Source organism: Solea solea, chromosome 1, assembly GCF_958295425.1.
Source record: "Solea solea chromosome 1, fSolSol10.1, whole genome shotgun sequence".
In the NCBI taxonomy this organism is placed as follows: Eukaryota; Metazoa; Chordata; class Actinopteri; order Pleuronectiformes; family Soleidae; genus Solea; species Solea solea.
Window position 1 is genome coordinate 14,666,570 of NC_081134.1, and position 130,611 is coordinate 14,797,180.

General features: G+C 39.6%; 5 protein-coding genes across 7 annotated transcripts in view; 4 read left to right on the plus strand and 1 right to left on the minus strand.

Moving 5' to 3' along the window:
* mapre2 (microtubule-associated protein, RP/EB family, member 2) overlaps positions 1-10,010 on the plus strand; it is a 12,113-nt gene extending 2,103 nt beyond the window's left edge. The window contains exons 1-7 of one of the 2 annotated variants that reach the window (XM_058638605.1): positions 2,465-3,029; positions 4,759-4,886; positions 5,545-5,690; positions 5,826-6,042; positions 6,759-6,901; positions 8,238-8,396; positions 8,595-10,010. In XM_058638605.1, the coding sequence (XP_058494588.1) occupies positions 2,908-3,029; positions 4,759-4,886; positions 5,545-5,690; positions 5,826-6,042; positions 6,759-6,901; positions 8,238-8,396; positions 8,595-8,672 (993 nt within the window). In that variant the 5' untranslated portion in view covers positions 2,465-2,907 and the 3' untranslated portion in view covers positions 8,673-10,010. Of the gene's footprint in view, positions 1-2,464; positions 3,030-4,758; positions 4,887-5,544; positions 5,691-5,825; positions 6,043-6,758; positions 6,902-8,237; positions 8,397-8,594 lie in introns of those variants that run through there. The other variant, XM_058638610.1, reaches the window with a different exon arrangement.
* A 740-nt stretch (positions 10,011-10,750) lies between these two features.
* Positions 10,751-44,787, plus strand: spidr (scaffold protein involved in DNA repair). Its single transcript, XM_058631510.1, has 20 exons — positions 10,751-10,942; positions 11,285-11,446; positions 12,681-12,738; positions 12,994-13,188; positions 13,418-13,557; positions 16,490-16,725; positions 18,230-18,339; positions 20,192-20,411; positions 25,463-25,649; positions 26,310-26,554; positions 31,680-31,838; positions 35,884-35,971; positions 36,894-37,034; positions 37,143-37,202; positions 37,751-37,949; positions 40,874-41,059; positions 42,217-42,310; positions 42,398-42,509; positions 43,353-43,409; positions 44,268-44,787. The coding sequence occupies exons 1-20, from the start codon at positions 10,928-10,930 to the stop codon at positions 44,385-44,387; spliced, it is 2,784 nt and encodes a 927-aa protein (XP_058487493.1). The 5' UTR covers positions 10,751-10,927; the 3' UTR covers positions 44,388-44,787.
* A 72-nt stretch (positions 44,788-44,859) lies between these two features.
* On the minus strand, positions 44,860-46,331 carry cebpd (CCAAT enhancer binding protein delta). Its single transcript, XM_058631845.1, has one exon. The coding sequence runs from the start codon at positions 46,107-46,109 to the stop codon at positions 45,204-45,206; it is 906 nt and encodes a 301-aa protein (XP_058487828.1). The 5' UTR covers positions 46,110-46,331; the 3' UTR covers positions 44,860-45,203.
* A 376-nt stretch (positions 46,332-46,707) lies between these two features.
* On the plus strand, positions 46,708-60,491 carry mcm4 (minichromosome maintenance complex component 4). Of its 2 annotated transcripts, none has more exons than XM_058631720.1 (17): positions 46,708-46,928; positions 52,274-52,351; positions 52,492-52,650; positions 52,763-52,926; positions 53,078-53,179; positions 53,275-53,370; positions 54,143-54,238; positions 55,122-55,260; positions 55,424-55,644; positions 55,788-55,908; positions 56,414-56,673; positions 57,372-57,737; positions 57,853-57,980; positions 58,169-58,376; positions 58,459-58,687; positions 59,390-59,523; positions 59,918-60,491. In XM_058631720.1, exons 2-17 carry the CDS (start codon positions 52,288-52,290, stop codon positions 60,011-60,013), a joined length of 2,583 nt encoding a protein of 860 aa, XP_058487703.1. In that variant the 5' UTR covers positions 46,708-46,928; positions 52,274-52,287; the 3' UTR covers positions 60,014-60,491. The 2 variants fall into 2 exon arrangements, with proteins under 2 accessions (XP_058487703.1, XP_058487615.1); XM_058631632.1 differs by lacking the exon at positions 46,708-46,928 and adding an exon at positions 50,724-50,808.
* A 938-nt stretch (positions 60,492-61,429) lies between these two features.
* Positions 61,430-69,493, plus strand: ube2v2 (ubiquitin-conjugating enzyme E2 variant 2). The gene is made up of 4 exons (XM_058645114.1): positions 61,430-61,586; positions 68,118-68,266; positions 68,378-68,503; positions 68,658-69,493. The coding sequence occupies exons 1-4, from the start codon at positions 61,571-61,573 to the stop codon at positions 68,802-68,804; spliced, it is 438 nt and encodes a 145-aa protein (XP_058501097.1). The 5' UTR covers positions 61,430-61,570; the 3' UTR covers positions 68,805-69,493.
* The last annotated feature ends 61,118 nt before the right edge of the window (positions 69,494-130,611 follow it).

A 130,611-nucleotide genomic window follows, 5' to 3' on the forward strand; every position in this document is an offset into this window, starting at 1 on the left:
TTAATAAGATTAGTTCTTAACTGTGACTTGTGTTTGGCTCTGCAGGAATTTGTGTAAGGACCTAAGAATGACCCAGTGAATGCTTATTTCCCTCCATTTTTACTGCAAAGTAGAAATGGATATTTCTCTCAACTGTCGACTGCCTTGATTTATTTCTTGTTTTCACATTATTTAAATGCAAATACCATCCATCCATCATCTACCGCTTTATCCTCCACCAGAGGGTTGCGGGGGGTGCTGTGTCAATCTCAGCTGACATAGGGCGATAGGTGGGGTACACCCTGGACAGTTTGCCAGTCCATCGCAGGGCCACACACACATAGAGACAAACAACCATTCACTCTCACACTCACACCTATGGTCAATTTAGGGTGTCCAATTTACCTAATCCCCTAAATGCAAATACATCAAATAAAAATAAGTTACTGTTGTCACATTTAAAGGTGTAATCTGCAGGGTCAAAGTAGACTTTTTTTTTAACTGATATGACCTAGAAAAGCTCTGGTGTGATTAATTAGCTGCGTGAATAAGGAGAATAGATACAAAGGCAAGACAAATATTTCACTCGTAAGGAGAATGTATGATTATTGTTCCTGGGTAAAATGAGTTAAATTTATTTTATTTGATTCATTGACTTTTTGAGAGGTCTGCATGTCTGCATGTATTATCTATATCAATGGCAAAATGTGACATCAACGTTGGCCAGATGGTGGCACTAGAGTTTTAGTTAGTTCAAGTGACTACAGCTTGATAACCAATAGTTGAGTATTTCACATCCACATATTTTAAAAGCAGTAATTGACAGTTTTAATATTATCAATCTATTAATCAGAAGATTCCTTCATTTCAACTGAGGGCTTCAGTCAGCTTAAAAGAGTTGCAAAATCAAGTGTTAGACAAAACATTCAACTCCTGTCAATAAAACTACTTGGTGGACTCACTATCACACAACCCAATTGAAAGCTGATCAAGCATTATTGCACAGACTCTGAGCTGACCTGTGGACTGCATGATTGTTATATTGATCTCATGATGTACACCCACCTCTCTATCTGTGTTTGGATTTAAAGAAATACTGATAAAGGCCTCTGTTTTCAACTTAAGTGGCAACACTAATAAAATAGCATATGCCATAGGCAGAATAAGAAATGAAGCATGAAAATAAAATCAAGGCAGTAAAAGAGCATTGCTAGTTAATGGAAATATTTTATAAATAGCAGGACATACTTGCATTAAATTCCTGTGTAAATCATCATCATAGCTGCATTGTATTAGCTGGTGTTAAAGTCCAGTGTTGTTTACAGAGCTGTCAGTTTTCCATCATGCCTCTTATAATTGATTACTAACCATGTGCATTTATAGCTAACTTGATAGATGTGAATGTCAATTCAGCAAAAGTAAGTTTCAACATACAGGCACCTACACAATAATAATAAAAAAAAGAAGCAGCACTTAAACAACAGATACTGTTTTATTACTGATGAATTTGTTCTTTCTTTCTCATTCTGTTCAATTGACATAGTCAAATCGACCATTCATCATAACCCAAAAATAGTTATATAAGACAGAGAAAATGCAGTAAATCACTTTAATTGAGATGCCAGAACTAGCAAATGTGGCCTGGATGTTGAGAAAAATGAATTCATTGTTGAGTTTAAAACTATTTAAAGTGCTTGATTGTTAAAAAGCTGCAGGACTTTTTTAACAGTACAAACCCATAACGTCTGAAAAGAAAAGGTGGAATCAGTGATTTTGACAAAAAAATTTCAGTCAAAGTATTGACATTTTGTGTCAACAATTAACTTACAGTATAAAGTGTACTTCTTATATATGCTGCTAATTTTTTTCATTATAATAGTAAAATGGATGAATATCTTTGTCAGTTGTATTTATTTTATAGATTAACTCTTATTTGAATCAATGGTAGCAGTGCTGCTTACTACACCATCATATAATGTGTATAAAAACCATTTATGAAATGTAGATATACTGCTCATAAACATCAACTATGGTGTTTTGAAGTGAAGCGGTATCTAATTCCCTGTGGTTAGTAATCAAAATAGCATTATGTTGCATACAGTGTGTCATTATTCTCATCAGCACTACTTTTATCTCATAAAATCTGCCTGCTTGTTTCCTTTTAGGGCTGAACAAATTAAATACAATATCTAATTGCACATATGTTTTGCTATATAGGTTTTTTGCTTTATAGATTTAAATTGCGATTGACACACCGCACCATCAAAATATGTGGCCACTTTTCTTCCTCTCCTCCATCTGAAAATGTAAACAATTATTGAATAACACTTAAAGTCTATCAATTCAAAAAATAAAATATAGCTTTTTAGAGACTTGGCTGCATTCATCAAGTTTTCGAGAAAACAAATGTGTAAACATGGTCTCATACATAGGTAATAACCGGCCATTCGTTGAATAATAATCAATGTAGATTATTTAAAACGAAAATAACCTGTTAATCGGCCACACAGATTAATCTGTATACATTAATTGTACTTTTTTTTCAGTTGTCATAAAACAATACAATCAACGCTGGGTTTTTAAATATGCAGCCTTTGCAATTTTAGTTTGAAAACGTTTAATTGTTCAGCCCTACACCTACGATTATGTTAAAAGCACACAAGTGATCAATGTAATTTGGTGTGTGTACTGAAATAGCCCAACATTAGGAGCAGGCAGCCAACCCCGGTGGTCACGTGGTGCAGCAACGTCACTACTAGGGTAGAGATTTGTGAAGAATAAGCAGGCAGATTGAGAGGCAAAGAGCCCCACAGGAGGTGCGCTACTTTCTGTTATTTCGCATCGTCCCTTGTTTCTTTGCTTTGGGTGTTTGTTTTTTTCCTGGCCAGACAGAGAACAGAATATCTGTTCGACATTTTAGAGACCCAAATGCCCGGTCCCACCCAAGCCCTTTCCCCAAATGGAGAGAATAACAACGACATCGTCCCGGACAACGGCACCAACATCATTCCTTACAGGAAAAATACAGTGCGGGGAGAGCGCGCCTACAGGTAAACCAGTGAAATGCCGCATGTGATTTCATGTAAGAATAAAAAAGATAATTAAAAATGGTGCAGACAGAACCCTGCATTCTGGCCTCCCCCTCCTCTTCCTTCTCTTCCTCCTCGACGTGTGTCGGTTAAGCTTTGCTCCCATCCGCTCTTCTTCCCCTGCTGTCTCCCAGTCTCCTCTCATGTTAGCCCTGTGATTATGGTGTACATTTTTCGTACGAAACCTTGGTTTGGGCTGGCGTGTAGCAAACGGAGCTGTCGTTGGCTGCTGTGTAATGTTGTGTGTGTGTGTGTGTGTGGGGGGGCAGATTTTTTGGAGCCGTGGAAACGGTGCAGCTTGTCAAATGACAGGAGTGCACCGACAGTTGCTAGAATATTCCCATCGTGACATGGCGCCCCACAGTTACGTGATTACACCACCTCTTATATCACAGTTAGTGTCTGTGTGGAACGATCATTTCATGCACAGACTCATCAGTACTTGTCACACAAACCTGTATATCACCCCTGTTTTGTTTGGGTGCAGGCATCAGCCCAGCCCTGTCCCGGCTAACAAAGCATGCTAGCAGCAGCACACATGAACATCCGCTTTGTTGACATGGGATCCTCTGGCCCAGTTTCCTTCCTCCCTTCTCAGAGAATCTCTGTTCCAGCAGTGCTGCCATAGCCCAAATTTAATGATGAAGGGTTATTATTATCCTGCCTACCCTGGTGTGCTAGTTCTTGTGCAGGCAATAATGATTTGGGGAGATTTAATACCATACTAATCATGATTGAATGCATAGGTCTGTGCTGCTGTTGAGGAAGTTGAAATGTTGTGGTGTTTTGGAGAAGACCTAAAGGATGACTGCACTAGATCTGGAAGATGTGGCCAAAAAGGTCATCACAATAAAAATGTTCAATTTCTCAATTAATTGATTATAAATATCAGATGATAAAGGGTTGATTGTTTTTTTTTTTTGCTTAAGTGAAAGGCAAAGAAATTGTAATTTATTTCAATAAAACTTGTTAAACAGAAATGTTTTGCACATCTGAGGTGAAGTGTTAAACCTCAAAGTAAGCATGAATATACTGTACATTGAATATTTGTTGAATTGCAATTGAAGAAAGACATATCACAGAGTAATTGCCCAGCCATAAATCACACACTGTTTACTGTTTTTATATAAATAAAATACTATTAACACCTTTCTGTACAAATTATACATAATTGTAGTTTAAAAGCACCACAGACTGCAGCAATGTGGTATAGATAATGAATACTTTAATGAATCGGGTGGACGATGTGCAATTTTCTCTACATGATCTATGAAATTGGTAAAATAAAAAAAAATGTTCTACTGTGCATGGTATACTTAGGTTAGCTGCCAAGACGTATTTAATTTGTGTAATGATTTTTCTGCTACTAAGAGCTAAGAAATAAATTTGACTGAAAACCCCCTTGTACTTACATCCATGGGTCACTCTGGCCATGTGGGTAAATGCTACTGATAAAGATCATTTAATAATGCAGTCTTGCTGTGTGGCTTCCCGTGTCATAGGGTAAACCGAACAGTTCAATTAAGCAATCACTGATGTGATGTGAAGTTGTTTTTAATAAAAATCAATAAAGCTGTTCAAAATAGCTTGCTAGATTTTCCACCAGGCTTTCATTTGTTCAGCTCCCTCCTGTTTTAGCATTGCTTTTCGCAAGTTTAAAGTATTAAATGTTATTGTCTTTCTGTTGCAGTTGGGGGATGGCGGTCAACGTATATTCTACCTCAATTACCCAGGAGACTATGAGCAGGCATGACATTACTGCCTGGGTAAACGATATTCTCTGCTTAAACTATACGAAAGTGGAGCAGCTCTCCTCAGGTGAGAACTGAACCAAAACGTTTCTCTCTTTCTCAATCACATGCTGTACCCTCTACTTCCTGTGTATGTTTGCAAAGAGACAATATGAGATGGGTAACGTGTTTTGGAGATTACGTCTTTTGGGGTTGATTCATTTTCTGTGTAAACTGACAGTTAAAGCAACTTGTGGAAACAAGCTCACCTCTTGCTGGCAAACAGTTGTCTATAAATAAACTTGTAGCCTGCCGTGCTCTCCTGCTGTGACCAAGTAATCCAAATCCAATTTCAGTCACTATCTTGAGACACAAACAGAGCTTTGCACACTCACACTGGTTTAGGTGTAAGTTTTTTTTTCAATGTGAATCACTTCTTGTGTGTTGTCTTGTCAGATTTGTGTAATCTGATCCGGTTACCCACTACCAGGTTAAGCTGGTGTTTTCAAATGGATAAAAGTTAAAAGTTAGGCAGTTAATATAAACCATGCCACCAAGAACATGCATTAATAGTTTTCTTTTTAAGGAAAAAATGTCAGTGGTCTAGACACAGAAATGGCTCCCAGGCTTTTTGTTATTCCAGGGGATTTTTGTCATGCTAAAACAAACAGACGTGATAAATCCAAGCCTGTGGCGTCAATGTGTTGTACATTATACACCCAACTAACTCCTTATTACATTTTTAGGAGCTGCTTATTGCCAGTTCATGGATCTGCTCTTCCCTGGCTGCATCAGTCTTAAGAAGGTTAAGTTTCAAGCCAAACTGGAGCATGAGTACATCCACAATTTTAAACTGTTGCAGGCGTCCTTCAAAAGAATGAATGTGGACAAGGTGGGTTTTGCAGAAAATTGCTTGGAATCTTATTTTGCTTATCTTCAGTATTATTCATTTAAATTATCTTCCACAAAATATGTGGTTGAATTTACATGTTTTGTACTCCCCCCCCCCCCCTCCACCTTGATTCAGATCATTCCTGTAGAGAAACTGGTCAAAGGCAGATTTCAGGACAATCTTGATTTCATCCAGTGGTTTAAGAAGTTCCATGATGCCAATTACGATGGTAAAGAATATGACCCGGTTGCAGCCAGACAGGGTCAGGATGCCATCCCACCACCTGACCCCGGGGAGCAGATCTTTAACCTGCCGAAGAAGTCTCACCACGCAGCCAGCTCTCCCACTGCAGGTACACTTCAAGTGATTTGTTTTTTGATGGTGGTAGAAGTGTTTTTCAGAAACACTGATTTAAGTTGCTCCAACATAAATGCTTGTGGCCTGACATGTCTGCCGATATATAAATACTGTATTTATATACTATATTTGTATTTATATAACAAAAACTCTAAACAACTCTATCTAAATTCTCATCACTTCCAGAGTTACTCTTTTGATGGGCAATTACATCATACCTCCCTTTTCAACCAATTTTATTAAATCTGTTTTTGACAGAAATACACATTATAGTAACAATTTTTGCTGGCCTCGTCATCTTTCTGCAGTCAAAGTAGAGCAACTTTCTGCTCTCATATTTATTCCCTGAACTTAAAATCTTCACGACATAACCTTCATTCATTACACAAGCACCAGCCTCTCACAACACAACACAGACACACCCTCTCACACACGCATGTTAAGCTCAGTCTTCCTCTTCTCCTTTTGGTTCTAGAGACAGCCAATCACGAGCACTTTCAGATCTCAGTCAGACAGCATGCTGGATGCTTATTGGCTCTTTGTTGCTGATGAATTTAACTCCTTAGGCACTGAAATGTGATACTGAATGCAAACAAATGCAACAAATTTTCAATATCAGGAAGTGTGTGTGACACCCAGTCGATACCAGATTGTACTGATGTTCAATACCCAGCCCTGCCCTTGAGTAATGAGCTTTTTATTTGCTTCCAGGAGCGTCAAGGTCAACCTCAACCACCCCCAAAACCGCAACACCGACATCCCGACCCTCTTCAGCCAAAAAGGTCCCTGCAATTACAACTCCAGCCAAAGGGGAGAAAGACCTGGAATCACAGGTCACACAGCTTACAGAGGAGGTTGGTATATGTTTATGGAGAATCAGACAATAATTATTTTTATTCCTTATCATCAATTTTCATCAACTTATTTATCAATCTACTATGTCAATTATGCCTCTACCGTCCACTTCACATTCTGTAGACTTGTCAAATGCTCTGTATTTGGTAGAGGGAGGATTTAAAAACATCTATCACAACAACAACAAAATGACAGTGAAATAAAACGAAACACTCTCACTTGTGGCTCCTTATTAAGCTGCATTTAATTGCTGTAAATACATGTACAAATACATTATCTATTACCTACTATCTAACAAATTTATTTAAGAATTAATAGAAATACTAGAATATCCTGTTTGTCTATGTATGTGGACTGTCCAGGGTGCACCCCGCCTATCGCCCTATGTTAGCTGAGATTGGCACAGCCAAGAATATCCACAACAGACAAACAAACACATTTCCAAAATGAGAAATGATTGTCACAAACACACATGGAATCACTTTGCTTCTTACCACACCAACATAAGACTATTCATTGTTCATTCTATGCATCCTCTTTGGATACAATACATTCTATGCCACTCTTCATCTGAATACTGACTTGAAGTAATGCATAATAATACTTGTCTATATTGTTTAGGTCTGCTAATAGAGATACTACTGGCTTTGACATAATATATGGCGTGTCTATTGTGATTCATTGTAGAACGAAACATTAGACATGCAGATATATTCAAGAGGCACTGTACATGGCTGAGAGCTACACATACACGGTCCAGTAAAGAAGAAGATGTGTGTGTCTAATGTAATTGTTCCAACATGCTTCTGCACATGTAGACAGGTCCAAGATGTAGTTTGCTCATGTAGTGTGGTCTGCAGCCAATGAAAACCTACCGTATCTCATTGAATATTGTTTTGTTTTTGGTGGTAATACGAAAGATGAAGCATATATTCGTGAATAGACAATCTCAAAATCAGTTGCAGCCCATTGAGTGATAGGTTGGGCAATGTTTGGTTTTAGCAATACTTTTCTACACATGTTATGTAAGAGTTGTGCACTCTAGAGTCTAGACAACTTGCATCAGTTGCATAATAGAATCTCATGCTGGTCTCACTCAGTGCTGTGCTAGTCACTGTGATTGTTCAACTGATCTTATGACTTGTCACAATATCAATTGGGTTTGGATTCTCCAGTATCCCTGTAGGCCAGTTTAACTGTCCGTTCCAGCGCTGATGCAGTTTGCTGAAAAAGCATTTTCAAAGGGATAAAGCAGAGAATAAGATACATGAAACTGTAATAAATGAATTACAAATCGTTAAAAATAAATAAATAATGTTATGATATTTGTTTTAGGTGAACCACTTACAGTCGACACTGAAAGGGGTGGTGAGTGAGAGGGACTACTACTTCAGTAAGCTGCGAGATGTGGAGACGTTGTGCCAGGAACATGTTGACGAAAATGCTGAGCTGGTGGCGCGGCTAATGGAGATCCTTTATGCCTCAGAGGAGCAGGTCGGTCATTCTGGGATCAATAATTTTTTTTCTGATAAGTGTACCATGTGCAAGTGTCATTTTTTTGCTGGTGGTAATATCATGTGAAAGTTCTTGTGCAGTTGAAATAAATAAGATCACAGATCGGCATGTAATCATGTGTGTTTGCTACAAAGAATTCTTAACACGTGTATCCTTTTTTCTTTTTTTTTCTCATAGGATACAGTGGAGGAGGCTGAGGGTGACGGACAGGAAGTAGACCAGCAAGGTCAGGGGGAGGAACAGGATGAATACTGACTGCCACCATCCTTCACTACAGTTACACCCCTGTTTTTAATATGTGAGAACTGTTGAACGGATTTTTAATTTTTCCTCATGGTTCTTTTTGTTGTCTTCTCCAAGACTGAGCACATGAAGCAACCTTCCTGAATAGAAGCACTATTACAGCTGTTATTTTTTTGTATCCTTTTGCTCACTGTTCAATGTTTTTGTGACTTTTGGTGAACTGCTGTGGCAGGTTTGTGGTGACGACCTCCACCAGTAGACAAGCTCAGACCATCACAGACGTTTTCCGAAGACTGTGCGTGGAAAAACGTCAATTCAAATCCTGCAGTAGATGTGATGAAATGCTGAAATTTAGACAGGTAAATGTTACCTGTCACTGCAAGTGTTAACTTCCCCAGCTTCTGTCCTTTTTCCACTTTTATTTTGTTTTTATTTTGCATATCAACAATATCAATCACAAGAATGCAATAAGCAAAGCCCTAAAAGGGCTCATTGTAGCTCTTATTTAACCTCCTTCCATATGTTGCACTGACATTTGACTCTGTATTGGACAATCTGTCCATAGACTTTCACCATATTTATTATTGTAAAGCCTTAGAAATAGTGAAATATTTTGAATTGCAGCCTCATGAAGGAGGACAATACAGTTGATTGTAGTGTATAATTCCAATTTATGACTGTTTGACAGCTATCTTTGCAAAATACAACATTTTAGATAATCTGTACACTCCAGACTGATACTCACACCATACAAGTTTGGTGTTAGGCTAAGAAAAAATAATTTTATTTGTCCTTAACATAGGGAGGGAAGAATCATTATTGTGGACTAGTCTTCTTAACATGATGCAGCGTTTTAAGTTTTAAATCTCATCTGGAACCTGTGGTTAGTTCAGATTTGGGCTGTTTGTTTAGTTCCGAGGTTTTTCTTTCAACCACTGGTCTTAGGGAGATGAGTCGGTTCACTGAGTAATTTGCCATAGTATATTCCAGTAAGTACATTGTATACTCTTTTTCTTAATATTGCATTTACTAATACTGAATTGGGCAGTGCACCATGAGGCTTTAGTCCTATATTATTGTGTAAATGAAAAGGAATGTAAACTTGTACTGTCAATAATTATTGAATGGTAAATGTTTTTCTTTCCATGTCCCACTCATTATGCATTCCCCAAAAACTGTGTTGCATGTTTGCATTTTATTTGTGAATAACTTGACTGGCTTTTTACATATTTAATAAAAAAAACAAAAAACAAACATTATGTTAAGTGAGCTTTTGTATGTTTAACCTGCTATTTGAAAGATGTTGCAATTTGGGTGGATTTGCTGAAATAAAATTATGTTTTGAGTCCATGTGAGGTTGTCGTGTCACTCCAGACAGTCAGATTTTGAAGAATTCAATAAGCTGTGCCTCATGTTAGAGGTTTGATGGTGGTTGCAAGACAAGAGACAGAAGGTTCCATTTCAGTTGTGTTTTTCAAGTATTTCATACGCTTCATACCCGAAGGGAGGAGCTGCGTTAAATACTGAGATACTAAGATAATAAAAAAAGCGGCATAAAAACACAATGTGAACTGAAGTGATGTTAAAATTGTGCGATGGATACACAATGTATGATGTATCAACATCTAAACGTTTTTCAATTCAAAGCTTGTAGGTTAAACAGCATACTGTATTTTATTAGGTTTAATCATGATTTTACACAATTTTTAAGATGAAAACTGTTGTCAGTGTGCAGAAGCTTAGAACATTTTAATGTAAAATGCAGCAGTGAAAAGTTGCTATATTTAAAATGGGGTTTAGTGCTTTACTTTTTGTACTTCACTCTTATTATTCCATAGCTGTATTAGTTTAGAACATTTGATAGAATACATTTTACAGGTAAATGACCAAATATATACACTCAACAATAAACGTACATTTGTGTACCTTTATTTTATACTTTTGACTTCTTTCACTGAAACACACGTTCTCACGTTATTCTTTACTTTATTATCGCTTTTATTTCCTTTTCGTATTTTGAACGTACAGCCAGGTACAGCTACCCGCCTCTGGTACACGCCGTCGAATAATCAAACGCACCCCTCTCTGTCTGCAATTTGATTGAGCAACAGCAACAACTTCAGTTGTGCATGTTAGTTAGCTGTACGTGCACAGTAATGAGTAGTGGGGAGCCGGCGAACCGCCACTTTACCAGAATAGGTTGATAAAACAGAATTAGCTGTCTGACATGTGAACTTCAGCTGTGATATGAACTTTGTTTTATCGCCATGTCTCACAGAAAGGTAAGTAAACCTGCTTGCTTGCTAGCTAAAGTGTTAGCCACTTATTGCTAACCTCAGTGGCTAGTTTGCTTGAGCAACACTTGTTGTCAGCTGCAGTTGCCTCAGTCTACATCTGAGTGGAATTTCACTGCCAGCCACGTATATTCAAATGTATATTGAAATGACTGCACCACGACACAGTTATGCAACTATAACAATTTATCTGACACAATAAAATCCGTTGGAATTACAATGAACGCCACCGTCCGCATCATTGCTGATTTTTAGAATATTCTTTCAAAGCAAGTGGTTAATTTAATGGGATGAAGCAACGTTAACCTGACTCTAGTGAATTCTGTGCAGCGTAAAAAGTATCCCAGGGATCTGCAGTGTGTCCTTTTCCCGGATGATGTCATTGACGGTGCTCCACGTATGAAGAGAGAGCCTTCATCTCTGTCATCAGGTTCTTCAGCCAAGAGCTGGGAGAAATGTGGTGGCAGCTTTCTGGAGTCTCCTGTAGTAAAGGTCGGTAGTGAGGTGCCTTCACTGTTTCTTCACTGTTGTTTATAGTTAAGTTTTGTTAACACAAAAACTCAGTAAAAAGTTATCAATTTAATTTTAAAATGGCTGAATATTTTCTGTTCCCTGCTGGTGAATGTTACATTTTACGAATTTTCAACAAGTGATGAGTGGAACTTTCATTCATTGATTGATTCATTAATTTAGTTAATCTGTCATTCATCTGAATCTGTGTCAATGGGTTATGAGTCTTTAGTAACTAGTGGTTCCCAATTTCTTTTTATGGGGCCCCACTTTTTAAAGATGACATACCACCATGACATTATTCACATATATAGTGACACAGTTTTAGGGCTGCAATGATGAATGGATTAATAATCAATTACTAAATTGATCTTCAACTATTTTAATAATTCTGTGAATAGTAAATGTGAATATATTCTGATTTCTTAGCTCCAAATAACATTTGACATTTGGGATCATCATCATTTCAATGTTTTGGAAAACACTGATCGACATTTTAACATCAACAAGTAAATAATGGACAGATTAATCCATTTTGAAAATGAACTCTTGTTACAACCCTACACAGTTTTATTTATTTAATTAGATTTTTTTTCAGGTTTGTTTGCCTGTTTATTGTCATGTTGTTCTTCTGCAATTTTATTGTTTGCTTTGAATTTCCAAGAGAAATACTACATATAATGTGTGATGAATCACAACTTCAGTTTGTATTATTCCATAATTAAAAGTAAAAGGCAAATTAATTTGGCAACTCCCCCCAAAAATTCCCCACAATCCATCTGCATGATCCCCTAACTTTTCCTATGCAGGACCCACAGAATAAATCAGATGCATAACTGACCATGATATAATCTCTAACAATTGCACTTGGGTTAGGGTTAGGGCTGCAACATTATTGACCACTACATTATTTACTGTTTTGATCACTTTATGGCTTTGAGTGTTGACCTCTTCTGTAATCTATTTAAAAGTTAAAATTGTGTTAATTGAATAATTACATTTCCAGGAGTTATTTTTATATACATCTGAGAATTCCAGTCAAAAATATGATACCAGGTTCATCAAGTTAATATATTTAAATCATATCTAATAATGGCTAACCTCAGGGTTTGTTTCCAATTATTCTTTGACCACTATGAACATTTTACAGTCTGTTTTGTCATAAAAGGCTTTGAATTTGTTCAGTGGTGTTGATTATTTTTTGTTTTTGTCACAGAACCTCAAGTCATCAGGAAGAACTCTGTCTGCAATACGAAAGTTGTCACCTGCTTTAGGTAATTCATGCAACACAGTGGTTATAAAGGCTGTAAAGCTCAGCCATTATTGACAAACCTCAACTTTTTCCCCCTTAATTTAGACAGCGGGAAGTGCACACATACACTTACCGATACCACCAGTGTGGATTTGTATATAAATGTATCCTGGTGTAGAGTTACTCAGAGACATATCTCATATATCTTTGTTTCTTATTGTTTACCTTCTCTGTATTGTAACTATAATACATCTTCCTTATGTATGTGTTTTCCCAGTGCAGACCAGTGGCCTTCAATGCAATGAAGACCCGGTGCAGATCACATGGAGCTCCAGTGACGGTGAACAGTCTGACACTGAGACACAGAAGCAGCATCTGACCAGAGTTAGTGCACTGCAACAACGTCCTCATCGACCCTCGGCTCCCATTCGGTCTTACACCAGAGAACCATGCCTACTCAGCTCTGATAAAGGTAAAAAGACATATCAGTTTTCTGACTCAGAGATGCAGTAGATTGATATCCTCGACATGTTGATTTCCAGTTAAGTTGCCTTTTTTTGTTTCATATAAGCTGCATATTAGAGCTGAGCAGATAAACAAACATGTGTAAACAGTGTAAATCCTTTTTTCATCCTATGAGGAACTTTGATCACGTCATAAGAGCCAAGCAATATTTTCTTTTTCTATTTTCTTTTCCTTAGACGACCTCCCTGTTATAGACTCGGACAGTAATCTGGACGAGTCTGACAAGGACGCTAAAGAGGACAGTGGACAACAAATATCTGACTGTGAATCCGAATCCTCTGATGGACAGAAGAAATTGATTCCCAAATCAACAAATGTAAGTGAGCTTCATTTATTCCGCTGGAAGCTCAGAATTATTTAACCTGGCATGTAGAACACCTGATGCACATTGGTCCACCTGAAGATAACCTCCTTTCAATGTTGTGTCAGTGGTGTTATTTCTGCTAAAGGACACTAGATGGGGCCATACACTTTCTTAAGCTCTATCCAGCTAGTTTCTCTGTCCATGTAGCTGATACTGTATATTTATTTAGATGTAGAAGTGTATGTCAGCTGCCAGCGCACGTAGCTGCCTTAGGCACAAGCATGTGTTGGTGAGACACCAGGTGATATTATGTCCATTGTGTACATTGTAAATTACAGCGTGAAAGACTTCATACTTTCATACCTGAAATGTTCATACTTTCATACTTTTTACCTGAAATTTAAAATTATATTCATGCATCATTCATATCTTGATACTGAAATGAATTTTAGATTTAACATGTATTACTTTATTTATTATTGCATTATACCTACTTGGATTTGTTTTACTTCTATTGTTTTACAGTTTCTCCACCAGATGGAGTATTGCGCTCATGTTTTAATGTCCTCAAATAACCTGACAGGCTCCAACCAGCAGCTGCACTGAGCACATTGTAGATTCAAGTTCCAAACTGTCAAAGTTCACAACATAGAGGTAGCAATAAAGCGCTGAGTGAATCTCTTATTCACTTATCTGAGGCAGCTATCAACACATGATGAAGATTCATCATTTGAACTGACAGCAGCTTCATTTGAACCTCTGAAATCAAAACGTGTTAAGAGCGAAATATAGCTATATTATTGACTATCAATTGAATGATTTAGTTCTCCCTAAATGGGGGGATTTTGTGCTTTTAACAAGACAAATCAAGTGATTCAAAGATGTAGCCAAGGGCTCTTGGAAATCTAAGGGCCATTTCCACTGACATCTTGGACCAGACTTTTAATGGGAAAGTATTTTAGTGAACACAATTCTTCTGATTATATAATTAGTAAACGTGTTATCTTTGTATTTAATCTTGTGTGTGCTTCTCTGTTGACTCCTTTTCAGAAGTAATTCAGGAGCAGTGTTTGTGAAAGGCAGGGCTCGCGTTGAGAGAATGTAAAAGGAGTGGTGTGCTTGGGCCTCAGACCACACAGCACAAAGGGTTATCGCAGCGCGTGCACACCGACACACACATACACCAACATGTAATCGATCTAACGAGTGCCAGATCACTGAGGTGTCTTTCGAGATTGTGCTTCATAAAAAAAAATATCAATGAAGAGAGTGTGTAAGCTTCGTGAGTCATCTCTAGTACACTACAGTACAGCACGGTGTTGATGAAACATTATTAATCATGTAATTAAAAGGTGGGATGGATTAAAGTAACCACTGTCTTGAGTGTGCAGGCAGTTTGTGCAGAGGAAGCATATCAACAGATAAACATCACCCTCACAGACCCAGCTACTTCCTTTTGTCACAGTTTATTTGCTGCTATCAGCTCTCTGGTGTCAGAAAAGATTGAGATCACCCAACAGGACGCTGGAGGTCAGAGGCCCACTAGATGACTGGTTGCACTTTTTTATATATGGGTTGTTTCATAGGCAGCTTGATTAGCGTGTATTCACAATCACAATTTTATATTATGCGTTTGTGTTGATCCATCCTCATATTCTAGGGCTTTATTTTATTATAAGCACACGTTTTGATGTAATTAGAGGAGCAAAATGGATTAACCTAGTTTGAATTTGCTTATTCAATAGTCCTGTAGCGCCAAATGTAAATCAAACTGGATCTAACAGGTTACAGAGGGGGAGGATCGCAGTTCAGGTCATTTTATTACTCTAGATAAATGCATGGCTGAGTCACTTGACATATGTCTGCCAGATATCTGTGTTATTGTGCTAACACTGTTAGTGGATAGGTGGAGCTGTGAGTTAGGGCCACTTCCCAAGTGCTCAGTCCAAGTCCCTGAAGAACAGTCTCCACCATCACGTCAGGTTTTTGCTGGATCTGGGCTGTACCATCAGAGCAGGACCATAAACATAATTTTACTACTGTTTGTTCAGGTAAACATGAGAGTGGAAGAGGCTGCACAGAGCTGTGCACTTACAATGCTTTTAGTGCCGGGTGAGGACATTTTTGAGCCAGAGCCAGGAACATAGTGTTCCTTTTTCTCTGTGGCTGGTTGGAGTGTGACGTCTGCTGGCACCCCGCCTAGCAGGGTCAAGTTGATTCAAATAAGAGAGCGTGTTGGCTGACAGAGCCTGGTATGCTGGTCTTGTCAGCACATGACAAGAACTCAGGTTTCTCATGGATTTTTCCATGAGAACTGATTCCCTCAGGTGTAGTGTGCAGTGATACAGCAAAAAAGATTGCTCTGTTACCGTATCATGTTGTTATTAGTCAGCCTGCCAGTGTGTCAGTGTACCATAACCACACACCGCATCAGTGAGTTCATTGATTTTTTTATTTGATCTTTGTTGATTCTGTGGTAATCAACTGAATACTGAGGTCATATTAAGAATATACTTGTGATACGACACATGATGTTTCAAAACTGGGTGTGTAGTATTATTATTATTATTATTATTATTATTATTATTGACAGTATTGTCATTATGACAAATATTATGATAATTATGATCATAATTACTATCATGCAAACTCTCCCTGCACAACCAGGCAACAGTCAGGTTGGTTGCAGGAACAAAAATATGTGGATCCAACGTGGGGGGGGGGGGGGGGGAAGCACACTGAAGTCATTTAATTTGTATTCATAGTAAATGAGTTTTGCTTTTGGCTTTCTCAGGTTGCTGATGAGCTGAGTGAACCTGAGGAAACCACACGCAAAACTCGTTTTTCATTCATGAAGGAAACTCGGGGAAGGTCATTTCAGTGTGCAGTGTTATTTTAAGATTTGATTCTCATACTTATTATTATTATTGTACTTTATCCTTAGGTGGCAGAGCTGGAGATCTCAGGCTATGTGTCTGATGGGGAAAACATTGGTGACTCAGTGACCCCAAGCAGGCTGGACTCTGAGAGCTTTCCTCTCCAAACTGTTGAGGGCAGCAGAAGGTCAGTCAGTGACTGGGTCAGATCTGCTCAGGCGATGCTGCAAACACCTCAGAAACTGCTTGTGCGACAGTCCAAGACCCCTGAAGACTCTGCCAAAAAGAAAAGAAAGTTTCAAAGGTGTGATTTATTCTTTTATTTTATTTAGTCTTATTGGGAATTCACCGATACAGTCTGGCTCTTTAATTCCCAATTGAGTACTAATGGTTCCTTTTCCCCAAATTTAAATGATGTAAGAACTGATTGGGTTCAGGTGAGGTATGAAGACAGGGTGTGCTTTGTGATAACAATAACCCTTGAGTCAGCTGCCAGATAAGACTCAATTATGTAAGTGATTAAATATCATTTTATTGTGGCATTAAATAAAGAAACTGTATCTAATGAGGTCTAACAGTCATGTGTGTCTGGCCAATATCCGACCTGCTTGATGAAGTGCAACACTATCTCATGTATGTGTCACACATTCAGTAGTAGTAAATAACACCTGTGAAATCTAATACATCAGCTCAGTACATTTTGCATTTATAAAAAAAATAGTATTTCTAAGCTTCTGTCATGCTTATTTTCCCATTTGCTGAATGGAAAATATTCGAAAAGGTAAAAATATCGCATTGAATTTTCTTTGCTTGAGGGAGAAAAATGTGGTGTTTTGATAAAAGGTAGATGTGTATGGAAACACATTAAGCAAATGAAGAGGTACGTTTAGGAATCACATGACTGAAATGTCCCTCACGCTTTTCCGCATTTCACTTTACTGGAAAAATAGCATAGAGGGCGGATACAGGAGGTGGTCTTATGAGGAAACCACAACGTCGCTACAGCAATGAATTGAAGCAGCAACAAACGACGATCATGTATCGACAGCAACTGGCATTCAGTAATTACGAACATGTTGTGCCTTATTATCCCTCTGCAGCGACATGGACGCTGGTGCCACCTACTGCTTATCTCACTGAACCAACTCAACAGTAGTTGATGGAAAGACTGAGGAGCGTTTTCTTTTACCGGAACTTCAAAATTAAAAATGTGCGATTCATTTTAATGGAAACCTGTCAAAGAAGTAGTAATTTAATGATATGTTTATTGTTGAGGTTGCACTGGTGTTGAACTGAACTGTTTATAATGCTCCCCCACACATTTTACAAACATAATGGAGGAAGAAAATTAGAAGCACATTTTCAATAGTAGTTCAACATCCCCTACAGAGTATTGTTTATGTATAGTTGAATTGATTACTCTCGTGAAGCAAAAGAAAGTGACCAGGAAGTTTATATATTGACCGCTGTGTTTTGCTTCGCATTGCTTCATGCTAGAAGGATACAAATTAGACAGCAGCACATGGTGCTTGTTGCCAGACTTGATTGTCAAACTTTGGCGGCAGAGTTTCCAGACGATGAAAGGGACACCTGGTGTCATGATGTGGGTGCTAAATGTCATTGCCATCTCCATGTCCTCTGATGCTAACAGATGGCTGTCTGGTGTCTTTGACAGCTTGCTGTCTGCATCAGGGAAAAGTTTAATTTCTTTGAAACAAACAGTTTTGCACATTGCCTTTGTTCAGGTCGCATGTGCCGTGTGGGTTCATCATATAACATCTGCATCTGTCTGCCTATCTGCTGTAAAGGGGCGGTCTTGCTGAGAGGCTGAATCAACTCCAGTGCAGACAGAGGTCAGCTGTTAGCCTGTGGAGGCATCAGTCCATTTCTGACACCTCATCAACAACAGCGGCAACAGGTGATTCATACGAGACCAGCCTCATGCAGTATGTTTTACATGCATATACACACACACACACACACTCACAGATCAATGGTGAACTCTACAAGTGAATGAACTTTGATTTCTGCGTGGGTTGTTGCCCTCTTTCTAAGCAGGTGTGAGTTGTTTGTGATCATACGGAGAGGTCATACAGAGGAAGTGCTTGCTGTAGGTCATGAACAAAGAATGTGGGTGACAGGAAACTGCTTACCTAGTTCTTTTTTTTCCGTGGTGTAACAGACCCTTTTGTTCTCTTGATGCTGATTATCTCCTTATAATGGGAGCCAAGGCGGTACATAAATGTGACAGTTGATTGTGGAAAAGTAAAAGGAAAAAAAACTGTCGGGATGCATTTATCCCCCCGCAGTGTCCACCTTTTCAGCTGATGTTGATCTATCTGTGGTAATTTCACGCTAATCAGCTCCCATATGTTAAGTAATTTGTAGTCATTGTCACAATATATAAACGCTGATTATCACAATACACTTTTTCAAAGGTAAAACTCAACAGGAGTCCGAGAAGAGCTTTTCTGGTCTCTGTTTCTCACGTATACACACCGAGGCACACACAAACACGCTTACAGCAGTGACGTCTGTACTGTCAGACTTGTTATAAACATCATTTCTTCTTCTTTCGCAACAGACATGTCAGTATATATATTTGATAAAAGGGCGAGGACGCAAGATCTGATCTTATGTGGTCTTAGCACATAAGATCACTTTAATGTCAGGTGTGAACGAGTTGTAGGCGGTGCTGTCCGCATGTGTATAGATCACTCGAGATGGATGTCAGTATAAGATCTGAATGGGGCCAATGATTTGATGTGTGTAAGGACTTGAGAGGATGAAAATGAGGCGGCTTATAGTGACATTTGAAGATCCCTTGTTCTGTTTGTGTTAAGCTTTTGATCCATTTACAATCAAATGACTTTCCTCGAGAAGAAAAAGCATGTATTTTTGTCTGTCTTCAAGCACCTTCTTAGTAATAACAATACCAAGACAGTGCTGCCCAGCTGGTGAGTGTTCTATTACAGAACACATGTTAATCTCTGTTGTAGTCATTTTGGTGGGTGATGCAAGTCATTGAATATTAACTTGCAGGAGGCCTTGATCTCTTTCTTGACATAGTGCTCTAGCTGTGACTTCACATCATTATAGGTCAAGACTGTTGTACTATCCGTGTTTTGCCCTGCTGCCTGAGTTTGTTCTGCTGATTTTGTAATCTGGGACCTGAATGCACAATTGAAGCATTGAACATTCATGTTTGGACAAACGCACATTCAAACTTAATAGCTCTCCAGCGATCCCTTTGATGTGATTTATGCTTATTATATTAATATTTCCCCCTCCAGCCACATTCAGGCATTAACATACACTGACATTCAACTGTCAATAACGGCGTTCACGTGCTTCACTTTTCACAATTCGCCTGGAATTTGCATACAGCCAAGTTGCGCTCTTATCTCAGTTTGATTTATAACTTTGGGGCATTGTCTTGATTTATCTCTATCAACTTTATTCATCTTATTTATCTTTGACTACTTTATTTTGGAGCCAAAAGTACACTCACAGCAGTGGTACAATTCCAAGAATTTGCACATTTGCCCAGTGGGCTTTCAGTTTTATATGCACCTCAGCCTGAGTCACTAACAGCTTCACAGCTATGCAGTGCAAATTGTTCTGTTGCTAAAAGTGGATTACTCTCATAATGCATAATGTTTCCCACAGAGAGCTAGAGTCCGTGAGAGCACGGGCTGTCTCTGTAAGCAAACCCATACAGTTTGCAGATGCACACTGAACATCTGTGTTGTTGTTGCTCTGCTCTCCAGTGGATAGGCCTGGTGTGCTAATGCTGGAGGTGCTGGAAGTTCGGAAGGAGTGCAGCATGCAACTGGCGCTCTGTGAGCCCCACCAGCCTCATGGAGAGGGCCACCAACACAGCAACTCTGTCCCTGAGGACAGAGCTCGTGTGCTGGTGTTATTCAACAGAGAGACTGCAGCGCAGCTGATTCCTGCATCCAGAGATATCATCCACATATACCCGCCATGGTGAGAGGATGCAATATGTCACGTTTTTTTTTTAAACTTTAAACGGTTTTCAGATGAAGGATGCAGCATACAAATCCTTGTTTCTGTTCACGGAGGCAGAATAAGAACTTCAACACCTAAAAAAAAAATCACCAGCTCTTACACATTTGACTTTGTCACCTCACAGAAAAACGTATTACTAAGCATCTTGTGTTAAAATTAGATTTCAGCTAATGTACAAATAAGCAGCATTCTCTGTTTTGAAACACAGAGGGCATGTTTGCTGGAGGAGCCAAAGACACACACCACAGAATATTAACCTAAACGCAGCAGTATCAGATCACCTGTCCAACAAGTATGTCTCCCTCTTCCTCTCTATCAGTGGTACCTGCAGCCTTAAAGTAGGAATCTGGTCTTCTTTCTATTCTACTAGTCTAGTCTACTTCATTTTCTCATCTTTAAGAAAGCTAAGCTAACCACTGGTGGCAGCAAAGGAGCAGGTGCAGTTACTCACAAGTGAATGGGTAAACTGCTGTTAAAGCATGCTGAGTCTTTTTATATCATTACAGCATTTGAGGAAGAGTCGTGCTAATTATTTATCTGGTGCATCATGGAGCTATATATCTAGACAGGCTCAAAATATCTTGAACGCAAGCCTGGAGAGGAACTGTTTTCACTCCCTTTACACTATAAAGTCCCCCTTTACTCAAAAAGGCATTTGTTGTATTCACTTGGATGTTTGACCCTGTGCAGAATGATGCATATGCAGAACTTTTTTGAAGGCCTTAGAAACATAACATTAAACCTGCAATGCATCAATAGATTTTACATTCCAGTCAAGGAGACATGTTTTGTGTGAAGCCGTTAGGTTTGTGTATTTGTGTATTTGTGTATCCATAGATTCTTATCAAGGATTTCAGATGGAGGTAAAACGATTAGGTTGGATGCAAATTTATATACATCAACATCACATTATTCAAAACAAGGCCATTGCTCGTCTCTTTGTTCTCTCCAAGTTTCTGATTTGCTTTGCATGAAAAAAAACATGCTATCACCCGTCCATTCTAGATAGGATCTTAAAATGAAAATAATATGTATGTATATATATGTGTGTGTATATGTATATATATATATATATATATGTGTATATATGTATATATGGTGTGTGTGTGTATATATACACATACTGTATATGTATATATATTTATATATGTGTGTATATATATATATACATATGTATGTATGTATATAGATGTGTGTGTGTATATATACAGTATATATGTGTGTATATATATGTATGTATGTATATGTATTTTCTTTTTACATTTTTTAATTGTGTGCATTCACAAATAATGTTGTGCATGTTTGGAGCTTCAGGGCTGTTTGCAGGGCATGAAATTGGCACCCGTCTCGCGCTGACTGCCAGAAAACTGATTCGTAAGATAAAGTAAGACGGATCATTTGCCGTCTTCAATTCTTAACGTCTGTGTTTCCTATTTATCGTTGAGTCAGAAGAGAAATTGCTTGTCCCGAGCTCAGTCTGACAAGCCCCAAGTATACAATAACATACCGTAAATTACCCGAAACTGAAGAAAAAATTCCACAGAAAAATGCTTTTAAAAGACTTGTTCATTTTCCGTTCAACTATGTTGAGATATGATCAGGGTAACATAGTTTATATTGTGGTCAGAGAAACCTATTCTGTCTATTTCCGCGTTTTTACCTGATGACAGGTGATCAAAAACTATACAAAAAGGCTTTTGTTATACAGTATGAAACTGATTTACTGCAGAAAGAATAGCATAGTAATGGTGAGGAGATTTACAGTAGTACTGCATGTGAATAACTTTGTTGTTTCAAAATAATTCTGTAGCAGTCATAGTTGTTTGGGGTTTTAAGTACGGACATGAAGTTCTCAGCTCACATCAGTAAGGAACAACAGCCCAGATGTGAAGAACATCTCCTCACGTAAGGAGCAGAGAGGCTTGCAGGCGGGGGGGTTTGTGAGTGTTTTTGGGATTGTTATGGAGTTGGAGCGAGGCAGCAACAGTTGACTCCAGCTGTTGGGAGTTTGGGCTGAGTGTGATCTGGAATATCCAGGCTGGCGGAAGTGCAGGGGCCTCCTCTGTGCTCTGACGTCACAAACAGCTCCAGGGAATGCTTCACATTCCTCTTCCTGGCAATCGTTAGGTCATTTCCAGCAAGCTGGGGAAAAAACACTGTTGGATTATTTTCTGGAGCATTTGGGAGAAGAGTGTGGAGGGAGCCAGAGGGCTGAGATTGAAAACACATGGCGGTTTTGAGAGTATCTTTGGGTTTAGCACCTCTCATTCCATGTTGTGCTGTATTCCTGAAAGCACAAGATAGAGTAGAGAGCCCCTCCCTCATCATAAACACCCATTAATTATTTTGGAGAAAGTGAACATGCCTCTTTTCATCCTCTTTGTTTGTGAAAATGACTTACAGACGTTACAGCATTTGGTCTACATTTTAAATCAGTCACTAGTTTTTAACTCAATAAAAAGTCATAAATCAGAAATCAACTGTCACAACCAAGAAGAGCTGATGACATGCTAGAAATCCTCCAAACAGATATTAGTTTATCCAAATTTAACAGCTACAGAACAGCCCAAAGTGGAAAAACACAGAATGTAGAGCATCAGTTTGGCTGGTAAAATTCCTCTTCTGATTTTCCTGTGTGACAGTCGAAGGTTCAACCTCCCCCGTAATTCCGGCAGTGAGTAGGTTGACTCCTCCCACCTCCCACACCTTGTTGTGAGTGGGCTGGGGACTGAGCGGAAATACCTGCAGGGATTATTCACTGATGAGCTGTGACGCCAGCAGCCAGGGCCACTCCTTAACCTGGCTACCTGTCTAATGATGACAGCTGCCCACTCACCTGTTTACTTCAGTGTCACACTTCCTGTACAAATGTATGTGTCTGTGAACAGTACGTTCTGCTCTGCTAACAATGAAGCATCGCTTTTACTGATTGCCGATTTCTGCTGAGATATTGGACTGATGACTAACAAGTTTAATCATAACAGGAGTTCTTGGTCTTTTCATTTTTGTGTTTGGAAACAAACACAACCTCACCTGTTTGCAAAGTAGGAAAATAAAACCACACAATGAAAGGACTCCTTTAAAACGTACTACAAACATTTAAACTTTATTGGATGCAATGATGGACCAATTTATGGGCTTATACTGAGGTTTAAAATAACCATTTGGCCAATAGTCGATACATGTGTTGATGTTTGTTTATATATAAATATATTATAGATAAATATAAATAATTCAGTTCTCTGTATTTCGGCTTGGACAAATCAGTCATTATGGTTTGGAAAAAAAAGTATCACTACCTGTGGATCAGTGCGGTAACGTTTACACAGACCAAACATTCAAAAATTCAGGTGAAGTGTAACAAAATTGAGATTTACACAGTGCTGGCGATCTTAATCCACTCATGTGAACTCATTACTCAGAGTAACAGACTCATTCATTTATGTGAAAGAGTCCCACACTGTCACTCTCTATCATGTATTTGTCAACAACAATAATTACTTTTTGAGTGAAGGCTGTGTTGTGAAAGATAATTAACGACTGTACACTGCCAACAGATATAAGCTGTCCTTATTTGACAATTGACACAAAATTATTGACTGTAACAATAGCAGTGGATTAATTTTCTTTTGAGTGAGCTATAGATGAGTCATACTTCTGCCTCCACCTGTTCGGGAAATAAACGGTATGTAGTGAATGTACAGGTTACAGGAACTTTATGTGCAGTGAGTTTAATGCAGTCACAGTTAATAACACTGCAATAAATCTGTCTTTGAGGTTAAACTGTCATTTTTAGTTTTTATTGAGATGGTGTCAAAGAGATGTTGATTTATTTTTTTACAAGGTGGCTGTGATTTAGTTGTCACTATGTCCAGCGTCTTCTATTTGAATATGTCTGTAATATATTGCAATTTTATAGCTAATAGATACCATTAATAAAGACCCAGTTGATTTGTAGAAAGACATTCATAAATAATCATTTATATTTATAGAAATAATATGATTTCTCAGTGTAACACATAGTTTATCTGAACTGTATACAAATTTTTTTTTTTTTAAATAATACTCCTAACTGCTGTAATTGTGAATCCAAACAAAATTGATTTTCCCCCCACTTACCTGTTTTTTTTTTTTTTTATTCATCTGGTTCAACTATCACCACAGTTCTATGACGAGCTGTGACATGTACAGCAGTTCCAGTCACAGAGTGCATTTGGCTCTGAGTCAGTAATAAGCCATCATCACATGATTCACCATTTTAACATGGGGAAAAAGAAATTAACTGAACAGAAACAATGTGCCATAAACATATCTGGCTGTTGTAAAGTACCAGGACCAGAAAGGCTCCATAAGGTTTTAAAAAAAAAGGTAACGTCTTCTTGGCACTCACAGCTGAGAGAGGTTCAAGCTTGTAACGTTGAAATTAAAGAGTATCACCAGAGCGCTTCAGGTCACACTTCGCACTCCGTGCTTTTGATTTGTGTTTTTAATCCGCAAACTCTCAACCTGTTTGATTGCACTGGGTGCTGAAGTACTTTTCCACAGTTGATGTCACTTTTGCACGATGTTTTAAATCGAGCTTTGCAGGTCTGCAAGGTGCAGCCTTGTAAGAACCTCAATTACATGGAAAATTGTGTTTCTCCTCTGTGAAAAAGAACAGTTTACATGCGGTGTGTATTTCAAGTTGCCTCAGATGAAATAAATGTATTTGAAGTTGTACTCTGTGCTGGGTGGTGCACAGTAAAAGAGACCTGCGGAGGTGGTTGGTACCTTATCTGAGTTTGACATTCTCTCCCCCCCATGTTTATGCAACAGCTTAAATCCAAGTTTTTGCACGTGTCATCAGTGTAATCTCAACATTTTCCAACACCTAAATAATGTTTGGTTTTATCGTGAATTCAATGTCCCACACGCAATTCATAAGAAATTGAAAGAAGTGCGGAGTTGAAGAGCAGAATGCAACAAAATTGAATTTCCAATTTAAAACTGATAAACTTTCTCTCCTTCAGGCAAAGACTTTCTATGGAGGGCTTCACCTATGATATTATTCTCAACACACACTTCAGCCAGAAGGTGTTCCGTGATTCCAAACCGGCCACCATGCCAGTCTCAAGAAGCCTGCTCACAGCAGACAAATGCATGCCCTATTATTTGGGTAAAATGTTTGGACTGGTGGAGGTGTGCAGGAACACTGAGGTGTGTATGCTTCACTATTGGCACATTCAAGCACCTTTTTAGATTTAAGATTTGACAACAAGCATTGTTGCGTACTCTCAGCGGCTCTTGTAAATTCACTTTCAATCGATCAATCACTGCGAGACGGAAAGATGACGCCAGTCTTGAGCTGAAACGTGATGACAGCTTCACCATGTTGTTTGCATGACAGTTTGGCTTCTGGCCAGAAGACAAGATTTTGATTTAGCTGTTAATGTCAATAAACATTAACTCAAAACACTGGAAGCTTGTGTTAACTTTTCAGGTCGTAGTTATTAAATCACATGTGCGTCTCTGTGAACAGAAGGGTTTGTTCTCTTCCTGTGTGTCGTTCCAATTCACAGCTGGTAACCGCTGCAAAACATAAACATATTATGTCACACTATTACGCTCAAGCAGATTTTAAATAAAAAGCAAAACTGTAAATCTAATTTGCGATTTTTGTTGATATTGAGTTACGTACGTAATACTGTACATTGACATGCCCATGGGAATAAGTCTAATTTTATAGAGTTCTCTGTGGTTTTAGTGGGAGGGCTATGGAACTGCAGCTATAATTTCCATTTAGCCATTTAATTCCTTCAGATGCCAAATATAATTAGTTTAAAGTATTGTCTCAATGTCATGTTCTCTCCTCTCCAGGTTGCTGTCCCAAGTACTCTGAGCAGATTTGGAGGGTGGAGGGATTTGACAGGACGCTGCCTTTCTCTCCTTGAAGCCATAGAGGGACTGGGCCAGGCCGGCTCTGTGGGGCAGGACATAGAGGTGGTGGTCCAGAGGGTTTTCTCCAATCCTGTGCCTGACTGCTCTGCTGTGTCCATTGTCAAACCCAGAGTTCCCTCCAGGTCATCCACAGCTCCTCCTCCTGCGGAGAGAGGGCAAACCAGGTACTGTTGAACACGCTGGCCCAGCGAGGCCTTTGGTTTGTCACTCAATGCCAGCGAGGCACTTCATCTGCTGTGTGTGTGTTTCTCTCCCACGATATGCATTGCTCTTTTTTGTTGAGATTGCATGCTAGTTTCCTTGGTCCCAGGCCTCACATGCTTCCCCTTGGTGGCAGAATGTGTATTGTTCTCAGAGCAACAGGCCCCACAAAGTGCTTATACTGTCTCCAGCCATATGGCATTGCTTGACAAAGGACACAAATACTTCTAATTGGATCCAGCCCTGTTGTGAGTGATTCTAGCCAAATTCTCATGAAAGACAGCATGATGTTTTCAGAATCTCGTGCACCAGCAAGCCCGGTGTTGAAATGATGCCCACTCATACTCCTCCTTTTTTCTACCATATTGTTCCAAAGAACACCTGTACAGAGTCTTTTTTTTCACTTGATGTCATTCATTTTAGTCTAAACAATGCAAAAAATTAATAGACGTACATGAGATGATTGGTTTTAGGTTTTAGTTTGTGATGTGAAGATGAAGCCAGGGTATTGTATTATATTCACAGAATAGAAATCTGGGTGGAGGAAGACCCAAGGAAGAAGCCATTAACTTTCTGATTGAGGATCTGATAAAGGGGAAATTGTTTTTGGATGAATTCCTGACATTTTCTTGAACATTTCCAAACAAAAAAAGCATCCAACAGAAATGATTTACTTATTTGTAGTCATAACAAGTCCACAAATGTACTCCTCTCCTTGTACAACCAATTTTGTTTTCTACCAGGATTTCTTAGCTAACCATAATTTCTCCCGTTTTTCCAATGCATTATCAGGACTGTGGTGACCTTAAAGGGCTATGTCTGCAGGGCTGTTTGTAGGATTGCTCAAAAAAAGTAATGAACCAAGCTTTTGTAGCTGGATTGATTAATGGGGTGGACATTTGGTATGTATGAAAATATTGATACACTGAAATATTGTAATATTTCGTGCTAAAATACTGTATCAAGTCTTTGAAACTCTGTGTCGATATGGAAATATTGTTGACGTAGGTTTTCTGACAGTGGTTTTGCGTTGTATTGAAGCCTCCGACCGCTAGTTGGCAGCAGGCTTTTGGGCATTTGGCTGATCTCCCCCTTCTTCCACTTGTCTTACTAGACAAAGAAAACATTGTGCATTGTTTGTGACAATGTACAATCATACAACTTTATTTTTACTATGATTAAAGGTTTTCTTAAAATGTACTGTTTTTTTGCTGGGGGAATCAAAAATATGAACTTGCTTTTAGCATCCCGAAGGTTTCCACTTTCAGCGTACACTTTTAGCTAACGTTATGGATTTAAAAAAAACAAACAAAACCTGTTTTATTTAGTACAGCTTTACTTAGGTCAAGTTATGATAAATTATATAACGCTTTTCTAGTCTTGATGACCACTGCCATTCACCATTTGCCATTCACTCACACTTTCATACTACGCATCATTGCTATCACTCATTTTTCATACCAATTCACACACAGCCATCGGGTGCAGCGTGGGGTTAAGTGTCTTGCCCAAGGACACATCGGCATGTAGACTAGCGGAGCCGGGAACCCACAACCTCCGAGTTGAAAGACGACTCGCTCTACCACTGAGCTACTGTCGCCCCTAGTTATAAGTTACATGTTGTTTTAAAAAGATTTAAATATAAAACAAGTGCACCTTGTATCCAATACAAGCTGTTTCATGTGCCCTGTGTTATTGACATGACTTGGAGGTTTACTTGAGTGGTCTTGTTATAGTTAATGAGTAAGTGAGTGTTCTTTTTGAAGCAAATCCAGTAAGTTTCCTGGCTCTCCCCACACGTATTGTTTTTCTCCTTTGCTGAGTAATAAAAAGCAATAGTTTCTCAGCGTGGCGGGGGCTGCGGTAGTGTGTGTGGGGGGCACTGTGGTTAAGGGAGGAGAGCCCCAGTCAGCTGACAAGCGAACTGACTAAATGAGCAGCAGTTGTAATATGACACTTGCTCCTGCCACGCTGCCTCTTCGTCTGGTAAACAAACGTCGTCCTCTGACCGGAAACTCTCCCTCCCTTCTGTCTTGTTTCTCTTGAACTCAACCAGATTCAACAGGCTTAGTTGGTCGTGAAATGATGGTGGGGCAGAGGATTAGGAGGTGATCGTGTCATGTGAGTCCAAAATATCTGGGCGACCCTGACAACAATTTGTTACTAATCTGAATATTGCCCACTCGAAAGTAGCCATGTTTACGGTCTGTCGTTCTCTACATATACAATAGTTTTACCATCTTGTTTTTTTCTTTTTTTTATGCTATAGAAAAGTACAAACAATATAACTATAAATGCCAAAACCATAATCACTTCACATGAGGGGGTTTGGTCTGAGTTGCTGCACAGAAATAACCACACTCAGTACATTGTGTTGTTATAGTACTTTTCCAGTGTGCTTGTCTGCTTTGGAGAGAGCACTGCAGTTTACTTCGCAAACCACTGCCTTCATTCTATGTCAAGACAAGGACAGTTTGTACCTCTCATGTTGTGTCCCTAGCCCGTATGACTCACTTCCCTGGTCAGCATGCTTATTTGATCCTTTTGTTGTTTAGCCTCTGTGTTAACACACAGGGGAGTGAGGCCAGCATGATATTTATGCCTGAAGAAGATGTTAAGTTCCCGTAAATTCAGAGTAGAATAAACAAGAAGATTAACTGTTTGTAGGAAGTGAGAAGAGGCTAGTTGTTTTTTTTCCCTCTCTCTCTCTCTCTCGCTGGAGAAGGAACACAATGTGCTGCAAGGATCCTGTTACATGCGTGTTTATTGCTTTGCCTGCACTGATTGGTGCACAACACATCGGAAGGAATCCCGCCTGTCCACCCCCCACCAATGAGGCCCCTCTGCTGTATTCTTAATGTGTGGGTCGCTTACTTAGCATGTTGCCAAGTAATGTTCATGTGTGTGGGCTTGCAAGGTAACACACTCTGTGTGTGAATGTGTGTGTGTGTGTTTGAACAGACCCAGTGTATCGTAGTTCCTGGAAGGAAAACTGAGTTGCTGAGAATTTTCTGTGATCACTCACAATAACAAATTCCTGAAAAAGGCCACTGACTACAACCAGCCAATGGCAGAGGATTGCTGGGAGTGAGGGGGTTAGTAGTTTGAGGAAGTGAGGCTGTGAGCAGCTAAAGGGAGGGACTCAAAGGAGCTGTGGTTGTTTATGTCAAGCTGGTACCACCACAAGTCTCATCACCCTTCTATCTCTTTATCTGTTAATGTGATTGGTCTTATCAGCACTCGCCCTAAAGTGTTTTCAAGTTCAGACAAGCTCCACCAAACGTGAAAGTCTATATATATATATATATATATATATATATATATATATATATATATCACAAAACATTAATCCACTTTTTTTCCCACTTTTATTTCAGATTTTGATCCACTGATTTAGCCCTAGCTCGTGGTTAAGCTCACAAAGTATACAGTGTATTATCAGCTTTATTTGTGAAGATATAAATACAGTTTTAGTAGTTATTTTCCTTGGCTGTATAGAGAGCAAACGGTTGCATTAACAGTGGTGACATATTATTGTAGCTTTTTTTAAGTGTATTGCCCAAAACCTATTAAATCTTGGTACTTAACTTTTAAGCTGCAATAGCACAATTGTTGAGTTTCATTTACAGGTTGTTAAATACTAATATTTTGTCATCACAGCTCTCTGTTCTGAGCTCAGACACATGGGATTATTGTTCAACAGTGCCAAGAAAATCTTGCTGACTGTATCTTAAAGTCATCTAGTCATCTTTTAAGCAAATGTATTAAATCATATGCTGCTTCCAGCTCCATTCATGTGAAAACGTGCTGCTTATTCTTTGACATCAGTCAGAACCAAGTTTTAGATTGAGGTTGTAATCGGTGATGGTGCCACACTTACTCCACCCCACCTTTTTTTTTACTGGACCTCTCAACAAATCAGAAATCCCAAATGCCAATGATGAGTTAGTTTTGGTTCATTGTTAAAGATTTACATGACATCTTTCATGTTAGAGCTGGACCTTCACTCACTCAAAACATAGCAAGTGTGATATTTTTGAATTTAGAGAATGTGAAGAATGTGAGTTTTGCGGTGTGTTCAACTTGTCACAGAGTGATTGGTCTTTGCTGAGATAATTACCATCTATGCAGAAGGGGCGGGGGTCTGTTCAAGTGACATTTTGAACCTTTGCACTTGTTAACTGACCGCTTTCAGAAAATCTGATATTTATTTTTTCAGGTTTCAGAGAAGATGTTGTATAGGTCTGATTTTGGGTTGAGAATTAAACAAACAACTGGGAATAATCTTGGTTAAAACTTTGGCTTACACACCACCAGAAGTTATGAAAGGAATGTTATTTAGATATCTATTTCCAGGTCTCTCAAAACAAACACAGACGGACCTAATGTTTACCAACACGGGACATTTATAGGCCCAATCAGGTGGTTGAAAATGTCTCAGAACGTTCCCAATGTCTGGGATGGGATATGTGCATGCATGCACATGCACGATGACAATCCTCCTCCCTCCTGTTTTTTTTCATTTTTTTTTTTCTTTCTCATTTTCTTCCCTGGAAGTTGTTTGTTGAACCAGGGATATGAACTCCACTGTTTACTCTCGGGGGTGGTACTGGGCTGTGTCTGGGCTTGACTGACTGAGACTAGAGCCTGTAGTAGTTCAGGCAGTGTGCTCTGGGAGTGCAGCAGGGTGAAGGAACACACTGCAGTTCACTGCCTTACAACTTTGTAGGCCAAAGGTCTTTTCTGTCAGCAGCAGCACACTGTGACCTGCACAGATTTCACACAAAAATTGGTAGCAACAAATAAAAGAATAGAGATTCACAAACTTTCTTTAATCCAGTTGAGTTTGCCTTTGTGTTATTTTTTCCAGTGTTTAAGACCACTCATCCACTCTCAGTGTGCTGTTCTGCATACAGCTGTGTAGAGAAATATTACTATAGCCCTTAACTATTTCTTTTTTGATGTAAGAAAACAATTCCAAGAGTGATATTTGTTGACAATAAACAGCAATACATCATAAAAGACTGGGAAGAAAAGAGTATTATTCTAATAATTGTCTCTGCTCATTGTGTCTTTGTGTTTTTCCAGGCTGTGTGTGCTTGTCCAGGACAGTTGTGGTATGTTCAGCGTGGTCCAGCTTCACCTCCTGCCCTGCAAGGACGACGTCCTCCATTATTGCCAGAAGTGGCAGGGGAAGACTTGTGTCCTGAGAGGCATTAAAGTGGTTCAGCGGGTCACTCGAGAAAAGTAAGATCCCGATTGTCCTTTGTACTCCACTCTGTAAGCCAGATAAGGAAAGCTTTGCACCAGAATTTCAGCTCACAGCTGTGGATAAACTACCTGTGAAGAATACCAAATTTGAATGTGGGTTTCTGCTGTGTGGAAGGTTATCTGATCTCACTCCTCGACTATCTTGGACAACAACCCAGAGTACATACCTGTGATAGACAGGTCCTGAAGTCTAAAATGATCTCCTTTCATACAACCCTTTTTACTCTTTATGAAGAAATTAACCTCTGCCAAGAATGCTCAGTTTCCCAGTGTCAATACAATCATCATCAGCATGACCACCAAAATAAAATTCCTTCTTCCTTGGGCCGTAACCATGAGTTTTGCTGCTCACAAACAGACCGACAGACAACTGCTGGCAAATACCTAACTTCCTTTGTGGAGGTAAACATACCACAGGTAACACACCTGAAAATGCTGTTCGTTGGTGTGCCAGTGTAAACAGGAGGGAGGCTGTCTCCTCCGCAGCTTAGTTACTTAGTGTAGGCGCACAAACTACTACAAATGAGGATAAAACAGTGTAGACTGCATGGTAGCTTTGCTTGGACTGATGACGACGGGGTGGAACTGTAAGTAAGTAGTAAGTAAGTATCGCTTGTGCTGTAATTCATTACACAATGCATTCCCAAGTGATAGCTGCATTGTGAATCCACACCAAAACATGACCAAAAAAATTTCTAAATCAAGATGTGTCCAACAGATATGAGAACTTCAGAGTCGTGTGGAGGCCAGCCACTGCAATTCAAAAGTAAAATAACAATAATAATAATAATAATAATAGTATAATACAATGTACATTTCCATGTACATTGAAGTCAATCTACAGTTGAAGCCAGACTTCTAATAGCGGGGGATTAATTTATTGAAGCTTTGTGTTGACCTCCTCTATGATAGGTGGTGATATCTGTGTAATAGGTGATACATGCAATAGTAATTTTACTTCCATCACATTATCTGGTCTGATTTAGAGAAATTAAATTTTGTATTGTATTTGTATTGCATTTTAAAAGTCTGGATTTTAGTAGGACTGAAGCATTAGATGGCTCAACAAATCCTCACTTTTAACCTTAAGTGTCCTTTTTGTAAACATGAACGTCCACATTTATGCTGCTGTGTGAATCTATTATGCTGTCTTGCCAGCAGTACCACTGTGTTTACATGTAAATTGATCCCTAGGTGCACGCTCTAGGTCCCATGTGAGTTTCCATAGTCAGGATCCCAGATTAGAAGCAGTGACACTGGAACATTTAGAGCTAGGCTGGGGGTATGTTTACATCCTTGGTATTTTCAATGCTACCACAGCCTATAATGTCTCTGGAAGTTCTCTGTGGTCAGACTGACGGATGGGCTATCTTCAGGGCTCACACATGGGCTGTCTCATTCGCTCAATTGGAAAAACACGTGTGGCTGGTGGTGACAAATCAGTCATTCATACTTTACGTCCAAGTTCTTAGAAGCAACCAGACTTCTAAGCATATCGTAATAACAGTTCCAAACCCTCTTATTAGGATGGCCAATCCACAAATGCATCGTCCAATGGTGTTATTTGATCACAATAATTAGCCCAGTGTTGTTAACAATACCTACAAATGCCTGTGATGTGAAGTGGAAAGATGTCCAAATCTATGATGGTTGTGACTGTTAATTATTAATTTTATCCCATTTTTAGGACTTATAAAAAATAATAAAAAAATAAATAATTATAGTCAACAAAAAGGGTACACAGGTTCATGACCAGGTCAATATCAATGACACTTGGTTCAGTCAAAAAGATCAGTTTCCTCAGCTGCCTGTCAAGGTAATGTGTCAAAAACATTCTCACTACTCCTAGAGTTGCCTGTCATTTTGCCAGCTCTCCCTTTTAAAATGGGGGTCTCAGACTCAAATGAGCTGGGGGCCACTGAGTGTGTAGTTTGGTCAGTAGTGCCCAGCATCGACATCATTTTTTATGATGATACTCCACATTATTTCATTATAAAAGTGTTTGTTTTGATCTGGAACGATAAATAGTTAACACTATTAATGTATTTATGATGCAAAATGAATCCAGTAATAAAAAAAATAAAACATTTACAGAAATGAGTCATAACTTGATATTAAGTGGCAGGCTGCATGAAAATGATAGGGGGGCCGCATGTGGCCCGCGGGCCGGATGTTTTATACCTCCGCTTTATAAAGAACTTCCTGATCTCAATAGGGCTTTGTCGTAGCTAAATGAATAAATAAATAAAAATGTGACTTGTTCCAAACAACTTGCCAAATCTCATCTCTAATCAAATCATCAGAAGGCACTCAGTCACCTGTGTGAGCTCCTCCCTCTCATTGTTACTACAATGACAGATTTTGGATGTGTGCCCATGGAACTCTGGAAATGCCTTGTCGATGCCAAAGGTCAGAGAAAACTGGCCAGACTGCTTCAAAAAGGGCAAAAATGGACATTTACAAGAGTATCTTATAGAACCACTTCTTATACTAAAGGTATGCAGAAAGACTATCTCTGAAGGCACAATTCGTCAAACCTTGAAGCAGATAAGCTACAGCGGCAGAGACCACTGCGTGTGCCACTCCTGCCACTTTATTGGGTGTCCTTTGTACCTAATAAAATGGCCAGTGAGTGTTTATTTAACCCGTTGAAACCCTGAATTGTACTGTGAAACACTGAAGCAAACGCATTTGTTTGCTATGTCAGCTCACTATCAAAGTGTGTAGAATGAGTCCTGTCAGTTTGCTGTTACTCTTCCTGGAGCGGGCGTCACTGTACTTGAATGGGCTGCAGAACCAGTTCCACACAAAAAGCCCTGTGATTACAAGCTGACTAACAGGTTGTTAACCACAAGCTGATATGACAGCGCCTACATGGATGAATAACTAACAGTGACCAGCCACCCTCAGCTCCATGCACGACTTAGTACAGAGACAATGAATCAGAAGATTGACATGCTCTGACAGAGCTGCTACTTTGTTTTCTTTTTTAATCCCTTTTACGAGAATCAGTCTAATGTAAATAGAACATCATTAGACATAACAATTCTGTCATTATGTAGATTAAATGTAACAAATGACGCATGTGGTTAGTTTTCCAAACCGTGGTCATTTTGCACCATAATGGTAACGTGATTTACATGGGGTGTGAACCCATTTTCCCAGCCTTCAGTATCGTAAAACTTGGCTTGTGTGAAAACTGTTATTGCATGTATATGCCTCTGCCAGCCCAAGCATGCTCCCAGTAAATTCTAGGTGATGTTAGAACAAGCACTATCCTAACAGATTCATGTTTCAGTGGAAGTGAAACTGGTTTTGAAACTTTCTGTTGTCTGTTGTCCCTGATTCAACAGTTTCTCCTTGTTCCCCTCCCCCCTTTCACTCCGTTTCCTTCCTCATTGCCCGCTGGTTGTAGAAGGCTGTAGGCATTGTTTTTTCAGGTTGTCCATTCACATGTCCACTATGTACATACTACATAGTACTGTGCAAAATCCTAGGGCACCACCAGCTTTTGTTGTGTGGATGTCTGTCAAATTCTGTGATCATTGGCATTTGGATTGAAATAATTGAAAGTTGTGAGTTTAACTCATACAACATGTTTATGTAATGCTCAAGCATGTCTTGAATACATCTGGTGTAATCAACCTTTTTCACAGCAGCTAATTTTTTTGTTTCACATGGAATAGGACAAACACAGATTTTACCAATAACATTAATTATGTTTTCACTCCAGTTCCAAGAGAGCCAGGGATGTGCTATTGTTTAAGTGTTCTTCAAATTTGGCACAGGCAGTCAGTTGGACTTGAGAACAAAGTATTGGTCGAAAATCTCTCTTTTTTTTTGGTTGTATTGTGAATGTACTATCTCAGTAACACTTGCAGGAAATCCTTTCACGTTTTGCACAAATTTGTGTTTGGCTTCCTGAACGTAAAATAACAAGCTCTGATTCTGTGGTAAAAATGTGTACAATGAGAGGTGTACAGCTGCTGGGTGATCATTCTACTTTGTTTCTGACTCTTAGGCGCACAAGACTTTTCAGCTTGATTGACAGTCTCTGGCCTCCAGTGCTTCCCCTCAGAGATCATGGAAATACTCCAAGCACATCCACTGTAAGTTCTGAGTACATAAGAAATCATATATCTTCCTCAAGTGAGGCCTTAGTTTGGTGTGGGAATATGACTTTATTTCTATCATTTGACAAATTTTCTCATTGAATATCATTTGCTGTGGAAAATGTAAAGAAAATCAATGCTGTAAGGTTTTGAATCAGACAAAACTAAGGGATGTACACGTAATACTATTTTCTTGACATTTTACAGAACAAAGTTTTAAACAAGGAAAAAAGTCATAGTTGCAGCCCAAATCCATTCGTTTGGTTTGACCTCTAAACCTTAACATAATAATGTATTTTCAAGTTTGCTGAAGAAAAGAAGAAAAGCTAATTTTACAGTTTAACAGCTGGAAGTACTTGTGTTTGGATTAAATTTAGGTGAACACAATTGACAACTCTACAATGTTTTGCCCTCAGTAATGTTTAATTCCTCATGTAAGTCCTATTGTTGCACTGTGTTTATCCTGCTGACAACTCTTTTTCTTGGATAATTAGACACTTTTGCTATGTCTGTATATCAACTTGTACAACTACTCACAGTCTCATCCACAGCTTATTTTTTAGCCCCACCCACAAAGGTGTGATTGGCCATTGTTTACTTGGAGACAAGGTTCAACAGGGTGCAAAACACAAGACTTATATAAATAAATCGAGATGTGCGCAGAGCCCATTTTACATTGCTTCAATCTGCCTTTGCTTTATTTAATTGCATGCTTGTTGTCCGCACTCAAACATCATGAGTGTCAAAGAGACACACTCAACACATATCCAGTGTCAAAACATGCTGCAAATACAACCAACACAACATGTTTGCATGCTTCCTTTAGCTGTACCATAGAAACGTGTTACATCTGAAGATCTGATATCTTCCGTTTAAAATGCAAAGCATTTAAAAAAAAAAGGGTGTTCACCGTTTGCAGGAGATCAGAGCTGCAGGTCCAGCTCCGAGTTTCTGCTACCTGCTGTCAGGTCAGGAAAGCTCTGTGGAACCCACTGAGGGACAGAGTGTGTCCACGCTGTACGTTGCCCCCGCAAGACAAACCTTACGAGACATAGTGCAGGTGAACATTTTCTCACAACACACGTGTACACATTTGAAAACTTTGGTGCAAGATTAAGACAACTTGTCTTCAGTAGTTGGCTCTCAAACAGTCGTTTTTCTTTTTCAGAGTGAGGTGAAACCTGGTCGCTGCAATTTTGTCGCTACTGTGATATACAAGAAAGTGCAGGTACTGTATTTTTTTTTTTCTTGTTGGCTTTGTCTTATATCAGAAAAACACTGATTTAATTTGACTTTAACCAAACATTCAGAATAAATAGTGTCTTCAGGAGCTGCTTTACAGATCATTTGAATCAACAAACCGATAAGATTTCAGCTCTGACATTGAGCGGCTTTCATATCACTCTGTGTAAGACAATCTGTGTCAGGCCCCTGTGTTCCTCGTCATTGATTGGTTCAACCTTTAAACTTTGACCAGGCTGAGATAGTGGCTCAGAACAAATTGGTGGACTTTGTGATATGTTTACGATGCTGAAACATAGATATTCTTTTCAGAGCTGAGCTGTTGTAGTAAATCAGCGTTGTGTGCAGCTTGTTGCAGAGTGGCTCAACTCATCAGAGCTGTTTTCAGAAATCTCTGTGCATCTAATTGCAGCTTTGTTATGTCCTGTTTCCATTAAAGTTCACTTTCTAGGTCATTCTGACTTTCTAAGTATTCCTCTGTCTGTTTTTTCTTTTTTTTTATCTCTTTGTCTGCCTTTTTGTTTCCTACATCAGAGCTGTGATGTAGGCCAGGGTGAGGTTTGGTTGGTGCTGACAGACCCAAGTCTTCAGGAGGAGCAGCCTGACAGACCGTGCAGGCGAACAGTCACCCTGTGTGTGAGCACTTCCTGTGTGCTCACTTCCTCTATCCTCGAAGCACTGCACTCCCCCGCTGCATGTTGCGTGTCATTCAGAGATGCCATCAAGGAACATGGTAGATAAAATATAACATGGCTTATTGTGATATGCCGTTTAACTACTACCTTTTATTGAAGGTCCAGCGTGTAACATTTTAAGTTTTACTGGCAAAAAACAAATAAACTAACCACTGGGGCCATCACTTTTTGTTTTAAAATTCGAATATATATTTTCGAACGTGGGATTAAAAATTCATGTTTAATCTCTTAATACGTGTTCAAGCGTGATATATGCAGGACACGTGTATCTTTCCCACCTATCAAATGACAGCACCAACATGTCTCATACGTACCTGTGTACAAACACACAGCGCTCACAGTGCTGGACACACATCTGCGGGTTATAATGTAAATATAAAAGAGAGCCACACTCAACACTTTTGTTTCTGTCAATTAATATCAGAAAGGAAGCTGTTTGAGGCGACTGGATGTAACATTATTTAATTTTAGTATGGAGTGGCAAGTTTATTTCTTCCCACTCTTCTGACTAACTGCAGTATGTCATTAATACTCGTTCATAAAGTAAAGAAAGCGTTGTGGAGTTTTGGGGGAGAGGTCCAGACGTGTGCTTGCGGTGGTTTGGTTTGGTGGGACGGGGGTTTGAATATATTTGAACGAATTATGGGTCATTATAAATTCAATTTTTGGAGAAAGTGACCTACTAACCACAATTGTGTTTGAAGAGTGTGTATTTACTTAAAAGTAAAAAAAAAGTAATAATTTTGTGTGTTATACATACTCTTGGCAAGGGCCTTTCTTCATGCAGGCTGCCATGTTTCTGCAGCAGCCTAAACAGAAAAAAACAGCATTTTTCAGCCACTGTCACTATGCAAACAAAGGCTGACATGCTTTCTTGGTATATGAATTCTTACACACTGGACCTTTTAAGTTTTCTATTCTACAGGAGTAGACTGTGTGCATGTGTCACCATTGTATATTTACTTCATAGTAATTGTGGAACGCAGTAATATGCTACATTATGTTTTTACTCCACTACATTTTAAAGGGGAACATCGTACCTTTTAGTCCATTGCTATGCTTTGTATAATAAGTACTTACATCGACATTTTAAACATTACCTAAGTAAAAGCTGTTAAAGGTGGACCTACACCGAGAACTATAAAATCCAAATGCTCCCACTTTACCCTTCTCCTCTGGTTTTCACACTGCTACATCGTGGGTATCTTGTTTCTTTTGGAGTCTGAGGAATAGTGGTCATCTAGCCCTCCAATGTGTTTTCAGATGAAGAAAAAAAAATCCCATGATTCCTTTCAAAAGGAGTAATATAAACATTTCAATCCCTACTAGGGGTAAGACCAAGGGGGGGTATTTAGGACTGGGCCTTAGTCCAGTTGTCCACACCCTTGGGGTAAGACCCCTCCAAATGTTCACCAGATAAATCTGAGGGGGGTCATGAGATGATTAATGAGGTAAGAAAGAAAATAAAATGCAGCTGTGCAACAGAAATGTGTTATTCTTCTCTAACCTTAGGACTTTTGTAAAATATTGGATAATTTGAGCAGTTATTGCAAAGAAACAATGTGAGGAGTGTTTTATCAACCAACACATAGCAAACAATAAAAAGGAGGCCCCTCAAAAATAGGATATTAAATTAAAATAGTCGTTAAGAATAACGATAATGTGTTTAAAGTAGGCCAAAAGTCATTATTGTGTGTGTGTGTGTGTATGTAGAGTATGGTGTTTGTAAGTTAAGTGGTGCAGTAAACCTCAGAATAAAAACAGGGACAGTGGGAAAGTTGTCACTGGCATCTGAAACTTAAATTGAAAAGTACCACTGGTCAAGTGGTAATTCAAGTTTGTAGGCAAACTGTTAAGTTACCATAATTACAATAAGTTTATACAATGAAGATTAAACCAGTGGTTCACAGCAAATTTGTGGTTCCTCACAAATAGTGGGGCTGAATGGGGCCCTTTGTCATGTCTCAGATATCTCTACAGAGACATTTTCTCCCCTAAACTTCTCACATGTTTTCATTTAAAGAAGTCGAGGCCCAAAGAGGTAAATTATCCAATATTTCAGCAAAAAGTCCTGGGAAAACTCCAAAAGAAAAGGGAATACACATTTGTGTAAGGAAACGTTTTTTTTGTTTTGTTTTGTTTTTTTTCTTTTCTCCTGCCACATTTATCACCACAAATCCACTGGATTTGAGACGGACGGTTGTCTTTATCTTGAGTTTCCTCTTGTGTTAATGACGCACTGATGCTCCCGTACCCATGAGATTTTAACGGTCAAAATCAAGGTCAGTCTGACCTCACAAACATGTTTCTGGCCATAGTTAGTTCTGACAAAAAGTTTGCACTAATATCTCATTGGATAAAATGATTAACTGATAATAATTTATATACAAATAGTACCACTAAATGTTTTTCTGTGCATTTATCAACTTCATACCTAACAACATTGAAACTAGTGATCGTATACAGCACATATATCAGCCACACAATATGAATATGATGACTAGTTTAACTGTTGTGTGTGTTTTTTTCTTTGTTTTGTTTTTTTAACATATATGGGATAGAAATGTACTTGTTTTAGAAATTATTTAATTCAAAGTGCAAAACAAGCAACACCAAAAAAAAACTTAAGACCAAGAGCTTGCCAAAGCCATGGGCAGTGAAATTACCTTTTCTGTGATGGCCATTAAAGAGGTTGACACCAATGTTGCTATGAGCCAAAATGTTTGTTTCTAAAGATCTTTATCCTAGATGGTGTTTTGCAAAACCTGCACCGATTAATTGTGGACCCTACAGCCCAAAATGCATTGAAATGCTGTTATTCAGAAAACAAATCAGTAGGCCGTGTCTGAAAAAGCTGTGAGTTTACACTGCAGTTCATGCTTTAGAACCTTGTCCATAAAATTAGAATTAGAACATGACTGCTGAGTGTTCATACACCTGTATTTTCATCTCTAACATCTAGGTGTCCTCCTGTGTGCGGAGCATTCGGTCATTGAGGTTTGCTCTGAAGGTAGCCTTCAGTCCACAACTAGGCCGGAGATACTTTCTCAGTTGTTGACCGAGCCTCGGGCAAAGACCTTGCCCCAACCTGTGAGACTGGATCCCCTGAGTCTAGAAACCACGCCCAACTCCCTCTGTACTCTCTCAGGTCAGTTTCTCCTTCTCCCTTGTGATATCCTGCAGAATATGCAGCGTGTTGTTTTTTTCACAGGGAAAGAAAAGAGCTTTTTTTTTTTTCATATATAACTTTACAGCTCAGCAAGAGGTCTTGATGTGGTTTGAAAAAAAACCAACAACTTTCTTCTGTTTCTTATTCACTGTTCTCAGGATTGCATTGTTTGGATCCCAAGGAAATGAAAACACATGAAATATCACTGCATTCACTTCAATTGCTATATCATTTTTCGTGAAATGAACATGCCTATGTGTCCTATAAATTTCACTTTCGTGTAATGTGATGGGAATATGAACAAATATTGGAAGTATTTCCCTTTGTTTGATTGACGTGAAAATTATGTGAAAGAAACTAGACTTCTTGCAATGTACTTCAAATAGTGATTAAATAAAGCTCTTTTTCCAGCTTTGAATTCATTTGCAGGAGTATTTTTTTCCCCCTTTTAAATTCTTTGAAACCTTGTCAAAATGGTGCAGAACTAAGTGGCTTAAATCAGAGACTAATCTGCATCTGTCGGTTTGTGCTGCAGTTGAGGGCAAAGATCAAACTGTGAACCCTCTTGGTTCTGGCCCCTCTGGCTGTTAATGTTTGGTCAGGTGGCTGGAAAAAAATAAAACAAACATATTATCTCCTGTACGCGTGTGCAAAAAGAATCTTCTGGAAATCAGCAGTGGAAAAATCCTCAGAGCAGAAGGTGCGAGAAGAACGTGTTAAATTCAGTGTCTTCTTAAAAGGTCTCATAATTTGTGTGTTACAAAGGAGCTCTGGGTGTCGAAGTGAAATGATGCAGATGCAGGGAGTAATACCTCGGCTGCATTTATCACTGCAATCTCAGATAAAAAAATGTGCTGGATGTATTTATCTCCTACACCCTGTCACACACACACACACTTTTGAACCTATGGTTAGATCATTTATCAGTGTTTCTTCTAGTTGGGCATGAATGTTTTTACTTACCAGTTCAAAACAGTAAGAAGCATAAATAAAAGTAATTTAAACCATAAGCAGGTTGTTGCTAAAGAGTAAATGAAAGTCAAGTGAGAATGTACAGTTTATATGGATGGTGTTTTTTTTTAATGGTGATATTGAATGTTGATGTTGATTTTAGCTGTTTTTGGTTCCGCCTGCAGGGGTGATAGTTGGCGTAGACGAGGACACGGCTTATTCCTGGCCTGCCTGCAATGTCTGTGGAAGCGACAACTTGGAGATGTCAGCGGAAGGGCAGTAAGTCTTCACAGTAAATCAGAATAGCATAATATTAATCACTACAGTAAGTCAGTAAGTCATCATTTTGTCATTTTCTTCCCACAGTCAGAACTTCTACTGTGTCACATGTAAGTTAGTCGTGGACAAGCCGGACACAAAGGTTCAACTGGAAGTATTTCTCAGTTCGTCGTTAAGCAATTGCACTTTAAAGGTTAAGGTGAGATGTTTATGATGTTTTTAAGTATGAATATGAGTATGATTAGAGATGAAATGATTGAAAACGCACACGTACCTCTGTTGAGTACAAAGCAACGGAAAGAAAATAGTTAGTTTCAGGATTGGAAACAAAGGGCAACAGCTCTAACCTGAAACAAACCCTTGTTTATGACTCTTCACGTTTTCATCTTTTTTGTACGGATTAACAAAGGAAATGTAATGTGTTAATCACTGAGATTTAGAGGATTTTGTTAAAGGACTAAGCTGGGTCAGCTGTTTCTTGTGTTTATGCTAATCTGAGTGCACCGCCAACCTCTCCTGCTGTCAGGATTCCTATCTGCAGTACGTATGCGGGAGTCATATTCGTTTTCTCACCTCACCCTCATCAATAAGTATTTTTGAACGTGTTTAGCCGTTGCATTAAGACAGATGGAGGGAAAAGTCAAATGCAGGTTATGAGGGTGATGCAGTGACTGAGGCTCAGTTCAGACCTTGTTGAAACCTGCAGGCGTGTCCTTGAACACAACAGTGAATCCTCTCTCAAGTGCTGTCCTTCAGTGACTCCTCAGATTTTTATTGACTTGTAAAGATAAGATTCTGCATGAATATTCTGCACATTAAAATAGCATTGATAAGACATCCCAGTGCACAATAGTGTCTTTATGTTAGAAAACCCCGCTATGACTCTATCATGATAAAATGACAGATAGAATTATCAGTGTTCTCATGTCCTTCTTTCAATGTGTTAGTCAGCAGTTTAGTTTGGTTTTATTCCTCATTTACAACATCGGGGCTATGATTAAAAAGACATTAACGACTCCACACTCTCTGATCCACTCAACAGCTGCAGAAAAAGACGATCATGTCGATTCTTAACGCTGCAGCACTGGAGGGTAATGAGGTAGGTTTGCTTTTACAAACTGTTACATAAGGCTTGGCTGGACTGCATGGTGCATTGATCATCTGTCAATATGTCCTGAAAGCACAGTCATCTGCTCATGTCACAGAGATAAAGCTGAAAAAAAAAATCCCTGAGTCATACTGGTTATTGATGTAGATGAAAGAATGTGCTCTCAAAATATAGACATAGTCTCTTCACGCTAACTTATTTTAGTCAGTTTGCCTGCAAGTGTAAAGAATGAGTTGTATTTTGTTTGGTTTTGGTTTGACTAACTTTTAATCATGTGATCGTAGTATGGACTTTTTTTTTCTTACTTTTAGTGTGTTATAGACAAGACAATAATGTCAAGATTCCTCAACGAAGAAAGTAATAATTTGTGACGGCATCAGTGGATATTGTTGTTATTTTTGTGTTTCCTAGAGAGGCACTTCAGTGGTGTTAATGTGGACCAATATGAAGAATTCAATGACTGGCAGATATTAATTATAATAGCCATACGTTTGTTTGTTTGTTTGTTCGTATGAGTGTAGAGTGTCCTTTTAAAATAAAAATTGTTAGGAAAAAGTATCAGAACTTAAGGCAAGGGTCTTGCCTTACGCAGGCCGCCATCTTTCACCGGCACGTTTCTGTTGCAGCCCCCAACTGACAAATCAGAGTGAGTTTCACATCCTTTTTGGTGTAGTTCCCTGATATGTGACGTCATAATCAAGTTTATTTCCTTGTGCAGCTGCAGTCAAAAACATTTTGAGACTAAATAGTAAAAAGGCAAAAATAGTAAATACATTTTGTGAAACTGTACGTTTTATGTACCAGCTACGAGTTTTTCTTTTCTTCTTTTTGATGGACTGTGTGTCTCAGTTCCCAGGCTACAATGTGGAGAATGTCCTGGGAAAAGAGGTGGGCCCCCTTGCAGTTTACGTCCGTGTCATCACCAAGAAACCTGCCCCCTGGATCGGCCTGGAAGAGATCTGCCTCTAATGGCTGTCAGGGCAAGTAGCTAATGATATCAATCCTCAGGCTCCAAGGATCTGCATGCACACTAGGCCGTGGTCTGAGCCAGTTTAGTGCACCGCCCCCTTCTGAAGGCCTCTTTGACAGCTTCAGGCTGTTGCTGAAGTCAACAGGCTGCATGCAAGGAGACAAGGTCTTGTTTGTGTTAATGATATGTGATCCTGTGCACCAGGAGTTGACAGCCCAAGGGTAGACCAGTGGCATGCAGTCTGTCAAAGCTGCCCACGTGGTTCATTAACTTGGATCTGACTTTCAGGACAACTTTTGAGTTCTGTCTTTCAAGTGTCTTTAAAACCCCTTTTTAGACCAAATCATCTACCTCTGTATTTAAGACACTGTCAATAAACATGTTTTTTTGCTGACTTAACACTTCCATTTCCTGTTGTGCTTTCAGACATGTTGTGAGGCTACACATGCAAAGACTACTCAGACCAGGACATTTCTGCTTCTTTTCAATGATTTTATTGCAGATTCCATTAACAATAAAATGTTTTTTTTCACGGGTTTCATACAAACTATATAAAAGATCATGCTCTGGCTCTTATACAAAGTTTGGAATTATATAAAAAGTACCATATCACGTATATCATCATTGTATCATATAAATGCAGTGGTAAAATAATTTAATACAGAGAAAATCCCACAAAAAATATGGCAGCAACATCATATATTTTCCAGTGCCATTATGGAAAGCTTAAAATACATCTGGTACAGATGGTAAAGTTGAGGTATGTCTCCTAAAAAAAAGCGCAATTAGTTCACAGAAGTTAGTTCATATGTTTGTCACCGGATCGCCACACTCGAGGACAGAGCCGCGAATGAGGAGTTGGGCATCTGCTTAAAGAAATCTCTAAGGCCGGTGAGTTCTCTGGTGAGCTGCTCGATGGTTTTGTGGAGCTTGTCGTTGTCGGAGCTCAGTTCCATCAGCTTCTGCTGCATCTCCACGTTGCGCCTCTTGGCTTTGTCCCTGCTTTTCCTCACTGCAATGTTATTCCTCTCTCGCCTCTGTCGGTACTCCATGCTATACCTGTCCAGCGACTTCTTGCCTTTCTCCCTGCCGCCGCTGCTCATCTTCCGCGGGGAGGATTTGGCCGAGCTGACCTGGGAGCCAGGCTCCGGGGTTGTCGGGGGAGTGGGTTGTCCCATGGGGAGGCTGACAGACGTCTGCGCGCAGGTCTCGATCTGGGAAGGCAAGGACGAGGACATGTCACTGTCGCTCCAGTCGGGCTCCTGCTTGATGGGCGCGCAGAAGGCGCCCTTGTCCAGCTCGCTGTCAGCTCTCCTGTCCGCTGCGTACGCGGCTGTCAGCTGCTGCATGTTGCCGGGCAGCACGGACGAGCTCTGCATGCTGTAGTAATCCGTCTTCTCCTGCTTCACGCTGTTGAACAGGTCGAGGAAGAGCTCGTCGTTGCACAGCTCCAGGTTGGGCACGGCTGTCATCGACTCGATGTACTGACTGAAGTCGATGGCGGTCTCGTCGTCGTACATGGCCGGGGCGGTGTTCAGCTCCACCATGGTCTGGCTCTCCTCAGCCCCTCCGACGTTCCTGCTGCCCGGCTTGCAGAGCCCGCCGTGCTGCGGACCGCTGCTCAGCTTGGTGCACTCGTAGAAGTTAGCAGGCTCCATCGCCCAACTCATGTTGCATTGTGGAGACGCGCAGTGGGTGTCCAGGTTGTATATGTCACACATGAACTCTGGTGACTTGTCCACGTGGTGGGAGAGAAGGAGATAAACGTGTTTTTTCCCCCCTTTTTTTCAGGTGTGACAGTTGTCTGTGTAGCACAGTGACTCTGCAGCTGCTGCTCTGTGAAGTCTAAAGTCTGATTTAGATTCGCGCTCGTGTCTCGTTGCCTGTCAGGCTGCTGTCAGTTACTCCCACTTTCACACTTGTTGTCACTCATCTGAAGTGAGTGAAGTTTCGCACAGTGTTTTGTATCGTTTCCCCCTGCTGACGTCACAAGTGCCGCCCTCTCAGGAGCCAGTCAAGTCCAAACGGAGGTCACGTGGTTTCCCTTAACTTCCCATTTGAGGAGAGAAGGGGCGTGTTGCTCCTGCCACCCATTCTTTACTATCACAGTATGAATGGTTCAGAGCTGTTTACATGCTGTACTCTCTTCTGGAATTGACTTGAATATTTGTCAGTCTATAAACGTCATGGTCAAACAGTGGACGAGACGTGCGATATAAATGCTTCTGCATCATGAAACGTCTCAGTTAAAATGTAAAAGCACAAAATACAAAAGAAAATAAAAGATGGCCTTTGAAGAAATGTCCCATTATGTCTTTTCTGTGGCCTATGCTGATCTTTTTTTTTATTATTTAAGGTTCTGGAGGGAGTTTCAATCACTCACTCACTCATCTTCTTCTGTTTTATCCTCCACAGCTGACATAGGGCGAAAGGCGGGGTACACCCAGGAGAGGTCGCCAGTCCATCACAGGGAAACGTAGAGACAAACAAATGATTCACTCTCACGCCCACAGTCAACCATGAAGAGTTTGAATGAGTAGGTTAGTGAACGTTTTTTAGTTTGGTATTTGTGTGGACAGCAAAGAGAACCGTGTTTTGCCTACTGCACAGATGGCAAATTCACTGGTTACAGCAGCGAAAGGTCAGAGGTCAAGTAAAGCGATATAGACATGAGAATATGAAAAGAAGATATTATTAAGGTATTTACATGATATACAGTGTATAGCTTTCAGTTTGCAGTGTGCATGAGGATGTGTCTCATTAATTTATACAAATATATGAGATGAACGAAGGCAAGGATGTGATAAACAGTACAATTATAGAATTGAGTGGTGTGGCAGGGTTCTATACTGAGCTGGTGTGAACGAGTCTGACCAGTGGGAAGTGGGGATGGGACGATACCACTCTGTTGTGCCCGATACCAATATCCCAAACTTGAGTATTTTAGACCATTTATGAAATATGAAGCTGTTAACAACACCTTTGTGCTGAGTCGTTTGAGAGACATAATTCTCCAACTGTGTAACAAATATTATTCTCCCAAAAAGGATAAATAAACAGCCCAAACAACTGGGCTAAAATAAACGGATACTGACCGATAGTGATACCCATCCCTAGTGGGAAGGAAGCCCTCCTGTAACTGTGGGTGCTTCAGTTTGCTGCTGAATGAGCTGTGTGAGCTTCTGAAAGCTCCCACATTCTTGTGTTGGGGTGAGAGGTCTTGTCCAGGATGCGTCTTAGCTTTGCCAACAGCCTCCTTTCACCCACTTCCACAGTGAAGGCCAGAGGACAGACCTGGACCAGGATTTTATTAGTTACACAAAACACATGGACACATTAAGGAAAGTGCCAGAGGTCCCACCAGCAAAATGTGACTGAAACATGATATATATATGTATATGTATATGTATGTATATATATGTGTATATGTTTATGTATATGTATATATATATATATATATACATATACTGTATGTATGAAATGTTTGCAAAGAGATCCATAATTTCTATGAAGATGTGAAACGACCACAAAGATGCAGAATGACCATTAAGAGGACATTTCTATAAATGCAAAATGAGTCACACAAACTGTTTTTGTGTGTTTTACAGCAGTTGACATCTTGCGTTATTGCCTCCTTTGCGCACCTTAGCTATCCCTCCTCAGCTGAGGCACGTAATGACCACAAAGAGACCCAACATTTCCACAAAGATGCAGAATGACCCTAAAAAAACACACACAAAAGAAGAGTTTTCACAATGAGTGACGAAGAGCCAAAAATGGCCACAAACACATTTTCTTTTGTCTGGAGTCTTACACAAAAGGGGTGGGAGTCTTTGGCCATTGTCTCAAATTGTCATATAAACATCAAATATACACTAAAGATTTCAGTCTTCTGTCCCAGGTTCTACACATAAAGTCCTCCACACTAACTGCTCCTCTCTCATTTCCCTATTGTCATTCTGTCAGGATAATCAAAAATACATATTGTAATAAATCATAGTTTACAAACTTGTATGTCGCTAATTAGCTCAAATCAACGTCGTGGTTGAAAAATAAAATGTCTCCACCTGGAATGTAGTGATAAAGTACTTTGATAAAGTAGAACTTTCCACCCAAACGTTTTCAAATACCGTGAAGCTTATACAGTCAATATTTAAAGGTGCAATTATCCTGCTGAATTTCCCGAGGATGTGACAACAGAGACACAATTTGGTGTTTGTAGAAATACAAGTTGGCCATGACAAGATAAATTAAGAGTCACTTTTACAGCTTGTTTGATAAGCAACAGTTGCATACTCAAATACAATACAAGTCCTCCACTGTATATATACTTTAAGTAAAACTATAAACAAAGAGGGTAAAGTAACGTATAGCATCTGTATATTACAGTTAAGTCTGTATCTAATGATAAAAAATGTAATATTGATCAGTAATACGCTGTATTTTAGTGTTGCAATCAAATTACTCTCCACGTGAGGGAGCCAATCCCAGCTGACACAGGGCAAAAGGTTGGGTCACACCATGGACAGGTCACCAGTCCATGCCAAGCCTGTTTGTTTAATCTACCACAAACCATCATATTATATAATCACTCATTTTGTACCCGTAAAGCAACAACGTCAAATAAACGCAGTCAAGTAAGAAAAGAAGCACAATGTTTTCTCTTATTAGCATCACTTCAGGACTTGCCACAATTCTTCCCATCCAACGCAGAACAAATTGACACAGAGACACGACAATATACAGCTCAACAGAGATCACACGCTGTACAAATATAAGTGCCGGGAGGCAAACAGATTTTAAGACGCCACATGCAGGTAGGAGCTGAATATACAAGTGACAAGGAGTGGAGAACCAGTGTGGTTAATACGTTACTCATTTACTCTGTAAGTTTTAAACAAGATTATACATTAGAGATGGATGGATAGACGTTTATTTGTTCTTTACAGAGTAACAAAGTACAAATACTTTGTTACTGTACTTAAGTACAATATTCACATGCCTGCACTTTATTTTGCTATTTATATCTGTGGCAACTTTTACTCCACTACATTTCCTTTAACTATCTTTGTTACTCATTACTACCAAATAAAATCACCCATTACCATTCTTCAACATATAGACTACTAAAACTAAAACTAAAGTATATTTTATGAGAAAATTACCTTTGATACTTAAGTACAATAAATGTCATAAACTTTTAGACTTTCGCTTACATAGTATTATTTTATTAAGTGACTTCAAAGATACTTGTGCTTTCAAGTATCCATTTAAGGTACTTTATGCACTGAATCTTTATAGAAACAAATACATATATGGTCAGACATCATAGTGAAAGTGGTTAAAATCTCCCCACAGGCATAACATTTTTGGTGCTAGTGATTGTTTCCCAAAATATTGTCCATTAGAAAAATCCCACCCTATAAGACACATGATGTACTGACATGTACTGACACACTTCTCGGAAATACTTGACATTTTCCTCTTGGAATGCGAGCTGTACTTTTCCTCTTCACAGCCACGTCTTGAAGGGAAACTGCGTCACCTAGTGGCCAATTATCATACCTGCTGGCTGAAATCATAACACATTTGTCAATGACAATGTAGTCCTCTTATTCAATTTCATAATAATAACTATTATTGTTATTATTAAAGTTCCACTTTCCGATGGGAATAACTATTCATTTCAAAGATGTAATTACCACAGTTGTATTTTGTGATATTAGATGTATATGAATGTACTGTTTTGATTGTTTCCACAGTAAAGGCACACAACACAATATTTAAAAAACCCTAAAACGTAATAATATCGTAATTATTCCAAACAATAAGGAATGAAATGTATGTATATAAATAATAATAATAATAATATAAACATTAGATATACTGAGGATTTGCTGATTTATTTATAATAATTTGCTAATCATATAAAAACACCTAAGAAATAAATAAAGATGTTGCAATTCAATATTAACGATCATTCTCTATCTAAATATGCCGTTTGACTGGTTTATATCACATGAGGTTTCCTACGTTTTTGTTTTGTCAACTGTTACTGTTGTCAATAAAGACAGGAGTGATGGGGAAAACACAGTTGGGCCAAACCAAATCAGCTGAGGGTAAAATTGAATCTGAGACGGCGGAAAGCAAATACATATTTATTTAAATTATCATACAGAGAAACTTATATTGCTTTTTCTATTGTTTTAAAGTAATTACGTTTATTGAAAGACGTCTTTATGTTAAATTAAAGTCGCATTGTTACAAATGCAACATGAATCTCCCCCACTGCAGTGAACGAGTCGCCGGGAAATAGAGGCGACATTCTGGACTCCCATTGGTCCAACGTTCCCCGCGAAAATAACGTCACTCGCAGTTTCGCGCCAGATCTGTAGCTTTCGGACGCGTACACAAGAAGAGGTAAGAGCAGACTGACGTTAGGGACTTTAATTCTCATTAAACTGCGGCATATATGGTTGAATGTACGCGTAGGTTGAAGAACACGTTTACTCGCTTGTGCCTCGGCGTGTTGTTTTGGTGTTCTGCTCAGCTGTTGGTGTTAAACCAGTGCAGGGAAGTGTGAGTCTGTTGTTTCCTCCTGCAGCCACATGTCAAATGGTGGAAAAGTTATTGTTAACTGACCGGCGGTTTTTGACAAAAGAAACAAATGCGCTGTCGATCGATTGCCTAGAAGTAAACTGAGTTAAGTAAAAGCCAGGATAAACATAATTGTGTGAATATACTTAAGCACGATTACACCTTTTGATATTGTTATACATATTTGAGTGTTGACTTATGGAAGACAACCAGCATGTAATGAATTAAAGTATCTACAACTATAAACTACAGGTACAGACTAATGAAACTACTTACAATAAAAAGCTCTGAAGAAGGAAAACTAAATTGAAAGTTTGTTTTGCATATTTATCAACATCCATAGACTCTGGGAATAATTATTATTAACATTCATATCATCTTATGCAGCAAAGTAGTAAATATCCCTCTGCCCTTTTCATCTACAGGCCATATGAGCCACTAACCATGTAAAGGAAACAAACTCAGAAGCAGGAACAGTTAAACTGTCAGGAAACATACCATGAAACAAACTGTATTGGTTGCAATTAAGTTGCTTCTGTTAGTGTATGCAGATGCAATAATAAACTTTATTTGTACGGCATCTTTCATGCAAGGAGTGCCTCACAATAAAAGGAAAATAAATATTTAAAAAGCAAATACAACAGTAAAACACAACACAGGGTGGAATGAAAAGGAAACGTCTAAAGTCAAGTGGTTAAAACCACGTTTAAACTTTGAAGTAAAACAAAAGATGAAAATAGAACAACACAAGGTGGAATAAAAAGGAGCAGGTTGAAGGCGAGAGTAAAACAATAAGCATTAAGTAACTCGTACATGTTAATATTGAGCGGCTAATGCAGTGAATCTGTTAGAAAGTCGAAATTGAACTGAACCTTGTCTTTGTATCACAAACCATCATAATGATATTATAATGAAAAACAATATATTTGTAGAGCATGTTTAAAAGCAAAACAAATCTTAGGCAAATCAATGCGTACATTATCTCAAGGCACTTTACATAGTAAGGTAGAGATGTTACAGTATTATAGAGAGAGGAGAGAAACCCACCAACTCACACAGTGAGCAAGCCCTTGGCATCACTGGAGTGAAACAACACATCTCTGGCACAACCAGACTCAAAGATGTGCAGCAAATGATGTCCAATTATACTCAAGCAACTTTAATCATAGCATAATAATTATAACCATACTACTACTACTAATAATAATAATCAAAGGGCAGTTTTACTTTAACCCTCAACAGCCTTCCCTTTTGACAGCAGTTGATTTGAATCCCTTTGCTGTTTTAGGTATTTTGGCAACAATGTCTTCTCCAATGTCGACTCCCGGTGGCCGCAAGCGCGGCAGAAACACTAACCCCTCCACACGTAAGCTCATTGTGTTTTTATGAATTTTGCTCAGTTTCCTTTTGATTTTCAAGTGTTATACACCTAAGACGACTGTAATATTGTAAGAGCTGTCTTTCTCTAATACTTGGATTAACTTGTGATGCGTTGTCTAACCTCAGCCAGCAGCGAGGGTCCCATCTCGCCTCCCTCTCAAAAGCGCAGAGGTCAGGACTCCTCTACCGGAGACCTAATGCAGATGCCCACGTCTCCTGCCACAGACGTCCTCAGTCCTTCAGCACCACAGGACACTTCTCTGTTCTCTAGCCCAAGACCATCAGGTACTAAAGACTGCAAATGTGCCCACTTTAACTTATTTCTACTTGTTTTATCTTAATCCAGCACAGGTGTAGGTGCATTTCAATCATCTACTTTAACACTCTTTTCAAACAGTCCCACCCAATGAAGTGGACATGAGCTCCCCTCTGATGTATGGAACTCCCAGCTCCAGAGTGGAAGGGACTCCTCGCAGTGGAGTGCGCGGCACCCCAGCAAGACAGCGGCCTGATCTGGGATCAGTGCGGAAGGCTCCACAAGTCGATCTTCAGTCTGAGCCGGTCAGTGAAGTAATCTCTGTTTATAACAATGTTTAGTCTCATTATTTTCGCACAAGCTAGGATAAATAAACCAGAACGAAACCGATGTCACTATAAAGAAATAGCAAGTCAAAGAAACAAACCACAGAAACTGTTCATGTTTGTTTTTCAGCCGAGTGCCGAGGGAGCAGCTGCCAGTGAAGCAAACGCAGGCCAGAGGCTGGTGATCTGGGGAACTGATGTCAATGTCGGCACCTGCAAGGAGAAGTTTCAGGTAAGAACGTAATTGCAGATTGAAGCTTTTACAAAACATTCCCTAGTCTTAGTCCACCAGACCTCATGTTATGTTTTGTTTTGTTTTGCTTGCAGAGGTTCCTGCAGAGGTTCATCGACCCATCCTCCACTGAAGACGAGAACGCTGGTCTGGATTTGAATGAGCCGCTGTACATGCAGAAGCTGGAAGAGGTAGCTGACACAAGTGTTCTGTGTGACCTGTGACCTGGCCCATGGGTAGATGGGTTTTTATTGAAAACAGAGATTTTCTTTCTCCGGTTTTACACACGCCAAGTTCTCAATAACATCTTTGTCCAAATGAAAACACCAAACCCCATGTTTAGTGCTGTCAAATGCAAGCATGCCAAGTGGTGGTGATATAACCATAATTGCGTTGCCTTGTGGGCCAATCACAAGACACAAAACATGTCTCTGTTTGTTCTGGCCGGCAAACAACAATAGCGCACCGCAGGAAAGGAGAATCGCTTGTTTGGACAGACGGTGAACTTGAGCTATTCCTCAACATCACGCGGGTAAATAAAGTTGATGAAGCGTGTGATGCCATGACACAACTCGCCTCATGTAAACAAAATGTGATAATGTTCCACAGTGGTGTCAAACAGAGGAGACACAGGAGACGCAGAGATACAAACCAGAAAACCTGTCTAAATCTTTACCCTGATGTTGTGTTTTTTCCAAAATATGCATTTACAGTATCACTCACTTTGCATGTGGATGAAAGGCTATAACTCAAAGAATAAAGCTATGTTTTCCCAAATACCAAATAAGACGATTCCAGTCAAAACACTGGTTTATATCTGGATTCAGATCGTTTATTTATTTTACCTACCTGCCTTTTATTAGACAGAGCTGACAGGAAATAGTAGTGGAGAGGGGAAAACGGTATTTTAATATTTAGCTCCATTTTAACAATCAATGTTGCCTGTTGTTTTGTGTCTCACAGATCAGTGTTGTTGGTGATCCAGTGCTGAATGTGAGCTGCCTGCATGTGCAGGCTTTCGATGCAGAACTTTACAGGCAGCTCATCAGTTACCCACAGGTAAGTCACATACGGTGATTGAAAGTGTTGTTGCGTCATGGGAATTCATGCATTTTAGATCCAGTGTTCCTGTAGCACGTGTGTAGCATATACTGTGTCTCTGGCACGTCCACGGTGAGAGTAATCGACTTTTTTCACTGTCGTGAAGTTCACAGGAACAGAAATGTAAGTGCTTAAGTTTCGTAAACAGCCACTGAATTGATGGAGCTTAAAATAATGTTCCTTTGTCCTCATACACGCGTGAAATGTTGCAGTAAACCTTATCTACAGCATGATGCACGCATCAGTTTGAAGTAGGGGTGGGGGAAAAGCATCAATTCTTAGATCCATTCGCAAATGTCCAAATTTATTTAAATGTTAAATAATGTAAAACAGACGGTATGAAAACGTGGACACCTTACGGGGAGCACATAACAAAGAAGCAGGGAGCCGAGATAAAGCGGCGCTATTTCACTGACACGGCGATCCCTACACTTGCCTACACAGGCTAGAAATTACATGTGGTGCTTGGACATCTGTTGCCACAGTATCGTACGTAACTATAACTGCGCTTAACAACACGATTCAGTTTATATTTGGTCTTAAATATGTGAATTGTGATTCATGTTGTTTAATAGATGATAATGGAAATGAGTTAAACTCTTGTTTCTCATTACAAAAATTACAACTGGGTGAGTGTTCTGAGGGAGATGGAGACTTTCGAAGGACTGATTGAAAGTGCATCGATAATCGTTTTCTAATCGAATCGTGAGGCACCTAAAGATTCCCACCCGTAGTTCAAAGCATCATTTGGCAATTTTGTAAAAGTTCAAATTAAACTCGTTCTTCAGTGACTTCTGTGACACACTGTTGCTGATTATCGACTCCTCCGTTTCCTTCGCAGGAAGTCATCCCGACCTTCGACATGGCAGTCAACGAGCTTTTCTTTGAACGTTTCCCAGACTCAATCCTGGAATTCCAGATCCAAGTCCGCCCCTACAACGCCCTAAAAACCAGGAACATGAGGAGCTTGAACCCAGAAGGTGTGTGGATACATTCACCTTCTCCATGTGACCAGATGCCTGCAAAGTCAAATCACACGTATTAGGGCCATGATTCACATGTTATTGACACATTCTTCCTTTTGATAAAATGTGAGGTATCGGCTTCAGGCTAACACTTCGATGTCTCGTGTCATCTCCACAGACATTGATCAGCTGATCACTATCAGTGGCATGGTGATCCGCACTTCTCAGCTCATCCCGGAGATGCAGGAGGCGTTCTTCCAGTGCCAGGTGTGCGCCTATAGCACACGTGTGGAGGTGGATCGTGGGCGCATCGCTGAGCCGGCTGTGTGTCGCCACTGCAACACCACCCACAGCCTGGCGCTCATTCACAATCGCTCCCTCTTTTCAGACAAGCAGATGGTGAGAGTTTGGCGGCGTTGGTAATGGGGCAGATTGCTTACTGTAGCTGACACCTAATGTCAGAATATGTCAAATGGTAATTGGTCACATTTTGCCATTGAAGTCATGACATCAGCTCATTTGTGGATCCTCTTGTGCAACAGATCAAAATTCAGGAGTCTCCAGAAGACATGCCGGCTGGTCAGACACCTCACACAACTATTGTTTATGGTCATAATGACCTGGTTGACAAAGTGCAGCCAGGAGACAGAATAAACATCACCGGTAAGCTCTTCTAAATATCTGTGCTATGATGGCAACTCATCACTTTACCCTCACAATTTTCCAGAACCTAATGTTTTTGCTTTTATCTTGTCCAATCAAGTTTCCAGTTTCCCCCAAATTAAATATTTGACACTTAATGACAGAAAAGGCTTCTTACAAATTAGGGGATAATTGTGTTTTCTTTATATATTGAAAGATGCTGTAAAATAAAAAGTTGTATTATTTTCTTTTTAACTACCTCCATCCTCCCTCTAATATTTCCTCCTCCAGTGTGGTTGTGGAACAATGGCTGTAACGTGTTGGTGCCATTCACTTTCGTCACGCTTTTCCATTATTTAGAAAGAAAAATCTATGTGGGTTTATTGTGAATGCATAGCTTATTTTAAGTATTTAAACATATATGTTTGTTCTGATTTAATGGTTTGTACTGTTTGAACAACAAGTCAAGTGAGGTTGTTTTTAAAAGTACTGTAGAAATAAAACATTTTCTCTAAATGGAATGCAGGTATCTACAGAGCCGTCCCCATGCGCGTCAACCCGCGCCAGAGCAACGTCAAGTCCGTGTACAAGACGCACATAGACGCCATCCACTTCCGCAAGACGGACGAGAAGCGTCTCCACGGCCTGGACGAGGAGACCGAGCAGAAGCTCTTCACTGAAGACAGAGTGCAGACCCTGAAGGAGCTGGCGGCCAAGCCGGACGTCTACGAGCGCCTCTCCTCGGCCCTCGCACCGAGCATCTACGAACACGAGGACATCAAGAAGGTGTGTGAGAATGGACAAGAGCCAAACTGTGTGTTGGTACATTAGATGTAGGGTATATACAGAAGGTTAGTAAGAGGAACTGCTCCATTCATTAGGGTTTGTTAGTTTCAGGTCCCTGGTACTGTACATGCACATTTCTTGGGCCAGTTTAATGTGATGTCATGAGGTTATTATGTAAATCTGTGTTGTCTGCCACAGCAAGTCCAAATAAAGTGTAGAAATCTCATTCAAAGACAACAACACACACACACACACACACTGTGACCTCTTTTTTATAAAGGAAATGCATGCAGCTTTCAGTTCAATGTGAATGTCATTTCATTTTAGTGTGGTTTGCTGGAAGGTGTTTCTATTGCAGCTGTACAATACTTTGCCCTCTGGTGATAACGCCACTAACATGAAACAGTAGAAATGACTCCGAATTATTGTGATTGTCTCACTGACGTTCGTTCTAGCTGCCGTTGTCCCTGTGTGACAAGTAGAAATGTCACCTCATTTAGGTGAGAATGATCAAAAAAGGGTGATTTAAAATACAGCTTTTCAAAAACCCAAGAATTCCTCAAACATCTGCTCTTTATGATAACACTGCATTTTCATGCAATGCAAAGAATCTCAAATGACATAGAATAACACTCAATATCTTCAGTGTTGGCATTTCATCAGCATCTCTCATAATTCTTTCTCTGTCTTCCTCCCAGGGGATCTTGCTGCAGTTGTTCGGCGGCACCCGCAAGGACTTCAGTCAGACTGGCCGCGGCCACTTCCGTGCTGATGTGAACATCTTGCTCTGTGGAGACCCTGGCACCAGCAAGTCCCAGCTGCTGCAGTACGTGTTCAACCTGGTGCCCCGCGGCCAGTACACGTCGGGGAAGGGCTCCAGCGCCGTGGGTCTCACCGCCTATGTGATGAAGGACCCGGAGACCAGGCAGCTGGTCCTGCAGACTGGAGCTCTGGTGCTGAGCGACAACGGCATCTGCTGCATCGACGAGTTTGACAAGATGAGCGACAGCACGCGCTCGGTGCTGCACGAGGTTATGGAGCAGCAGACCCTCTCCATCGCTAAGGTACGTTTTGACACCTTTTTTTTTTTTTTTTTTTTGTGGAGGTGTGGAGAAGGTGTGGAGAAAACCTCAACATGTGAACGCTGAATCTCAATCTGTTACATTTTTCTGTCTGTAGGCCGGAATTATTTGTCAGCTGAACGCACGCACTGCAGTGTTGGCCGCCGCCAACCCCGTCGAGTCTCAGTGGAACCCGAAGAAGACGACCATTGAGAACATCCAGCTGCCTCACACACTGCTGTCCAGGTGAGTACGGTCACTCGGGACAATCACTAGTTTAACAGGTTAATTTGTCGTCAAGAGAGACATCACTATCACCATGTAGCATCTACAGAATGATCTAATTGATCTAAAGTCTTACTTGGACATCCTCATGTCGACCTGCTATCCCAATTTCCATGACCTTTAACCCTTATGTCTTTGTGCTCTACTAGATTCGATCTAATCTTCCTGATGCTGGATCCCCAAGATGAGGCTTACGACCGCAGGCTGGCCCACCACCTGGTGTCCCTGTACTACCAGAGTGAGGAGCAGATGGAGGAGGAGTTCCTTGACATGGCAGTGCTGAGGGACTACATTGCATATGCGCGAACATACATTAATCCAAGATTGAGTGAGGAAGCCAGCCAGGCCCTCATTGAGGTTTGTTAGTTCTCCTCCTCCTTTTCCACACTTGATAAACATTATGTCAAACATTGCTGACCTCATACTTGTTGGTCCGCAGGCGTATGTGGACATGAGGAAGATAGGCAGTGGTAGAGGCATGGTGTCCGCCTACCCCAGACAGCTGGAGTCCCTGATCCGTCTGGCAGAGGCCCACGCCAAAGTGCGCTTCTCTGAGAAGGTGGAGACCATCGATGTCGAGGAGGCCAAGCGGCTCCACCGCGAGGCCCTCAAACAGTCTGCAACAGACCCCAGGACAGGATTTGTTGACATCTCAATTCTCACAACAGGTATGTATATCAGGCAAAAGGGCCTACTTTTGGGGAAAATATTTTGTTGTTCTCCAAACCTTGTGTGCTTAAAAAATATTAGTAGCTTTTATTGCTTGTTGTAATTAAGTCTCACCATTTGTATTAACCATTTGTATTAATTGAGAAGTAAAGCCCACGAAGCAGGACAGAAGTAGCAATAAGCCACCAGGGGGCGATTACACTCTTTGAAAACCCAGTTTGAATGGGCCTGTGGGAAGATTAGCCTACTTCTCACTTGATTTCTAATTTCAGTAAATGGTCTCGATCGATAGTTTTAGGTCTGCACAGGATGTAAATTATGTTCCCTTTTAGATGAAGATGGATGTACAGCACATGGCACAAAGGATATCAGTGTGATTGACAGCTGCATTGTCCAATAGGAGCCTGGTTGTGGGTGGTGCTTGAATTTCTGGGTGAAAAGCTGTCATAGAGCCAGTCAAATTGCAAATCTCCTGGCTACAGAACAGGATTTTCTTTATTACTATTAACTTAATTTAGTGTATGGTTGTAGGAAAACAAGTCTGACACTGGAGAAGTTAAAAAACATTAAATGGCTGCTAGTTGTGTTTACAAAATCACTTGAATGATAACTTGATTTGTCGATTGATTATTCTATAGAGTATTCAACTCGTGTTGTCAGCTCTCGCTGGATCATGTCAGTGTGTTGATTTCTGTTCACAGGTATGAGCGCTACTGCCCGCAAGCGTAAAGAGGACGTTGCCCAAGCCTTGAAGAAACTGATCCAGGCCAAGGGAAAGACGCCTGCTATGAAGTACCAGCAGCTCCTCGATGATCTCAGAGGACAGTCTGAAACTGTGAGTATTTATGTAGCATTCCGTTGTACTGATCAAGAGAAATTATGACAATTTTTGCCAAACAAAAGCTTTGAGTTGTTAAATTTTTTTTTCTATGACATTAATGTAAAATACATGACTAAATCATGACATAACGGCTAGTTAACAGAAGTTCACATACACTAAAAATGTATTAAATCTATTTATTCCATGTGTAGAAAATAGAATATATTTGGATGTTTTTTGTATTAGTGGAAAATTAATTTACCACAACTGCGGTACAATTTAATTTAATCTAACAAAAAAAGGCTGTGAAAGTACTTGAACTTTTCAGCAGATGTTTTTTTTTAGCATTGCATGTTTCCATCGTCGTCACCACTTCCTCTAACGACTTCTTCTGTCACGTTGCTTTCAGGCAATCACTAAGGAGCTGTTTGATGAGGCTCTCCGAGCCTTAGCTGACGAGGATTACTTGACAGTTACTGGAAAGACTGTTCGTCTCCTTGCCTAAAGCCACACCCTGCAATTATGTACAGTCCTTAATTTTAAATACTGTCCTGAACTTTTTTTTTTTCTTTGCTGTAAAAAGAAAAATTGTATTATTGAACCACCAAATGTTTTCTGGGTTTGTAAGACATTTAAACATCCTGGATGATTCAGTTACCACCAGATGACTCATTCAAACTTGACTGTTGGTTTGATTGGGGAAAAAAAAGATGGAAAAAAATAGAAACTTGCCTTGCTGTCAACTGAGGTGATATTTAACAGTGATTGTATGTCTGTTGTTGTTTTCAAATTAATGCTCTTGATGTGTTGTTTTGTTCTCTGTGGAGGTAAAAAGCTCTTGTCATCTAAATTGTTTGTTTTCTGTGATGTGTTAAAGAAAGCCCTTGTTTTTGTACCATATTTCTATGACCAGATTAGAACTGTCCTTATAGCTTGTATTGGCCATTTGTTTATAGAGGGAAAATAAAATGTTGCTCACTCAAGCTTGTTAAGTTTCTTTTTTTTTTTGTTTTTTTTATGTGTAGTTGACTTGAAATCGGGTTCCCTGTATCATTTCATGTCGTAACTTGTTGAAATCTAAATAATCTGCAGGATGGCACATCATATGATCTGCACCAGGTTCTTCAAGCAGGTCATGGGTTTTGGCTTTGTCTGTCTTCTCATTTCAATAACGGACTGCTTTTTAAACACAGATTTTGGTGATGAGGATGTCGGGAAACTGCAGCCTTGGTGGAAATTTATGCTCACCATGTTTCTCTGGTTGGAGCAATGTGGTGCTTTCACATGACTATTCTCAGTCTTTCATTCAGATTAATACATTTGTAGTGCCTTTGGATGTTACCAAATCTTCCATGGCCTATTCTGCAAGTTTTGTGTTTTCACAAAGGTCATTTTAATGTAAATTAAGGCAAGAGTGCTCATAATTCCAGAATTTAACTACATTTTATCAACAGTAACGTAGATTACTATTCAGTTTTTAACAGAGTTGTTAATGTCAAAAAACAAAATAAATCTATAACCACCTAAATCTAATAATTTCTTAATTGGGGCATTATCACATCTCAAGAAGATTTACTGAAAGTCTGTCCTTTACTTTAAGTTATGCTTCTCATAGGCAGAGGAAACAAAACAAGCAAAAAAAAAAAACATTCCCTGAGAAACGTTGCTATTTGGAAATGTATAATTTGTCTTTTGATAAAAATTAAATAAGCAAATTGCGAATGAAGAAACTAGTACCGAAGAGGATTAGAGCCCCATTAACCGTTTTTGGAAACAATAAAAATGCTTCAATTCTGAGATTAAAGTCAGAATTCTGAGGGAAACAAAAGTCAGGGTTCTTAGATTGAAGTTAGAATTCTGAGATTAAAGTCAGAAGGTTGGCACTTTCTGGGGAGGCAACTCAATTTCTCAAATTCACAAAAAAATATCTTTTTGCAATCATTAATTAAGGGTGTCGAGTGCAGCACCAGGCAGCTCGCAGTGCAGTGATCCGCAGCTTTGGTATCCACGTCTGTGACGTCACACCCGTGTGTGCTTCTTCTGGACTTGACTGAAGAAGAAGATGGCGGCCTCCTCAGGTTTGTGTGCCTCCAAACTAACATGTACCGAAACACGAAGCGCGAGCCAAGTCGAGGCCTCGTTTGCATCCGCACCGACGAGGGTACCCGTTAACCCAAGTCAATGCGTTCACACAATTGCTCGGAGTTGTTTAATTTGTCGCAAATACGTGCTTTCGCCGCAGTGGCGATGATCACAGGGAACGTGTTGTTGGCTAAGGCGTTGTGACTGCTAGCTTGTCTTTGTGAGCTAGCTGAAATACCTCAGTGTGTGTGCACAATAACATCTGCGCTGTTAGCGTCACATTCGGCTTTGTGTTTTATAGCTCATCGTGTGATCCTCTCAAAGACACACGAACGTGTAATTAGCCGTTTAATAATGTTATTTGTATACTACTGAATGCGGTACTAGCTTTCTTTGCTACCAAAGCAAGTAGGCTAGTTGCTGGAATATTCCAGTGCGGCGCGGCAGCCACTGTCCATCCCGCTGAAGCCCCGTGTAGTTACTCATGTCTAAATAATATTTGAATCGGCATAAATTGTTTTTTGTGCTTACTCTCAAGCTCACATGATAATAAAAATAAAAACTAATAGAAAAATGGCTTCTCTGCACGATCGTGTTGAAATGGTCTCAATGGCACTAGAGCCCGCTGCTCTCATTAGCAACCAACTTGCTACGGCTATGTCCTAAACGCAGCTGAGTTTTTGTCTCTTGTAATTGTAGAGTTGTACGTGTGCGAACTCGTCGTCTTTGTCCGAGGCAGGTGTTTGACATTGTTGGGCAGGGAACGGAGGAACGCACTCGACTGCTATAATGTTACAGACAGAGTAATGTAGTTGCCATGCTTTGCTCAGCATAAAGTCGGAGCTCGTGTCAGTCTAACTGCTCTTCAGAAAGCGTTGTTATCTCAAAATAAACATGTAAATATATATTTCCGTCCGTATGAGCTGCACGAGCAAAAACAGGAAGTGTTTTTTTAAATCACAATCGAATCTCAGGACGAGTTGGTACGACCTGCTGCTGATTCATTTTTAACCTAGCATGGTTTAAGTTACTAGTACCACAGATAACATGAAGTGAAAGTAGGACCAGGAACTAAAAACAGTAATGGCCCTGTAAAACATGTTTAACTTAAATGAATATAAACAAGGATTTTTAACAAAGGTAACTAACGTCTATTTTCTCAATCAAGTAATTGTTTGGTCCAGGAAATGTAAAAAAAAAAAATAAATAAATAAAGAAGGAAGGAAACTTGATTGGTGTTTGCCAAATCTCAGATTGCCAGATAAAACGCACCTTAAATTGATCAAAAAATGGTGATTTAAAAAAATGTCAAACTAAAATTTTAACTTGTTCATATGTTCATTCAATAAGTTAGCCAGATTTAGTTTTCTTGGGGGACCCATAATAGTTGATGAATATATTAAAAAGCAGGAGTCAGCAATGATTTGGCCCAAAGGGAAACCATTGAAACCCCACAGGAAATGAGGACTCTTGATCACAGACAGACAATAGTACACAGCTGGTTCCTATGAATAGTAGACAGTAATTACATAGGCTGTGTTAGGCAGTGAATCCAACATGCTTTGGTTCATGTAAAATTCATATTGTAAAGCTTTTGTTATAGTTTTTATTTGTAATGTAGCTCAGTTTTAACAATGAAAAATGGTACTCATAACACTCAGTCATAAAATATGTTGTGCACTGTAATTAGATTATTAAATGCAATATTTTGGTTATCAAAGCAACAACAGTTAAAAGGAAGTCCAGGAAATGTTCATTATTTCCTTATCTTTTAGGAAACTGAATGATCAAACGAGAAAACTCTAAGCTGTGTATTTGATAATGTTAACAATTAGGGCTAAACAATTGATTATTTTCAAAACAAACTCTTACTTAGCTAAAGCATGCAATTAGCTAATTACAAAGGCTGCAATTTAATTCTATTTTTGACAGTTCTATCTTCTATGCAAATTTAAAATCTAACTCATTCATGCAGGAAACACTTCATGTCTTTATCATCCTTGCAATACAATTTAGAGTATTTAATTTTTTGGTGGTGACTCATGTTAAAAAAATATTGCAAATAAATGAACTACTTAAATATATTAAATAAGATGAGATTTACTTTTATTGATCTGAAATAGGTGGAATTTAAATTGACAGTACAAAAGGTAGCTGCAGAAAAGCAATAATAAATAAATAAAAATAGCAATTGCAACAGAAACAAAGAGACAGCAAAATATAGAAATAAAAACACATTTTGCAATTGCGAGATCTGTTAAAAAAAACTCAATGACACAATTTCCTCAAAACATTCAGCCTCTTAAGAATTATTTGAGCGCCAACATTACTAGCTTTCTTTACTACAGTTTTGCTGATTTTTTTTTAAAAAAAATTTCACAGATCATGCATATGCTACAATGTGCTGAGCTAAACTAAATTGATAATCACTGTCTTTCTGTAGCGTTTGCATGAGAGGTCAAACTGAAACTTTAGCACGCACACCAGATCATCTGAAATGATTTTTGAGGGTTTCTGGTTGTAGAGTTTGATTTAATGTTATGTGAAACTGGAAAATGTTAAATTAATGCCCCACTGGCAAGGACATATGGCTTCAGGCAGCTTCAGGCTTGTGGCCTTCTTAAATTGCTCCCATCACTTCCCTCCCTGTGAATTTGACGGCATGATCATTATTACGAATAGCAGTAGCCTTAACTTAAGTGCTGTCCCCTCAGCCACCACCACTCCTTCAGAGATGAGCTATAAGTGGTTCATCACTTACACCACCATGAGTGCCTGTCAAGCTGTGTCTTTATGCAACATTTGAATCATCTTCCAGGAACATTTTTCCATTAGCTGAACATTTTGACTAGTTAAGAATTATGTCATTATCAACTCAGATGTTACGACATTGGTCATAAGACAACTGGATCATTTGTTAAAAATCAGCAGTACGGGCCCATGTGCTTCAAATCTCATGACTGTTTTCAACCTGCTGTCAATACTGCAGAATTTCATTAAGCTGCGACATTCAGCAGCATCAGATGTCTTAAGGAAAGAAAAAATGTCCTGTGAGCAATATATCAAATTAGTCTTACAGCAGGTAGGTGAGAAGCTGATATATGCAGTTGCCACTAGTATATAATGCATTAATCCAGTTCATTGTTCCTGTCCTGTTTTTTTTTGTTGCATAGATCATGATGTTGGTTGTTGGGATGCATTGGTTTTCTATGAATAGAAAGATGAATGTGTGTCTGCATCAGTTTTCATGAAAGGGTGCACAGTTGGAGCACCAACAATGCCTGAAGGCCTGGATAATTATGCTGCAGTCCTCTTTCATGTAAAAAAAAAAAAGGTAATTTCATGCACAGTTGATGCGTGTACAAAGATGATGTCTAAGGCTATTGATTATTAATCAACTATTAAATTAATTGTCTACCATTTTGATAATCAATTTGATAATTTTTATTCGGCATTCTAGTTTTCTGGTTTTCTAGTTTATAGTAGTTCCATACTACAAATAACTCATTAGAACTGGTAATTTTTGGTTTGTAGACAAAACAAGACATTTGGGAACATAATTTGTGGTTTGGAAAACACTGATCAACATTTTCCAAAATGTTGTGACATTTTGTGGAACCAACAATTACTCGAGTAATTAATTATGAAAACAATTGTTGCTCCTGTTTACTGTCCTTGTCAATTTATTACATCACAGTCATTTACCCCACCTGTAATGACTCTTTCACTAAACAAGGATGGATTCTTTGTTCCAGAATCCCTAAATCATGAATTTTTACAGTAGCAAAACAAGCTATATAACCAATTTTAAATGACTAAGGCACATACCTACTTGTTTTTGGACAACTGTGGATGTTTATGGAAGAGGCAGATGAATAAGATGCACAGTATCAGGCCTTTAGGCTTCTGGTCAGCAGTCTAACCAGAAAATTGTTGGTTTTACACTTGAGGAATTTTAAATTTGCTGACAGATAAGTTTGGGTGCACCTCATCAAAACACTATAATCATTTAAGAGAGAAGAACATGATCTGATCTCTTGAAAGCATACAAGTTGAAACTGTTTTCAATAGTCTGCAGCTTTATAAATACCTCACTCTGCCAATAGTGTGTCATTAATCAGCCTCTCTTAAAATTAAAATGACTGATGCCCAGATAGCAGGTTCCAGTTTATAATGTAATTAAAATGGCAGTTAACAGAAATGGTGGTGGACACGTTAAAGCCCTAAAAACCCTAGAAGACTTCTTAGGAAACTGCTCAATTTGAAAGAAAACCATAAACTGCATTTGATTACAGAAACCTTCAGAAAGATTAGCAGACTGCAGTGTTGTCAGCTCACCTGTATGGACATGACCCTCATGGAAGAGTCTTTAAAAGAATCCTCTGTTTTTGCTACATATATTCACTGTAAGATATTTACTGGGGAACCTTTATATAAGCCTGACGTGTTAGAGAAACAAGTCCTGTGGACTGGTGAAGATATGTAAAGAACACTTGTTCTTTATTGTAGTTGTATGAAGTATTAGCCCATCATGGACTCTTGACTCCGCTGAGCTTGCCACGAATAACATGGCCGTGAGCAGAAAGGTTGGAAAAACAGATTTTAGCTGCTTTGCAAAGTGTTCACTGGAGAAAATCTGCACACAATTGGAGTTATTTTTGCACACACACACACACACATTAGTGATAGTGAATTAGTATAACCCATCCTTATATACCCAGGGAGCAATGGGGATTTGATACTTTGCTCAGGGCCACCCCTGTCCTTGGCTTGACTCACTCCTGGGCTTGTACCGACAACCCCACGGTTACAAGCCCGATTATTTTCCTCTTGTCCACAGGCTGCCCATCAATGTTTATGATACATTAAGAATATGCTGCTCTTTCTCACAGATAGACAGCCTCCAATTGGAAACAAAATATTCTAAACCGCACTTTCCCTGCAACAAAGTCCATAGAGAAAATCTATCATTTTACATCACAGTACGCAGCAGTTGTTACTCCACTGCTACCTCCATTAGTAAGTTCAAATGTGTTATGTTTGGACTTGGGTGTTAAAGATGTACTGCTATAGATGAACCTAAAAGACACAAACTGACCAAACAAGGCAACAGTAGACCAACAGTTCCAGTGTTTCCAGTGATTTTCTCTGTGGAGTTTGGTGCAGGAGAGTGAGCAAAATCGACCGTGATAATGTTTCATGCTTCAAAAAATTTAGAACATAAGCTTTGGGGGTGAACCAATGTGTTTGTGGAGGTGCCAGGAGTTGGAACATTTCACTGGCAGAGAAGATAATGAATTCAGTTAAATACAAACTGAAGAAGCACACAAAGTATGAATCATCCATGTTAGGCTTAACGATCCTGAACACAGCTTAAGATAATTCATGACTGTACCGAAATCTGTTCATCAACAGTGGGCATTACTCAATGAACTTGTAGAATTGTCTTGAGACCACTGCATGTGTTCCATTTCCTCCTCCTTCCCTTCTTCATTGATTTAACGGTTATTTTCCGTGTATACTGGCCTGTTGCAATCTTGGTTGGTTCAAGAATCAAAACTGTGAAGGAGCCATGCTAGTGTAAAAGTGCCACCAGAGCCTGTAATGGCGTATTTCCACCGGCTCTACTCGCCACGGCATGATTAGGTTGCGTCTCCACTACAAAAAAGTACCTACTTAACGTGGCCGGAGTCATCACTGCACGGCTAAGTGAAACTGCGGTGACTTTGTTTTATACGTCACACACACAAACAAACAAGTGACTAGACTTCTGTAGTTGTTGGAGATTAACCCACGTTTTTAGGATTGTTAAGCAGTTTTAACTTATCTACAGTTCGGCTTGATTTCTGTCCACACGTCTCCCGAGTACAGCCTCCTATAGACTACAGCGGCAGCGGTCTGTGATGCCACTCACGAGCGCCAGCACTGTCCCTAAATACACCTACACCTTAAAAGACTCCTGTTAAATATAGAGGTTTCCCTGGTAGTTGTTGGAGATTAACCCACGTTTTTAGGATTGTTAAGAAGTTTTAGGTGATCTACAGTTAGGCGCTGTTCGGCTTGATTTGTGTGTGGGACGTCTCTTCCCGTGACGGGACTCTGGCCAGTCAGCGGCCGGCAGTCTGACCAATCATCGCATGGTACCTACTTAGCACGCTTGGAACCTCACCAGGGCAGATACTAAAAATAGAACCTGGTACCAGGTACTACTCTAGTGGAAACGCTACTTAAACCGTCCCGTGGCGTGGCGAGGCGAGGCGAGGCAAGTAGAGGTGGAAAATGCGCCATAACATAATCACTAACCTGAAAAGAGCAGTGCACCCCAGACAGCCAAAATATCTCTGAGAACTAGATTTATAGAAAGGACAAAACACTGAATTGAGTACGACACAAAGACTTTACAAGTGTTCCCAAACTGAAGTGCCACGACCTATTTTGTTTTCTTTCTTCTTTTTTTTTAGGTAATCATAGTTACATAGTGATCAATGTTTCTGGTTTGTTTTTTCGTTTGTTTTTTCCCATTTTAGGAGTTAAAGTTCCACGCAATTTTCGCTTGTTGGAAGAGCTTGAGGAAGGGCAAAAGGGCGATGGTGATGGCACAGTCAGCTGGGGCCTGGAGGATGACGATGACATGACTCTCACACGGTGGACAGGCATGATCATTGGACCAGCAAGAGTAAGCAGAATTAACTGGTTTCGCCTTCCAGTACATGCATAGAATACTGTCACACCAATGTAGATGAACAGATACTAAAACTAATTTAAATGTGTTCTTCTGTGTTTTCAGTCCAATTACGAGAACAGGATATACAGTCTGAAAATGGAATGTGGACCTAAATACCCAGAGACAGCCCCGACTGTTAAATTTGTTACAAAGATTAGCATGAATGGGATAAATAATTCCAACGGGATGGTGAGTGTCAACCGCACAAACTGACAAGGTTGAATGTCGAGTTCAAAAATAGATTTGCACCGCAGTTCCCTGACATGTGCAATATGTCACTGTCAGTGGTCCTGTCACAATGACTGATATGGTGACTCTGTTTTCTTCTCGTTTTGTCTCACAGGTGGATTCACGTAGCATACCAGTATTAGCAAAATGGCAGAATTCTTATAGCATTAAAATTGTTCTTCAAGAGTTAAGGCGTCTTATGATGTCCAAAGACAATTTCAAGCTTCCGCAACCACCAGAAGGACTAAACTACAGCACTTAATCATAATGGATTGTGTCGACCCTCTGTCTTAAACCTTACTCTCTTAGAAATATTGTGTAAAATCATCAAGAGGCTCACTTCGCACATCAACAATATCATCTGCAAGAGCAAGATTGGACTTTCGTATTGCATAGCTCATTCAAAATTATGCCCCTGCAGTTAAGCACTGTAGGGTCCACAGTTATCTGCCTTTAATAAAGTTACTTTGACAATGACTTTTATGTTTGACCTGTTTCAGCTTTGAGTGGGCTTGAAGAAGGAAGCATGACACCACACTGAGGTTGTCCCAATAGTTTTTTGTCCAAACAACTGATCACTGAAGTAAATGGCAAGATGTGCATACGGAGGCATGTTCTGTAACTAATACCTAGTCAAAGAGAAGCCACTTTTTTGAGTTGTTCGTTAGCAGGTTCATCGAAATACCACGCAGATTGCTGATTATTAAACTGTGGCTGTAGTCTAAAAGTAGTGTCACGGGGCGAGAAAGATTTTTTTTTTATAAATATAAAAATATATATATCTGTATTTGACACAATACCAATATGTTTCTGTTCTGCAGCTCTTTGACATGTAACAGACGTTGAAGCCTGTTCTGTTCTGAAACCCTTGCATTTAACTTCTAGTGAAAATGGCAGGTGTATGAACTTGTGATTTTCTGAAATTAAAATCACTGTCTGCGACAAAAGTAACCCAGCCGTTGGAAGTTTCTTTGACTCTAGCTGCACCTTCAGTTTCCTGCTTTCCCCACAGCACGGCTTTAGCTGACAACTGAACGCACAACTCATGCATCATGTCGTAGGGGAAAGCTGTCTGTCACATAAACCAGCTTAATGAGAATTCTGGCTGAAACCACAGTGCAGGTATTTGATGCAACATATTGAACACTTCTGTTATTATATATTATTCAGAGTTATATTTTATAGTAGACGAACAAGCCCATTTCAGTCTGATTGATGGTTAACTCCGACCATAAGCACTGATTCTTGATTTAGTTGTGATAAATGTTCAGCTCTTTGACATGTCATTAGTTTATTGGAGGGAAGAATGGATTCAATTTAATACAAGCAGATTAAAATTAATGGAAAGTTTAAGTAACCAAATTGTTTTTAACTTGACTCCATTGAAGACGGCAGTGTTACCTCATCAGTTTTAAAGTGATGTCACAGAAGCACCTTTAAATTAAAGGTTCTTTTTATTCCCATTTGGTACAATAATTAAGCATCATTGTTTTTAATCAATACTATTCCATACATTTGAAGAGCAAACCCAACTGTACAAGACATGTTAAGTTTACATGGTTGTTCATTAATACTGCAACATCAGGCAGATCTTTGAGTCAACATTTCAGTTAATCATCAATTTTCCGCCTAGACAGAAGCTTGTGACATTGATCTGATAATGTGAATAACTTTACGATGGATGTTTTTGGTTTGAAAGCCACTGGCTCTTAATAAGGAGGTCTCTCTCTTTACAAACCTCAGTCCTAAAAAACAGTCAAGCCTCCATTGCTCACTATACAGTGAGTCAGTGTGTGATGTGTAAAAAATGATGAACGGTACTGGCATCTGCATTTGACCCATGTAACCTTTTGGGCAGTATATCTGCCTCACTGCAGCAGAGCCCGTGTCCTAGCAACCACGACGTCTGGGGGTCTGGGATATGCATATGACTGCCGGCCAATCTGTAACCTGAACTGTGACACCGTCACAGTGACATGGCAACAGTTCAGTGTGTGGTGATCGTTCAAACATGATCCCCGCCCCCCTTTTTTGACTGGGGTCACGTAATGTACAACAGTCTCAGCTGAGACAACTGATAAACATAGAAATAACCACAAAGGCCTATTGTCACATTATTTTTGACGTATTAAGGCAACATAGTTTAATTTATAAAAGTGCTGTACACAAATATTTCAAAACAAAGTTATCGGGGGTAAGAAATACAATCAATAACGTATAGCTAAAAGTAAAAATGGTTGAAAACAAAATCATAAATAGTAAATGAAACAATTTGGAAAAATTATTAGTAAAAGGTGATGTAATAAAATTGGATATTTTAAAAGGATAATATATACAAAATAAGTAAATTTGAATAAAATATTTAAAAATGTTCTGTTGATTTAAAAATCTACATTAAACAAATATGCCACATTTTTTTTGCTTACTATTTTCAAGCTGCATTTGCTAAACATGGTCTTTTATGTATGTGTGTTCCCTGACACTTGCTTTACTGCTCCTCATGGACAATCAACTCATCTCTGCATCCCCTAGAGGGCGCTCCACGCTCACGTATGCCCTCGTCACTAATGTGTGCAGGGGCTGCTGTTTAGAGGACATGACTTGTCTGAAAAGGCAGTGCCACTGTGTCGCTTCCGGTGCTCTTGTGTTCGTGCTTGCTGTCACTATTGCTTCATGAAAGTGACGTGCTTGGCAGTCAGCTGCAGGGAACTACAGCCTGTCTGTTTAGTAGGCCACTGTTCAGCTGGTGTCCCCGTGTGTCCTTAAACAAGACACAGAGGTTGTGTGCACATTTGTAGATGTCAAGTGAGCACTACAGAGTTGTTGGATCTGTGGTAGATTTCCTATAAGAATTTCAGCGTGTGGGTGTGAGATGAGTCAGTGTGGCGCTGCCTTGGCGATGACCTCGATCTTCTTCACTTTGTGCATGACATGGTTCCACTTTGCTCATGTGACAGTTAGTGAATGGTCCAATCTCCTATCTGCCACACTCTTCTTGCTTATTCTGCTCGTTTTCTTTACTCCCCAACTCTATTGGGATGTCATGAATATGAAATCAGATTTGCCGTGTGTTGCATCCAGTTCACTCGACACACAGCAAAGTCATCCCCAAGTATGAAAGACACAGCTCCAGGTTATGCAGGCATATTCTGTTATTTAGCACATGTACCTGCTGAGTTGTCTGCTCTGAACCTCTGCTCATGATGACTACACTTTTAAAATCTCATTTGAATTGACGTAGGAAAGGTCACTTGTCTATTTAAAGGCCCAGTGCATAACATTGAGGAGAAATTGAGGGTAAAATCACCTGATTGTATGAATTGTTGTTTTACCATTACCATAGAGTCAACCTTTTACGTTTATATCAAGAGTTGGGTCCACTTCATGGAGGCTTTGACCACCCTTCTTGTGGACAAACTGGACATCCGTTGGGATTTTGATGCTAACTGAAGGCTACATAGATTCTCCAACACACTTGGAATGGAAGTGCAAGGTGAATGCTGCTAAACTGTACACACTGTACCTTTAACATGCAGCTCCATTTGGCTAATATGAGTTTCAAACTCAGGTACCTGCATCAAAAAAAGAAACAAAAAGCACCAGCTGAAGCCACGCTGAAAGCACTATAACATACTAGCCAGTCTATTTGTATGTGTCTTTTTGTATACGAGTAACATTGCTTTACGTTGGAGACAAATGTGGACAGAAAGCCAGAGAGAGGAATCTAAGAAGGGAAGGAATGTGGTGAGGGGGACATACGTCTGGACTGCCGGCAGACTGCTGGAACCAGGCTTCTGCTCCCAGACGCTCACCTTTTGCCCCGAGAGGCCAAAAGGCCATGCCACGCGTCTGTTGATACTGTAAAAGGCTTTGTCTTCCTTTATGGTCCCCGAGGGGAGAACTCGTGTGTCTTCCTGAGAAACTCCATTTGTTCCCATTCTTTAACCCTATAGCGTAACTTCCATTATGAGAAGAGGATGCAACTATGGTTTCATTTTCTGAATCTTTTTGATACTTTTTATACCAAAAATTATGTGATGATGGTCCAGGGGACAGGATGACCTCAAACTAATGTCAACCCAACATCATCTCCCATAAAAACCTTTAGAAGTCAAACAACCAAATCATCCCCTATTATAAACTAGAACTAGGACAACAAGTACAACTAGACTGTGCAGATTTTGGCTTATTTCATATGAACTCCATCAGTGTAGTATGATGCCAGTAATAAAAATATATGTATTTTTATTTTTCAAAAAAAGCACGAGTTCTTCGTGCTTTTATCCACTTTTCAAAATTAAACATTCCTTTATCTAATCCAAAATATAAATCAGTCCGATGTCATTTTGACAGCCTGTAAACCAGGGACCTCAAACTCAACAGTGAACTTCTAGTCTGCCAGGAGGGGGCCGGCCAAAGTGGAAATAGTCAATGAACTGTTTAGTGATTTGAAATTAAAATGATATTTTGATAACCCATCATGATGTTACATGCTTAAAGGATGATTTTGCACACTATGCCAAAGTAAAAGTGTTTGTTTTGATATGTAGTTCACAAAAATGGCGGCGATGCAAAAATACATTTGTAACAAAAAAACAGACCGGAATATAAAATAGAATCAAAGAAATAATGGATTTAATAATGTGATAAATGTCTTATTGTAATTATAAAAATGCTGTTTGGTAAAGTTTTCATTCTGACTTTATAGTAAATTAAGGGCCACAGGACATCGACTGGGGGCCCACATGTGGCCCGTGGGCCGTGGGTTTCATGAACTACTTGCAGTAACTGAACGTAAATAAACATGTTCCCATGTTGGTATTCGTTATAGCTCCAGTCTGGCAGACATGACATTTTCTGATTCTGTGAAGGTCTTTGAGATCCTCATGGCCTTTTATCCTTATGAATTGTATACACATGTATAATTATATACAGGGCAAGAACTTGATCTGTCATTGATAGTGTACGTTTTTGCTTAATAGTCACACAAACCACAAGTACATTGTAAAAAAAAAAGGATGAAGAATCAATTTAATCAATTAACCTAAATTAAATTTGTGTCTAGCATTAAGACTAAATCATGTCCCAGATTATGTCAACAAGATTTTTTTTTCATATGTCATTGAGAAAGAAAATGTTTGAAATATCCTCAATTAGCCACACAGACAGTTTTGAGATAAATACAGCCGTGTTCCTGTATTTACAGTGAGATAAATGAATGGGCTCCTCTCTCCCTCTCTCTCTCTGTGTGAGAAAGGACACAGATTGGAAACACATGTCTGTTGCACCGCTGGCTCCCTGGGCTATTGACATGCTCTTCACAGAGCCATCCACATTAGGATGTGTGGCTGCTGCTGCTGCTGCTGCTGCTGCAGCAAGTGCTTGACTTCATTTTTATGCTCACTGATGTTGACAGACTATAAGATTCGCAAAGCGACAGACTGGAGTTATAGGAATGCCTTTGACTTGAATCTGCTGCTGGACGGCATATGATGTATGGATCCTTTTATCTGGGACATGAATTTAAAAGTCAGCATGGCGCTTGTAACAGCACAGCCTCGTCCTGGGTTTAAGTGACACAGAGCGGTTCTTCTTACTAAATGCTGCTGCAAAAAAAGGAAGAAGAAGGAAGAAGAAAAAAGTCAAAATCGCCTGTGTGTGTACTCACTACATTCCAGGTTATTTATATAGAGTGAAGAGAAAAAAACTGTATAGACTTCATGTCTCTGCTTGGTGAGAACTATTAAATTACTGCTGGATGTTTTTAATTACTTCACATAAATGTTTGAGCACAACACTTCTCCAGTGTTTGGAGGAGGAGGGGGGGTCTATAATGTCTCACATGTTAAGGGAAGCACTGGCTTGCACTTAATCATGGTGGTCCCTGTGTAATTCTGGCGTTGGAAATGTGGCTTTGTGAGAGAAAAGTGAGCATTCCTTCTGCTGGCGCAAGGGAGAGGAAATGGGTAATAAAACCAGGAGAAAAAAAAAACCTCGGCGGCGTGCTGGAGCCACTGATTCTGGGATCCACTTAATTGCTCTTAAATGAAAAAGATTTTTGGCTTCCCAGTTGCTGTGTTTAAAGAAAAGTCAAGTCAAATCCCACATGTATACCAGCCAAGCAGTGACTTCTCATCCAGCACTATAAGCACTAATCCCTCTCTTTCACTGGTGCCATTGGCGATATTATTATTAATATCGGGGAAGCTGCTGTTCACAAGCAGTAAATGCCAGAGGAGGTGGACGTTCAGCTCTTCTGCTCATTTACGAAGGCCAGAGAAGTCACTGGGGAAAGAAGATATCAATACTAGTGGGCTGAATGTTTTTATCGCTCTGATAATGCTTTGCTTTGAAATAAGAAGAGGCAAATGTTAATTCTTGTCTTTGACACGTACTCTCACGTGCTCTTATATCAAAGAAATGTAATTCTCCTTATAGCTCCATATAGCCATGATCTGTGGTGGACGTGTCATCAGCACCGCACGCGCTCATTAGGCAGGAGAGTGGCCTCTGCAAGTGCCATAGTATTGGATCATTATTACTGATGTATTACTGCAGTATTGTTCAGCCGGTTGAGGTGAGACTTTAATTAAATAGTGAGTATATACTGCCGCACAGTTTAAGAGAACTGCTTCATATTTTATTAACGCCTCGTATATTTTGCTAATCGGCAAAGTAACCGCGAGCCGTAGCAGTCGTACGGGCTTAATGTAGTGGAGTCAAACAAATACATTATTTGCCCTTGACGTGTGGAGAGTTGCACAAATGAAATGTCAATAAATGCCCTCAACACACACACCGACCGTGTGCTCTGAAGTACGAAGCTGGTGCGTCTCATCATTCCTTCATTCGATTGTTGAACGTGTCTCTCGATAGAGCGAGCAATTTTATGTTGCCATCATCGGCCATTTTATTTTTTTCCAGGGTGTGAAGGCCTGGTGAGAAGATGCCACTCAGCGAGCCATTAAGGCCTGAAGTGCCATGTCGTGTCAGCCGTTCCTTTTGTACTCATTAATTGTCGAGAGAAGTGTGTCACATCCTGTCAGGCTGACTGCTGCTGTCCCTCCAGTCACCCCTCAGTGCCCAGTGCCCGCCGATGCTATTGTGGCAGCGGTGGCTGCAGAGGAGAGAAGAGCCGGGCCCTGCAGGATGTGAGACAATACTGGGAAGGAAGAGGAGGGAATCCCGGAGCTGTGTGCAGAAGCTGGGTCGACCGAGTGTCTCTGAGAGCGTTCCCCTGTGACCCTCTTCCTCCTCCTCCCCCATTTTCCCCCTGAGGATAGACTTTATCATCCTTCTCACCTCCAGTGTGTCGCCTATGTGACAGGAATGACAATAACTTTTTTGTCTTGCTTCTTCTTCAGAGGCTGTGTTATTTGTTATTTGTTTTGCAGAAGCAGAATGTGCTGTTTAATCTGTATAGAAACATACACTCACAGGCCACTTAAGGTACACCTGTTTAACTGCATGTAAACAAGGTTTACATGGTGGAGTTCACACTGTTCATCAGAATTGGGAAAAAGGGGGTTTTCTGTTAAGCAGTTGGTTGTTGGTGCCAGACGGGCTGGCTGGTCTGAGTATTTCAGAAATTGATGATCTACTACGGTTTTTACACACGACCGTCTCTAGAATTTACAAAGAAGAAAGAAGATCTCCAGTGAGTGCCACGATGACGTCGGATGATGAGGTCAGAGATGGTTCAGAATGATAAAACACAACAGAACAACAAAAACAACAAAAACTCATTACAACCAAGGTATGCAGAAGACCATCTTCTGAACACCAAAGACATTGAACCTTGAAGCAGATGTGGACACTGTTGGCGTCCTGAGTAATCAAGTGGCCAGGGAGTGTAAATAGTTCATAACACACCTACATAACATGGTATAGATAATAGCTGGATGGATTACATTATTTCAACAAAATATTTCTTTTCATAACTGGGTCAGCGAGGACCCATAATTGCATCAGTGCCTTTAGTGAAATAATCTTAATTATAAATATTAGTCTGAATAATGCTTATTTGCTATGAAGCTACTGAATAATGAAAACAGATTATCCGTGACCACAAGAATCTGTTGTGGCTAGAAAGCAGAACCTGCCCCCTGATGCAGAATAAATAGATTTATCCACACAGAAATAAGCCCACAAAGGCTATGTAATATTATGTGTATATTAAATGTAGTAGGGGGATTAATTATTGTTGTGAATATTGCGACTTTCAGTCACATTCAACAGGGGAAAGACACAAAAACACAACTATTTTCATCTCCCATGTCTCCGGCTGCCTCTGCCCCACATCCTATCCTCACATGTGTCTCGTCCAATAATGTTGTTGTTCTCAATAGTTTTCTAATGTTAGAAAGCAAACATTAGCTACATATACAGTACATGACACAACCATTGTTTGGTCATCAATCTACTGATTTTAATCTTTAATCTGGCAAAATAGTTTCCTTTGTGTTTTTGCTTCCTGCGTATGGAGAGTGAAACAAAAAGAGAATTCACTTGTTCGTTAAAAGACACAAGTTTACCCCTTCAGGGATCACACATAATCCAAATGAACGATTTTATGACACCTCTGTGAACTCTGCAAGCTGCTTGACTGTCAAAAAAAAAAAGAGAGACCCAGACCTCATGTGCTCATGTTAAAGAAAAAAGCAATTACATGAGATTTTTCCTCATGTTTCCACAAGCAGTTTCACCACACATAACACTGCTGCAGGATACTCGCAGTGACCATTTCTGTCTGCCTGAAAACAGGCCATTACAGGGGCCGTGTCATTATGGACCACTGCGCATGAATCAATGCTCCAGCAGTGATAGACTACATGGCACGGATGGAGAATTAATGAAGAAGAATCTGCGGTGTCGGGGATGTGGTTGCAATTTGCTCCTGCTGAGTGGCTGAAATGCAGTCACACAATAAAAAATTGCAAGACCAACCTTTTAAGGTTCTGCCTCTGGCCACTTGAAAACATGTCTCTCAACCACAGAAGATGATGCACTGGGTTGTACTATAGACAAGTGGGAGAGCAAAAAAGATGTCCAAATATTTCCATGGCTCCTGTGGCCTTCTGCTTGCATAGTCCTGGCATGAGCTCATCGTTGTGTGGCTAGTTTGTGCTCCCTCAGCACTGTTCTTTCCCAGTCTGTAAGTATCAATGTCAATGCTAACTAGGCATTGACAAAGTCCTCCGAGCTCGCTTTCCCACTACCCCTCCGACTGTGGCTCCACTTGGAATTGAGGGTTTTTCATAAAGGCACATTACATGTGTGTGCCACCTAATATTTGTATGGATAATAGCACAATTTATCACCAGTTATATGTGTTCTCTGTGGTGTGTAATGTCTTTTTAGGTGAGCTTACCGCACAAAACAATCATTTCTTTAATCCCACCCCCCCACCCCCAGTTGTTGTTTTTGTAAGCTCACGTCCAAATGGAAAAAGCTGCCACACAAAATGTTGAGAGGACCTTCTTTTGAGGGATAGGCATTCTTTTCAGCTGCAAAAGAGTGATTCTCTTGTGGTATTTAACCAATGAATAAATTGACATGAAATGTATTCCTGATAATGCAAACATCAGGAACAGAGGAGCCAGAAATAACTCTCCCAGGCAAGATGTGGAAGAGATTAAGGCTGAAGCAACGAATAAGTGAGTGGAGGCGGGAGGTTGGAAAATGAGATGGGGGGGTGGGGGGGGGGGAGTAGAGGTAAGAGGAGGTGAGGAGATGGTGTCTGTAAGGGTGAGTGTATGTATGTGTGTGTGTGCTAGTGGGGGACTTAGTCCACAGAGGTTTCGCAGAGTGAGTTGCAAGGCGAGAACTTCGCTGAGAGGAGGGGTGGCCCTGTGAAAAGGAACTCATAAAAGTCACATTTGTTGGTGATGCATGAGGAAGTGAAGCCAGCTTTGGCACATGTGTCTGTGGTGCTAAATTAACTGTTAACACAAATAATCAAAGTGCAGGGCCCATTGAGCACTGGCGCCAGTGAAATGAGGGGGAGAGGCTGGCCCAAGCCTCTCTCTGAGAAGTTACAGCAGGCTCACAGTGAGCGAGCAGGTGGAGGTCTACCAGGGGCTTTCACAGGATGGAAGTGCTTACAAAACAGGCTGACCAGCCCACTGACAGAGGAAAGCACCGCCGCACTCCTGCTTTCCAGCTATTGTGTGGAAGCGTGCTTCTCTTTTTAGATCTTTCTTTGTAAAGCTCGACATCTCAGAGCAGCGAAGGACGTGGCACCAGCAATTACCTCCACGACTGGCTGATGGCGGTTAAAATGCCACAACTGTGACCTTGAGAGCTTTCTGGGTTGCTTACAGGATTTCCAAATAATTGTACATCCACATCACAAACATTAGCCTTGCTGTGAAGTATATATGAGCCGAATAAGTGACACCGTTTTTGTCAAATCTTGGACGATATATTAACTATGACATTTTGGTGACTTTTTGGCAACATACTAAACTATTACATTTTTGTCAAATTCTGGACTACATACTATACTATGACATTTTAGAGACTTTTGGTCGACACACTAAACAATGACATTTTGGTGACTTTTTGGACAACATACTAAACTATGCCTTTTTTTGTCAAATTTTGGACGACATACTAAACTATGACATTGTTGTCAAATTTTGGACGACATACTAAACTGACATTTCTGTCAAATTTTGGACGACATACTAAACTATGACTTTTTTGTCACATTTTGGACGACACACTAAACTACGACTTTTAAGTCACATTTTGGACGACATACTACACCATGACTTTTTTGTCACATTTTGGACGACATACTATACTATGACTTTTTTGTCAAATTTTGGACGACATACTAAACTGACATTTTTGTCAAATTTTGGACGACATATTAAAATATGACATTTTGGTGAGTTTTAGTTGACACACTAAACACTGACATTTTGCTCCCTTTTTAGACAACATACTATATACTATGACATTTTGGACACTTTTTGGACGACACACTAAACTATGACATTTTGGTGACTTTTTGGACGACATACTAAACTATGACATTTTTGTCAAATTTTGGACGACATACTAAACTGTGACATTTTTGTCACATTTTTGACGACGTACTAAACTAGACTTTTTAGTGACTTTTTGGACGATATACTTAACCATGACATTTTTGTCAAATTTTGGACAAAGTATGACATTTTGGTGCCTTTTTGGACCACATACTAAACTATGACATTTTGGACACTTTTTGGATGACACACTATACTATGACTTTTTTGTCACATTTTGGACGACACACTAAACTATGACATTTTTGTCACATTGTGGACGACATACTATACTATGACTTTTTTGTCACATTGTGGACGACATACTCTACTATGACTTTTCTGGACAACATCCAAAGTAGTATGACAACTTCTGGACGACATACTGGAGTGCGACTTCTTTGTCACATGTTAGTATACTATGACTGGGGTGCTTCAATTCAGTTAATTCCAGATGGGACTCGAACCCATAATCCCTGGTTTGGGAGGCCAGTGCCTTATCCATTAGGACACAGAGGCTTTTCTTCCTGGCCTCTCAGAGGACGTAGTGAATTATTACTTTTTTGAGTGATTTTTGACAACATACTATACTATGACTATTTTGAGTGATGTTAGACCACATACTATACTATGACTATTTTGAGTGATGTTAGACCACATACTATACTATGACTTTTTTTGTCACATTTTGGACGACATACTAAACTATGACTTTTTTGTCACATTTTGGACGACACACTAAACTATGACTTTTTTGTCACATTTTGGACAACATTCTATACTATGACTTTTTTGGGTGATTTTGGACGACATACTATACTATGACTTTTTTGTCACATTTTGGACGACATACTATACTATGACTTTTTTGTCACATTTTGGACGACACACTAAACTATGACATTTTTGTCACATTGTGGACGACATACTATACTATGACTTTTTTGGGTGATTTTGGACGACATACTGAACTATGACTTTTTTGTCACATTTTGGACGACACACTAAACTATGACATTTTTGTCACATTGTGGACGACATACTCTACTATGACTTTTTTGGACAACATCCAAAGTAGTATGACAACTTCTGGACGACATACTGGAGTGCGACTTCTTTGTCACATGTTAGTATACTATGACTGGGGTGCTTCAATTCAGTTAATTCCAGATGGGACTCGAACCCACAATCCCTGGTTTGGGAGGCCAGTGCCTTATCCATTAGGACACAGAGGCTTTTCGTCCTGGCCTCTCAGAGGACGTAGTGAATTATTACTTTTTTGAGTGATTTTTGACAACATACTATACTATGACTTTTTTGAGTGATGTTAGACCACATACTATACTATGACTATTTTGAGTGATGTTAGACCACATACTATACTTTGACTTTTTTGAGTGATTTTGGACAACATACTATACTATGACTTTTTTGGGACATTTTAGACGACATACTATACTATGACTTTTTTGTCACATTTTGGACGACATACTATACTATGAGTTTTTTGAGTAATTTTGGACGACATACTATACTATGACTTTTTTGGGTGATTTTGGACGACATACTATGACTTTTTTGTGACAACATACTATGCTATGACTTTTTTGTCACATTTTGGACGACATACTATACTATGACTTTTTTGTCACATTTTGGACGACACACTAAACTATGACTTTTTTGTCACATTTTGGACGACATACTATGACTTTTTTAGGTGATTTTGGACGACTTACTGAACTATGACTTTTTTGTCACATTTTGGACGACATACTATACTATGACTTTTTTGTCACATTTTGGACGACACACTAAACTATGACTTTTTTGTCACATTTTGGACGACATACTATACTATGACTTTTTTAGGTGATTTTGGACGACTTACTGAACTATGACTTTTTTGTCACAATTTGGACGACATACTCTACTATGACTTTTTTAGGTGATTTTGGACGACATACTGAACTATGACTTTTTTGTCACATTTTGGACGACATACTCTACTATGACTTTTTAGGACAACATCCAAAGTAGTATGACAACTTTTGGACGACATACTGGAGTGCAACTTCTTTGTCACATGTTAGTATACTATGACTGGGGTGCTTCAATTCAGTTAATTCCAGATGGGACTCGAACCCACAATCCCTGGTTTGGGAGGCCAGTGCCTTATCCATTAGGACACAGAGGCTTTTCGTCCTGGCCTCTCAGAGGACATAGTGAATTATTACTTTTTTGAGTTATTTTTGACAACATACTATACTATGACTATTTTGAGTGATGTTAGACCACATACTATACTATGACTATTTTGAGTGATGTTAGACCACATACTATACTTTGACTTTTTTGAGTGATTTTGGACGACATACTATACTATGACTTTTTTGGGACATTTTGGACGACATACTATACTATGACTTTTTTGTCACATTTTGGACGACATACTATACTATGAGTTTTTTGAGTAATTTTGGACGACATACTATACTATGACTTTTTTGGGTGATTTTGGACGACATACTATGACTTTTTTGTGACAACATACTATACTATGACTTTTTTGGGTGATTTTGGACGACATACTGAACTGTGACTTTTTTGTCACATTTTGGACGACACACTAAACTATGACATTTTTGTCACATTGTGGACGACATACTCTACTATGACTTTTTTGGACAACATCCAAAGTAGTATGACAACTTCTGGACAACATACTGGAGTGCGACTTCTTTGTCACATGTTAGTATACTATGACTGGGGTGCTTCAATTCAGTTAATTCCAGATGGGACTCGAACCCACAATCCCTGGTTTGGGAGGCCAGTGCCTTATCCATTAGGACACAGAGGCTTTTCGTCCTGGCCTCTCAGAGGACGTAGTGAATTATTACTTTTTTGAGTGATTTTTGACAACATACTATACTATGACTATTTTGAGTGATGTTAGACCACATACTATACTATGACTATTTTGAGTGATGTTAGACCACATACTATACTATGACTTTTTTTGTCACATTTTGGACGACATACTAAACTATGACTTTTTTGTCACATTTTGGACGACACACTAAACTATGACTTTTTTGTCACATTTTGGACAACATTCTATACTATGACTTTTTTGAGTAATTTTGGACGACATACTATACTATGACTTTTTTGGGTGATTTTGGACGACATACTATACTATGACTTTTTTGTCACATTTTGGACAACATACTATACTATGACTTTTTTGTCACATTTTGGACGACACACTAAACTATGACATTTTTGTCACATTGTGGACGACATACTATACTATGACTTTTTTGGGTGATTTTGGACGACATACTGAACTATGACTTTTTTGTCACATTTTGGACGACACACTAAACTATGACATTTTTGTCACATTGTGGACGACATACTCTACTATGACTTTTTTGGACAACATCCAAAGTAGTATGACAACTTCTGGACGACATACTGGAGTGCGACTTCTTTGTCACATGTTAGTATACTATGACTGGGGTGCTTCAATTCAGTTAATTCCAGATGGGACTCGAACCCACAATCCCTGGTTTGGGAGGCCAGTGCCTTATCCATTAGGACACAGAGGCTTTTCGTCCTGGCCTCTCAGAGGACGTAGTGAATTATTACTTTTTTGAGTGATTTTTGACAACATACTATACTATGACTATTTTGAGTGATGTTAGACCACATACTATACTATGACTATTTTGAGTGATGTTAGACCACATACTATACTTTGACTTTTTTGAGTGATTTTGGACGACATACTATACTATGACTTTTTTGGGACATTTTAGACGACATACTATACTATGACTTTTTTGTCACATTTTGGACGACATACTATACTATGAGTTTTTTGAGTAATTTTGGACGACATACTATACTATGACTTTTTTGGGTGATTTTGGACGACATACTATGACTTTTTTGTGACAACATACTATACTATGACTTTTTTGTCACATTTTGGACGACATACTATACTATGACTTTTTTGTCACATTTTGGACGACACACTAAACTATGACTTTTTTGTCACATTTTGGACGACATACTATACTATGACTTTTTTAGGTGATTTTGGACGACTTACTGAACTATGACTTTTTTGTCACATTTTGGACGACATACTCTACTATGACTTTTTTAGGTGATTTTGGACGACATACTGAACTATGACTTTTTTGTCACATTTTGGACGACATACTCTACTATGACTTTTTAGGACAACATCCAAAGTAGTATGACAACTTTTGGACGACATACTGGAGTGCAACTTCTTTGTCACATGTTAGTATACTATGACTGGGGTGCTTCAATTCAGTTAATTCCAGATGGGACTCGAACCCACAATCCCTGGTTTGGGAGGCCAGTGCCTTATCCATTAGGACACAGAGGCTTTTCGTCCTGGCCTCTCAGAGGACATAGTGAATTATTACTTTTTTGAGTGATTTTTGACAACATACTATACTATGACTATTTTGAGTGATGTTAGACCACATACTATACTTTGACTTTTTTGAGTGATTTTGGACGACATACTATACTATGACTTTTTTGTCACATTTTGGACGACATACTATACTATGAGTTTTTTGAGTAATTTTGGACGACATACTATACTATGACTTTTTTGGGTGATTTTGGACGACATACTATGACTTTTTTGTGACAACATACTATACTATGACTTTTTTGGGTGATTTTGGACGACATACTGAACTATGACTTTTTTGTCACATTTTGGACGACACACTAAACTATGACATTTTTGTCACATTGTGGACGACATACTCTACTATGACTTTTTTGGACAACATCCAAAGTAGTATGACAACTTCTGGACAACATACTGGAGTGCGACTTCTTTGTCACATGTTAGTATACTATGACTGGGGTGCTTCAATTCAGTTAATTCCAGATGGGACTCGAACCCACAATCCCTGGTTTGGGAGGCCAGTGCCTTATCCATTAGGCCACAGAGGCTTTTTGTCCTGGCCTCTCAGAGGACGTAGTGAATTATTACTTTTTTGAGTGATTTTTGACAACATACTATACTATGACTATTTTGAGTGATGTTAGACCACATACTATACTATGACTATTTTGAGTGATGTTAGACCACATACTATACTATGACTATTTTGAGTGATGTTAGACCACATACTATACTTTGACTTTTTTGAGTGATTTTGGACGACATACTATACTATGACTTTTTTGGGACATTTTGGACGACATACTATACTATGACTTTTTTGTCACATTTTGGACGACATACTATACTATGAGTTTTTTGAGTAATTTTGGACGACATACTATACTATGACTTTTTTGGGTGATTTTGGACGACATACTATGACTTTTTTGTGACAACATACTATACTATGACTTTTTTGTCACATTTTGGACGACATACTATACTATGACTTTTTTGTCACATTTTGGACGACACACTAAACTATGACTTTTTTGTCACATTTTGGACGACATACTATACTATGACTTTTTTAGGTGATTTTGGACGACTTACTGAACTATGACTTTTTTGTCACATTTTGGACGACATACTCTACTATGACTTTTTTAGGTGATTTTGGACGACATACTGAACTATGACTTTTTTGTCACATTTTGGACGACATACTCTACTATGACTTTTTAGGACAACATCCAAAGTAGTATGACAACTTTTGGACGACATACTGGAGTGCAACTTCTTTGTCACATGTTAGTATACTATGACTATGAATTCAGTTAATTCCAGATGGGACTCGAACCCACAATCCCTGGTTTGGGAGGCCAGTGCCTTATCCATTAGGACACAGAGGCTTTTCGTCCTGGCCTCTCAGAGGACGTAGTGAATTATTACTTTTTTGAGTGATTTTTGACAACATACTATACTATGACTATTTTGAGTGATGTTAGACCACATACTATGACTATCTTGAGTGATGTTAGACCACATACTATACTATGACTTTTTGGGTGATTTAGGACGACCACATACTATACTATGACTTTTTGGGTGATTTAGGACGACATACTCTACTAACATACAAAGTAGTGCGACTTCTTTGTCACATCTTTGTATACTATGACTGGGGTGCTTTAATTCAGTTAAAGCCAGATGGGACTCGAACACGCAATCCCTGGTTTGGGAGGCCAGTGCCTTATCCATTAGGACACAGAGGCTTTGCTTCCTGGCCTCTCAGAGGACTTAGTGAATTATTACTTTTTTTATTGATTTTGGACGACATACTATACTATGACTTTTTTGAGTAATTTTGGACAACATACTTTACTATGACTTATTTGTCACATTTTGGACGACATACTCTACTATGACTTTTTTGGGTGATTTTGGACGACATACTAAACTATGACTTTTTTTTGTCACATTTTGGACGACATACTAAACTATGACTTTTTTGTCAAATTTTACAAATTTTGGATGACATACTACACTTTGACATTTTGGTGACATTTTAGACAACATACTATATACTATGACATTTTGGTGACTTTTTGGACGACATACTATACTATGACATTTTTGTCAAATTTTGGACGACATACTAAACTATGACATTTTTGTCAAAGTTTGGACAACATACTAAACTATGACATTTTGGTGACTTTTTGGATGACATACTAAACTATGACAGTTTCTGTGCGGAGTATATGTGTCTATCTTTTTTCATGTTGTACTTTACTATAACACTTTGGTGTGTCAAAAATGTCATGTGTTTAAAAGCACAATCTGTTTTTGTCAGTGATGGGCACGACAGGGAGAGTTTTTTTGTCAAAATACACCACAGAAGATGCCTGATGTGGAATTGAACCCATCACCATCTTACACCAGTAACATTGATGACAATTACTAACTACTACACTACCATGCCAATCACGGCTTTCCTAAACTCATGGCATGTCTCATGGCATGTCCTAAATGACACCAAAATGTCACAGTTTACTATGTCATCCAAAGAGTCACCAAAAAGTCATAGTTTCATTTTGGACGACATACTAAACTATGACATTTTTTATCAAATTTTGGACATCCTAAACTATGACATTTTTATGTCATTCAGGAAATTTGAGTAACATACTCGATTGACATGGTAGTGTAGTGGTTAGTAGTTGTTACCATTGTTGCTGTTTTAAGATGGTGATGAGTTAAATTCCTCTTCGGGTCTCTTCTGTGGCATATTTTGTATATTCTCCCTGTCATGCCCATCACTTACTAAAACAGATTGTGCTTTTCAACACGTGAAATTTTTGACACACCAAAATGTTATAGTAAAGTACAACATGAAAATGTTGTACTGAAATCTGGGATTGAACACAGCACATTTTCGCAACAGTATCAGAGTTAAGACCTACTTATTACTACCCCACCATGTCCACTCAGACCATCAAGTAAAATGTCATAGTTTAGTATGTCATCCAAAAAGTCACCAAAATGTCATAGTTTAGTATGTCGTCTAAAATTTGACAAAAATGTCATAGTATAGTATGTTGTCCAAAATTTGACAAAAATGTCATAGTATAGTATGTTGTCCAAAAAGTCACCAAAAAGTCATAGTTTAGTATGTCGTCCAAAAAGTCACCAAAATGTCATACTTTAGTATGTCGTCCAAAATTTGACAAAAAATGGCATAATATAGTATGTAATCCAAAAAGTCAACAAAATGTTATAGTTTAGTATGTTGTCCAAAATTTGACAAAAATGTCATAGTATAGTATGCCGTCCAAAATTTAACAAAAATGTCATAGTTTAGTATGTCGTCCAAAATTTGACAAAAATGTCATAGTATAGTATGTCGTTCAAAAAGTCACCAAAAAGTCATAGTTTAGTATGTCGTCCAAAAAGTCACCAAAATGTCATATGTCGTCCAAAATTGGACAAAAACGTCATAGTATAGAAGGTTGTCCAAAAAGTCACCAAAATGTCATAGTTTAGTATTTCGTCCAAAATTTGATAAAAATTTAATAGTTTAGTATGTCGTCTAAAAGTTGTCAAAAATGTCACAGTTTAGTACGTCGTCCAAAAGTTGTCAAAAAAGTCATAGCTTAGTATGTCGTCCAAAAAGTCACCAAAGTGTCATAGTGTAGAATGTCGTATAAAACAGGGCTGGGTTGTAATTATTTCTTCGACCGTCTCCTATTCATGTGTATTCATCCCGCGGGCCTATGTTTGACACCCCTGCATTAGACAAAACGTTTTCAAAACCCTCCCAAGCATCTGTATTTGTTGTCAGGGTAATGGACAGTTTAATTTTTGGGGTGACATCAGCTTTTTTCACCCTGTCTCTCCTCCCTCCGCTCTCCTCAAAGGCAAAGCCTTCACGAAATGTCTGAGTTAAAGGTAAAGTGGGAGTTAGCAGTTCGCCAGTGTCTTGTGTATTTGTCACTAATTGATCACGACTACTCATTGCCATTTGCTTTGTGATCCACCACCAAAGTTTTCCTTGTTCATGAGTGCAAACACACTCATGAACCAGACAAGGAAACAAGACAATTCCCATTAACTCGCGCTGCTTCCAGTCATCATCAATGTAGGTCTTTAGTTATTGTTTTTACTGAGAGACCCCTAGTGACAAAAATAACATACTGTGCATTTAATCTTTTTAAAATAGATTTTGCATGGTGTTTAATTACCAATATGTCTTTTTTTGTTAAATGATTGTTACATTTTTTTTTTATATATTTTTGAAGCATTATTATGTTTGCCTCATTGTAGCATCAGATTTAGCTAATTAAAACATTCTGTATCTGTAAAAATGATCATTATAGTTACAGTCATATAATCCTGACCAGGATCTTTTCCCTAAGGGAATCGCTTGTCCCCACAGCAAACACTGCATGACATTACATTTTACATACATTTTGCTCCAAATCTCTTCCATTCTATAATTGCTCTCTTACATTTTGCATTATGTAATGCGCATGTACATGCTTAGGTTTCCCCACTTTTTCCTTGACCTGAATTTTACTCCATTAAAATGTTACTTCTTCTGTATAAATGTATTTTATATGCCTTTAATTTTGTGCCAACTCTGCAGGGGAAGGCAACCACTTCACTCTATTCTGTGCATTTGCCGGACAAATTCCTCTCGTGTCTTCATAAACTTTGCCATCAAACTGTGTTGAAAAGTAAACACATCAAGATGCTGCTCCATTTGCAAAACAAAGTTATTAATTCTCGCATATCTTTGATGTCTTTATTCGAGATTAAACACATGAGCAGCATTTGGGTTTTGAGATCAAAAGAGCAATCTTTCTTTTTACAAGACCATTTTCAACTCTGGCTTGCCCCTCGCCAAAAGCAGTCAAATCATGAGGGGAAAATAAATATAACAATTTGGAAAAAGTAATACCCCACAGCTTTGTGACATCAGCACAAAAGAAGCATGGCCCCTGATGCTCTCCGCTTCCCATACAACCCACAACTGGGCCGTAGACCGAGGTTGCCTGGCGCCACAGTCATCATGTGTGTCAGTCACTTGCAAAACTCACTGTTTTCCTTAGAGGATGAACTAAGCTCCTCCTTTAGCCCTAACGATTTATTTTAGACTCCGGCGTCCAGAGACCCCCTCTCTTGAAATCCCAGTTTATCTTGGCCATGTTGTTTCAATGTGAACCAATCAGCTTAGCCTCCAGTGGAATGTCCCCAGAGACCTGCCTCGGTTTCCCAATAGGCTCATTCATTTTGAGGACACAAGTTTAACATCTGGTTTGTATTAGCGCTCCCTACAATAGCTCTCATCTCGGGCTCAGTTGCACAGGAGGGACAAGACGGAAATCAGTCCTCGCAGAAATATGATAGGACGTATGTAGAAATAATTGGATACTAATTAGTTGGCATAAAATCTATTGTTTGACATTTCGTTTTTAAGACTTTTCTACCTTTTCTTTTGCCACAAGAGAGATTTTCAAGATTGCATTTTAGATTGGAAACTGATGATAGACATCCTGGTGGCTGGCTGCGATATATATATATATATATATATATGTGACTTATAGTCATGCTTAATCCATGTTGGCAAAGTGGACATGGTTAAAAAAATACATACATAAAACAATTAAGGTTTAATCATCGTTCTATTCAGTAATAATAAATAATTCAATAATAATAGTGTTGTCACTTGGAATCAGGTTCTGTCCATAGGTGTTTAAATCGCATATTTACACATAAACAGTCCAAAAAGGTTCATACTGTCTCCTTTGTAACATCATTGAGCTTAAATTTCGTTCAGTCAGACAGAAAAACAAGTTTTTTTTCATTACCTTGACCTGAGGAAGACCACAGGAAGTGGTTGAAACATGTCAAGGTAATAAAAAAAAACCTTATTTTTCTGACTGAACGAAACTTTAGCTCAGTGATAAACATGAACACAATTTGCAGGCTGTAAAGCCTGTATTTCAAGTTAACATGCTTCCTTCATTTCTGTTTATGGCTGAATATGATACATATTTTATGTAAGTGTACACATGTATGACCACATCTTTGTTTTTTGTTTTTTTTATGGAGTGAACACACACGTGTTGGATGTCGTGTGTGAGATTGGCTTCTGTACATGTAAAACGTTGTTGGCTGTATGTGCGACTGTGGAGCTCTGAGGAGACAAATATCTGAGATGGCAGACAAGGGCACTTTAATACTCCAGTAATGAACCTTAATGTGCCGGTCGTATCCAGATGTGCCATTGTGGGGGTATGTATACTCAGCGAGAACACACAGAACCAGCAGGTGCACGTCTCAGGTAAAGGCTGCTGCTCCCGGCTCCCGATAAGCAACCACTTTTACTTTTCTCTTTCCTCCCCCACCACCAATGTCCTCCCTCTCCCTGCCTCTCTCTCTTCATTATCTGTAACACCCCAGAGTGCAGAGCATTGAAGTTGGTGCCAAAACACAGTACATGCCAAATGAAGAGCAAGAAGGAGGAGAAGCAGGCAAGGGTGCTCTCACTCTTTTATCTTGGTGCTATTGAAATTTTTCCTTCAAAGAAATAATTAATTTTCGGCAACCTTCAATTAGGCCCGCCACTAAAACGCCTAAATCTTCTGACCACAGATTTAAAACGCTTTCACTATTGATTTATCATCTGAGCATCTTATAATCATTAAAAAAAGGAAAAAAAAACTTTTTTGTCTTTGAATTAACATTGTTCTCTCAGAAGACTGCGTCTGGTTGAGTTCCTGTTAAACCAAATGGAGCCATTCAAATTATGAAAATGAGAAAATGAATTACAGGCTTGTTATCTTTTTTTGCTTTCTTGGTATTCGACTAAGTTGTTTTCACCCATTTCTAAGCTGACCTGAGGGCTGCTTCATAATAACCTTGATAGCGGATTAACCCTTAGTGCTCACACAGGTGCACCCATGGTAAATTGTTTTTGCATTGTTGGGGGAATAATACACAACTCCTTATATGGACATCCTGGAGGTGTGTGTTTGTAGGTCACATATTCAGGCTTTAAAAAAAATGCATTTTTGAGTCAAAGTTAGGATTAATATTATATTTCGCATTTGTAGTAGTGATATAAAGTAGCAATGATTGTGCTGAAATCACAAAATAGACCGTTTATTCTTTTCTTTTTGTTTTTGAAATACGGTGACGTATTCCAAAATGTTTAAATTCCAAAATTTAAACATTTTGTGTACATTTTGCTCAGGTGTGTTTATATAGTTGGTGAAAATGAAAGAATAAAAAGGGATATAAGACACTCTATATTGCACATTCTTTTAGCCTCTCTATATATTGTATGTTTTAACATAGTAATGGAAAAAGACAGCTGAAATGCTCTGTGTTCTAAGGGTTAAACAGGGTTTTCCAGTTATCATGGCGCAATTCTACTACAACATAAAATATACACATTATCTCATATTTTGATATAGAAAGCTGACAACATGTCATGTATCTGAATGAATGCAAGGCCTTTACCTAAAGCACATACAGTATAAAAGATGTTTTCTAAAGCCAAGAAAGCAAAATGAGCAGGCTTGACCGAGCCACGCCTCCTAAACGTGACTTGGCCTACGTGGAACATATAAAGCCAGGATGGACTGATCTGATTAGGGCCTTATCCACACGGAAACAGAGCTTTTTCTTTTTTTGCTCTTAAAAGGTTTTTTGTAAATAGGCATAATTTCAAGAAATGACTTCATAAACAGGAACCTCCCTAAAACGTGTCTATGCCAGGTCTGTATGTGGCGCCGTAACACTGCCACAATACGCCAAACACTGAGAATATTTGGAGCATGCGCATAAAGCTTGAGCTGTGGGGCTATGACATCTTTCTCCAAAGTTGCATATTGGTTGAATACTTTAAATACACGTAAACCTTAAAATAAATATCCTGTTACTCATCTGTTGGTCCTGAGCCAGTCTCTGGAAGTAACTGTTCTCCAGTATGAGCCTGGATGTTGAGGTCACTCGTCTGCAGGCAGACCTCATATCAAACCCTGGTCATGCTCAGCCCATGGCGTCTCTCTGAAGCCCAAAGATTTTGACCTCTGACCCTTTGGAAGGTTTAGTTTACAGCCGGAGTTAACAGTGCTTATGGCCTGCTGAGAACCTGCTCATTTGATCCCAGAGGCAGTGTTTTACAACCCCCAGCATCCAGCTGATAATCACAAAAAATGGGTTCATTTTCACTTTTTTTGTTCTTCATTTCTATGAATCCATGTTGATATTTGTCCTAAAAAAGAAATAATGTATCAGGACACACAATAATATTCTTTTGAACAATTATTATTATTATTTTATTTTTTTCAAAATTGGCTTCATAAAATAGTGAATTAATGACCTGGCTTAGTCCCAGAGTCATGAGTGTGGTTGGTAATAACAGACAGTGTTTCTAGTATCACGCTGAACACACAAGAAGATTTATAAACATGACAAGACAGATTACACAAAACAGGACAGACGCTGCTCTGTGATGTTTTCATAAAAGTCTTGCCGGGACTAAACTTGTGGGGAGTCCTCATTGTGGTAGTATGAGTAATGGATTAACGTACTGATACATGAAGATTCACAAAAGTGTAAAAGTGTACTTGCTTGGTAACTTAATTAATAAAAAAATTCATTTCATCAGATTTAAAAAAAAAAAATCAAAAAATGCTTTATACACATAGGCCATCAGGCATGCCATGATAGAAATAAGTAAATAATCTAGTCTGTAAAAAGGGTTGAAGGGTGAATACCCACCAATGGAATTTTCACAAACTAGCAAATCCACTGTCTCACTGTCACTGCTCGTAACTTCACGATACAGTCACTGAGCTGTTGATGCAAATGTTTCTGGATGTGTTCGCTGATTTTACAGTATATAAACTATATACTTGACATTACTGCTGACCGTCATTGGTTTCCATTCACTGCAGTTCAGAGTGAACATGAACTAACATATCACACTGCGACATCTCACACTCAGCTGTCGGGGGCAATGTTATTGTCCTTTTTGTGACGCAGTGCAGACTTCCTTAATGTAAACAAGCGTTGTGTTTTTCCTAAATTCTTTTAGACAAACAATTAGCTCATATGGATGTTGTGAAAAGGGTAATATGAGCTTGGAAGCTGTTTAGCCAGCGACTCTTTGAGGGTTTTGATATCAGAGCTCTTTACCAGTTCACAGCATCTCTGAGTACTTACAACTGTCTTACAATAGAACAAACACCCTGACAAAGTAAAGCAAACGACAGTAAGTGTTTCTTCAGTTCGATTTTGTCTTAGAAGAAGTTTATTTCCACTGTTTTGAAACATCAGCATTAATATATTCAATAATCTATGAACTCTGCTAAGCAGAATAGTCAGCACAATGCAAAGTACAGAGTTGTGAATTGGAAATATTTATGCAAAACTACCCCGTGTGACCTTTTGATTTAAGCTGAGAGGCAATTTATTAAGGATGTAAAAAGGTCAGAAAAAAGTCGTGCTGTATGATAGACATGTAAGTCCATTCTATAAAAAAACAAAACAGCACAAGAGTCAGAAAAAGGCCATTATTCTATACAAAGATAACCAGAATGTAATCACGGTGTTCAGACACAAGAATCACTCAAGTCACTGACACAGTGACTTATTTGTACCACAGGACGTTTGTCATTTTGACAGCTAAAAACACTTAAAAAGATGGAACACTTAAAAACTTGGAAGTTTGACTGTAACAATGTCCAATGTAGTATAACTTCTCTTTGATGGATGAGTGGACGTAAATGGGGATCTTTTTATAAGCTGCTGAAACAACAGCAAATTTGGTTAAAGGCCAATGCTGGTGTTCTGGTTGTATCAGTTTTCTTTCTGGTTCATTCTCACCCACTTAATTGAGACAGGAAAGCATGTTGTACTGTTGGCTGAAACTGCTGTGACGCTGCGAGTCTGAGGGAGTCTTGCTTCACAGACCATCTGTCTTTTGACGGTCCAAAATATCTAAGCCCTCAATTTGATGTCACAAACTTGAAATGGAGGGCACAAACAGATTGGTGTTATTTCAAAATGACACACTGGCTCCAGAAATGGTTGCAAAAGTTATAACAGTAATACAGTCGCTGCAATAGCATATTGTTAGACATGGGGAAACTATTTCTAGGTCAACATCCTCTCTGAGTCAGAAGGAGCTTTATAAAATACATGATGGTTACCAGTTTGTTTTTAAGATAAGTCTTTAAATAGCACTGGGCAGAAAGCAGTGATAAGATCATGGTAAATATCTACAATCTATGTTTCCGTTCAGTTATATGAAATCATTTCTCTAATTATCTCTTGCATACACTGTTATAAGGTGATATTTGCTTTTAAATGGTTCCATCGGCCCTGGACACTCCACTCCAGGCAGTCAGTGACCATTCATCTCCCTGGTCGGGGCCAGTGTGTGCGGCACCACTGGCTCTTGCTGGCATCAACAGGAGCCCCACCAGGCTCTGACAACTCCAGGGCCACATCCGTCTTTTTCTAAGCCACGGTCGATGTTGGAGTCACTGTGCTATAGTAGGTCTTCCACTTTGTAATGCAGAGCACACTGTACATGCAGGCTGCTCATCGGCTGTATAGCTTGTTATTGACAAAACTGAGTTATCTGGACATATATTTTTGATGTATCTGAACCTGGTACATCTTCATGCAAGTTAGGTTAAATCAGGTGCCTCTTAAACCTCTATATTTAAAGCTACAGTGTGTCATTTTGGTTTGGTCTTTGTTGTATGATGTAATGTTAGTGAGTGAAAATGGACTCAGTCAAGCAATACTATCAGACCCGATTGTGTGTATACAGTGGTACCACAGGGGCTGGTGTGGGCAAGAAGCATTAATCCTGTCAAACTGAAACTGAAGAGGAGATTTCACTCCATGGAAACTTTTCATGGAAAACTTTCTGTTTTCGGTCATTCTCTAAGCTGTTTGCAGCCATCTCCCTTTCCTAGCTCTATGTTGCTGTCACCACCGTCTGTCTTGTGTGCAGGATCTCAGTATAGCAGTATTTAGATCTTGTGCAAGTTTCCCTGGGGGAAAAAACAAGCTGTATCAACGCGTTCTTGAATTATTCATTTACATTTTTGGCACCCTTCCCTTGGGGTACCAGTGTAAAATGGTACGGTCAGGGTGGAGCTAGACGTGTGTTTCTTCAACGCCTGCAGTCTGTTCTCCTTTTTTTTGTCTCACGTCTTGTTGAGACAACAGCCACAAAACGAGCAGGAAACAAAAAGGAGCATTGTTGTGTACTGTGTCGATGCTGTCGTCCGTTGTTGTCGGACCGGTACGACATCACACTATGCGGCCATCAGGCACAGCCCACACCCCGCCTATCAAGTAAAGGGGTCAAAACACAAGCTGACATACTGCAGCAAACCAAACCATACCATATCATGATGGAAATATGGCTTTTTACAGTTGCTTGGTGCTGTTGGTGCTTTTCCACTATACAGTTCTAGAAAAACTTGGCTCAGCATGGCTCGACTCTACAAGGTTTGGGTATCAGACACATTGTATTTTATAACTCCATAGTAGATTAGATTTGAGAAATTTCCGTGCTAACTGTTGGAGATTAACGCCTTTCAGGATTTTCAGGAAGTCTTTTTTATCTGGTTTGATTTGTGTGTGGGACTTTGCGTTCATGACTCTTCCAGTGACAACACTCTCTGTCAATCAGTGACCTCACCAGAGCAGGTACTACAAAACAGTACCATGTACCATGTATAATCCCTAATGTAAAAGCAAAAAAACCCAGAAAAGTTGTCGAGTCATGCTCGAACTGTGTAGAGTAAAATCACCATTAGATGCTCAAAGGCGTTTTTGTAGCATGACCTAGCACGGCTGGAATTTGCGCTCTGCTCAATCCCTGGAAAATATTGGTATATAATCTGGTTTAAAAGTGATAAAATCATTATAAATACAAGCTACAACAACCCAGTCAGTGGTCGAGTTCACACGTCTGCTCTCAAGTGGAGCAACTCTCTAAAATGCCAAACGAAACCATCGCTGATAAGCATTAAAGCCATCTGGTTTCTGGATCTGGTGGAGCATGACAGATATCTACAGCTACTTGCCAGATCTCTACTTAAATAAGCTTTTCCATGAATTATGCTTTAATCCATGAAATGGAATTTCCAAGATAATCAAACTGATATTTAGGAACAGGATTGTATAACGTCTTTGATGCAGACGTTTGGTGGCGCCAAATAAAACAAATGTTTTTTTTTTTGTTTTTTTAAAGACCCAATCTAATGGGGCACCATAAAGAGAAAATAAAGGAGCCTTTCTGATCAACCAATGCTTTGTGAGAATGAAACTAATAAGCTCTAAGTATCCATTATTAGGGCTCCACATTAACAACCTCATCCCAGACTCTTTAACTGCACATTTATTTCCTAATTAGCTGCAATCCTGTGAATGGCTGGCAAAGGATCTCACTAGCGTCTCTGACATAGGTTACAATTAGGTGTATTGTATTGAATTAGCATTGTGGAGCCTGAAGTCGCGCTCTGTGAGGGCCAGTGTTTTATTTGTCACCTGGGAGCACAGCTCTGAGGCCAGGTCACAGCTCCACACAGCAGGGATCCTGTAAATCGCCTGTTGCTGCCGCCGAGGCTGACCTGCAACAGGGCTGCTATTCAACCATCTTGTGAGGAATGTCTCCTGCAGCAGCGGGGGGGTTGAACGGAAGTTAGATGTGGTTTTAAAGGAACAGAAGGATGAACCCGTGTGTGGACAGTGTTTCCTTTGAAAGGCCATTCAAAGAATCCTTTGAAAGAAACCACGTCAGCTGATCACACATCCTCTGACTCTTTTTGTCTAATGTGTAAAAACAATAAAATCTCAAGCACTGCATTTTGTTAAGCTCTGCTTACTCTGTTGCAGTCATGAAACTTATTGTTTATGTTAGACGTATACTATATCTATATACCATATCAACATATTGTTGATATAGTATACTCCTATACCCCCATTCAACTGCTGTATTTTTCCTTAACCTGTGGTTTTCAAAATTCAATTTCAAGATATTGGCATTTATCAGCTAATATTTAACAGCTCCACAAAACACAACATGGCTGCAGTTGAGCGCACACATTTCATCTAACACTTTATCCAACGACCAACTCAACACTGATTTTCAAATATTCTGACAACGTGCACATTTTCGTTTTTTTTCTATTTTTAAGTATAGTTTTGTCACTTTCTTGTCTTTTCTTGTTAGCATTGCTCTCTGTGATCTTCACGATGCTTATTGATGTTATATTGCGGTTCCCTCTTCTTCTTCTTTGATGGACCATTGTAGCATTCCTGCTCAGGACTCCACAAACAGCCTTCACCCTGTCCTGCTCTCTGATTGGCTGGAGTTGTTGCAGACTCTATCATGTTTGGGATGCAACAGCGACACAAGTCTTTTGTTTTGGAGCTGCAAAAGTAGTATGTTTATTTATGTGACACTGAAAAAAAAAATTATTATGTCAGTCTGACTAAAACTGGACTTTTAAAATACATGTATACATGTTAGTCCAACGGAAATTGTACCAAATCGAGTGTCAGATAATGTGATTGGGAGTCGAGCTACAACTGAAAATCTTAAAATATTGCATAAAAGTTTTTAAGCTTGAGAGAGGTACTTATAATGGTAGCATGATGGTAGCGGACGTAACTATAGTGTAGAAATAGCAGAAATGGTGGAAAAAATAAGGTTACATATTTGTGGACCTATATCTATAGTGCAAGAAGCAAATATGACCTCAATAATAGACACATTTTATGATCTTGCTTGGTGCTCTTTATTTACATCCACAAGTTGCACCATCTACAGTACTGCTTTTCTCAGTGAACTAACTCCCATTATGTTTCTTTTGACCAAATTATTTAATATTTGCGATACATATTAAACAGAAACCAGCCTAATGTGAGCTGCAATAGACTCCGCCCTGACTTTAAAAGGATAATCAGCATCAGTTATGGATAGATAAATGTATTGATATTTTACATAATAACAAACCAACAGGCTAATATCAGCAAACAGAACCTTTTACGATACGCGTTTGCAAAATATATATATATAAAAAAAAAGCATAGGCAGATTTTCACCAAACTATAGTATTAAACATTATATCTCCATGTTTGCAGCTGATGGGTCAAAGGTCACAGCCAACAAAATAACATCATTATTTTATTTTTCCAGCTAAGATATTTCATCAATCAGGACAAAGAAACAATTTAAAGCTCATGTGGCCCAGAAACATTCTCCCCAGCATGATGTCATGAGAAATTAGGTCAGAAAGTGATGTAATATGTGTTAACATTTGCATAGTATCATTTCACTATTAAAAAGTTAGCCTTTTCTCTCCAAAAATGAGCTCTGCAAACCTGTGTCCTGCTAAGATGTGACTTCATGGAATTATGATTTCATATGAACTGATTGACATAAACTGTGATCAGCTGTGCTTACTGCCCCACTTTTTAATCCCATATTTCTTTTGATTATACACTTACACATTTCCCTTGATTACTCAAGTGGTGACTCGGCAGTATCATAAGTGCTGTAGTCTAAGTTTAATGTTTGTCTAATAATGTTTCAGTTGTGAGATGAATGTCATGCTCATAGAAACATTATGATGGCACCTCATTAGTACCTGGGGTTTTCACATAAAACAAAGGAGCCACAGGAGCTAAAAGAAGGGAAATTCTGAGGTGATTAAAGGGGGTCAGCCGAGATTTCTGGCTGAAGATGGAAAAATGGCGCGAGGCACTCGCTCTCTGCAGCCAAAAGCACCACGACGTGTGCGTCATCAAATTACCAAGAGTGCTGCCAGGCTCAATTGTAGGGTAGCATAATGAGTGTGCTTTGGTGTAATACCAAATAATTGCAATTCTAATGGCATGGCATATTTGTCTTCAGCTCTGTATAGTTTCATCATACCTCCTGACAGTTTTTTTCTTTTCCCCTTTGTTGATTGTAGCGCTATCACTAACCTTTCAGCCTGCTGAGATAATTATGTCAGTCGACAGCATTCACAGGACACAGTGAGTGTCACGAAACTTTACAGTAGTTCTGTGAGCTTGTGATTACAGAAGCACTAATACCAGCTCAGTCTTCATTATTCAGCCATAAATGAGGAGAGAGACACTTGAGCAACATTTTCTCAGTCAATCGGTACTTAGGTAACAGTGGCAGTGAATAGACCAGCCATGACTGCAGCACAATTAGCTGCAGCAGCGGGGAGCAAACCTTAACAATGCTGTTGTTTTCCTCTTGTCATTGTGGTTCAGTTTTACAGCCAGTCCTCAGCACATGTTTTCACCTAAGTTTTACTTTTACAAGGCTGGCAGAGACAATGTCTTGTTAGTATAACTAAAACCTCTTTCACTCCGAGCTTTGCAGATGTACCCGAGATATTTAACCCAGGTGAACCCGCTAAAAAGGGTCATCAACACTATTCCTGTTGCCAGTAGTTAGTCATTTCACCCAATACGTGAAATGTGATGTCACAAACAGGTGTACTGAATTATGTTTCACTTAACATTGATTTTTGTTATAGATTTTTGTATTGTCCTGCATAGTTGAGTAATGTTGTGTAGCTTTGGAACTTCAATTTTAGATCCTGCTTTTAGGATGACATTGTTACATCCGCCCATGGACTACAAATGAAAAATTGTATCTTTATAAATTCTGGCATATTTACAGGAATGTTTATCAATGTGCATTGTCCCTGTTTAACTAAATCAATCGATGAATAAATTAAATAAACTCGCTGGAAACAAAACAAGTTAAAGGAGGAAGAAAATAGAAAATAGAAGCTACAACAACACAATGGTGCTCAGTGTTTCTGTTGTTTATGTTCTTTTGCATCTCTTCTGTCCTTCATTTAAACTCAACGGCAAGTGAAGATTTTCAGTCGGTAATAAAATGAAGTAAGATGAAATAAAAAATATTGCACTCTACCCCAAGTAGTAAAAAGTAAGATTTGGCTAACAGTGCGAAGATGAATGCATGTTGTAGTTTTGCACCAGGTTAGGGTTAGATCCAAAAATGAATCCAGGTTTTCAGTTTTTTCCCCACTAATGCTAATCGGATCTGAAACCAATAAAAAACCTGCATGCATTGTGTTATTTGACCTGAATGATGATTAAACATACTTCTACTGGTCAAAAACTTTTTAAAACATGGGTTTAAATGGGTTTTTTGATAAGTGAGAATGGGGTATAAGAAAGAAAAACAAATGCTCGTTGCAGTTTACACAGTGGGGGAAACTACGCTTTGCACTTTACATTTTCCAGCACAATTGCCGTCAGGTGTAAGATACATGAATGCACACACGCTGAAAGCAACCTGCCATAAGCGGCAACATGTGTAATGAAACGGCATGCTGTGGTGACCTGTGCCAGTTTGTGGTCAGACCTGTGAGTGTGCGCTGCCGGATAGAATTGGCACAGTCAGGACTGAGAGTTGAAAGGGCGAGGAAGGTGGTTGCAGGAGTGGAGTATAGGATAGACCTCCAGTGTTTGTGAAGGGAGGGAGGTAGGCCAGCTCAGGTTCTGGGGGAACTGTGGGGCTCGTGGGTTGGCTGAGCAGGGGGGTCAGTGGTGGTGGCGGGCAGGAGGGTTTTCTAACCTAGAGACTGTAACTCATTGTAGCCTGACTCCACTGGCTTGGGTGGCAAAGATCATGAAGTCCTGGACATTCATCAACCTGCCGAGGAGGGCCGACTGACTGGAGCCAGGGCCTGTTTTCTTCCCCCCTTCTTCTCCCTCTCACCGTGTCAACGGATCCAGTGCGACTGGGCCGAGGTAGCCGCCCTGAGGAGACAGACCCGGGTCAGTGCAAATAATCAGGCTTCTGACGCCTCGCCTTGTTACTGAGCAAGGGGGAGGTAGGACCCAATGTTGAGTGCGGGGGATCCCAGAGGAAACTGGGGATTGGGGGTTAGGCAGTGGGTCTGTCATTCAAAGAGGAAAAGGTCATGATATGGGCCTACATACAGAAGGATATCAGCGTAAACATACAGCACGGCCCGTAGACGCTAAAGGGAACTAGTTTGAATACGAAGATGCATCAATGCATGCAATTATCTCTCCCTCATATAAAAAATATTGTCCTATGAGTTTATCAAACTCAAAACCCAGTTATGTGGCAAAGAACTTGAATTCTCCAAGAGACATGCAGCTGGGGAAATAAGCTTTCTCTCATTGTGCAGACTGAGTATAATAAGAAAACACTCATTATGTTTACATGACATTAGAAAAAAGTAATTATGGCGTTAGTCCAATTAAATAATATACTTTTTTAATATACAGTATGTATGTACAAATATCCCAACTAAACATCCAGCTAATGTGAGACTAATTCACTTAAACATTAAATTGGACTCAAACTGGCGTAGGCGCTCTAAGTATGTTCCTGGGTCAAAGAAGAAGAAAACGTTGCGAAAAACATCTGAGCTAGTACATTTCTTATTCTGATGAAGACAATTTATGCTGTGGAGGGTAGGAAGACTTCACATGCTAAGGGCTAGCTGCCAGCTAAACTGGAAACCACCTAATACAAACAAGTTGAAAGGAGGCATATCGCCACCTAGTGTAGCGGAGGCTGACACACTCAATTCCATGAATGGATTCCCTGCTCATGCTTGTATCCTCAACACAGTAGTTCTATTAAATTGCATGGAATGGAAATGTACTGAGTGAATGTTGTAAATTTTGACCGGGGTGACACTTAAAACAAAATAATATCAGATCACTCACTTTCACCCAGTTATTATTTGCCGCTTTCTCATGCCTCAGACTGTTCAGTGAGACAGAAACACGGATGACCTTTCATACAATCAGATGGGAGGAAACCACACTGTGGACAGAGTTAAAACATTAGTCTGGACACGAGGGCTTCAGTCTGTAAGTCATCGGCAGCTTTTCCTATGAGTTGGTCTGAGTGATAATGGCGCTGAGTCAGGGCCGGAGCTCTGAGCATGGGAAAATGTAAAGGGAGGAATGTGCGGGGGAAACGCTGTCTGGCCTGATGACACTCCAGAGTCTGCTCTGTGTCCTCTCTGAAAAAGGGCTCCGTGTTCACGATGACGCAGACCTCATGTATTTACATTGAGTGAGTGATGTTGTCATGTCACTAACTGCCTCTTTCTGTATTTATATTCCACTTGTGGCACCTCTGTCCACTTGTGGTCACCTGCTTTAACTGCTTGCAACCAGTAGCAGCTCTGTGCAATCCTTCTGTCTTGATGTCCTGTTTTATTTTGAGGCTTGTTGAATCTTTTTTTTTTTTTTGCATTTTATGAACTTGTCATTTTATCCACTTGGAGCAGGATGATTTGATTTAGCACATGCTGAAATACCCCGGCTGTGACCTGCTTCTACACTCATGTCTCCATTTTCAGCAGCAGATAAATTTCTCTGCGAAAGTCATCATTTATTCTTGTGCCGACATCATTCTCTCCTGCTCATTTACTGTCCCGCTGCACAGCTGAGCTCATTATCCCCTTGGACGATATTATTCAGACATTTGCTGCACCTTTTGTGTGTGTGTTAACACTGTCTGTCTCATGCTGCTCATCAGTTTCAGTTCTGAGTTCTCACTTCCAAATATCCTTCCCTGTCCTCCCCCTCTCTTTTTTCTCTTCCCCACAAACACCACCCCCTCCACACCGCCTCCACCTCCCCCAGGACCTCATGGGAGCTCGGCAGTACAAATTTCCGTTTATACCAGTGGCTAGGGCTGACGACACCGCAGCGCTCTACCCCACAGATTGACGAGCCCTCAGATGCCGATTTACTGTACATGGCAGCCACTCTGGAGCCGCCGCACATCTGGAGTGGAGTACGCTTACTGAAAAACAGGGGCCAACCTTGGCCCAAACAAGTGTAGCAGAGCAAAACCGATGAAAGGCAGCCCCCCCTCCCTCACACACACATACACACACACACATCATCAGAACCTCCTCTCCCCTCTGTGGAGCCCAGATCTCTCAAGCTTTTACAAAGACCTTGGAAGGACTGGATTCTGTAAACATAAACTTGAGAGAGGCATTAAGAGACATGCTGGAGCTAATGATGTGATCATGGTGGGAATGTCTTTACTGGAGCTGCTGAAATCTCCACTTTGAAAGTGTGTTTTTGTGTGTGTGTGTGTGTGTGTGTTTGTGTGTCAGTGACACAGTCACAGTGAAGCATTAAAATGAAAAAAAAAGAACTAGGCTTAGATTATTCAGTATGTGTCACATTTATTATATTAAGCATGTATTTGTGTGTAAAAAAATATACATATTTTAAAAAAGATCAACATAGTAGTAAACATTTGGATTGCCATGACGTTTTTAAATGATTTCACAAACTAATGCAGCATCCAAAAGAAAACCCAAAAAAACAAGAACACAAAGCAGTTGACTTCCTGTAGGAACTTCATATTTTGTAATCTCATCTTTTGCAATTTACAGCTGACACTGTTCACCACAAGACAGAGAGCTGGGACTAAGCCAGAGCAGGAAAAAGACAGAAAATGTGAGAATTCAAATCTGCAACTGTCTTGTTTTTGTCATACAGCCACTGTCACAACATGAGTTAAAATGTATTAAATCTCCAAACACAAAGCCCGACTTTTCTTAGTCATTTTTATGTGATATTCATCTTCTATTAAACCTTTAAAACAGGCCGTGTTCAGTTTCCCAAAATGTGCTCGACATCCTGCTTGTATTACTCTCAGATCTGGTTGTTACTCAGCTCCAACCGCAGGGATGGCGTCAGGAGTCTCTCCTGCGCACCATATTGAAAGTGTGTTACTGTGTGTGCGTGTGTTTGTGCGCACACTCACGCGCACGTGCGTGTGTGTGTGTGTGTGTGTGTGTACACAAGGCAGAAAGTGTCAAGGAATTCATTGTCTGTTCTCCACCTGTTATTATTCTGGTCCCAATCAACCTGCTAGCCAGTCTGGAGCCAGTGGCCATCTGGAAACACTGCTCTGTTTATAAACTTGGCAAGGATCAGCACTCCGGGGCTCTGACCTCCCACACAAATCTGGAAACAATTAGAGCAAGACAGTCTGGCTGATTACTGCAAAAGGGCCCAGCGTGGATCCCACTGACGGCTGTGGGGACGCCAGACCCTTGTTAGAGAAAATGCAAACTCAGTATTACACAAAACCCTTGAACCATTATCACACACGCGTGCACACACACACACACACACACACACACTTACACTTTCAGGATTATGTGGCTTTTCATCCAGCGTCTCTATTTTTGTATTTATGACCTTATTTTTTGTTCTCACAGACGAATGGACACATGAAACCACCCACACGCACAAACAAACAAACACAATTTATTGATCTTTTTTTGCATTGTTCACGAAATGACTTGCACCCCGCTTTCATGTGAGGAAACTGGCTCCCATAACCTCTGTACACATGTTCACTCATGCTCGTGAAAACTGCCAACATAAAATCTAATTTTAGAAATGGCTTTGACAAAAAGGAAAAGGAAAAAAAAAACAAAAAAAACCCTCCACTTGAATAATAACGTTTTTTCTAGATAATGTTAAACCTTTTCTTACATGCCATAAATAACCTTTAAAAAGCTTAGATCCATAACTGTGCCTGTGTAATGCCAATATGCTTTAGAGCCTGGGAATCAAAGGAAACTTATGTTGGTGACAGCCCATGAGGGGTTTCCCTTGCAAAAGAGCAGGGGGTGATGTGGGGGTCATGGTATTACTCAGTTTACATGAATGTTAAAAGTCCGATATTAGTATGCTAACTATGCTAACAGCACGCTCTATCTCAGCGTTCGCTGTTTGTTTTTCTGTGAGGTAAAGGTCAACAGGAAACTGATTCACTATGCACTAGCTTATAGAGCGATACAGCGCCACCTACAGAGACAGTCGACATGTACATGGCCAATAAAACGCTTCTCTCCTCTACTTGGACTCTGCAAGTTGCCCGATTGCCTTCTTTAGTCAGACTACGGCCTTACCTCGATTAAACTGTGCATGTAAAGAGTGATTGTTTGTTTTCTTGATTGTATCTTTTACCATAGTTTTGTCCCAACATGCTGTTTTGCGATTTATAACTGACAAACATGCATTTGATTTGATTCAGTTTCATTTGAGCTGATTCAGTTTATTATCATCCAAATTTTTATTTAATGGATACACAAAGATCTCATGTGTAACATTTAGGAGGCTTTATTGGTAGAAATTGTATGTTTGCACAAGTGTGTAATCACTTTAAAATGAAAATTATTTTCATAGCTTTAGAACAATCCTTTTATATATTGATTTGAGTCAAGGGCCTATCTTTACAGAGGCCCCCATCTTGCTTCTACAGATGCCTAAATGAACAGACCAGCCAAAGGACATGTTTCACGTTTTGAAGCGTAAACGTTGCAAAACAGCCCTGCATGACATGTTAAAGGACAATCATATTCTAATTGACATTGTAATGAGTCATAATTGGTATGATTGATACTTTCTGCATCTTAACTGTCATTTTAATGAAAAATGAGGACTTGACTTTTAGTTTGTTTTCTGCCAAGAAGCTATTTTCATTTCTCATCTGAAGAGCAAGATTTGTAGGCCTTTATATCCACACACCCCTGCAGAACTTTATCATAGTGCAGTTTGTTTTTATCAAATAAGTGTAGTGTCTTTTGATTTATACATTGCACTTGCTTACATGGTACAATTTTGATTATTTTGTGATAAATTATTCAGCCCTAATGGAAATGAAGAAGAACATCATCCTTTCTGGTATGCAAAGGCCACTGAAGTTCCCTGATGAATGAAGGGAGGAGTCCTCCCTGTATTGCATTCTGCAATCTCACCATTCGATATCGCTTTTACACCGAGCCTTAAAGTAGATATGAGACCCAAACAAATCTTTCAAACTTACTTCTTCTTTGTTGCGCTGTAAACTGATGCCTGCGCGGTGATTTGTGGTCCACATTAATAAAATACGCCAAAAGATGAATTAACAGTGCATATTTTTCCTAATAAAAGGTCTTATTCATTTCTCACTCAGTATTCAGACCAAACCCGAAGCTTCATTGTGCAGGGATGTGGTTATAAAAATGCAACACACATTCATCACTGGCAAATATCAAAGCCATACATCAAGTCATGAAATCTCACACTTTGTTGATGGTGTTTGTCGGGCGCTTTCTGTCCCACTGATTACCATCACTCTCCAAATTGTAATATACATTTTCCCTTTAAATGAACTCCCCGATGAGAAGAAGTGGAGTATATGAAGTATTGAGTCTACAGTATTATATCCGCTCTTGCTTTTGGAGATCCAATAATTGGGAGAATGATGAATCAAAATGATAATAATGATGGTGAGTAATTGAGCTCCCCATCTCTCTCATGGTTGCCATCTTTTGTGCCTCTCACACATTCAGTCTTTTACTAGGATTTATGTGTTCTGTTGCACAGAGCATGCATGTGACTAAAGCAGGACGGGCTGTTTTTAATAAGCAAAGATTATAGAAAATAGGCTGAAAGCCCAATAGAACATTTCCAGCTGGAAGTCCAGCCCCTGTGCTTAGGAAGAGTGCAGCTCAACAACTCTAGTTTAACAAGGGGGGAGATGGTGATTGAATGCAGATACTACTCATGGCACTTCCCTTTTTCTGTTTCATTACTTATATTGTTGGCGGAGCAGCTCCTGTGCTCCCACTGTTGCAGGAGGTAGTCACATTCTTGACCTACAGTACGCGAGCGTACCAATATGTTCATGTCAAAATGTTGCAATGAGTACAAAGTTTGACATTAAAAAAGTATTATCAGCAAAATAAAAAGTACCAGCGCTGCAGGACAAAATGGTTACAAGGTAAATATGTGAGTGCTGTAAGATGGTGAATGGGGAAGCAAAGCAGAAAAAATAAGTTCTGCATGCACACATAGGTGTTCATTTGTTTACTTTTCCCATATGATTGGTTCTGGTCTACAAGCAACTCAATCTGGTAAATTACCACAAGGGCCTCAAATAAAGTTTTGTAAAGAGGGCCCTAAGCAAAAAATAAGGTTGCATTTTGAATGTCTTTCACCATTCAATTAATCAAGAAACAGGTGTATTATGACTATGATTTCAGCTTATGTGCAAATGTTATTTTATAAAACTGTACCACTACTACTACTACCACTAATAATATATTAATACATATAAAATGTTATATTTTTCAAAAATGTGTAAAAGTACAATATTTCACTAAAATGTAATGCAGTAGAACTATACAGTAAAATAAAGTACTTACAAATGGCACCAAAGTGTTACTTTTCACCTCTACACAGGCCTTAATCCTAAAAGCAGCTTAGTGGCATTAAACTAATGTTTAAACAGCTGTATTGTTGCTGCACTTTAGTCCCAATAGTAACTACATATGACAGGTTTTAGCTTAAAGGTCAGAGAGCTTTAATAAAGTCAAGTGACATATGAATCACTGTCATTTTAAAATGACACAGAAGTCGCAGAACCCCAGTGAATCATCCGCGCTGTTGCAATGATAACTTCCCCAAATCCTTCAAACCGCAGATAGGTATAGACTCTATACTGTCATGAGCTATCAATTATTCCCACTTGGTCATGAGCGTCCTCTAAAATTAGACATCATGCCGCTGCCTAGGAAATTACAACCTTTCTTTCCGCCTTGTTTAGTCATGTGTATAACAATGAATTCATGCCGCCTCAACGTCAACCCTTGTCCTCTTTGGAAATGGCAAAATGTGGAACAGAAAAAGAGTGAAAACAGGATCCTGATCGTGCAGCGTCTGGTGCCAGGAGCTGGTGTATTTTTGACGTGGCAGAGGAAGAGCGAGGGCAGTGTCCTTCCTGGTTTTCTACAGCTTCCTGTACAAACTGGAATCTGATTCATAGCCATTCAATCCCAATGCCATTGTTTCACTGGCCATTGATCTATGATGATTTGCTTCAGCTGAGAGCCCCAGCCCTCTCAAGATTAAATACATTTACTTCACTTAAAGGTCCAGTGTGTACAATTTAGGGATTATGCCAATAGCAATTGAGTATAGTATTAAAGAAAATATGTGTGATTCATTTAAGGTGTTTTAAGGCCAAGTTTGTACAAAAGCCCATAATGGAAAATCAAACACTGGCTCTAGGGAGGTGCTGTTCATGTTTCCATGCTATCTGAAAGCCACTGCAGTTTCTAATGTTGTAGTTCCATCAGGGTACAGTTCGGTTCGGTATAGTGCGGTATGGTTTGGAACCGTAAAGCCCTTGGTCAGGCTTGCGTTTTAACTGAGAACAGTACCTTTACTTGGTAGGCGGGGTGTGCGCTGAGCTCGATGGCCGGGTCAGCGAGATACAAACAGTAGCATGACGTTGCACTGGTGTGCCGACAATGAACAACGACACTGAACACGACACAACAGACAAACACAATGGAGGATGTCCAGCAGCTCTTCTTTGCTGCTCAGTTTGTGGCTGTTTGTCTCAACAAGACAAAGTCAAACTTTGTATAAGAACAGAATTGCCATAAGGAAGAGATGCTTTACTCCCCATTAGCATTACAAAGCATTACTCTGGTACCCCAAGGGAAGGGTACCAAAACATAGAACGGCTATTGGTACTATTCCTAATGGAAATGCAAAAAAATCATACTGTACTAAACTGAACCGTTCCACTTGGTGGAAACACAGCATAATATACACTTAAATTGCCACTTGGGGACAAATAAAGTTCTCTGAATTTGAATTAGATTAGGAGCGTAAAGCAAAAAGTGTGCAACAGTTGGTTGCAATATGCAACTTCACCCTCCGCCACTAAATCTTACATACTGGTTCTTTCATTGCACTGTCATCCTAAGAAGTAGGATGTGAGTAGCACTTAGCCACCACCAGAGGGCAACTTCATTGGTTGCAAAAAAAAACAAAATTTGATGGAGATTTATGCGAGAGCTAGTTCCCTCTTGATTTATGACATCAGTAAACCTTTCTCTGTGGACTTTATCTTTAGTAGGACACAATGTCAATTTTCAGAGGAAAACCGATGATAAAGCACAGCACATATGAGTGGGCACCAGTTTTATTGGCAGCTGGTATCCTCCAATAGGTTCCTGGTTACAGGTGACGTCTGTGATTGTGTGGTTTGTTGAGTTGCAACTGTCGTCGAAATTAGGGAACTCCTCATTCTCTTGTGCAAGTTTGCTCTATCATGACTTCCTATGATTCAAGAGTCAGGCGTTACGTTATGAAGGGAGCATATACTACACTCTGTCTGACACAATGACACTGGCTTGCTGTTGGCTTCAGAGTTTAGTTTAACATCCTCTGGATCACATTCAAAGCCGTCCATGACACGACACTGTCTGAACTTAAAACTTGATACTCTGCTCTTGGGCCATATCCACGTGGAAACAGAACCAAATATATACAATCTTTTTTTTCTTTGTTGTTTTAAAAAAGTTTTCCGTAAACAAGGCATCATGTCAGGAAATGCCCTCATCCACACAAAACGACTGTACTCTACATGCTGTAGTACATATGCCAGGCCTGTATGTGGTGCTGCAGACAAGTACACCTTACAATGTACAAAGAAACAGAGTCAGAATGAACCAAGTCAGAAGGACTAAGGAAATAAGATTAAAGTCAACATAAAGCGACTAGACCAAACTGTCTCCAAACACAAGAGGAGGATGACGACAACAAAGATAGTGACAGCGAATGCCAGCTGTCACATGAGAGAGGCGGGACTATGACATCATTGATTTCCCACAGTAGCATATTGGCTGATGACATAAAAACATAAGGGTGACATTTTAAGATTTTCTCACTCTTTCAGGACTCCCAAAACGTTATTTCTGTGTGGACCAAATGCCAATAAAGTAATAAAAAAAAAACAATATAGGATTCATCTAGACTGGTTTTCGTGTGTCACTTTCTTCTCAGCATCAGGTCAGCTGCTCTTGTCATGCTATTTTGTATACAATTATCTTATTATCTTGCATATTATTATTGCTTATTAATGCTTTAACTTGTCTTTTTTATAGTTGTCAAATTCAGCTGCAATATATATTTTTGTAATGAATTGTGAAACACTTTGTAAATACACATTTTTTATATTGTTTTGTCTAACAAACCTCTGCAGAATTCAGACAAATTTCCCACATTAATACATTGCCTTTTCTCAACAACCCTTTGACCCACCAAATACCCAAGTGCTCGTATGTGTATAAGCAGCTAATGCTTATTAGGAGGAATAAACACACCTGACTGTTAGAGTCCAGGTGCTCCCTGCAGGTGATGATGCACTGCAGCTTTGCTCCAGCTGGTGGAAACAGACTCTTATTTCACTCGATGCAACAACCAGCACCTCACACTCCTACGCACTGCAGGTCTGGCTGAGTCATAATAGGATGCTATTTAGCTGGTTACAGGCAGTATGATAAATATTTATGTCCCACAACTCTACCACCAGAGATTAAAACGTTAAACGCCCCTCTGTGCAGGAGCATTAGGCGTTTTATTAGCCTCAGAGTAAAGTTAGAGTAATCAGTTCAAATTCATTTAATTAACCACTGTTTAGTGAGTTTAAAGAGCCTCATTAAGGCACTTCTGCACATACCGTCTGATCAAAGATGCTTCATTAAGACATAGTTATATTTTCTTTTGGCCCTGCTGTTTAAGTTGCTGAATTATGTGCACTTAGTTCAATTCAATCAGTTCATCAAGATTGATATTCTCCTTTGAACATCCATACATTATTAATACTGGAAAAGACGCTTCTTCTTTTTTTTGACATTTGTATGTCATCCAGGATTTTGCTTCTTCAGACTATGAGGATGTCTTCTTCAAAACATCCAAGTCTAACAAAAAATATACATCTGCAAAACACACAGCTTAGTGTGTGAACCTAGTTTTTGTATAATGTGCAACTGCAAAGCTGTAGCTTATAGAGAAATAGAAATATACCTTTTGTGTTACTTTATACGATACAGGCATGTGTTTCGCTCCAATAAATGTATTTGACAGCTATAAATACTGAGAAATGCCCCCAATGAATTACTTACAATGTATTATTAAGTGCCCAAAATGCTAAATATAAATGTGTCAGTCATAGTACTCCAGAATTACATTAAAAGTATTCATAAAAAAAGTAGCAATATGAGTAAGTAAGGGTATAAAGTAACTATAACTGTTGAAATATGTATCAAAAGCACACACGTTTCTTTGACTTAAGCAGTACACATGTTTGTTCATCTGAGATGACACAATACAATCAAAAGAGAAACTTAAAAGAAAAGAGAAAATGCAAGCTAGAAAATCACACTCTCTACATGATGAAGTTGACAAACGAGACATAAAAAAAAAAGACCAGGTCAAATGACAGCGGCGTATTACAACGAGAAAACCAGTGAGGCGGACATGAGGAAAACCCGCAGGAGCCAAATATGTTTGTCATCAAGTCAAGACGAAAGGATTCAGCAGAGCAAGCAGGGCAGAACTAACACAGCGGAATGAAGATACACCGAGTTATGTCCCCTGAAATCCTGTAGGTGGAGTGGATCCTCCTTCCTGTATATGTTCCCAGGCATGACACACGATCATCACTTCCACATCTAGAACTCTCTGTCCACCTGTATCCTCACACTCATCCTCTTTATTGTGTGGCCATAATGAGCACAACATGGTCACATTAGTGAGTCTGTTTGATTCATGTTTCAATTTGAAAAAGAAAAAAGAAAAAAAAAGGAATGGGAAAAGATTGAAAAGGAGATGCAGTGAGTGGGTATTACTGGGAACCTTTTCAATTTGAGTATCTTGGATGGGAACTCGGGAAAGTTCCACTTATTGCTCAAGCGACCCCTGCACAGACTGAACCGGAGCGGAAAAAAAGCAAGGGAATTAAATGTTATGTGAAAAGTGGGACAGGAGCTATGAAAGATCCCTGTGAACATTCATGGGTTTAAGAAGCATTTTAGTTCTGGGCCGAGTTTGAATGTATTTATTATGGCTATTTTTGGGGTTTCTTTCTGCAGTAAGCCAACTGACAATGGGCATTGTGGAGGCAGCAGGTGTTCCAGATTTGAGTGGCAGGTGGTGATCCATGCAGCCAGAGTGAGCCGCCACAAAAATCCATAATTTGTTATTTCAGCGGGCGCTACGATCCAACTCCAAACCTGTAGCCTTTATTATAGCACAAAATAGCAAATATTCATGTAAGATATATAGGTGTTATGAATCGAATGGGCCAAGAAGATGCTGTTGCACTTATTCTTTAGTGAAAGGAGGCATTTCGGTGATATGCGTATTTAAAAAGGTATAGAGTACTCGCAGGAAAGGCCGTGAGAATTTAACAGCAAAAAGACTGTAAAGAGATTATTCAAAGCCGACCGTATCGGCTCTTATCAGCCTCAGACGCTCGTGATCATCCGCACCTTACATGATATTAATGTATTTGCCTGTGTTGTTGAGAGTTGAGGTCTTGTTCAGACACCTAGAAAAAAACTAGGCTATGATATGCAGAGGATTTTGAAAGTCTAGGGCATTACGTTTATTTTCCTATTTTTTATTCCTTTTTTTATGCCCACATCTTTGCCAAAGCTAATCATGCAGAGAACTATGTCTGGACACACTTGTGCAGACAGTCTACCGGATAAGATGTGATCTGAGAAATAGAAATCTAATTTACTCATATGTGCCGTGCTTTATCATCTATTTTTGTCTAAATGACAGTGTAATTTACAAAATCACCGCCATGTGCTATTGAAGAAGACCTGAAACTAGCAATTGAGACCATTATAACTCATCAGGAAAAGGTTAACTGATGCCATAAATCAAATGGGAAGTAGACGCATTTTCCCATATACTTTTATCAAGTCGCCCCCAGGTCGCTATTTAATATTCTTACTTCCTGATTTACTTCACAGCGGAAACCAAAAGTCCATGGATTCATTCTCTTGTGAGCGTGTTGTACCATAAATATAAAACTACAAGCAGCAGCCGGTGAAGTTGCTCGGCATTATGCCTGGGCAGGAATTAGCATAATATTTGCAAGCTTCAAGCTCATTAATTGCATTTTGATTTGTTGGACTGTATCTAAACAAAACATGTAAAAAAAAAAAACACCTGTTGCAACTTGTTAAAAGCTAAGCTAATCAGCTACTGGTGGTTACAAGAGAAAACATTTGAAAAATGTAAACATGGTTTTATTCACAGTGATGTTTTAGGGTGTGTTTTTTAAACAGCCAGGTTTTTACACTCAGCTAAAGTCATTCTTATGATTCATATTCATGACTCAGATGTGATAAATCAATCGTCATCAAGCAAATAAATGTTTCTAAAACCTTAAAGTGCTGCTTTGAAGCAACATCCACACTCTTTTTTCAGCTGCTAGTTGAAGCCAATTTTCCATTTGCAACCTTTGAGAAAATCACACCACATGATCCTTGTTTGGGAAATCAATCCCACCCTTGTCCTAAAGCTGTGATCTCTAAACATTAGCTCTGAACTATTTACTAAAACATTGGTGGCTCCAGGCTGCGTGTTTTAACTTGCAATCTGTGCTCAGATTCACAGCTCGCAGCCTAGGAATGTCGGACTTTTCTGCTTGCTTGGGGTGGTGCTGTCGCTCCCAGCGTCAGTCTATCATTATTCCAGAGTTGACACAAACACGTCGACGCACATGTGCACACATGAACGCACAAATCCCAAAAGGTATCACATGAGCGATCGGGCCCAGTTTGAATTGGGGAAAAAAACAAACAAAAAAAACAAAAAAAAAAACATGAACACCATCATTCAAAGAGCTTTGGAGAGCGTTTGATGATATAACTTATGGATGACTCTGAATGTTGTGTCAACACTCATTTATTGTACGTTTTGGACCACACTCATTAAAACTGCATTCACACACACACACACACACACACACAAAACTTGGACCATCCTATCTGTCAAACCCGTAATTAATTGTGCTTATCAGATCATTTACTGCTTTATAGCATTTAGCATTTAGTGCTTATAATCCATTAATAAGAGAAACTATTATTTATTATTAAGACGTCTCCAGTGGAGCATTTGAATGCTTGTCTTTGGGAAACGAGGATGCATGTCACGTGAACCGCAATCCGTCAAGAAAATACTATATTAACATTTATCACCACGGAGGTGATTGATTGCGAAATCTACGACGAACAGTTTGTTTTGATATCCCATCATTTATTTATTTATTTGTATATAATTGATTTGTGCTGTCTCATTAGCAACTGATGGATATTAGAAGTATAGAGATAAATCAAAACCCTTATTAATGTCATGGTAACGTTCTGATGGTAAACGTGACGACTTCACTGACACCAATAAAGCCCCTAACAAACCTTTATTTTTAATGAATCGACAAAGCATTGGTACATGCACCATAAAATACAACATGTAGAGCCTTTGTTTGCTTATATAATGCTAATGTGAGCCTGTGAGTGGATATACATGATGTGCGAGCATGATTCTGCACTGACATGATCATTCTGACAGATGCCGAATGAGACTGAAGACATTAAACTGACAGGCGAACACCGCGCTTCCTTCGTGGTCAGGTAATCCTCCTTACAGGTCACGTCCCCGCGTTTCTAAGTATTGTCTGAGTTCCTGGTGCATTGTTGTCGTGAGCTGAGAGAACCAGCAGATTATATAACCTCTGCACAATCGTCAAGATGCAGATAGATGACGTGTGAATGAACTCGCAAAAGGGAATAATGCATTTCTGCAGTATAATGAAGTGTTTTAATCGTATTTTTGGAAAACACGAATGAGTTATTTCTGGATTTTTGGGTAGAAGATTCACAAAGAGGGAAAAGTTGCCTTTGCAGATTGATTCAAATTATACCTTTAAATTATAGTTTATGCTAATGAATGTTGTGTTTTCCATGTGATGTGTTTAAATCTCAGAAGGTGTAATTTTGTGATTTTAAACAGTCAAGCACGTTTCACAATCCTCAACAAGAGTGCTCTATAAATAAAATGTGTTATCCTAGTTTGGATTTTAACACTCACTACATCAATATTTGACTGGGTGTTTTATAACTTCACACGGCAGGTGAAGCTTGCTCGCATGCACAAGCCAAAAAAACATCTAAACAATAAATATGCATGTGTAGCACAAAACTAAAAAGTAAAACTTACCCTTAAACCTGCCTTATACTATGCATACCATAAATGTTGTAGGACTGGAATCTCTTTTTTTTACCTGCTTTATTCTGCTTTATTGTGCACTTTTGTTATACATTTTTATGTGAACAAATACAATACAATATCTTATGGCTGCATTTTGCCCCTTTTAATAAAACAGAAAAAAATAACCCTAACCCTTTGAATGTTTTGTATTCTGTATGCATCACTTTAACACAGTAGATCTGGGTCTTTCACATGACTCAGTGTCTTATACAACGTCATGCGCACAAACAGTCTTTCTGCTAACTCAGCACATTTCTCACAATTTAAATGAATGGCTTCGTGTTTGTGTTTTGTGAGGAAAGCAGCGAAATGAGCGATGACTCGTAACCTTTTGCCTTTGGGCTCCTAATAGAGGAACTTCCTGTTGTTTTCATAGTTGCATGGGTTGAAAACTCTGAATGGATTTGGAAAAGCCTTCCCCTAGTCTTGGCCCTGGGCTATGATTATAAAATAACAGATAGCTGAGGGCGATACGGCATTGCTTAAGAGATACTTAAACCTGTCTTCTTCTAATTCGAACATGCACTATGTCTTAATAGAAGAATAAGTGGGCATCATGTGGCTTAATAATGACTGTCTGCAGGTCCCTAATGTTCTGCATTAATTAGCACGACAGCAGCATGGGTGGATCCCTGTCTCAGTGAAAACTCATCAGCTGTGTGGGAGATTTTTATAGAACTCAGAAAATACATTTTCTCTCAGCTCATTTTCAGTTTAAACGTCCTCTATTTGCACAGGTATATTTCCCAGTAGTGAGCGCTCCTGAGTCCACGGCGCAAACACACGTCTCAGGGGACTGAGTGACATTCCCTGCTTTTAAGAGGATTTTGTGAAGCTGGGGAGACGGACCATGGCGCTAATGTATTCTGACACTGCCGTGCTGGTGGATCTGCTATTCATTTAGGCAAAGCAAACACAAAAGGAAGGGAAGGAGGATCGCTTTGCTTACTCTGCTGCCGTCTTTGTGAAAAAAACCCACCTCCTTCAGGTGTCCACAGTGATAATTGTGGCTAAACTTTGTGTTGTTAAACCCATACCATTACATTTGGCTGGTGGGAATAACTTATAGTAAAACCCCCCAAGGCCAGGATGCATAAAGAGTTCCTAAAGAGGTATATTTAAATTGTCGGTGGGCATTGACTTGATCTTTGATTACCCAAACCAGCATGAGGGCTAAAACTCCTTCGTATCCACTCGCTCAGGGTTTTTCAACAACAGGCTGAATCCAACTCTGGGTCTTAAACTTCTTAGCTTCTTAGCTCAGATCAAACTGCAAATATCCCACCATGTTTAAAAGTTCGGCCTAAATATCATCACAGTGAGGAAGCTTTCTCTCTGTCTGTGTGACAGAAATAAGATTGCATGGAACATCTTTTAGTCTGCAAAATGCCCACCTTGATGGGTCCAATACAGCAAGAACATTTTCAGCGAGTGTAGCCCATGGTGAGTCACATCTCCTTTATAAAATTCTTCTGCACGTTTTCATACTAAATCTTTTCATTGCCCCCCCCCCCCTTCACTTAGTCTTCTCTGTGCAGATGATTACTGTTGCGCTGTGATGACAGGAATTCCACCTGACATGGCCAGACTTGCAAGCTTATGTTCGTCTGTGATTCGCTGCAGTGTATAGGCAGCTACAGGTGCCTCTGTGGCGTAAACACAGGAAAAGCAGCGTTTAATCCGTGCACACAGGGGGGCGGAGAGATGAATACGGTGAATTCTGAATGGAAAGAAAGACTGTTTTATTAAGAAATACTGCCACATCTCTGAATAACTCATCAGAGGGAAAGGAGAAGCCTCAGCCTGTAAAACCTCGTAAGTGCTCGGATTATTATGTGCCCTCTAAAACTGTGGCTTTAGGACCAGTCCACTCCCATAAAAAATAACATTTTGAATTTTAAATATAACTGCTGAGCGCTCTGTGAATGACATATGCCTTCGGTGAATGTCTGTAAATGGCCTCAGTGCTTTTTAAGGGTGGGACATAAAAGAGAAAAATCCCTGGGATTTTAATGGCTGTTATGATGTATTATCTTCCACATTAGCCTCCATGACATGCATCACAACAATCCTATAATTTTATGTTTAGGCCTTGGGATTTTCCAGATCCTCCATCCCGTCTTGAGAAGCACAAGTCATACGACGTGGATCTGGTTAGCTTTTTAGAGCTGGGTGGTGACTGAGTCCTCTAACTTGTCCCGACAACTCGGCAGGTTGGGCACTTCTCAATAGAAACACCTCAGCAGCGTCACGTCTGCTACCTGCACCTGCCACAGGCAAGTGCTTCTGCCTCACAAAGACATAACTTAATGCCGGAGCAGGTCCCAGCCTGCATCACCCCCCCCTCCCGCATCCTCTTACTCAGCCCTGCCTTGCTGTTCTCGCTCTCTTATTGTCAGACCACAAGGAAGGCAGGAAAAAAGTGACTACTTGACCTTCTCTGCTCAATTTCTTTGCCATGACTTTCACATGAAGGAGTAACTTGTCCTGGAAGAGCTGTTGGATGGTTTCCAACATGAAGAACCTGCCAGAGAATATGAATCCCCGCTCCCCGACGATGTTCTGGCTCACAAAATGAGTAGTGTTGATAATACTGTTGACAAGCAGCTCACAATGTGTCTTGTGTATTAGCATATCCAGTTTGTTTTCTGTCCTGCTCTGCAATGTGCTCTCTGATCAGGTGGGGATTGATAAGTTTTTATTAAAATTTTCCTCCACATACACAACAATATTCCACCGCAATATCATTGTTGTTGCACTGAAAGGTCAGATTTCCATAGCGTTAGATCACTGTAAAATGAAAGCACTTGAACAACAGTGAATCAGTGAGACAAAAGTCAAAACATGATCCCTCTGTGCTCATGATAACCCTGTGATGCATGCCCAAACAGATATTATTTTGAATTCCTTCTCCTTTATCTCCATCTTCCTCCGCATCTGCTGCCAATTACATCATCATAATGCTCAAGTTCCTGTTTCCTCCCTCGCTTGAATGGCTGATCACCCCTCGGTGGCAGCCGAGCAGACCCACAAAGGCACAAATTTAGAAGGTGCACATGCGAGTGTATACTGTATGAATGGATGACGGAGAGTCATTAGTGTCGGGGAGATACAGTGTGACATAATATTATTCTGCTCCGGAGCGAGGAACTAAATTCATAATCATGGAAATAATGGACACAATACAAAGACATGCATAAACAGTTGATTTGGATTTTTAAGTCAATTTAAGCACAGCTATAATTTAATAAATCCATGACTGACATTTTGGCCACTCAAATGTGATGGTGTGCTCTTTTTCTATATTAAAATGAACATACTGTGTTTAGTTATTGTGCGGCAAACGTTATTTGCTGGCAAAAGTTTAGATTCAGATTTGATTTACATTTGGGAAATTAGTCTTTTGCCTATAGCCCTAATGTATGGACCAAAGTCATAAATCTTCAAGGGTATACATTACAAAGTCATATACCTATATGATTCAGGTGAGCAAATGTATAGTACATAAAGAAATAAATTGTAGGACAGACGCACTGAATGCTATATTTGCTCATAAATAACACAGAAAATACAAAAAATATTCTGGTATCCACATCATGTCAATAAATTATTTACAAAAACTTCCAGTTTTTTGTTGTTTTATTATGAAATAATATATAATACTTACCAGAAATTATTTAAATGTGTCAGGGCAGGGGGTTTTTGTCATAGTGGTGCTTTTATTATTAAACTACATTAAACAATATAAATGCAGCAGCATGAATATACTCGAGCCCCAGCCTTTGCCGCCTACTTCAAGCCGTTTCCAGGCTGAACGCAGCAGTACTCAGTGGAGGAGCTGAGGCTGAGTTAATGTATATATATTGAACCGTTCCTTCACATAATAGCTTGTGCCACATATTTCCTCCGCTCAGCCTCTTACTTCGCTGTATATCTTGCTCTGGAGTCTACGCTGAATGATGGACAAGAATATAGGTCAACACGAGGACCGTGTGGCTGCTCTTATTATGCTCCATGAAAAAGCCAAGCCATTTGTCATTGACTTTCTTCCCCCACCCGCCTGCCTTGCCTCACGATTACTCTTGCTCCTCTCCAACAATGTCTAATACCTCTGGGAGAGAGAGAGAGCAGAGAAACAGGGCAGCTACACCTGTGGCTGCTGAACAAGTGTATCACTGTCTGGGCGCTGTGTTCTGGCTTGTCAGTCCCTCTTACCTGGAATGTGCCGATGAGACAATCAGGTGCAACAGGCGCGTGGCAGCTTGCTGCAGGGAAAGATAACCTGATCTCAGAGGACTGAGCAAAGAGTACAACTTTCCACCTCTGGTCGACGTCTCTCTAAAAGCCTGAGACATGCGAGACATGTGCCACCCTGGCGAGCGTGGAGGATGATTTCTAAACAGCTCCTCTACCACGAGCAATGTCTACTACCGATTCATCATCATGTAGGCCTGTTTGACTCTCCCTGCATGACTCACTCAAAGGGTGGAGTACGGTGAGATTTTGTTTAGCCTGAGGGGTAGAAAATTTCATTTCTATCAAGAAAAGGTCATGAGCAATGTTCCAGCTTCACAGGAAATGCATCAATGCACATAATTGGATAACCTATCAGTTTTGGGGGCACCGTGATTGAAGTGACACTATTTGCCAGTGATATTTGGTCAGCTGGATTGAAAGGGAAAGAGAAATAATGAATGCTGAGAACCCCTCTGTCTGCGCAGACCAACTGTTGCTGTAACATTAATCTTTTATTAGAGTGTGGATGCAAAGCATCTTGGGTTTCAGCATCATCAGAAGAGTTACTGAGCTTTGGACATCACAGAGAGTTCATATTTCTGTGCGAGCTGCTTAAAATCTAATTATCAGTCTGATTTCCATCTAAAAAATAAGATGGCCTCATTGTTATTTTCATTGGCTGGATTTTTCCAAGTGATACAAATAACCGTGTGACCTGTAACTGTTTAATTTATACAGAGTTATGAGCTTCCCCTCCAGTCACAGCCCCCACAGTTAAGCAGCTCAAGACTTGGGTCACATTGTGGTTACGTGCTTTTCTTCCCCTTCAAACACAAGACATCATAACCCTTCACTACTTGTAAATTTAGATTAATGGTCTGATAACAACAGGTCTCGTATTATCTCGAGGAATTTTTGTCAAGCTGCGTGGTTTTCTTCCTTCTGAAGGGAATATCATTTACCACTGAAATCCAAGCAAGACGTTTTGAGGAGAAAACGGCCCCTCTCAAGTGTTCATTTTTCCAGAATGTGTGTGTTTTTGTTGTCTAGGTTTTCCTTGGTGGCAGTGAACAAAGTGTTCTACTGTGGAGTTGTTTCAGCAATCGCAGACACAGTGTCTGTACAGGGAGTTCCTGTCCCTGGCCCAAACCCACAGACCAACAGCAGAGAAGGACAAGGTCAACCATTGCATTTGCTTTTCTTCTGGCATCAAGGCAGAAGAGCTTTACCTCACACTCCTTCAGCTCCACATCAGTGGGTTTATTTTGCAGCGCGACATGGGAAACAGAATCCAACAGACTGTTGAAGACGTACGTTACAATGGCACTTCATCAAGGACAACAAGAATTAAGTAGGCTATTATTATTATAACGTTTAAGAAGCTAGGAAAAAATGTGAGGTCAGCATACTTCATGTTTCAAAATATTACAATGTCAAGTGTTTACAAATCATCAAGATACTTGCTGATGACATTTCAGAGCCGACGTGCACTCCAGAATGCGGCAAAGTGCTTTTTAAGTATGAGCTTCTATAACGTTGCCATTGTATCTGCAGACCACAGATACAAGTGAGCTCACATTTCTAAACCAAAATTACGTTGCCTAAGTTAGGCGCCTACAGACGAGCAAATTGGCGCGATAGTGCTGTTACAGCTTGTGGCGCTTTTGGTTGACAGGAAGAAATTAGGGTGGATTTCCTAGTTATGAATGTGGTTCGGTTAAGGAACATAAGTGTTTGGTTAGTGCGAGGAAAGGATCATTATTTTATCAGGACACTTTTAGTTGGGCATTTATTCTGTTTGGACTGTTTGTTGCTCTTTGTTTTCCTTACTCTGGGTTTTTTGGTTCTTCGCTTCCTGTTTTATTTTGAAGTTTTTCCTGTTGATTGTCTGCCCTGCCCTAATGTGTTTCACCTGTGTCTTGTTTGTCTCACCTGTGTTTGATTGTCTCTGCCTCCCTGGTGAATGTGCTCTCTGTGTTGCTTCATTTTGTTTTGTTTGTTTGTTTCAGTGCGCTGTCTGGTTTCCTGTGTGTTCCTGGTTTTCACAGTGGTTCCTGTTTTCTCTTACGAGTGTTGGAGGTATTTTTCTTTTGTCTTTCCTTCGTGCTTTCCCATTTTGTGTTTTTGATTTCTCAAAGACAAAATAAATTCATCTGTATTTGGGTTCTCAATTTGTGTAATGATCACAATGCATCGCAGGGTTAACACACAGTAGAATCACGTCTTCATCATTCAGCAAAATCTTTAAAAACACGGTCAACATCTGCAGTCTACTTTTGCTCTACCAACATACTCTCTATTTCTGAGTGACTCACTTTTAAAAAATGCCAATACATGCTGATACATATGAAAGAATATGAACCTCAAATGTACAAATGCAACATTTGCAACGGTTTACAGAAAAGAATAATGTGTGTGTGTTATTGTTCAGCATCATTTTAAGGCAGGGGCTGGTCTGCATTTGTACAAATAAATAAATAAATATCACTCCACTAGAGTCATACTGGAAATATACAGGGGAAACTCTCATACAAAGCCATGATTTCCCCGTCTCCACTTCCCATTGATCCTCAGTTACAGTCAAACCATTACATCCATCTGGCCACAGCTGAGCAGTGTGGTAACAACAAAGATTCAGGTGTTTAGCATTTAGCATCACGACAGTTTTAGTGACCTGAAGCAGTGGAGCGGGAAGCCTGTTTGTGAACTGTCCTGCAGTCCAACTTGGTTTAACTCTTTGCTTGGGCAACCAAAGCTTACGAGACAATTATCAGAGGCTGGAATTCCAGACTGTGCTGCACTTGATAAGAGCAGCTCAGCAGTTGTAGAAGATAAAAGCAGAGACACTCACCAATGAAAACAGCCCAGATCTTATCAGATCACGATGGACTTTGCAGATCCTCCCTAATCTGTATCTGTACTTGCTTTGGAAAAGCTTTCACTGTCACATTAACTCCGCCGTGTGTGATTTGTCACCTCGGTCAGTGTGGGAACACATTTCATTTATATCAAAAACATCTCTTCATTAAAGGTCGTTGATTTTAACTTTTTCAAACGTGTCCTCCAGTTCTCATCAAAGCACACGGGCAATTATTCTCTCACAAATGAGAACATCTATTCAATTTAGATAACACTCACATGTAACTGTGGACGGATGAAAGAGAAAATGACAAGATAAATATCCTGATTGTGCGTTCATTTTCTTTCTTTTTTTGAGATGTTTGACTTCAAAGTAATACAAGTCGTCAATCAGCGCATAAAGCTCAGACTTTCATAACTTGTCGCCAAACTCTAATGATGTACATGATCATAAACAAACACCTCATGGGATATTAGAGATGATGCAAGACTTCATTTGTGTTGTAATACTCAGAACAAAGCTTACACATCCTCCCTCACAACTGCACCAGACTAGCACCAGAGTGCCTGGCCTTTTGCAAATGCACCAATCTCCAACGTCATTTCAGTTCCAGATTACAGAGTCCATGCGCTTCGGCAGCATTTTGGGGAATGTGACCTTTGACCACATGCTAACACTGACATCATCAATATGTTCAGAGCCAGAGACACATGTCAGTACCACATGACTTGCGAGCAAAGCAACATTTAAATCCAATAAGGTTTTCTTTCTTTCTTTCTTTCTAAATGGTATGAAGTCTAATGAGGTTAATTAGCATTCTCAACGCTCATTAAATAACATGTTTTGGTTGCTGAGCAGGGAAAATTCTATTTAAGTCCCACCAACAGGCTTAAGCAGTGTGGAACCTTTTGTTAATGATCGATATTTGGCTTATTTTTGAAGGCTTGATTAAAATCTCACAGGGTTCCCACACTTTGGTTGACATCAAATTTGAGGACGTTTCAAGGACCATAATGTGCTGACACAGCTTAAGATGGGAGGGCAACTTGTAAGAGCCGCTTCACCCATGGTGTCCACTTTTATTGATGTGGTCAAGTGATTGTCCTCGGGATCTTGGTCAAAGTCAGTTTTTGTAAATTTTCTTTGTTGAGCCAGAGATCTTTGAATTTGCTCTCTCTTGCTTAACATTTCTCGCACATTGTTCTGCGTAGAATCTCACATAAACGGTGGAGACAGTGACCACAACACCACAAATAGTAATTACAATGTGACATTAAATGTCAAAGTGTACAAGAAATTTTGTTGTGCATAGACATGTGACCCATGTCTATCAAGGACCCACGGGAACCCTAAATCGCAGTTGCTAAAACATAACTGGCAGTGCAAAACCAGCAATTCATTCTTGTTTATTAGTTTGCAGTCTGTTATAAAAATATACACTGAATCAGGGATTAAAGATTGCATCCATGGTAAAATCCAATATTCTTATTGTCAATAAACCCATAAAATTTAGAGACTAAAGTCAGTATACGCTGAACAGTTTTGGGCTGTCCCAAAGAAAATAGGAGCAATGTGAAATAACCGTGGCAGCTTTGTATTGTTAGAGGTTACAAAGAGAAGCCACTGTCACAGTTTTGCAATCAAAAATTCCAGCAGAAATGTCCTTAGGATGTCCATACAGGTATCACAGTGTGTGCTGCTGAAATGATGTATTAATCAACATGGCCAAAACAAAGCGAAAGATTAAAGTATGTTTGAAATTACTTACCTCAAGCTCCCCTTTGACACCCCCAAATTGGCCTTTTTTTTCTTAACCATGATCATTATGATCAGATTTTTCTCTCCACACATTAAAAGAACACTTGGCAGACCACATTTCATCTTGTTGTGCTGTTTACCACCAGTGCATGCTGCTGATGTTTTTAAATTGCTTTGTAGCCCACACTTAAATAGATGTCATGATCGTACAGTCGACATGGAGTAAATCGTACTTGATGAATCCGAGTTTTTTTTAGATCCATGTTGCACATTAAAATTGCACTGGGTCAGAAGGCAGCTTGAGGCCAAAACACTGGTTTTACTAAAAATGTAACCAAAGAGCTATGTACTGCATCTACTTTAACTATGACTTAAAACACACAACTGATTACCATTAACACACACTTAATGTGTATTAATCCACTGCTGAAGATCCCTGGCCAGTCCTCAGGAACTTCTTTATATTTACTGCCAGTGCAGAGCTGTTTTATGAAACATCTTTTTAAGTTAAAGTAAATATATACAGGACTAGAATTGAATTGAAATTTTGGGAAATATGTGCATTTTCTTTTCCTTTTTTCCCCTCTGTGATCAGCAAAAATACACACTCACACTCAAGGAACTCAAAACCACATCACACCGTAATCCCACCTTGATTTTGTTCACACTAATAAAAACAAAATGTAACATTCTTCTTAGGAAGCTTTTAATCTGCCTATTAGCAATTGTGTCACCTGTGGACAAAGCCACTGGCTGTTTCCTATATTTGTGCTAAGCTAAGCTAACCAGCGGTGACATCATGTTTACAACACAAAATGCTAAAGTAGCATCAACTGTCTTTTCTAGTAAGTAATGGCCAGAAAGCAAAGAAGCACATTTAGCCAAGATGATAGGTTATTAAAAAATTAGGCCCACTGTGCAAGAAATAGTGACATCTAATGGTGAGACTGTAGAGTGCAACAAACGGAGGAATCCTCCGCTCACCCCTGCCTTTCCCATGTGCGTCAGAAAGCTACAGTGGCCTTCACATACCAGAAAGGATGTGAGCACTCTAACACTCTCCCACTCTCTCTGTGCCATTTCCTCCCTGTACTTTGTTGGTTTACGCATCAGGTTTACATTTGGGGTTGCTGTACAAACAGCTCAAGAACGTGGTCTCCATAAAGCAAAAAAAGTCCTTATGTAGCCCATGCTTATTCTAATATGGCTACTAAAGCCAAACAGTTTTAAAGCAATTTATACAAATGTATGTATGTATGTATTATAATACAAACATATGGTTAGTATGTTCAATTTCTGCCAATATACCCTCCGAAATGTTACACACTACACCTTTAATGACATTTTCAAACTTGACCTCAAAGTCAAACAAAAGTCACCATCTCTCCCTCAAACTTGCATTACCATACATTTATATGGCAAAATAACAACTTACACATATTGTCCCTTTGAATTATGTAATACCAATCGTATTTTAAAAAACTGCACTGCCTTTGCGTTACAAGTCTTTGATGTGGCACCCCACAGAGAACAAAGCACAACAGGCCTGCGCTTCATGATAACAATACAATTATAGGACATTATTGGCCATGGTCGCTGCTTCATTTAACACATCATGCCAGTGAGAGCAGACCCCCCCATGGGAGCTCCCTTGTCTACACCACATCCTAGTGAGTAAGAGCAGCTCCAGACGCTGATGTACTCCGGGCCCTGCCTACTTCTCCACACCTACCCCACCGTGTCATCATGGTCAGGGCTACTCACTGAGCCGTAATTACCTCAGGCTGACACACACAACAAGGGAGATGCCTTCAAGTAAACACAGTCCAGATTCTGGCCCAGCTCACTTCAAAGCTGGAGCATGCTGATAACAAAACAGGCCCCGGAGAGCCTCCCCAATCCCCTCCCACGGAGAGGGTGGTCAGACCTCATTGGGGGGGGAGTGCGATAGTGGTGGTGGTGTGAGAGTGAGCGGAGGTGTGAAGTGGCTTTTGACAGCACAGCACCTGCTGCGTCTTCACTGGCAGGCAGCTCCTCACCATTTGTCTCAAATGACCTGTTAGCTTGGACTGTGGGATTACGGAGACGAAGGGAGGGAGGGAGGGGGTTGGGGGTCAATCTGGAGGCATGCCGATGGGGAAGGGTGGTGTTGAGAGAGTTGGGGGGGGGGGGGTGATGTTGTTGTGTGATCGGACACACCTTCTGTCATGCCAGTGGAACATTCCAGCTGTATGTGGCAACTAACTCTACTGTTGTGGGATGATGACGCGTCTGCCCCTCCAGGCCCTCGATTCATACCCAGTGCTGTGCTCAGCGGCATTTCTCACACAGACGATAGCATCACTCATCTCGAGCCAGTGTGGGTTTTTTTTTTTTATACTGTCGCTTCAATCACAGAAGCCTAGATTGCCACTAATTTGAGCGTCATTAGCATTATCTCCTAATACAATCCAAATGCTGCTTGTTGCCTTTAAAGTCATGCCTTATCCCACATCACTCAGTGTCATCTTGATTCCTTATCAGCCGTGGTTTTTCTCTGCGGCTCATGACACAGCTGGATCAGGTCTCCTGTGATCAGTCCACTGGAATGGAAGCATCGGCGCACACCAGGCAATCTCCAAAAATACTCAAAGGCTGTGGTGAAGAGGAATGCACCAATGACAGACAATATTTATGACAGCTAAGACCGTGACTACTCGCTCGGAAACACAAACAATCTGTCTCTCGGAGGGGGATTGTAATATTGATGCAGTGTTTATAAGACTCATAATTGCAAAATATCGCTCCGTGCAAGTATTCATCTTGTTGCCTTGTTGTGTTTGAAATGTAATAGTGCTGAAAAATGTCCGTCTCCCATTGAAAAACAGGGAAATAGCTCAGTTCAAAGTAAATAACAGCTGACGGTCCCAGAGGTGTTTTCACTTCGCTTTGGACAGATCTGTTGAATGCTGTTGTAAACATCAAATCTCTCTATTTTGCTCCGTAAAAATTGTGGGGGGAAAAAATGAATAAATAAATAAATAAATAAACGAGGACACTGCTTTTCAAAAACAACTGATGACACCCCGCCACGGAGATGATTTTTCATGGCGCATAACCTGTCGTCGAGTGTCACCACTTGGAATCCATCATTTTGTATCATTTCACCTCCAGCGTTATAATTCAGAATGTAATCTGCTTTATCGAGAGTGTCCCATAAAATCTTTATAAATGGGCAATTAAAGTACAGACAGCCCTCACACTGTGTTCTTAACAATGAAGGACATTCATCAGCAGAATTAAGTAGAGTGTGATAAACTTTTTTTTGTAACATGGGCCCACATTCAGGCTCTTGGCATCTTGGCCGAAAGACCGAGAGAGTAACTCGACTGGAAACTGAAAAGCACGATCAGAAAATCCCAGGCTGTAATGCCCCGAGATTCTTTGGAAAATAGTTTCAACTTAAAGTTTTGGCAGGAGGAAACGTCTCTGGCGTTACTAGAGTCAGTGGTCCATCCTTTTGCTAAACATTAATATCATCACAAATCCTCCGGGAATCCTAGTTTTAATGCATTACATGTGCAAAAGTGATGACTTTGGCCAGAGGAAGATTGACAGTGTCCAAGATGGAAGGGATAAATATGTGTAGAATATGTTACATATGTTATATGTTGGTCCAGTCAGTTTTGATTATGTACAAGTGATTGAGTATTTGACTTTCTATTGTGAGTATTTATGTATTCACTGTGATACGCAGCAACACTGAGCCCAAAATGTTCCTGAGGGGACAAAAAGTATATAGTTTCAAGTCATAAAATGTTAGGATTATCAAATGAATGATGATATATATTCAGTGTATCCTCTGACAATCCTTGTAGTTGAGCGAAGGAGTCCTACCCATCCCCAGAGAAACTTCTCTGAAGCTGCACGTCCTGTTGAGGCTTGTCAGAGGAGTACAATACCCAGAGTCTGAATAATGTGGCCGGGAGCTAGTTTATTCAAGCACCTTTTGTTTGCACTCTATACTCACCTTTTCCCTCCACTGATGATCAGATAACCACAAGACACACAGAGAGAGAGAGAGAGAGAGAGGGAGAGAGAAATTTCTGGAGGAGCCTGAGCTGCCACTGGCTCCTTGTAGAGACTGTCACAGAGGATATTGTAGATTTCTCACAGTGTCATGGTTTGGGGCTAATGCCATCATCTAAAATGGTGGCATTAGTCAGAAGAAGAAAAAAAAACCTCATTGATGTCGTAAATGTGATGTGGATGGCGCCTATACACTCAGAGGCCCAATGTCATGGCACGACAGGGCGGCCTTTCTCAAGCCCCCAGAGTATTCAGTTTCACTATTTACCCATAAGTTAAGAGAGGTCACGCAGTAATGTGTGTGTGTGTGTGTGTGTTTGTGTGTGCGTGTGTGTGTGTGTGTGTGTGTGTCCGTGGACAGCTGCTCTTTGATGTAAGTACCTGGGACTGAGCAGTGGATACACACAAACTCACAGTTTTGATTGTAATATTTTTTAGGATGTACACTCATACCTCATTCACCCCGGTTATAAAAAACTGTTTAAATCCCAGGTTAAAACAGGGATTTTGACCAGTGGGAATGTATTTAATCTGCATTCATTACTTAATGGATGCAGGTTTGTATTGGCTTCTGTTTGGTATAAGTGGGAAGGCAACTTGTGGATGAACATGGTCTTTTCTCTGTCACCGCTATGACAAACATCCAACTTTCAGCTGTTAGCATAGTCGTTAGCCATGAGTGTTTTACCGAACCTTACATTTTAAATTTTTTCGACAGCGCTCAGTATATTTTATTTTACTCCATTCGCCAATGACTGTGAATGAGGGGTGAGCACAAAATGACTGTAATCTTGTATCTGTGCTTCACTGTGCTGTTGTTATTTTCCTCTTCCTCTGACGTGTTTTGTTACTGGCATGTTTGTGACATCGCATTTCACACACAAGTGAAAAATGTGGTTATTTGGTGATTTTCTTATGTTGCTGATTTACGGCAAATTCATTTCACACATCCGTGATCTATTACAACACAGCTCTTTTAGAAACAATTATTTTGCTAGATTAATGATTTTGGTCACTTTTTATTGACTTTTGTGTTGAAAAACTCACTTGTTATGAAGTGCAGTGTCACAAAGGTCACCTCACACACCAATAAATTCCTCCTTTTATTAAATTTAGGTTAATTTAGCTTTTTTACTGATGATTATATTCAGAAATGGTAAATGGTCTGCATTTATAGCAGTTCTCCTAAAGATGACCCAAAGCTGATTTACTCTACAGTTTTGCCGTTCACCCATTCACACCCATTCACTCACACCTTCGTACAGTGCATCTATGTGCATCGCTAATCTCTCATACCCATTCACACCAGCTATGGGATTAAGTGTCTTGCCCAAGGACACATCGGCATGTAGACTAGCAGAGCCGAGAATTGAACCCTCAACCTTCAAGTTGAAAGACGACTCCGTCACCCATAACTTACCGCTCATGTATTTTAGGGTCATGACATTACATATACATTGTGTTCACTTGGTCATACAGCACTTAGTTAACAAAAATATGACCTTTGATTTTGGTGTGTTTTTTTATATTGTTATTCAATAATTAATATTTATACAAATAATTGAAATACTGAGTTACTTTTTTCCAGTGATGGATGAATCTGAGGTGGAATGAACCCACACTCCCCTCCAAGAATTCAAAACTACTTTTATTGTGGGTTATATAGCGTATATTATTTGTATGCTAAGCTAAGCAAACTGGCTGCCAAATGCAAATACTGATCTTATCATCTAACTCTTGGCAAGACATCCACAATGAGCTGTTGAACAATTATTTTAACCACTCCATCCAAAAAATATGGCATCTTTAAAATCTTAAAAAAAAAAACCTTCGTCTCGATCCATTTCCAGCTCATCTGTGCTAATTGGTGTGCACAGGGGCTCGTTGTTGCTGCGAGCATCTCTGTTGTGTTTCGCTGTAACGTTGAGGCTGCACACGCTGTTGCTGTGGAGAGTTAAACTACTTAGAAACGGCTGGTGGCCAAACACCTTTTCCTCAGCAATGATTCATCATAATTAGGGCAGCGGCTCGGTCTGCCGGCCTCTCAGGGATCATGACACACTCACACTGCCACACACACACCTCTGTGCACCCGTGACGCTGCCACGAGATAATCACTGATCAAAATAATACACCATGATGAGCATGTTGCATTCAACCCTCTTTTTTAGCACACACCACGTCTCCTAATTTGTTTGTGAATCCATCTCCAGCTCGTCTCTTTGTCTTTATCTTCCACAGTGATTAGTATAGATCCGGAGAATCAATTGGAGATAACAGCTTTTTTTTTTGCCTCACCTCACCTCTTAAGTGGGCGTCATGTTAAGTTTCCCACCCACATTTCCATATTCAGGGCATGTAATAGATTGGAAGAAAAAGGAAATACATTGAGTTGCACAGTGACTTC

Excerpts from the sequence above, each read along its gene's own strand:
- spidr (XM_058631510.1), top strand. Across the intron at positions 20,412-25,462 it reads ATCCACATATACCCGCCATG|GCAAAGACTTTCTATGGAGG; the intron begins GTGAGAGGATGC and ends TCTCTCCTTCAG. Across the intron at positions 42,510-43,352 it reads ATTGCACTTTAAAGGTTAAG|CTGCAGAAAAAGACGATCAT; the intron begins GTGAGATGTTTA and ends TCCACTCAACAG.
- cebpd (XM_058631845.1), bottom strand. The coding sequence starts at position 46,109 with ATGTGTGACATATACAACCTGGACACCCACTGCGCGTCTCCACAATGC.
- mcm4 (XM_058631720.1), top strand. The coding sequence starts at position 52,288 with ATGTCTTCTCCAATGTCGACTCCCGGTGGCCGCAAGCGCGGCAGAAAC. Across the intron at positions 56,674-57,371 it reads AACACGAGGACATCAAGAAG|GGGATCTTGCTGCAGTTGTT; the intron begins GTGTGTGAGAAT and ends TCTTCCTCCCAG. Across the intron at positions 58,377-58,458 it reads CCAGCCAGGCCCTCATTGAG|GCGTATGTGGACATGAGGAA; the intron begins GTTTGTTAGTTC and ends GTTGGTCCGCAG.
- ube2v2 (XM_058645114.1), top strand. Across the intron at positions 68,267-68,377 it reads TGATCATTGGACCAGCAAGA|TCCAATTACGAGAACAGGAT; the intron begins GTAAGCAGAATT and ends CTGTGTTTTCAG. Across the intron at positions 68,504-68,657 it reads TAAATAATTCCAACGGGATG|GTGGATTCACGTAGCATACC; the intron begins GTGAGTGTCAAC and ends TTTGTCTCACAG.